The 121,896-nt window shown below is 34.0% G+C and overlaps 6 protein-coding genes and 1 long non-coding RNA gene across 10 annotated transcripts in view; 5 read left to right on the top strand and 2 right to left on the bottom strand.

The window, feature by feature from the left end:
• The first annotated feature begins 663 nt into the window (after window positions 1-663).
• LOC145333961 (uncharacterized) lies at window positions 664-7,297 on the top strand. 2 transcript variants are annotated; one of them, XM_080179222.1, is made up of 7 exons: window positions 664-753; window positions 1,236-1,296; window positions 1,697-1,733; window positions 2,779-2,836; window positions 4,352-4,390; window positions 5,468-5,534; window positions 6,430-7,297. In XM_080179222.1, the coding sequence occupies exons 1-7, from the start codon at window positions 685-687 to the stop codon at window positions 6,480-6,482; spliced, it is 384 nt and encodes a 127-aa protein (XP_080035348.1). In that variant the 5' UTR covers window positions 664-684; the 3' UTR covers window positions 6,483-7,297. The 2 variants fall into 2 exon arrangements, with proteins under 2 accessions (XP_080035348.1, XP_080035347.1); XM_080179221.1 differs by having other exon boundaries at window positions 5,488-5,534; window positions 6,430-7,286.
• Window positions 7,298-8,031: 734 nt separating this feature from the next.
• On the bottom strand, window positions 8,032-104,530 carry LOC145334141 (copper-transporting ATPase 1-like). Of its 3 annotated transcripts, none has more exons than XM_080179444.1 (53): window positions 104,492-104,530; window positions 103,989-104,075; window positions 103,212-103,252; window positions 102,588-102,621; window positions 94,798-94,863; window positions 89,805-89,881; window positions 89,263-89,358; window positions 88,498-88,578; window positions 87,887-87,928; window positions 86,813-86,865; window positions 86,366-86,454; window positions 85,696-85,788; window positions 85,052-85,147; window positions 84,627-84,739; window positions 83,923-83,977; window positions 83,548-83,655; window positions 83,192-83,254; window positions 79,619-79,675; window positions 79,336-79,404; window positions 78,014-78,074; window positions 77,440-77,537; window positions 76,942-76,992; window positions 76,120-76,199; window positions 71,493-71,606; window positions 70,988-71,119; window positions 37,225-37,323; window positions 36,703-36,800; window positions 36,164-36,227; window positions 35,698-35,729; window positions 35,272-35,311; window positions 34,890-34,954; window positions 33,853-33,986; window positions 32,810-32,908; window positions 23,137-23,191; window positions 22,427-22,530; window positions 20,425-20,486; window positions 19,973-20,038; window positions 19,531-19,607; window positions 18,309-18,442; window positions 17,788-17,854; window positions 16,578-16,681; window positions 16,178-16,222; window positions 15,771-15,822; window positions 14,717-14,786; window positions 13,890-13,941; window positions 13,504-13,547; window positions 12,374-12,410; window positions 11,696-11,738; window positions 10,888-10,967; window positions 9,964-10,054; window positions 9,202-9,280; window positions 8,851-8,894; window positions 8,032-8,245 (listed from the first exon to the last, which is right to left on the bottom strand). In XM_080179444.1, the coding sequence occupies exons 1-53, from the start codon at window positions 104,517-104,519 to the stop codon at window positions 8,164-8,166; spliced, it is 3,903 nt and encodes a 1,300-aa protein (XP_080035570.1). In that variant the 5' UTR covers window positions 104,520-104,530; the 3' UTR covers window positions 8,032-8,163. The 3 variants fall into 3 exon arrangements, with proteins under 3 accessions (XP_080035570.1, XP_080035569.1, XP_080035571.1); XM_080179443.1 differs by having other exon boundaries at window positions 87,887-87,934; window positions 88,504-88,578; XM_080179445.1 differs by lacking the exons at window positions 94,798-94,863; window positions 102,588-102,621; window positions 103,212-103,252; window positions 103,989-104,075; window positions 104,492-104,530 and adding an exon at window positions 92,536-92,626 and having other exon boundaries at window positions 87,887-87,934; window positions 88,504-88,578.
• On the top strand, window positions 47,768-49,300 carry LOC145334144 (uncharacterized). The gene is made up of 5 exons (XR_013884728.1): window positions 47,768-47,854; window positions 48,191-48,263; window positions 48,545-48,603; window positions 48,890-48,940; window positions 49,083-49,300. It is a non-coding gene; the product is annotated as an uncharacterized LOC145334144 (long non-coding RNA).
• On the top strand, window positions 50,908-54,483 carry LOC145334143 (72 kDa type IV collagenase-like). The gene is made up of 9 exons (XM_080179447.1): window positions 50,908-51,010; window positions 51,157-51,197; window positions 51,604-51,703; window positions 52,836-52,884; window positions 53,220-53,277; window positions 53,748-53,817; window positions 53,889-53,938; window positions 54,060-54,110; window positions 54,181-54,483. The coding sequence occupies exons 1-9, from the start codon at window positions 50,952-50,954 to the stop codon at window positions 54,243-54,245; spliced, it is 543 nt and encodes a 180-aa protein (XP_080035573.1). The 5' UTR covers window positions 50,908-50,951; the 3' UTR covers window positions 54,246-54,483.
• Window positions 54,819-61,644, top strand: LOC145333440 (uncharacterized). Its single transcript, XM_080178586.1, has 5 exons — window positions 54,819-55,919; window positions 56,149-56,202; window positions 60,304-60,510; window positions 60,815-60,873; window positions 61,276-61,644. Exons 1-5 carry the CDS (start codon window positions 55,861-55,863, stop codon window positions 61,581-61,583), a joined length of 687 nt encoding a protein of 228 aa, XP_080034712.1. The 5' UTR covers window positions 54,819-55,860; the 3' UTR covers window positions 61,584-61,644.
• On the top strand, window positions 65,913-70,975 carry LOC145334142 (72 kDa type IV collagenase-like). Its single transcript, XM_080179446.1, has 6 exons — window positions 65,913-66,014; window positions 66,771-66,878; window positions 68,987-69,093; window positions 69,376-69,448; window positions 69,866-69,924; window positions 70,251-70,975. Exons 1-6 carry the CDS (start codon window positions 65,956-65,958, stop codon window positions 70,442-70,444), a joined length of 600 nt encoding a protein of 199 aa, XP_080035572.1. The 5' UTR covers window positions 65,913-65,955; the 3' UTR covers window positions 70,445-70,975.
• Window positions 104,531-113,932: 9,402 nt separating the features above from the next.
• The window catches only part of LOC145334649 (uncharacterized), an 8,014-nt gene continuing 50 nt past the window's right edge, over window positions 113,933-121,896 (bottom strand). The window contains exons 1-13 of the mRNA XM_080180191.1: window positions 121,793-121,896; window positions 121,597-121,668; window positions 121,125-121,231; window positions 118,695-118,770; window positions 118,105-118,163; window positions 117,664-117,713; window positions 117,081-117,139; window positions 116,569-116,769; window positions 115,919-116,025; window positions 115,584-115,656; window positions 115,063-115,121; window positions 114,667-114,720; window positions 113,933-114,257 (exon numbers count right to left, since the gene is read on the bottom strand). The exon at window positions 121,793-121,896 is cut by the window's right edge and continues 50 nt beyond it. Of these exons, the coding sequence (XP_080036317.1) occupies window positions 114,136-114,257; window positions 114,667-114,720; window positions 115,063-115,121; window positions 115,584-115,656; window positions 115,919-116,025; window positions 116,569-116,769; window positions 117,081-117,139; window positions 117,664-117,713; window positions 118,105-118,163; window positions 118,695-118,770; window positions 121,125-121,231; window positions 121,597-121,668; window positions 121,793-121,896 (1,143 nt within the window). The 3' untranslated portion in view covers window positions 113,933-114,135. The remainder of the gene's footprint in view (window positions 114,258-114,666; window positions 114,721-115,062; window positions 115,122-115,583; window positions 115,657-115,918; window positions 116,026-116,568; window positions 116,770-117,080; window positions 117,140-117,663; window positions 117,714-118,104; window positions 118,164-118,694; window positions 118,771-121,124; window positions 121,232-121,596; window positions 121,669-121,792) is intronic.

Here is a 121,896-nt window from a genome sequence, read left to right as displayed (position 1 = left end):
TCCTTTTTACATAACTAATGTATATTACATACTAAATTGTTAAATACAGTATTGTTTAGTGCTCTACAACTAGAGTTGTCCGTGCATTAATTCTTGGAAAAAAATCGGTGATTAAAGATGATAGTTCAAATTGAAGCATGCTACTTTTTTTTATAAACCTAGGGTATTTTTTTCAATGGATGAAGAATATATATGGCTATTATGACAGGGGAAAAATTTTCGTCAATAATAACAAAATAAAGATTTGTGATAAATAAGTCCAATAATTTAAAAATATCATATAGCAGAAATTATTGGGATATACTTCAAGAAATAACTCGTGGAAAATTCGTATTTGCTCATCTTATTATTATTAGCGAAGCTACAATATAATTCACTTCGTCAGTCCGTCCGTAATACAATTGAGAAAATGTAATTTTCTTAACTGCTTTTTAAGATAAACTGCTGATTTTCTTGAGAAGAAACCCTATACTATTTAGCATCCAGTGTTTTAGTCACTTGTCTTTCAGTCAAGCTATAAAAATATAAATCCATTCTTAATCTATGAACAGTGAAAATATGCTATGTTATTCACGTTGTCCGCTATTTATGATTTTTCTGTGATTTACTCGCTACCTACGTAAGTTGCTATTATTGTTTTTTTTCCAATAGAATACATTTTTCAGACAATAGTAAATAAAATAGATGATGCGTAGAAGAGCTGGTAGTCCCTTGCCTACCATTGTCGATCCTGTTCTACAGAGAGCTAGCCAGGTAACATTATTATCGGGAAGATTGAATTTATCATTTCTTGGATCTTGCACCAGATTAGCATGTACTCTAATAAAGTTATACTATACGTGTAGCTGGCTAAAATATCAATCCAACCCTTAACCCTACCCCCCCCCCCACTTCTACTGGATGAACGACCAATAAATTATGTCCATGTTTGAAACCTAAATTGACGACAATTTTTCTCTTGTCGTAATATCCACGTATATTCTATATCCATTTGGTAAGATGATAGGTTCCAGCCTCAGCTGAAAATAGGTCGTACCTAGAGGTGAGAAAGTTTGTCACCAATTTAGCTTGCTAACATCGAGCTCATTTATTGGGTAGTTGGTTAAACAAGTTGGGGGAGGGGGTGGGTAGAGTGGTAGGAAGGGTAATCAATATTTTAGCCCGATTCGTGTTTTACTTTATTAAAGAACATAAAAATCTGAGCCCTGGAAGAGGATTAAATAATACACTTTTAGGTTTTTCGAAAATTAGATTTGGATAAAGATGGACAAATTTCTGTTGAAGAATTTTATCAGGGTAATTTTTGTTCATTTTTCGACTCATTATTTTGTTACACACTAGCGGTTTCGCCCCTAGCCTCTAGGGGCTTTGCCCCAAGAGGTTTGATCAAATCCAATTTTTCGTATTTTAGATTTAAAAGAAAATTTTAAAAAAATATTTTTTTTTTGATGGGGGGTATTTTTCATTTTTTGTTGTTAGGGGGGTTGGGGGTGTCCCACCCCCCAAGAAAATAGTTATAAACCTTCCCGGGGCCTATGAAAAGCTACCCTGTAAAGGAGAACCCGATAGGTTCAGCGGTTAGCAAGATCCTTCGCTACAAACAAACAAAAAGACAAACAGACAAACAAGCAGGCAGACAGACATCGTTCTACTTTGTATTATAGATTGGAAAATGAGAAACTCATTATTTTTTAAGGTTGTAGAGATATGGGTCTACAAATAACGTTAGACCAGTAAGTAATACGTTTATTTTTACAAGATCACACCACGTCATACTCGCGACGTTAATTTGGTATATACTACTGCTATGACAGGAGCATGACTACAATAGTAAGAGCATGGGAATAAATTAGAACATCAACAGGCGCAACTCATTACCATGCACATTGCACAGTTAGGACAACATCCTTAGTAAGATATATAAGTTTTCCGGAATTTTAATGTTAGGGGGAGATTTGAAATCTGCATCAAATTTTAAGGATTTTTTTTTTATAAAATTCGTTCTTTGTATAATTCTTTATCTATAAGCGGAAATGCATTTTAAGTTAATTAATTTTGACCAATAGGATAGGTGGATTTTAAACTACCTGCGCTCTAATTGGTTGAATGATGTACGCCATCCAATCAGAGCGCAGATTTTTTAAATCCACCAATCACAGATGCCAAAATTAATTAACTTAAATTGCATTTCCGCTTTTAGATAAAGAATTATAGAAAAAACGAATTTTATAAAAAATTCTCAAAATTTGATGCAGATTTCAAATCTCCCCCTAACTTTAAAATTCCGGAAAACTTATATATCTTAATCCTTAGGTAGCGAAGAAGGCAATAAAGCAACAAACAAAATTAATTTCTAAAATATACTAGAATGCACCCAACCAGAAAAAGTCGAAGAGATAAAAACAAAGTGATACAAATCTTTATATCAGACTTTCATCTTTAATAGCTGCTGCGAAATTAACACTTCTACTTTCTCTATAACATTTTACAAAACGGTTGGTGGGACAAAGTGAGTTGCAGGGTAGATGTTTTTTTTTGACATGGGAAAAATATAAGAATTATATCTTTAATACCATTAATAAATTGCATTTTTACAGAATGGAAGGATGGAAAAAGTATTTAGATGATAGTTTCAAAGATACCCCCTTCAACGCTGCTAATTTGAATGAATTAAAAACTCTGAGAAAACTACTTTCTTTTCTTACTTTTATGTAGCAAACCGGTCGGACGGACAATTCTAATAATAGAATATCTACTTTTATGATTATATATTTGTAGGGCAAACACTTTTCTAAAGTCAAAAGACAAGGACCAAAATGGATTTTTAGATTTAAAGGTATTATTTTCTTCTATATCGCAACGAAGCCGATTGATATCTGCTGGGTTAGAACCGGTTCTCGGCCATACTGAAAAATCATGTATAGCATTGAATGTTATATACATAATAAAATAAACAGTTAAAAAATGAATATCAGTTGTGTTACCTTGAGAATTCGGCTCCTCGGGGCTAACTAAAGATTAAATCTTATAACTTTTCATTTTAATATTCTCGGTAAGCTGTCTATAATACGATGCAATAAAAAATATTCTTACATAAAATATAATTCAACTTGATGTAAATTTGTATGTGTAGTAAAATCTAACAAATGGCTGCATATATAGGTCCACGTTTTTCTTAACCCTTAACGGTCGGGGGGGGGGGGGTTGAACGCCCCCCCATCCGGTTTTTTCTATCTCATTTTCTGTGTGTGAAAGATAAAGAGCCCAAACTGCGTGACTTTTTAAGTTTGGGTATGACACATAACCGAGAGTTGAAATTTTTTGAATATCTCCATCCTGGCGGGCACAGGATGCCAGCAAACCTGGCAGGGTCATCCAGGTAAAGAGCAAAAATATTTTTTTGACTTAAAAAAAGCATTTTATCTTACCAAAATACTAAAATATCCTCTAGTAGTACATCCTCATATTAAATACAGATGTTCAAGTCAATTTCAGGTTCCAGGTATGATCCTGCAGGTCCTGATCCTCCAGGTCTCCAGAAATCTTTGACTTAGAGACTTCAAATTTTAAACTTAAGCTTTTCTTACATGTCTTCATAACGTATTAAAATTTCATAAAGATCCGCCGCCGTTTTCCGCCGACCGCCGACTGCGGCGGCTGGCAGCTGCCAAATACAGCTGCGGCCGCTGAAATTTATATTTTGATATTTGAAATATAAAATTTACATAAAGATTAACATTTTCTGCAAAAAAATTTTTATTCTAGCTTCAAAAATAAAAAAATTACAGCCGTTTGAAATTTTTGAGTAAAAAAGGACCTAAAAACAAAGGTTGTTAAATAAAAGGGTGAAGGAAGCGAAAATTGACCTTGACTTACTTGAGGTCGGAAATTCATCATAACACAGGGACTTACACAAAAAATGTTAGCCCTCTAGCTCTAATAGGAACTGAGATAACATGGGGGGGCGTTGAACGCCCCCCCCCCCCCCACTGATTAAGGTGCGGCAAGGGGCCCGACTGTAAGGGGTTAAAATCAGAATTTAAGTTTAGAAGAGGTTTAACTATTTAGTACAAATAGTTGAAGAGAGTATAAAAGATTTATGATAACATCCATATTGAAATGAAGCTCAAAAGTCAGACGATAGAGCAAACGCACATTAACAATTGTAGAGTTTAAAACTCAATAAGCAGAATATTAATGTAAGAGTCTAAAATTATCACCGTATAAAGTTTAAAATGGATATAACAATTTAAACAGATATATTCGACAGACGGACGAATCAAACCTAATTATAGAAAAGCTTCGATTACAAAATTAATGTTTGATTGGTCTAACCAGTATGAAATTTTAGGAATTTGCCACCTGTGTTTCTCAGATGGAATATATGAAGGTTCATAGACAACTATAGTTACGGAATATCTTGTTGGAAGGGGGGGGGGGGGGTGTAGTTATCCAGGGATATAGAGGGATAGGACAATAGACGCAAAATTGATGTACATCCCTGATGATGATACTAAAAATTACCCCTATAGTGGATTACAATTATTGGTTGAAACGTTTGGAACTAAACTTAGTGAACTAACCAATCAAAAATCAACAATAGTTCCCAAAGTTGTTAAGCCTACAAACAAGAAAACATTCTTTTGAATATTTGGGGACTACTGCAATAAACAGCCCATTGTTCCCTCCCTCCCTGGCAGTTATCCCATACGGCTGGTTTTCTTTCAGTCTAAGAGCACTTCCATTGATATTAAATTAATCTACCCCTTATTTTGTTCAACTCTTTGAAAGTTTCCTACATCTCGCATTTATACCCTAAACAAACCTTTTGTTTATTGCTTGAGTCATCTAGGGGCACTTGAGGTAGTGGTGGGTTGAATTCGACCCCACTCCCCATGTTTTATTTTACTTTTAAAAAGAAAAAGTAAAGATAAAATTAAGCGGGGTAATTTTTTTCTAGGACGATTTCTCTTGGGAAAAGTTTCTCTTCCCAGGACCTACATTATAAAAGAGAACCATATTGGTTAGTTAGATCATTTGGTATAGACACACAGACACATAGAGATCCTGTTACTTTAATGTAATTACTAGAGGCTTCGCCCCCAGCCTCTAGGGGCTTTGTCCCAAGAGGTTTGATAAACCTAATTTTTCGTAATTTAGATTTAAAAAGAAAGTGTAATTTTTTTTTTTTTAAAGAGGAGAGCCCAATTGGTTCAGAGGTTACTGAGAACTTAAACTTCAGACGGACAGACAGACAGACATCGTTCTACTTTGTATTATAGTTTTAAGGTTATGTTAGTTTAGGTAAAGAATAAGAAAGAGCCACAAGGATAGTTTACTTCTTTTTCATTCACTTACAACCAACTTAACCAGAACCAAAATTTATTGAAAAACTAATTTTTTCTGGAAAGGGGTTACTGGATCCATTTAAAAAGAATAGAGTTTGTCAAAACTAAATTACCTGTAGTTATCTATGTTTGTACTAAGAGTACAAAGAATCAAGAACCAAGAAGTAGGTCACCATCACCCAGCAGGCATAATAGATTTTTAAATTAACCATATAGGTACCTGTCTGCATTAAATTAAGGAATTTCTTTATTTTTATCAAATGCAACATATGTTCTTCATCATCTTTAAGAAGATATAACATTTCATTTAAGACAACACATTTAAGTTATTTGGGTTATCCAGAGGTGGATTCCTAAAATCAATTAGGGTCGCTGCATCGCTGGCGGGGCAAAATATGTTTTTTTATTGTGAAAAATCCTCCAAAATCACATAAAAAATCTACAAAAATTAAATAAAATCTTATGTTAATAGCCCTTCTATGATTGTATTTATTTTTTGAAGATTTTTTATGAGATTTTCGAGGATTTTTCAAAAAAAGAATTTGCCTCACCAGCAATGCAGTGACCCTAATTGTTTTTAAAAATCAACCTCAGGTTCAAAAGAAAATGCGTTTTGTATGTCCATTATAGGCTATTATACAAGTATATGGGCACAAAATAAAAATTCATGTACATATTCTCTTAGACCCTTATATAAATTCTTTTAAAAATTGCCCCACTAAAATTAATTTGCCTCACTAAAATCAGCGAGGCTCGCTAAAAATTCAGAGGGGATAATTTTACATTACTTTTAGTGAGGCAAAAGTTTTTTTTAAGAATTCACCTCAGTTCTCTAGAGATTAATAAGATTTAGGTACACAAAAAAAGATTATTTGGCCTACTTGAACCCGCCCTTGCCTATATAGAATAACGTCATACAATACAAATGACCAATGATAGGCCTGCATACTTTGTAATTGACCAATCGTAAAGAGTATACTGGCCTATCATTGGTCATTTGTATTGTATGACGTAATTTTTTTTATAGGCACTATAAGTTACTTCCTAACAACCTTATGCTAAAAATCTATTAAATACAAAGATTATCTGAGCCACCAGTATTTCAAAGACAAAGTTCAGCTGGCAACAGTTTGATTCCACCCAATGCTAGCAGACAAAATTCAAGAGATAATATATGAAATATAGTGTAGCTTAGATTAAAGTAACAGGATGTGTATCTGTCAGTGTGTACAGAAGGATTTCTCTATTAGCTTAATCGATTTGGTATTTTAAAAAGGGTACCACAATCCTACTAAGATAAATCGCCCCTAGAAAAAGGGACACCCCTTCCAATGTTTTTATTTTTACATTTTCTTTATCTCAAGAGGCCTAGGGGCGTAGCCGCTAGTTAGTAATAAAGGGATTGGATAATACATGATAAATCAAGCTTTCTCCCTATTCTTCTATTACAATAATCAAAGTCAGACACGATCACTTTTAATTGATTCTATACAGTCTAAGTAAAAATTGCCCATAATGTCATTTGAAGAAGGGCATATCGATAATATGTCAGTTATGATCACTTGTATGAAACCAGGAATAAGGTATAACCAACAAGTGAAATAAATCTAAAATAATATTTGCGGGGGGGGGGGCAAATGGAGAGGTCGTCAATTTTACGATACGCTGCCCCCCAACGACAGCTGAAAAACACGTATAGATTTTCCCCGAATTAATTTCGTTATTGGTAGAGACTTCTGGCTTTAGTTGATTACAATTATACTGGTGGAAAGATTTGGCTGTAGATTAATTTTGCTATCACATTATTCAATTCCTCACTGGTAAATTTATAATTAGGCAAGGAAGAGATGATATGACCAAAATCTATTTACTATGGATGTAATAATATTTTATAATGAAAACAGAAAGGAAGGGAACATTCGGATGTAATTTAAATTGATACCCAACGTTTTTTAATACGTTTATTCTCATTTTTTAGCTCAAAACCTTTGATTACTTGTATTTATGGGGAATGTATAATTTATCTCTCATTGTTATAAAATTTCAATTTATTGTAAATTAATTCAAAAATCTAAAATATGTTTCTGTCTATTTGAAATATAAATTAAAGTGTCTAGAATTGTTTTTTTTAAGTGCAGCAACTTTATAATTATAACTAGGGCATGTCCAGTGTCAACCGAATCTTTTAAAGTTGATTTGTGAATTTTGACAATTTAGATTTAGCTTAATCCTTATAAAAAAGTAACAGGATGTATGCCTGTCTTTTGTCTGTATGTTTGTACTGAAGGATCTCTCTAACCGCTCAACCGATACGATTCTCCCTTACAGGGCCTTATATATATTAAAACTATTTTGGAAGAAGACATCACCACCCTCCCAAGAGAAATCATCCCCCCCCCCAAAAAAAAATATTTACAATTTTATTTTAAAATCAAATTATAAATAAGGTGTTGTTTCTCTTTAAAAAACTAAAATAAGAATTGGTAGTCGATATTAACTCCCCCCCTTCCCCTAGTAGCCGCTAGTATTTCATAAATTAAACAAAGAACTTGTCTTAGGAATGCATTAACCTTGGTCATAAAAAAATATTTTTAGCTTATTATTCATTAACTACTTATAGATATATTTGTCCTTAATTTATGTAATAAATTTAGTTTTGAAATGGTATATCAAGAAAAGTTCATTTTTTAAATTTTTTAAATTTATTATAAATACAATAAAAATATAATTATAATTATAACAATAAATGGAAGATCAATATTAATGCACATTTGACAAATCTCAAGGCGCGCAGCTACTCTGTAATGTCAATACCTTAGATATTATTAAATGCCTTTTTAGAAAAGTTAAGCCCAGTTTTGATATTTTGTAAACTTGATTCCTCTTTCTTGCTCGTTCTAAAATAAAAATGAAAAGATTAATAGTTAGGAAATAAGACTAATAAAAGTAAACCAACTTCCATAAGTAGCACAAAAGTCATAGAAATGACAAACAGACGAAGTAAGTTATAGAGCAGCTGTTCAGTTCTCATAATAAAGAATATACAAAAACTCAAAAAAATCTCGAAATCATAAAAAATAAGGTTAATGCATGGCCGGCAGACAGAAGAATAATTGATTAGATGCGCATATGTCATAGAAACCTTTACTTAATATTTCAGCAGTCTACATTCCATATTAGCGGAGACAATCACATCTACCCAATATAGTTACGGACTGACAGACTGAACAAAGGACAGAAAAGGTGAATTATAGAACAGCTTCGCTACTAAAAAAACAATAAAAACATATCCACTTTTCTTATTCGTTGGGGACATTAAATTAATTTTGGTTGGTTGATTCATTAAGTTGAGGTACCAAGCAATTTAACCAATAATTGTAATGTACAGAAGGACAACAACACTCAACTTAATGAACCAACCGATGCTAATTATCCTTATGAATGACGGACACAGGCAACAATTAAAAATGTTGAACATTATTTAAGTATTAATAAATCTTACTTTCTGTTATGAATTGAAGCCGTCATTGAATCGTTTTCAGATATCTAAAATAGTAAGAAAACTATAAAATATATTTCTAAAAGATACAACTGCATTTGAATGTAGCCAAAAATAAAATTTTTATTTGCAGGGAAGGAAGCCGCTTATAATTTCTACAAAAAGTGGACAAATGTTTCAACCTTTGGCTGAAATATGCTGATTGACATCATATTCCCTTCTTATATGACGTCAATCGGGATAGCTCGGCCATTTGTTTTAACCATCAAGTTTTCCATCAATTAGATGTTAAAGACTTTTTACTATAACTAAATTCCAAATACCATACTTAGGCAGGTAGAATCTGTAAATGACCTGGATATCTGAAGCAAGATATGCTGCGTTTTGTGCAGATTTGTATTCAAGCGTCTCCAACTCTTCCCGGGTCTTTTTCCTGAAAAAATGGATATAGTATTACTTGGATCTTGCACTATAGATTTTCTCTAACAATGTGTAACCTAAAGCGGGATGTGTGACGTCATCAAACATATTTCTAGTTCTTAAATATGAAGACGATATTTTACAAATAAAAGACGACTTTTTTACTTTGCCTGGTATGTTAAAATTATAAAGAAGGGCACAATAATGAGTGCTTGTTTTTCTGTCACGTGACAAGTTTGTATATTTTATTAGTCATGTCTTTTTGGTTAATAGCTAGAATGTATGTCTTGTCTGTATGTCTGTCCTGTCTGTTTTTTTCCACTCAGTATATCTTGTTTCATTCAGTCTGTCTGTCCTCTAAATGTCTGTCATTTATTCATGTATAGTTATACCTGTATTAATCTAAATGTCTCTCCCAGGATCTTAACGGATTAAATAATTGACGATAAATTTATATCATTTCTAAAATGAAGATAATTGTAGATTGAAAGATATTAGTTGAAGCGTTTTGACACTACTAGTTTTTAACTTACCAATCAAAATTAAGTAAAATTACCCAAATTGTTAAGCTCCGATTATGATACATTGGTTTTAAAATTTAGGGTACTAGTTTATACTTTATTTAACATACCAATTGCTCCTCCATCCTGGTCTTTTATTAATGTGTTTTTGTCTATCTATATATCTATTTATTACCTCCAAAATTTAAGAAACAAGGACGAGCAAACAACACTGACACTTGACAGAGCCATAGCAGCGGAGCCCATCCACGGTTGCATACTTACACCTAGCAAATATATGAATTAAAATCTCAGTAGCGAGGCTATTTTATAACTAGGTTAACATACGTGCAACAAACAAACAAGTGTTTGTATCTCAAGATTTAAAAGCAAAGACAAATATTTTAAATTCTTTTTTTAGCATCTAAACTGAAACACATGAACTATTTGATTATTTAATTAATTTGATTCGATGAATGAAATCAGAAAATATATTTTGTGCTTCCATCTATATTACCCATCAAACTTGACTTCAATTGAGATAGGGGAATACATTGGCAAAAAATAGGTGCAAATCACTATTATGCTGAGTTCCAGACAAAGATTACTCGTTTGATTCACTTTTTTTTCTTAATCTTAACCTTCAGACTAATAAATACTTTTCTTCTTTATATAATGGGATAAAATAGATTATCTATCTATCTTCTACTTACATGTCCCAGAATTCCAGCAGTTTCTGGCATAGCCATGTTATTGTAATAACAAATACATCTATTTTTGCATACTTCTATCTATTGATATACAGGACAACAATGAAAGATCAGTGGAACATATTTACCTAAAGGTGCCAGAATGCCAGCAGCTATAGGTATACTCATAATATTGTATTGTTTTATGTATCCACCCATCTATCTATATTTCTATTTATCTACATATTAATACCCAGGACAACAATGAAAGATCAATGGAATATATTTACCTAAAGGTGCCAGAATGCCAGCAGCTACTGGTATACCCATAATATTGTATTGTTTTATGTATCCATCCATCTATCTATATTTCTATTTATCTACGTATTAATACCCAGGATAACAATGAAAGATCAATGAAATATATTTACCTAAAGGTGCCAGAATACCAGCAGCTACTGGTATACCCATGATATTGTAAATACAGGCAAACAAAAAGTTTAGCCAAATTCTGAAATAAAAAAAAGATTTTATTCAATATTTTAAATTTAAATTCTTTTTAAAAGAGAGAAGTGGATGAAATGTTTGGACACTCAACCTAATGAACCAACCAATACAAGTTTAATATAAGCCCCAAAGATTGTAAAACCAACAAACATAAGACGTTATTATAAAACTTTGGGGAGTAGTGTAATAAACTGCTTATTGTTCCCTCCCTCTCTAGCATACGCCCACAACAAAGTTTAACAGTGAATATATTTCACTTTTAATGAAACAGAGTAATTCCCCCCAGCCTTTGGGGAAGATCAGGGAAGTTAGGAAAATAGCACATTACCACCTCATGACATATTTAACGCTTTCCTAAAAATACAACCTATTCAGATCACTAATTTCTGAGATCTTTTGCTTCAGACAAAAAACCTTACTACTTTATATTTGAGGATTAGTAGGTTAAGCTGAAAGGGAGAGAGGACATCTAAATCTTGGCAAACATGTTTTCTCATTCGTGGGCTTAAAAACTTTTGGTATTATTAGATATTGACTGGTTAGTTTTACTAGTTGCTTCCAAAAGTTTCAATAAGTAATTTTATTTTTTATTTTGGACTGTTAATCAATTTACAGTTCATTGGCTTATCCCTAAAGATCTTTAAAGAATCAAATCCTGGTTTCTATATTATTTTAAATCAAACGGACGGTCAAAGTAAGATATACATATAATACCTCCTGAACTAAAATTACCTATGAACAGTCTTTCTTGATAAATCTAAACATGCCACCACATCTAGAAATAAAATATAAATCATGTTTGTGTCCAGGAATAAGGTATAGCCAACAAGCGAAATTTATCTAAAATAATATTTGGGGGACAGATAACAAAGACAAATCAAAATAACAAAGAAATCCGCTGAAATTATACTATATGTTTATTAGATTCAATTCAGTCTTTGGGTGTGTCTTTATTTTTAGATTACACGACAAATGACAAGAATGTGAATTTAAGGAGTAAAATTATTGAATTTTTAGACTACTTCACTTCTCTTGAGTCTCTTCTTTTGGAATTAAAACAAAAGCATTTTATAAATGTTTTGTTATTGATTGATTGATTGATTGATTAGCCATAGTTTCTAAGAGTTTGGATTTAAGACTCCTAGAGTATGCCGAGACACTTTTGTATAGCCACCAGGGCAAGCTCAATCTCCACGTTCAAGTATAACACGCTGTCACATGAGAACCTCGCCGATTTTGAGCATGGCATGTGTCCCAGATTAAGTCCCCTTAATGAATGACACTCTCCCGGCCCAGAGGAGCCTGGGATTAAGGGATAAATTGTTATGTTATTCAAGTGCATAACATATCGTCTGACAGACAAACAAACTTTAAAACTTATAGAGAAGCAAAACTATTGTACAATATTACCTAACAGATCGTTTCTTATCAGCACAACATCTGCGGCCTATAAAAAGATAGAAAAATAAAAACCTTGAGTAGTGCCAACATTTTGGTGGGTTATTCTTTTCTAGTAAAAACTTTTACAAAAATTGTCTACAAAAAGTGTAAGAAACAAAAAAATAGGTATATTAATCTAATATGGCATTTAGGTAAGCATAAATAAAACTGAGTTTTTTTTTTTATACAGCAAAGGTTGAGTGAATTTAAAAATATATATAACTAACTTTTAGTAGCGAAGCTACTCTATAATTCACTTTGTCCGTCCGTCAGTCCGTCCGTCAGTCCGTCAGTCCGTCAGTCCGTAACGCAATGGGGGAAATGGGATTTACTCAGCCCCTATAAAAGATAGAAAGCTGAAATTTTTTGACAACATTCCCATCATTAAGGAGCACAATTAACTATAAAACATCAATGGCGGTCGGACGGCTTTTTAGCAGGTTTTAGGCTATTTTTTTTATTTTCCACATTTTTCCTCATATCTATGGTGTTTATGGTCCGATTTTCAAAGTTTTTTCAGTTATAGATATCAAAATTAAATTTTCCGTCGTTTAGAGACCCAACAATGACGGTCAGACTGCCTTTTAGCAGGTTTTTGGCTATTTTTATATTTTTTACATTTTCCCCCGTGTCTTTGGTGTTTATGGTCCGATTTTCAAACTTTTTTCAGTTAAAGATATCAAAATTAAATTGCCCATCGTTTGAAGAAAACAACAATGACGGTCAGACTGCCTTTTTGCAGGTTTATGGCTATTTTTATATTTTTTACATTTTTCCCCATATCTTTGGTGTTTATGGACCGATTTTCAAAGTTTTTTCAGTTAAAGATATAAAAATTAAATTTCCGGTCAATTGAAGAAATCAACAATGACGGTCAGACTGCCTTTTTGCAGGTTTTTGGCTATTTATATATTTTTTACATTTTCCCCCATATCTTTGGTGTTTATTAATCAATTTTCAAAATTTTTTCAGTTAAAGATATTAAAATTAAATTTCCCGTCGTTTGAAAAAAACAACAATGACCGTCAGTCCCATTCACGAAATTTTGTGCTTCGCTACTTATGGATGTTGTCATCCTTGTTTTTATATTATTTACTTACTTCTAAAGCTACATCGGTTCCACTGCCAATTGCTATTCCAATATCTGAAGAACAAATAATTGTTTGTATTTTTTATGTCTCTTATTGTACATTAATATGTTTAAGTTGCTTTTGATAAAGTAGACGTCATTTCGACTGACAGAAAAATGGGACTTTTTTGTGGTGTGCATTCATTTCCGTACATATATTACAGTATAAAATCACATATTTTTACAACTTTCCCTTATCCTTCACTTCACTCTTAATCCCAATTATTTTTGGCATGGCAATTGAGACTTTTTGAAAATAAAAATATGCAAAAGTCAATGCAAATAAAAGAAAATATACATGTTTATTGCGCAAATCTTGTTCAATACAACTTAGATTCCCCTAATAACTATCCATACCTGCTTGTGCCAAAGCTGGGGAGTCATTTACTCCATCTCCTACCATGGCTACCTAGGAGTAGATACAGGTTCAGGTGGCTAATTTACACTGTATACATTCAAATCTACGTGTCTACGATTATTGTTCATGCATTTTCACTTCAATCGATAATGGACCAAATTTAACTTTAAAAACAAAAAATTCTATATCTATTTAGGTTATGTTATGTTTATTGTGAGATGACGGGTGCTAGTCTGATTAGAAAGAAGATAAAAGATTTGGATCTACTGCAGTTCACGGTAAAATATTGCTGGTAAGCAAAACGTCCAAAAATCTATGAATTTCAAAGTCTGCTAGCTGCCAAACGGCTGAACGTACAGATCATGCCCGTACACTGTTTTAAGCGGCATATGAATGCCTACAAATAATCTGTAATACTATTTAAAGTGGAATAGCAATAAATCAATAATGCATAATTATCTCGCAGTGCAGAGAAATGCGCGAAAAAGACCTATTTTACGCGTTTTTCTTCAATGAAGCTTTCCCTGTGCATAATTGGATCTTGGCTATTCCAGATTTTTTGTAGGCCTTCTTATGCCGCTTAAAAAGGTGTGCGGGTATTATCTGTACGTTCAGCCGTTTGGCAGCTAGCAGCCTTTAAAATTCATAGATTTTTGGAAATATTGCTTACCAGCAATATTTTACCGTGAACTGCAGTAGATCCTAAGATTTTGTAAATGGGTGATTAAAAAAGGAATAATCTATAAGAAAACCATTAATGTATAAAAACAAAGCAAAAAATGGTTTGAAAAATTGGTAAGAGAGAGGAAAAAACATTTTAATTTACCTTTTGACCTTCTGCCTGTAATTTTCTAATTTTCGCCACTTTCTGTCCGGGTAATACTTCTGCAAACACCCTAAACAAGTAATTTAGTCCAGGTTTTTAAAAGTAAGGGAAGCACTTTACGTGAAGGCCCCATGGCGCTTTTTAAATCTCAACCCCTTCCTTCCCCGAAACATCAACTACCAAAGTCTGAAGTGCGGAGTAAGATTTATTTATTGTTCTACTAGAGTTCGCTCGATATAACTATCTCCTTATTGGCTAGTTTTCTATATGCATATATATTTCTCAATAAATCTATTTTCCTCACCCGGCATTACTATTTAAACGGAAGTAAATATTTAATAATTTAAATGATCTTAAAAAGATCTTTTAAATTATATTTTTTTCTTTACATTACCATCACCAAAGGGTTTATTATATGATTACAATTTTAGTTCAATATTTGAACACACAAAGTGTCGCCACAATCGAATTCTTTTAAAACAGAGTTTTCTTAAATTTATTATATCATAAATTTAAATTTTCTTTTTTATGATTAGAAATTAAATACTTCATTATAATGTAAATAGCAACATGAAATGAAAAAAATGAATTTGTTTTTAATAAAGTAAAATAATGGGTCTTATCGTTCTGGGCAATGAGAGTTTATTATGGATTATTGGAGCACTATGAGTTTTCAACAAATAGTTCTTGGAAAACTTGAGCTCGTTTATAGACATTTATTTCCTATATAGATCTGACATGGATCTTGAAGCAATTAAGCAAGCCGTTTTGTACAGGTTAAAAATTGGAAGATTTCATTAAATAAAAGTTATCGCAAATATACTTAGTAAATAAATGGCCTCTCACAATTTTAATAAATATTTATTTATCGCATCGTATTAAAATCAACTTTTATTTTAACATTCGTGTAAATTGTCTGTAATACGATTGCATACATGGTTTTTAAGTTTGGCTGAGCGAACCGGTTCTAATCTAGCGGACATAAATCAGTTTCGAAGCCATGCTAGAAAACATTTGATCGAAGTTGGTTTTCATAGAAGCTTTAAGAACTTACTTTGTGATGCCCACTTGGTCGGCTATTGCTTTGGCAGTTATCTTGTTATCTCCTAAATCAAAATAGTTTTTTCCCAAATGGATATAGAATATACTTGGTTATTATGACAGGAGAAAATTTGAGGTTGCTAACATGGACATTACTTATTGGTCAGTTTGTTCATCCAGTAAGAGGGGAGCTAGGGGATGGGGTAAAGGGGGTGGATGATAGGTTTAATTATTTTATCCTACACTCTATTGGAGTCGATTATAGTCTGAGCTGGATCTTTAAATCATTTCAATAGTGCGCCAAATCAGGGCGCTCCGAATTTCAGCCAATCACAGCTCGGCATTTCGTAAAATGCTGTGCTCTCATTGGTGGAAAGTTTAAAGATCCATTTTATAAATTATTAACAAAAATTATCTTGCCTGTTAATAAAACAACTTCTAATCCTCTTTTCTTCAGAGTATAAACTGAAAAAATAGATTAAAGGATAAAATTCTCTTATGTTGATGGACTGTTTATTACACTAGTCCCCAACGTTTTCTTATTCATTGGCTAAATAACTGAATAACTGATTGGTTGGTCACTTAAGTTTAGTGTCTAAATGCTTCCACTACTAATTGTAATATATTAAAGGGATAATTTTAAATAGAATTATTGAGGATGTACATCAATTTATGGGTTTTTGTCTTATCCCTTTAGGTCCTTGCCTTTTATAAACTAAAATCAATTGAGATTTTTAAAGCACAGTTAAACAATTTGGAAGCCTTAAAGAACATAGAAACGTTTAAAATTACAAATATAAATTTTTTATAGGTACAATACCTGTCAAATGTGCTTCAGGTTTGACTGTGTCCGCTATGCTAATAATGCTCACTAATTCCTCTGCAACGGCCACTAATATAGCTGTTTTCCCGCGTTCCTCCTCTCTGATAAAAATCATTTTAATATAATAAATGAAGAAAGTCTAGATAATCAATTTTTTAATTAGACCAATAGGAACACAATGTAGGACCACTCCGACTACATTATTGGTTACACAATGTTCAAATATGAAATATTTTAAATCCATCCATTTAAATATCCATCTTTAGATAGTTGAATTACTGTGTAATTGTATGTTAGAAATTCAGTTTCAAGTTGTGTGGAATATTGTGTCTAATCAGCCATCTGGAGTAATAAATCTATTACATTTTTATAATTATACAGGGATATTATGGGATATACATTCACAATAAACAAGCATAAAGAAGATTACACCTTCTGTGATTAAAATTAATGGTTGAAACGTTTAAACATTACTAATTTTTAACAAGCCAATGACAATTCAGTAAAAGTCCCCAAGTCAACGAATAAGATATTGTGATTATTACACTTTGGGTTTAATAACCTGCCCCTGTTCCAACTCCTGGATTAATATAATAATAGCAGAAATAGCATAATAAAAAGGTAAAAGTTACGCTACTAAACAATTAAACCGTCCACAAAAGGCGCAGCAATAAAGAGGATAAATCAAATTCTATATCTATAATACAAAGTAGCTTGATGTCTGTCCATCTGTCTGTCCGTCTGTCTGTCCGTCTGAAGCTTAAGATCTCGGTAACCACTGAACCGATCGGATTCTACTCTTGAGGGTATATGCCTATTGGTCCTGTGGTGGTTTTAAGCTTTTTTCTTGGGGGGTGAAACACCCCAAACCCCCCAAAAAAACAAAAAAAATCCCCCTCTTATTTTTTATTTTGCTCTGCTACAGGCTGCCCTTTATTATTTTTTATTCCAGCATTTATTTTGAATTAAAGAATAGCAACATTCTCTCACTAAAAACAATAAATAGAGGCTAGGGGTGAAGCCGCTAGTTATTCTATATGCCAACAGAAAAGTTGTGGCAGTAATTTATCTTTCAGTATGTTTTTAAAAAGTCAAATCATATCCGCCTCTTTTGATGTTCAGACGGTTGTCCTAGGTTAACCTAATTTTAGAAAACCATCACTCCAAAAAAATAAACTTAATTTTAAAGCTGATTGAATAAACTTACTTTATCATACATTTTTCAGCTTTAATACTAATTTGAATACCGTTTCTTCTTAACCATTCTCGATTACCTAAAAAATTAGTTATTTATCGCATCGTATTATAGACAGCTTTCCGAATATATTGAAATAAAAATATATAAGATTAAAACCAGTTTTGTTAGCCTTAGGTCCTTGGGGATAAAGGCCCAGACTAACAAAACTAGTATATAAATTTATGATTATTATTTCCATAATCGTGAAAAATTGTCTGCAGCACTATGCTATAAATGAATTCTTAAATTAGCAAATCAATCACAATGTCACCAATTAAAAATAAGTTGGTCTAGTTTTTGTCTATGCGACAATTCATAGCTGACCCATAATAAAAACGATGCCCTTTCGTACCAAGACCTGTAAAATGTTTCAAACAATGAGAAGTCTTGAATTTTCCTTTAGTATTCTCCTATTGGCTGGTTTATGTAAGTTATTTCTATTCTTTTCAGTTATATGCTTTAATGCCGGTTATAACAGTAGAAACACTTACCAATAAGCACAGTGACTGGTTTACTAAGGTCGACAGTTCTTGAGATCTTACTGGGCGAATCCTGTTCAAATTCAGCTGTATGTACTTCCACAGTGGCTCCGCTCACATGCACTTCACGTCTTAGACTGTTCTCCCTACAAACAAGGATAATTTTGTTAGTCTGCAGGGCAATAAAAACAAAATAACAAGGATGACAACATCCATAAAAGCGAAGCTATGAAATGTAAGGACAAACGAACATTAACACTTGAAGATTGACAGAACTGAATTAGCAGAATATTAATGCATCAGTACAAACAATATTTTAAGAAAATTTGTTGCAAAACTGCATAAATAGATGATACTGTTTAAGGACATACTTACATTTTTGGAACTTGTTTATAGAGATGATTCGCTTATAACATTGTACCTTGTTGTAATAGGAATCAGTTTTCAAAAAATCAGAAGAATCGGATAATTTTAACATACAAAAATTTGTTGTCAAAAAAGTTAAAATTCTACATGTTTAAAATGGACGTACGGACATTCTGGTATTGTTTATAGAGTTGCTACGCTTTCTTAATTGTACCTAACTACTATAGGAATCATCATGCAAAGTTTGGAATCGATAGGACAATTCTAACCTGTTTAAATTAACGAAAAGAGCTAACTCTCTGTGACGGACGGACGGACCGACCCTAATAATAGAAAAGCTTCGCTTTAAAAAATACACATAACAAATTTAAAGTATGTTATATTACAGTAATAGCCAATAATTTTTAATCCTAAAAGAAGTAAGGTTTATTTGGAACTTAAAATTCAATAAATACTAACCGATAGAGTTCTTCTTTTTAGGTAATAAGTTTAAAGATTCAAATGCAAAGACAAATTTGTTTAATTCTTTTTTTTAATATCTTTATTGGACCTGATAACATATTAATTAAAATTTAATTCCATGTTTAAAATTTTAAAAATATAAGTTATGTTCCTATCTATAGTTATAGGGAAGCTTGAGATAGGTCTCAGGGTGGTTTTAGGCTATTATGTCACTTCCATAACCCTTCAATTACAGAGTTTCTAGTTGCTAGGGGCGCAGCCGCTAATTTTGTAACACTCAAATAACAGTTAGTTAGGTTCAATGCAAATATTTGCAGTTAAAAAACAATAGAGATTTGCGGACGGACATACTACCTACTAACTATAGAGTAGCTCTACTACTCAAATATTCAGATAAAAGTTAAACCTCATGTTAGCATACTCTTTGATGGGATTCAAACTCGCCATATCATTTACCAAACTTTCAATTTGTTTCACAGTAACCTGTAAAATTAAATCTTTTACAGAAAAGAATAGAAATATCAGTTTAAAAATGGTATTTTATTCAATCTCCAGAAAGTTGCAGCGTGGATGAGCCTTATTAGTATTGTTAAAAAGCAGTGATCTAAAGGGATAATATAATAGCCGATAAATTGATATGCAAACCCAATGATGATACACAATATTATCCCTTCTGTAGATTACAATTTGTGGTTGAAACGTTTGAACAATAAACTCAATAAACCAACCAATCAATATTCAATAAAAGTCTTAAAAGTTGTTAAGCCTATTAATTAAAAAATGATATTATGAAACTAATAATAATAATAAACTGTCCAAAATCCCTTGGTTCCTTAAAATTTGAATACCTTGAGACCACAACCAGGAACAGTTTCAAAATCATCTGGAATACCCTTTTCTTCACTGTGGGTTATCTAAATTTAATAATTATAAGATTTAATTGAAAAAAAAGTCGGAACATGGAAAGAAAACGAAGTAGCGGGTTTAGTAGTATTTTCACGGTAGCTTTTCTACAATTTCTAGCCCCTGCGGGGCCAATTTCCTAACCTTGCGAGGCAATCATTAACAATTATCTAACCTAAATACTTAAAATACGACAAAACCCGCTACTTTGTTTTCTTTACATGATTCAAAACGCTAAAATCAATTATGTAATGACTAACTTAAAAGTATAATTATAAAGTAATCTTTATCTCTATATTGTCATTTGCATTCTGACAGTATTTTACTTTGTTGCTGCTACACCACTAAGGGATAAAATTATCCTTGTTTTTGTGCTGGTGAACCAGTGCAGAAATACCTGTTTAACATATTTGACGATGGCAGACGCCAATGGGTGTTCACTTCCACTTTCCGCTGTTCCTAAAATTATTGCGCGTTTATTTTTTTCGATAGGAAGTATCAACTTTTTTTTTATAGCTAGTCTGTTCTTTTAGTAAGTAGTAGATGTAAAATTTTTCATAGAATTCAGATATGCAATCGGTTTTTTTGTAGACCTCTTATTTTTTAAGTAATTTAAGTTTTTAAAAAAAAGATTAAGTCGATTTTAAGGTACTAAAACGCAACAAAAAAAAGGAAGAAAATGTCCATTATGTACAAAAATAGTAAGATCTTTAATTTGACACCTTACTTTTTGAATTTTGTCAGGTAATTATTGAAAAAATTGATTTTTTTAAACCCACGAGAATAAAAACTTTGAACTTTTTATCATTTCACAGGTAAAAAAATATGGGTTCATATATACCTTTAGAATCAGAAAAATATTACGAATCCATTGTAAGCAAAATTTAAAAAAAGTAAAAAAATAAAAAATAAACAAATGGCCAATTATATTTTTTTTTCAGGCAACACTTTCGTCTTCCCTTTTTTACCCCCTCTTTACCCCCTTCCCATTTTTATACTCAATTCAAGAATTAAGACGTTGCCTGTATAATATAAACAATAACAAAAAAAAATACAGTTTTTGTTGAAAAAGTACAGTAAAGTTGAAAATTAAAAACTTAGGTGTCAACATATAAAAATGGTTTTAGCGCATTTTTCTTAAAAAAATGGATTTTCTGTAGTCGACTTTGGGGGGCCAGTACTCCCTCCCTGGTTGAGATATGACCTTCAAACTTTGATATGTTCTAGTACATGTCCCTAATAGTATCTGTATACATTTTTAGCTCTATATCTCAACTTTGAAGTGTTTAGCAGCCATTCTTGCAAAAGGTTGATTATTTGAGCATAAGAAAAATGCGCTAAAACCATTTTTAGATGTTGACACCTAAGTTTTTAATTTTCAACTTTACTGTACTTTTTCAACAAAAACTGTAATTTTTTTTTTGTTGTTTCATAATTTCCCTTAAAAAACGAAGAAAATAAGCCATTAATCATTAAATTCTGATAACTATAAGTGGGGTAAAATTGCTTTCAAAAAAGTGCTCATAAAAAAAACACACTGTATAATATGATATTTTCATATAATTCCTTTTATTGTAGTTTATATACTATATTGTAAACTTTTTATTTCAATTTTGCTTAGAATCGATCGATTTGTAATACTTTTCTCATTCCAACAGTATATATAATGCCTATTTCTTATGCCTGGGGAATAAAAAAAAATAAGTTCAAAGTTTTTATTCTCGTGGGTTTAAAAAAATCGATTTTTTCAATTGAATTGAAAAAGTAAGGTGTCAAATTAAAGATCTTACTATTTTTGTTCATAATGGCCATTTTCTTTCTTTTTTTTGTTGCATTTTAGTACCTTAAAATCGACTAAATTTTTTTTTTAAAACTTAAATTACTTAAAAAATAAGAGGTCTACAAAAAAAACCGATTGCATATCTGAATTCTATGAAAAATTTTACATCTACTACTTACTAAAAGAACCGGCTAGCTATAAAAAAAAAGTTGATACACCTTCTTTAGAGGGAAACAATTAAATGCTTTTCTTTGTATAGAAGCTTTGCTACTAATGAACTTCAATTACTTTGCATGGGCGAGCCTGCTATCCTAGGATAACTAAGGTAAGCAATATATCTTATTTCTGTCCAAATACCCTAAGGATATTATGTAAAGTAACATCAAACGGACAACCAATCCTTTGATAGTACAGACTTTTTCTAGAAGTCCCAACTGTACATCGTGATTCGTGATTACTTGTGACTTTTTATAGCCCAAGACATTCCCCCTAAGCTTACTATTGATGTTACTGTTTTTAATGTCTCTATTATTGAGCGGTAAGGTACAGGCTCGAACTTGACACCTACCCGACAACAAGAATACATGTTACAAATTACGCTATTGCCAAGGCTTCTTACCTATTAAAGCAAGGAGGGTAGCAAAGGATTTTGCCAGGTTGGAATTCAATTCTTTTAGAATGAATATGTTGGACACCATAGGCACTCCATGAGTTATTGTTCCTATATGAAACAAACATTATTCTTTGATTATTAAAGAACTGTTATTTACAAGATGGGATATTAAAAAGACTAGATGATTGTCAACAACTCTTCTTTTGCACGGATCTAAAGGGATAAGACAATAACCAACAAATAGATGTACATCTTAAATGATGATACACAAAATTAACCCCTTTATAAATTAAGATTAATAGTTAAAACGTTTGAACACTCAACTTAATGAATCAACAAATCAAATTTCAGTAAAGTTTCTAAAGTTGAAAGCAAACGAATTAGAAAATGTTATTATAAAACTTCATGGACTTCGTATGTTTATTGAAATACTATTACTTGGATATTGCACCAGATTGTTCTCTAATAAAGTGATACTTGCAACTGGCTAAAATAACGATACTCTCCTTAACTCGATCCTCTCGAATACTACTGTATGAACGAACTGACCAATAAATGAGGTTTATTTAAGCAACCTAAATTGACGACAAATTTATTTTAAATACATTATTATGTCTTTATAGAATTTTTTTTTAAAATTATCAATCTAATGATTTTAAAATATTTTTATACGAAAAAATGTTCTTAATAAAAATTAAAATCAATAATGTTTTCCTGTTTTATCAAATACAATTGTCTTTACTTTATGCGCATTCTCTAAAGGTTCAGCACCTAAAAAAACATCAATAATATTCAGACATATGTCTACTTGAAATCTATTCAATATATCTTTGACGATGGAAATTTGAAACTAATGGGTCAATATTTCTTTAATATTCCCCCTATTTTCTAACTGTCCAAAGTCGTTTATAATAATTAGGGAAAGGGTTGAATTTAGACATGAAACATAAATATTAAAATCTTTTCTAAATTTTTACGATCCTGAAAGTTAATATTTACTGATATTTTCCAATAAATTTTTTCGTTCCGTCAAAATTTGGAAAAATAGCAAATATAGCTGTCTAGAAAGAACACGAAACCTCTACACCTAATATTTTCTCAGTGTTTTTTTTTACTTTTTATACAAATTTTTTTTAAAAATTTAAATATTGATGAGTTTTTTATTTTTATAGAATGAATTATAAAAAAATAATATTGGTTGATTGGTTTTTGCGATATCAGAACCATATCAGTTTTACTTGTAAACAATTCAATAAATATGAAAACTTAGATATAAAATTTGTATAATAGATAAGACTTTTAAATAATTTATTCTCCCCTTTCTTTATTCCAAAAATCTCGATTTTTCTTTCATTGTCATATCCTAGTATTTATTATGTGTATTTGTATTGTGTGAGTATGTGTGGGGGAGGGGGTTGTAAACAACTTAGGAGATAAGACAATGGATGATAATCTTGTTATCCTTGTTTTATTTAGATTACATTTAATAGATGCCTATTGAGTATAGGACATGTCAAAACATAAATACAAGGATATTTTAATTGGTTGGTTAAAACTAGCAGTGTCTTCACTTTTTAACCAAGTGAAAATTTTAAATATTACCATTGGGTATATCTAACATTGGCTCAAATAAAAGTAAAATTTAATTTTTGTTTCTATAAATGCTCATATTTAAACTTCCTATTGCAAAGGATTATGGGGGTGGGGTGTTCACAGAGATTTTAAATTAAAATTTTCCATGACTCTATGAGTCTATACATGTTTGGCGTGGGGGGGGGGGGGGGGGTAATATTATAAGAGATTAAGGAAAAGCTTTTAGTTATCTATCCAATAGGGGTAGGTAGAGGGGGGAAGGGTCATATCATACATGTAAGATGATATGGGAAGGGGTGTTAATTATATCTACTGCTGTTAAAAACAAAGCTTTTCTATAATTGGGGTTGGTTTCACGTCCGTCCGTCTGTACATCTAGAACAGATAGATTAAGAAAGTGGAACAACTTTATAATATTAACTTATAATTCTGTTTATACTTATACATTTATATTCTGATTATTCAGTTCTGACAATCTACAAGTGTTACTGTTTGTTTGTACTACTGATTCACTTTTATGGATGTTGTCATCCTTGTTGATAAACCCTCCGATTTCCTTTATTTAGCTAAAGTTAAACAGAGTTGCCCCCCCCCCCCCCCATATTCAATTGAATATGATTTACTACTATTTTCTGCCAAAATAAAGGTAAAAGGTAAAACATGGACAATAATAGTTATTTCTTAAATTCTTTCATTGTGTTATAAACGGCTTTCCGCGGATATAGAATGTACAATTATAAGATTAAAACCAGTTTTTTTAGCCCCGAGGTGCCGAAGAAAAAAACTAATTCTATATTCTAATCTCCCTCCCCCCCCCCCCAAAAAAAAGTTGCTCTTAAGAATTCATTTGTAGTTCAGGAAGGGAGCAGAGAAAATAAGAACGGCTTGCTTTTTTCCTATGCCTTGTAAAGTAAATCATATTCAATTGAATATGGGGGGGGGGTTAAAAAACCCTGTGATCACACCCCACCCCCCATAATCCTATACAATAGGAAGTTTAAATATGAGCATTTATAGAAACAACAAGGATGACAACATCCATAAAAGCGAAGCGCTGAACTGGTAGGACAAACGGACATTAACACTTGTATAGTGTCAAAATTGAATAATCAGATTATAAATGTATAAGAGTTGATGCAAAATTGATTATAGAGTTGCTACGCTTTCTAAATCTTACCTAAGTAATTCGCTTTTAGACAAATCACTCAAATTAAGCAAAGAAGACTGTATTTCAAATTGGAATAAAAACAACCTGCATGCCCATACAATTCTCCTAACCCAATTTTCCTTCAAACTGTTACAAAATGCAGGGCAAGAAACTAAGAAATAAGTTTCGTGATTTTTATAATTTCATATTTTGAAATATTTAATTTTAATACATATAGGTTTTAATTCTCTAATTGCTACAAGATAGTACATTTTTTAAAACAGTAGATATTAACGATAAAAATTCAGCATGATATGATATGATATACTAGCGGCATATTACCATATAAGTGGTAATCAAAAGGAGATGAAAAATAGCCTAAAACCATCGTAAAGTTTAAAATAAATATTATAATAGCTTAAAATTATCGGAGCTATCTCAAAAGGAGAACTTAATCAGCTAGTATTTATATAAATCTTAAGCTACAGACAAAAATATTACTTCTTAAAATAATAAGATACATAGAGACTTAGAAAAGCAGATCTTTTAAGTAAAATTTTAAGTACAACTAATTTTTAAACTTAATCTATATATAACCGTATTGATATTTTTCTTTTAAGCACACCTGATCTGACTGTGTAAAAGAATATTTTTGAAAATATATATAATTATCATGTAAGTGTGGTATTCGGCAACCGTGAGCCATGCCTATGGCACCCCTGACCGGGGTTCGGTGGAGGGTCAATGGCCCTCCCCCGAGTCCTGGGGAAGGGGTCTGACGACCCCCTCCCTATGCTTAAAATTAATGATTGAATCTGCCAAGTTTATTATGGTTAACTGTATTGTTAATTCTCCCCCACCCTCTCCAGGGATGGGGGATCATTATTGCCCAAACTGACTATTGTGTATGTATTATAATGCTTTTATGTTATGATTATTTATTCCTATCTGTGTAGTTATTGTTTGTTGTATATAGCTTTAGTACCCTTTAGACCTGCAATAAAGTGACAACTGAAATAGATGTTGATTATTATTGGGTGAATGCTAGAGAAGCGTAGCTTCTCTATAGTAAGGTGTCCACGTCTGTCACACTGCCGTAATCTAATTGAACTCCGGTGTCTGCCATTTATCCTCGGCGGATACCACAACTTTTGGTGACAGCTGTGTGAGATTACGGCGAACCACAAGTGTAGAGCAGACGCGCAGCTGAGGCTAAGGTACTCCCAGCAGTGAAACTGGCAAAACTGACACAAGCAACCTGAATTACCCACCCTGGATAGCAAGGTCTAACTCTGCATCCGGCAGTTGTGGAAGTGACACAGCAAAACTTGATGAAGAACCGCGAGAAGCGCCGACATCTAACGGAGAATTGAGCGCTCAAAAGGCTGAAACAGGCCTGCGGACCGGCTGAAACAAGCCAAATCAGTGTAAACGGCTGAAAATAGGCCAATTTTACTGCAAGAGATAGCAGGATCCGAACCAGTGGCGCTAGCAGGACGGGACATTCCCTGCCGCCATCAGCCGGTTTTGGATCAGCGGCGCTAGCAGGACGGGACATTCCCTGCCGCCGAGAGGCTGAAACATGCCACATAGCTGCGAGCTGCGAGCCAACATACGAGTGTAGTGCACCAAAGCAGAGAAAACTACGTCAACTCCAAGTATCCTGAGAGGCTACAACGCAGCCACCCATCTAGAAAAACAGATATTATATCACATTGCAGGGATTACCACCCTGGTGTGATGGCTAAACAATAGATTTATGAGCAAAGATTGGCAAACAATTTGTTGTGTTGTGATAAAACTAAAAAATAGAACAGGCTTGGATTTATTGTGTATTGTGATAACAACTAAAAATAGAACAGGGTTGGTAAACAAATCTGTTATGTAATTGTGATAAGGACAAAAATAGAAGCTAGATGTAATATAACAAGGACCCTGATACACAATCTAATCCCCTCAAGCCTACAGCACAACAACAATACACCCCTTATTCCAGAGGAAAGGGAGGAGCCCACTCTCCACTGAAGGAAATACAACCAAGGTGATATAATAGATAAGCCTAGGATTAAGGAGAAAAGGCATCATTACCTCACCACACAGTTATCTCAAACCCACAGCACTCCCCCCCCCTTCCTCACAGGGGGAACGGACGGATTTACCCCCGTCCCCTCACGCGCTTCTCCCCTCCTACCCACACCAGACTAAGTCCGTCCGCGGTGTGGAGCTAGTGACCGGGAACACAGAGTGCCATTCACGGATCACGCAACGGAGTGCGGAAATATCATAAAATTCAACGGACAAAGCGGACCAATGAGAGAGCGAGTTGAGGGATAAGTGCGCGTTTTACCTGTGTGCGCGGATTTGACGGTGCGTAAGCGCGTTGCAAGGGCAGGAGATTTCACGCACACACACACACACCGGAGCGGAGCTACTCAATAGCATCTAGCAGAGGTATTTTACGAAGATAAGGAATTACAAGCTCCCTCCTCAGGAAAACCAAATCAGTTCCTGACAGCAGTTCAGACCCTCAACATATATCTACCCCTACCAGCCTACTCTACAACCTCAGAATCCAACTAGTGATAAGCACAGCTAAGTTATATCTTTGTAACTAAACTACCAACCTAGTGATAAAAACAGTGTTGGCTGTTAGGCTAGAAAGCCTCAAGTGACAAACCATTTATTCTAGTATTTTATAACTTTGCGTCCCGCCGTTGAACCGTTGACCCGATGGACCAGCCGCAAGCGCCAGGAGGCGACCAAGCCCCAGGATGGCTCCAGGATGACCCTCAGCCGGCTCCAGCCGAGTACCGCAAGCTGATGCTGAGTAACCTGCCGGAGTTTAGAGGACCGCCCAAGCAATCCTGGAGTGCACATATCCGCAGACTCGAGATGTCATGGGCGGCTTACCTCGTGCCACCCCATGACTCCCTCAACCGCCGCAACGCCCTTTTACTGTCACTGGTAGGGCAAGCGGCGGAAATGGCGTCCCATCTGTTTGGCGAGGCAGGCCAAGCCTTGACCTACGAACAGGTCAAGGCCGAGTGTGAAATGCTATTTCGTCCTGCTTTTGAATCCCAAACGCTTAAACAAGCGTTTAGGGATTACAAGCAACACTCGACAGAACCTATACAAGCATACATATCAACTAAGTGTGCCTTGTATAGGGACGCCTACAGCCATGAGGATCTCGAGTTGTTGGTGGACGAATTAAATCGTGGCATTCGTAACGCTAATGTGAAACGCGTCATGATGGGACATGAGATCACGAGTGTACCTGAGTACACTCGTAGAGCCATGTTCACCGTCACCATGATTACCAAGCAGCTGAAGGAGGGTGTGTGCCTAGTGGACTCTACCGACGGGCTGACTGGATCTGCCTGCATCCAGTTGCCCCAATATGATGAGTCGGAGCCTATGGAGATTGGCTCCTTGGCTCCGGGTCTCCACCAGATGGGGAGGGTCGCTCCAGATGACAAGGTTCCAGGTCGCTGCTTCCGCTGCCAGGGGAGAGGCCACCGAGCTCGAGACTGTCCGACGCCTATGGAAGTTAGCCTAGAGGAGAGATGCACCCAGCCACGCCGTGACCGTTCTGCCAAGTGCGAGCGTTGCCACTACGACGGTCACACGGCGGCCGATTGCAGAGCTGACTGGGCCCAGGTAGCCAGCCGCAGGCGCACCGCCGATAAGGGTGCCCCTCCCGGGAAGCCCAGCAGAGTGGCCCACATGGAAGGGAGCGCGCCCCCAGCACCACCGCAGCAAGCAGCCGCCCCCAAAGCCGCGGACCGAGCCGACGGGATGCCGCAGTTTGGGACCGTCCCAGCTAGGATCAACGTACTGGGCGGCGCGGCTGAACCCAACCGGGTTGGCCTGGGCTTCAGTCTCAACCACCCGGGGCCGGAGCTGGTGCAACCCTACAACATCGCCGAGCCAGAAGTCCTGAGGCCCCAGCCTTTTAGCCTCAACATGATGGAGCCTGCTCGGCCGAGCCTACCCAGCAAGAGTGAAGGGACGCTACCCAGCGTCACTGAGACGATGTACGGGGAGGCCCTGGCGGCCGCTGAACGAGAGAGGCAGGAGGCGCTAGCCAGCGCATCAACATCGATGTATGGGGCGCCACCCGGCGCCGCCACCTGTGATGACTGGGGGGTGCTATCCAGCGCCTCCCACCTGGTGCCTGGGGCGACACCCGTCGCCGCCACCGAGATACCTGGATCCTGGAACGAGCCAGCCTCCAACCTGGTGCCTGGGGCGACAACCGTCGCCGCCACCGAGAGACCTGGATCCTGGAACGAGCCAGCAGTCCCAGAGGAAGGGGTGACACCCGTCACCCCCAGCCAGCCAGCGCCACCAGCCTGCAGGGAGAGCCCAACTACATGCCAGCCAGAGCCCCCTGCCAGCCGAAGGAACCCAGCTGCCCAGCAACCCCAGTCGAGCCAGGATAAGTTAAATTTGATAAATGTGTTGTATCCAAGCCATTGTAAAACCCCAGCCTTGCCTGTGCCCCCTGCACCAGAGGCTGGGGAGATTGAAATTTGGGAAAATAAGGACTTGCCTGTGCCACATGCACCTGAGTTCCTAGGGCAGGGGAGGGACATGAGTAAGGGCGAGCCTGTGCCACACGCACTTCAGCCCCATGCCATTGGGCATGCCTTGGACAAGGGAAGGGACCACTTGGGGCTAGGGGAGCCGACACCCAGGCAAGTGCCAGTCGCTTGCCAGTCTCTCATTGGGGAGGGTATCGGGGTGTCCCGGCCACACAAAGATAACGCTCAATGGAAACTTGTATCTAGCCAGGAGCAGCCCAGCCGTGTCCAGCCCCAAGAAGCAGCCGTGGTCCGAGCCGAAGATCCCCAGCCGCGTGTGCGAGGTAGAAGGCTGCCTGGAAGCTTCTCTCACTGGTGGATGGTCCTGTGGGGCCTCCTTCTGGCAGCCGTGTGGCCTACAACCAGCTACGTCCTGGTGGGATGGGACTGCGCCAACCCCACCCACGTCACAGCCTACAATAAAGAAAAGATGTGCAACACGGAACCCCTACACCAGGAGGTGCCCCTGGGCCATGAAGTACACGTCCTGCAGCAAGTCAAGGTGAGGGAAACAACAGGATACAGTTGCCAGCTCACTGTGTCCCAGTGGACATTCAGGTGTGGGGTATGGGGTCACCTCAAGGTGACCTCGGTCCCCACCCTCATGAGGCCAACCAAGATAGATCCAGAAACGTGCCGAGACCTGGCCAGGAACCGAGTCTACACGCTGCCAGGCAAGACCCAGCCACTGACGTTCCAGTTGAACCATCCCCTGTTCTTCACCCTCGACATGGTGGGCGCCCTCGTCAACAGCCCCCAGGGGGTGGGTTGTGAAGGGGAGGACGTCCACTTCGAGGGCCAGCTGTACCCCAATGAATTAGTGCTCCAGGAGCGACGGCTGCTGGTTAAGGAAGAGACCTACGTAGTAGAGGATGGACGGGTGGAGTCCCAATCTGACCACCTGACCTTGGAGTGTCCCCATTCAGAGCTGTCTTGCATCACTGGGGAAGCCACCTACGTGTGGGATCACCTGGGGAGAGATTGCCCCTTGAGGCTGATCCGCAGCCTCCAGCCCAGCCTAGTGATGGATGCGTTCCTGGTTGACCATCAGGCCCAGTTTTTCATCAACATGACCAACCCCACCTCAATAGTGAACTGCGACTTTGAGGCCCATGCCACCAACCACCCAGCATTGTTCGTGGCAGCTGACCCAGCCGCGGCAGCGCTACCCAGAGTATCGGCCAGGGATGTTGATGTCCCCCTGCAGGCCCAGATACATGCAGGTTATATTGGATTTACTCTGGAGACCCGCATGAAAAGCACAGCAGCAGAAGAAGTAGCGGCCAACTGCTGGAAGCTCCAGCAACTAGACCCGGCCCACCCGGTGCGTGTCCAGGGGAGCACGTTCTCGGTGCTGAGGGGAGATGTCCTGCTCCAGCTTACCTGCCAACGCAACAAATATGTTGTCCGTGAACACAAGGAGTGTTGGGACAAAGTGCCAGTAGAGCCCACAGGGTTTGTAGACGCCGTGACACGAGTGTATAGCGGCCACGCCACCAAGATTCCCTGCTCATCCACATACCCCCTGACTGTGCACGCGGAGGAAGGCTGGATAGAGTTAACCCCCGCTCCTAAGAAGAGGCCACCCTCGCTGGATACGCCTAAGCAGCTGTTGACAGAACCCCTGGATGACTTCAGTTCAGGGGGCTTGTATTCGCAGGCTGAGTTGAATGACTGGCAGCAACTGCTGGCGTTCCCAGCATATAAAAGCGCCATGCTGACCGGCCTGTCCTATGGCTCATGCGTTCAGCAAGGCAGCTGTTCGGCCACAGGTGACCATGGGATAGTGTCCTACAACATCGACCGACTGGCGGAGGAAGGAGAGGCCGCCCTGGATGTCTGGGCTGGGTTCAGACAAGCTATTCACAAGTGGGGAGATGGCGCAGCCATACTGTGTCTGCTGTTGTTAATCCTCAAACTGTTGGGGGATCTGACCATCATTTCTCTGGCAGCAGCACAAGGAGGTGTCCGGGCAGCCCTGAATGCGATGTCACAAGTGTTCCTGTACCATCCAACTTTGTACAGGAAAGCCTTGGCCAGAGCCCGGCTCACCCATGCCAAGTCCCGGGACTTTTCAGTAGACTGGGATGCCATTCCCATCGGCCGGGAAGCAGCCGAGGAAATGGTGTCCATGCAATCAGCCGATAGCGGGCATGACCGCCCAGGCAGGCCAGGACCGCCCTCTGGCAGACCCCGCGGCCCCTCGGGTGGTCAGGCTGCCGCCCAGACGGTCAACTTGGCAGCCAGTGCCCCAGCCGTTGCCAACAACAACCAGCATGCCCCACTGCTGACTGTCCCAGCAACAACTGTGCCACCCGCCAACCTGACACCTGCCGGCGCTGAACAACGTGTCCAACCAAAGCCAGCCTCTGCCTTCTACCCCACGTTGGGAGCCCATCAACCCTGAGAAACACTCACCACTAGGATTCCATTGAATCATTATCGTTTGTATATATCTTAGCCCTAAGGAGCGGACCGAAGGCCTCAACCACTGTCGGAAGTCTGGTAGGGAAACCCTCTCCCAGCCTTCCGAGGGGAGAGTTGTGGTATTCGGCAACCGTGAGCCATGCCTATGGCACCCCTGACCGGGGTTCGGTGGAGGGTCAATGGCCCTCCCCCGAGTCCTGGGGAAGGGGTCTGACGACCCCCTCCCTATGCTTAAAATTAATGATTGAATCTGCCAAGTTTATTATGGTTAACTGTATTGTTAATTCTCCCCCACCCTCTCCAGGGATGGGGGATCATTATTGCCCAAACTGACTATTGTGTATGTATTATAATGCTTTTATGTTATGATTATTTATTCCTATCTGTGTAGTTATTGTTTGTTGTATATAGCTTTAGTACCCTTTAGACCTGCAATAAAGTGACAACTGAAATAGATGTTGATTATTATTGGGTGAATGCTAGAGAAGCGTAGCTTCTCTATAGTAAGGTGTCCACGTCTGTCACACTGCCGTAATCTAATTGAACTCCGGTGTCTGCCATTTATCCTCGGCGGATACCACATAAGCTCTTGTTGTTGGGCTGCTAATGGATGTTTTAAATCTTGTGTGAGTATACCTTTAATAAGAACACCATTGACAGCCCCAACTCCGGTACCAACCATAACAGCAGTAGGAGTCGCCAAGCCAAGGCTGCAAGGACATGCAATTGCTAACACTAAAATTAGAAAATATAACAAGATTAGTTTTTATGAAAACTGACGCCTTTTTGGAAGCAGTTTATAGTGCCTAAAAAGACGTCATTCAATACAAAATGAACAATTATAGGCCAGTATACAGTTACCATTGGTCAATTACAATATATACTGACATATCATTAGTTATTGTTATTGCATGACGTCATTTTTTATTAGGCACTATAAGCTACTTCGACTTTTTGAAATAAAGAAAGATTCCTTTTTTTTTCATGAACAGACAAACAAATCACAAAGAACTTTAAGAAATTAAAATATATCCCACTAATTTATATGATAAACTTCCAAATACTGCATAGAACAATTAAAAATTCAATGCTATTATTTCGTTCTTTAAATTGGTGGAAGTAGTAAAAATAGGCCAAAAATGGCTGGTTTCCAAACAGTTAGCATCAAAAAACACATATCCCTTAAATATAATACCCAAAAGAAACTCTAAATTTGTAACTTAAACCCTAAATAAATTTGAAAAAAACATAACCACAAATCCTCATTTTTCTTAGTTTAAAATCTTTAATGTACCAGTGATACATACAAACATACGTACAGAGTGAGGGAAAGTAAACTTTAAAAACAAATATGTTGAATACAAATCTTTAGGGGGGTTCTCTAAGTGACGTACGTACATATCCTAATTTTAGAAAAACTGAATAGTTATTCAACGCATCGTATTAAAGCCAGCTTTCCGCGGATATTAAAATGAAAAATTATAAAATTATACCATTGTTGAGCTACGAGGGTCCACGGGCAATGGGTAACAAAACTGGTTATAAATTTATGTTTTTTTTTATTTTGTTATTTGTAGAAAATTGTCTATAATACGATGCTCAACATGATTTCTCATTATGTCTGACAACCAGTTCTAATCCAGCGGATATCAATCGGTTTCGAAGCCACAATGGAATACCTGTTAACGCCATTCTAAAAGCAAATGCCCAGTTGAGCGCCTCTGGTTCATAATTATCTCTCTCCATTTGTGAGACGGGTATGTTAAGGGTGTCTGCGTAACCAACACTCAACCAAATTATTAGGGTTACCAAACTAAAAAGAAAGAACACTTTTAGTAGCAAAGCTTCTCTAAAATTTAGATTGTCCGTATGTCTAAAACGTTTCAGGAGAAACGTATTTTTCTCAGCTACTATAAAGGATAGAAGACTGAAACTTCTTGTCAACATTTCCATCAACAAGGAGCATAATCAAGTATAAAAGATATATGGAGGTCGTACTGCTTTTTAACGTGTTTTTGGATTTTTTCATATTTATTTTAACATTGTATAATAGATATGTGATAGTTGTCTGTGAAACCAACACTCAACCAAATTATTAGGGTTACCAAACTAAAAAGAAAGAACACTTTTAGTAGCGAAGCTTCTCAAAATTTAGATTGTCCGTATGTCTGAAACGTTTCAGGAGAAACGTGATTTTCTGAAACTTCTTGTCAACATTTCCATCAACAAGGACCATAATAAGTATAAAACATCTATGGCGGTCGGACTGCTTTTTAGCTGGTTTTGGCAATTTGTTATGTTATGAGTGTCTATGTAACCAACACTCATCCAAATTATCAGGGTTACCATACTGAACAAAAAAATAGCATTTTCACACGGAGCACTTAGAAAAATTTACATTTGGATGTTTTCATTGGAGGTTTCTCAGATAGAAGATTTCAAAACATTCAAAATTTTAATGTTTTCTACTACTAACAAAACACATTGATGATTTTTTTATTGCAAAGGGTAGCTTAAAATGTAAGAAGGTTTATATGTCATTGTCCATGTTCAGGTAATTTGACATTATAGTTAAAAAAAAAAAAAAAAAAAACTTTATAGTAGTAATTTTTAAGACGCATACAGTTTAGGTTAGGTAAGGTACAAGAATATGATCTGCATGGTTAAAGCTCCCAACAGGGTTTGACAAACAAGTTATGTTGGAATGAAAAATTACCTGACAGAAACTACTACAGGAACAAAATATCCAGCTATCTTGTCTGCTAGTTGTTGAATTGGAGCCTAAACATAAATTATTTTAATTCATAATACACTAAACAGATATCTATCTTTCTGACCAAAGCAAAATATACAAGCTGCAAGCTACGGGTGTATTACATGATTAGCGGCTGATTAAATATAAACACGGCTTGGAAACAGCAACTAATTTACATAATAAAAGTATTAGCGTTATCAACCAGCGCGGCTGAACACGGCTACCTATGCCGAATCCTGGTTTTAGGCTATTAATATTATTTGGCTACTTCTGACTAAATTTTACTACTTTTACTACAAACTTTATTATTTTCTTAATTACTAATAAAAATCACGAAACTTACTTTGCTAGTTTGTGCATCTTCAACCAACTTTACAATCTGACTAAAAATTAAACAAATATGTAAAAGAATACATTTTTGAAAATTTGATAAGGTTTAAAATTTAAGATACCGGATCATATTAAATGAAAATAAAACTTGTGATGAAATGAATTTTAATGTACGAGACGATATATCAATTTATTTAAATTACTTTTTTTCGCTCCAGTATGGCTTCGAAACAGCATATATAACATCGCATACAGACAATTATCCACGAATATTTAAAAAATCATAAAATCAATACCATATTTGTAAACCAAGGCCTTCGGCCCCTCGAGCCAACAAATTGGTTTCTTATAATCTTATGATTTTTCATTTTTATAACCGCGGGAAGCTGTCTTAAATACGATTATACATATAAATAATAATATAAAAATTTAAACTCACCTCAAAGCAGTATCTTCACCTACATGAGTCGCCTTCAATTAAAAATTATTAGCTTTTTTAGTTGACATAACTCATATAACTCAATTTGAATCAGATGCTCTTTAGTGTATCTATTGGTGTCTTTTTTTATAGAGCCTTTTTAATGTAAATATAAGCTATAAAGACTTGACTTTTCAAAGGAAAGCTTGCAATTCCACCGGGGAGGGAATTGTGTAAGGTGGGGGGGAGGGAGATCGTAATTTTAGCCCACTACATGTTTCACTTTATAAAAGATCATGAAAAATCTGGTGTAAGATCTAAGTAACAATATTGTTTTCAAACTACATATTCATGAACAAGGACTGTCACATATATAAAAAAAACGAGATGATTAAATTATTAATTATCTTTATATAGATTAGACCTTAGAAATTGAAGAACACAACTAGACTATAGAAAAGCTTTGCTTTTAAATTTAACATATTACCTTAACAAAAATAAGACCATTTTGATTTATAGAACCTCCAATTACCAAAGAATCTTTTACTTTTCTAAAATATTACAAGAAAAATTAATTTCAAGAATAGTTATTTTTCGTATCGTATTATAAAGGGCTTTCCGCGGATATAGAATGTACAATTATAAGAGTAAAACTAGTTTTTTTTAAATTTACACATCACCTATATCAACTAATCCATAAAATTATGTGTTAAATAGGCATTTAACTTTTAGGTATATGTATATCTAATTTTGATAGGTTTAACAATGAGAGAGCAAGGGATACCTATACAGAAAATAGGCTAACATTTTTCGGAGAAAGGGTAATAACTATTGTAAACCAATATAATTGATACACACATACACCTACATATTTTACAAAATTATAATAAGAAACTATACATCCAGGGACAAGGGACCAGGATTCTGAAAGACAATTCTAAGTGAAAATTTGCCCACAACCCACTTCCTTCTCCCATCCCCCTTCTTATTCACTTCCCTTTAGTTACTGCACATAACAAGTTTAACCTGACAGGCATACTCTCTCCAGTAATCAAGGATTCGTCGCAAGTAGACTCCCCAGAATAAACTCTACCGTCCACAGGTACTTTTGAGCCAGATACAACCTACAAAGGGGGAGATCATTTTTTTATTGATATACAGGGATCTAAAGAGATAAGACAATGGCCGATAAATTGATGTACATCTCAAATGATGACACATAAAATTAATCCTTCTGTAGATTAAAATTAGTGGTTGAAACGTTTGAACATCCAACTTTATAAACCAACCTATCAAAATTCAGTTAAAGTCCCCAAATTGTGAACCCAATGAATAAGAAAGGGTTATTGTAAAACTTTGGAGAGGTGTGTAATAAACAGCCCATTGTACTCTCTCTGATTTATGTAAGTATCTAGTATATAAAAACATCTTATCGAAAGCTAGTAAGTTATATTAAGTTGCTAGAAAATGTTCCTAGGAAGCTTTATTAAATGAAAGTTATAAATTAAAATTTAAGGAGTGGCTGTGGAAATTATAATCATAAAATACCTTAACAATATCTCCTCTTTGCACCAATTCAACTTCCAGAACTTTTTCACTTTTGATTTGTCCGTCCTCGCTAAATTCCACAACTGTAGCCTCGGTTGCCTAAATTAAATCAATCAATCAAATATTTTTAGGCAGAGATCTAAAGGGATAAAACAATGGCTGTTAAATTAATGTATATCTCAAATGATGAAACTCTAATTTACCCTTTTTTAAATTAGAATTAATGGTTGAAACATTAAAACATTTAACTTGTTGAGCCAACCTATCAAAATTTACCAAAGTCCCCAAAGTTGTTAAGTCAACGAATAAGAAATATTTATAAAAAACTTTGGGTACTAGTGTAATAAACTGCCCATTGTCCCCTCTCTCTTTGATTTTTTGGTAAGATTTTTATTCTTCCAAAATTTGCATATGAATATCAGTTTTTGCCAAATTTTGCTCACTTTATTCCTTTTTTATCTTTAGTGGCGAATTTTATTGAGCCAAGTTAATAGTAGCTTTTGCAAACAACTCATTCTGGTTAGGCGTAATTCGAAAAAAAAGGCCTCCTCATCAATAGAGAAAGATTTTTTATCTGTCTATAAATTTCAGGGCTCGGCAGCTGCGCATAAGCCACAGCAAAGTCTAAAATGTTAACCCGTTTGGGATGTGCTTTAATTTTATTTTGAAAAGAGGGATTCCATATTTTGGTCAGATTTATAATTCCAGCTGATTTTACTTGGGCTTACAAGCAGCTGATTGCGCCGCTGCCGAGCCCTGATAAATTGTTTTGAAATGCAACATTTGCACCGGCTGTAATTTTATCTCTGTGATTCACCATTTTTTTAGATGAGAAAGTCAATCAATTTTTTGATAGGTGTGTATAATGATTTCATCTCATGCTGAATTACAAATATTAGATACTCAAAAAATCATAATTGCAAAATAATCTTAAAAAAGGCTAAATTCAAGATTTTTAAGGAATGGAAGATTTATTAATCATTGAGGGACAATGAACTTATATTTAAGCCAGTATACATCTTACTATTGGTAAATATATATGTGTACTGTCCTATTATTGGACATTCGTATGACGTAATTTTTTCTATAATCTGCTTCTTATTAAATGTAGTGTTGTAATCATATATTTGGTTGTTGCTAAAAGTTCACCAAGTCAAACAAATATACAACTTTTTTCATCAAATCCTAATAACATATGCTGATTATATAAAACATATTTTGGTTGCATTTGTGGTATGCGGCAGCTCTGGACCATGCAGAAACCAAGACATTATAGTGATGCTACGCACCTAGCTAAATCCTGTTATTCTACAATTATAAAGCCACCTGAAAATATGTTAGATAACGGTACTGATTTCATCTCTCAGTTGTCCTGCAAATGGAGGGAGGGGTGTTACCCCTCCCTCTCCCATCTTAAGCACCGGAACCTTCCCTTTCAACCACCAAGTTATCAGCACCACCTCAACCCTGAGGATAAAGGATCTAAACCTGCCCTCACCTGATAGAATCACCCCCACACAGACTGTTGTTGTCACAAGTAATCATCAAACCTTCCCTCTTTAGTACCCAGACCTACCACTCAACCCCTCTATGCTTATCTGCCTATTGTGCTGCTCCATGGGCTATCCTGCCTGCCCCAGACAGGGATAGCCATCTACCTAACCATTGCAATTATCTATGTTTTACTGTATGATTTATCTTTAACTATCTTTATTCCTAATCCATATGTATTTATATTATGGTTAACTGTATCCTTAATTCCCCCCCACCCTTTCCAGGGATGGGGAATCATGATTGCCCAAACTGACTATTGTATATGCATTATAATGCTTTTATGTTATGATCATTTATTCCTATCCATGTAGTTATTGTTTGTTGTATATAGCTTTAGTATCCTTTACACCTTCAATAAAGTGACAACTGAAATAGATGTTGATTCTTGTCTAGTGAATGCTAGAGAAGCGTAGCTTCTCTATAGTAAGGTGTCCACGTCTGTTACACTGCCGTAATCTAATTGAACTCCGGTGTCTGCCATTTATCCTCGGCGGATACCACAACTTTGGTGACAGCTGTGTGAGATTACGGCGAACCACAAGTGTAGAGCAGACGCGCATCTGAGGCTAAGGTACTCCCAGCAGTGAATCTGGCAAAACTGACGCAAGCAACCTGAATTACCCACCCTGGACAGCAAAGTTTAACTCTGCATCCGGCAGTTGTGGAAGCGAGACAGCGAAATTTGACGAATAACCGCGAGCAGCGCTGATATCTAACGGAGAATTGAGCGCCAAAAGGGCTGAAACAGGCCTGCGGACCGGCTGAAACAAGCCAAATAAGTGTAAACGGCTGAAAATAGGCCAATTTTACTGCAAGAGATAGCAGGATCCGAACCAGTGGCGCTAGCAGGACGGGACATTCCCTGCCGCCATCAGCTGGATTTGGATAAGCGGCGCTAGCAGGACGGGACATTCCCTGCCGCCGATAGGCTGAAACACGCCACATAGCTGCAAGCGGCGCTAGCAGGACGGGACATTCCCTGCCGCCGATAGGCTGAAACATGCCACATAGCTGCAAGCTGCGAGCCAACATACGAGTGTAGTGCACCAGAACAGAGAAAAACTACGTCAACTCCAAGTATCCTGAGAGGCTACAACGCAGCCACCCATCTAGAAAAACAGATATTAGGTCACATTGCAGGGATTACCACCCTGATGTGATGGCTAAACAATAGATTTATGAGCAAAGCTTGGCAAACAAATTGTTGTGTTGTGATAAATCTAAAAATAGAACAGGCTTGGATTTATTGTGTATTGTGATAACAGCTAAAAATAGAACAGAGTTGGTAAACAAATCTGTTATGCAATTGTGATAAGGACAAAAATAGAAGCTAGATGTAATATAATAAAGACCCTGATATACAATCAAAACAATCTCAAGCCCACAGCACAACAACAATACACCCCTTATTCCAAGGGAAAGGGAGGAGCCCCTCTCCATTGAAGGCAAATACAGTCAGGGTGATATAATAGATAAGCCTAGGATTAAGAAGAAAAGGCCCTATTACACCAGCACACAGTTACCCCCCTCCCTCACAGGGGGAACGGACGGAGTTACCCCCGTCCCCTCACGCGCTTCCCCCTTCCTACCCACACTAGACTAAGTCCGTCTGTAGTGTGGGGCTAGCGATCGGACACACAGAGCGCCATTCACGGGTAGCGCAACAGAGTGCGGAAAATATCATAAATCCAACGGACGAAGCGGACCAATGAGAGAGCGAGTTGAGGGGTGAGAGCGCGTTTTCCCCGTGTGCGCGGATTTGACGGCGCGGACGCGCGTTACAAGGACAGGAGATTCCACGCACACACACACACCCACACAGGAGAGGGGCCACTCTACAGCATACAACAGAGATATTTTTTTAGGAGAAAAACTTGCAAGCTCCTCCCTCCCTGTCTACAGTGTGATAAGGAAAACTAAACCAGTTCCTTGAACCCGCTCAGACCCTCAACATCTCCTAGCCCTGCCAACCCTACTTCAAAGCTGAGTGGTTAGTGAAACAAATATATGTATACATAAATACCCAAGTGATAAATAATGTTGTTTTTTTTGGTATCATGGGTACAAGCAAGTGAATACTAACCTCACCAAACAACACTGGAAACTGATATGGTAACTGAACGAAAGTACGCCCACCCTGTGGACATAGCCTGTCTTGCTGCCCCACACTGGGCAGTGGTGGTGTGTACCTGGACCATCGACCCTCATAGTTGTGAACTATATACAGAGGAAGCGTGATGTTTTTGGAGCAAGGAGGAAAAGCTAGCTAGCTCTGGGGATATTCCTATACACGTATATATATATATATATGGGCGTGTAGCCATGTATATATATAGATAGCCTACCTATCCATATATCTACTAGCGGATACGCTCCTAGAGACATCTGTGGATGCCTAACATATTCCCTGTTACCTCTAAGCTAAGATCTGCTGGTTACCACAGAAATCAAGAGCTATACTGGAAAGGAGAACAACTCAGGCTCAACAGTTAAACAAGACGCTGGCACCAACAGACCAACACCCTGCTACTTATCATGGGGGCGCGCCAGCCACAGCAACTCTTGAGCCAGGAGGACCGAGCCTACGGCTACGTGGACTACCACCCTAATTACACAGCTATAGTATTTATACTAGGGGTGAGCCGGTTCGAACCTCCTTGCGGCGCGGCTACTCTACTCTGCTTCTATATCTACAAGATACTACTTCTGTTATTACTTTGGCCTACTGTGTTGAGTACAGTGAACATCAAACACATGCCAGGTCACAGACCCCTGGTCCCTGAGATGCCCTTGTCTGGAAGGGTGACTGAATGTCCGCTGCACAGCTCCTGTTCAGTTGGTGCTCAACGCACGAGAAATAGCAATACTGGACTGGGGATTGCTGAACCTGTAGGTGTCCTCCTGGGGGTGTTAAACAATGCAACTGAGCCTAATGAGAAGGTGACAAGCTTCAGAGACTTAGTGGCCAGCCCCAAGATGGACACTACCACCAGAACTGAGACTCCAACGGGGCCCAGCCCTAGGGCCAGTACCACCTGTTTCTGGGGTGGAAAGGTCCTCCCTGGCGCTGGCCTCACCAAGCTGGAGGATGGGGAGCTGTCCCAGGGGAATAGGCTCTTCACCCAGATGCCCGACGCGTACCTGGGGGTGGGGGAGCCGCCACCCAAGCCTCCCTGGGAGCTCCCAGGCATGGAACGACTGGGGACCGGCCTAAGGATGGGGACTGGTGACCTGCTGCAGTGGAAGACTTTACCCAGCACGGAGGGAGCAGGGTTGACCAGCAGCAGTGAGGCTGTTCCCCCACACTCCAAGACCAGATGCCGCTACTCTGTTGAACCACTGCACATGTCCCAGCCAAGTTCCCCCATGCTACTGAAGATGGAGGCCCACCAGGATGCAGAGCTCCAACCAGGGAAGTCAATAAGAAGGCCACCCCTTGCCAAAACCAGAACCACCGCAGGGGCTCCCCACCAGCAGCTGACGGAGCCTGGCAGGGACGCAATACCAGCTGGCAACTCTGGCCCAACTCAGGTGGCTACCAACAGTCTGCTGACAGTCCGGAATACAGTTCAGGCCACCATCAGTATGGCATCTTCTGGGCCTTGCTGGTCCACCTGTGGGTACCTGTCCACACACTGGCCACAGGTACCCCCCAGAGATCATAGCCCCCTTTCCGACTGGCACCATCAACGGCCTTTGCTACCAACCACCTGGCATACCCAGAGGCAGGATCCCTCATGTGGAGAAGCACCTGCAGAAGCTAAGGCCGAGGCTGGCCTCGCCACCCAGGGGAGGAGAGCCGCTGTTGGATGGAAGGAACCTGTGTGTATGGGGAGGAGGCTGAATGTAACCAAGGAGCCACCACAAGCAGCCCAGCACCGCCTGACCCCTAGTAGGGGAGACCCTGTTTGTCAGCTGGTGCCCCAACTGGAGGAGGAGAGGCCTGGCAGGTTGATACACCCTGGGGAAGCCGGCCTGATGGGACCCAGCTGGACGAAGGGGCGCTGCCGCTTCAACGGCCACACAGCCGCCAAGTGTAGAACCGGTTGGGACCGGGCAATGAAGAAACACCAGGCCGCCCAACAACCTGCATGCAACCAGTCTGCCACCCAGGTCCACCTGGAGGGAGATGCCCAGCCGTCACCCCAACTAGCTGCCGCCGCTGGGGCCGCGGCTACCCAGGAGTCTGTGTCTCAGATTGGGACCATGGTGGCCAGGATCAACGTGCTGGGAGGAGCGGCTGAACCCAACCGGGTTGGCCTGGACCTCAGCCGCAACCACAGGGGACCGGTGTCTGTAACCCCTGTCACCCCCAGCAAGAGCCGAGGGGCGCTACCCAGCGCCACCGGGACGGTGTACGAGGAGGCCCTGGCGGCTGCCGAGTGGGAGAGGCAAGAGGCGCTAGCCAGCGAGTCTGAGTTGATGTATGGGACGCCAACCGGCGTCGCCACCTGGGAGGAACGAGAGGTGCTTCCCTGCACCACCAAGCTGATGTCTGGGGCGACAACCGTCGCCGCCACCTGTGAAGACTGGGGGGTGCTATCCAGCGCCCCACGCTGGTGCCTGGGGCGACAACCGTCGCCGCCACCGAGAGACCTGGACCCCTGTGAAGACTGGGGGGTGCTATCCAGCGCCCCCACACTGGTGCCTGGGGCGACAACCGTCGCCGCCACCGAGATACCTGGACCCCGGAATGAGCCCGCAGCCCCAGAGGAAGGGGTGACACCCGTCACCCCCAGCCAGCCAGAGCCCCCAGCCAGCAGGGAGAGTCCAGCTGTCCCTCACCCTCAACTGCATCCAGCTGTCTACCTCCCTCAACCAAGCCAGGGTAATTGTATTGCACTGGTGTACCAGGAAGTTTGGGCTGGGCCAAACTTGCCTGCGCCCCCTGCATCTGCCCCAGGAGCCAGGGTATCAGCCATTACCAGCCAAACTGAAGAAGCTTTGACCGCTGCCTGGGGAGTACTAGATGCGCCAAGTGCTGAGCCTAACCATAGAAGTAGAGGATCCCCAACAATTATGTCTACCCAAGATGGAGACAATGCGCCTGGACCCCTTCAGGCTAGGGGAGGAAGTCCGGAGCCTTGTGCCTCCAGTCCACCAGCAGCAGTGTCCGTGGATGGGCCTGTCTCCCAGCCAACTAGAGCGGAGCCACCCTTGCAGATCCAAGACAGCCTCCGGCATAAAGGATGGACTGTTACCTTTCCCTACCCCGCAGGTCGGACTGCCATGCACCACCCTGCCAATGTCCAGAATGAGCCTGAAGGAGGCAACGCTCCTACAGTATGGCAACCACCACCTGCCCGCGTTGACAGAGACCCTGGAAGCCGAATGAACCTGACCAGCCCCGAGGGCGAAGAAACTGCGCCTGCATCCAGTAGCCAGCCTGCCAGCAGCAAGGTGACCAACACGATGGAGACCACCAGCCCAGTGGAGAAACCTGAAGAGGTGTATACCAGGCGGCTGTTGGTCCAAGCCCCCTCATGTGCTGTGCCACCCCTGGAGGTTGCCAGGGTGGCCTCAGAGGTACACATCCAACGGCCAGAATATCCAACAGGACCAACTACTCCAGCAGATATAGCCGATTCCGTTAGACCTGGGGAGGGCTGGAGTCCACCACCGTCCAGCAACTGGTATCCTGGCGGACCCATTCCACAAGGACAACAAACTGAAGGCCGCGACCACTGTCGGAAGTCTGGCGGTGCAGACAACCCCTCCAGCCTTCCGAGGGGAGAGTTGTGGTATGCGGCAGCTCTGGACCATGCAGAAACCAAGACATTATAGTGATGCTACGCACCTAGCTAAATCCTGTTATTCTACAATTATAAAGCCACCTGAAAATATGTTAGATAACGGTACTGATTTCATCTCTCAGTTGTCCTGCAAATGGAGGGAGGGGTGTTACCCCTCCCTCTCCCATCTTAAGCACCGGAACCTTCCCTTTCAACCACCAAGTTATCAGCACCACCTCAACCCTGAGGATAAAGGATCTAAACCTGCCCTCACCTGATAGAATCACCCCCACACAGACTGTTGTTGTCACAAGTAATCATCAAACCTTCCCTCTTTAGTACCCAGACCTACCACTCAACCCCTCTATGCTTATCTACCTATTGTGCTGCTCCATGGGCTATCCTGCCTGCCCCAGACAGGGATAGCCATCTACCTAACCATTGCAATTATCTATGTTTTACTGTATGATTTATCTTTAACTATCTTTATTCCTAATCCATATGTATTTATATTATGGTTAACTGTATCCTTAATTCCCCCCCACCCTTTCCAGGGATGGGGAATCATGATTGCCCAAACTGACTATTGTATATGCATTATAATGCTTTTATGTTATGATCATTTATTCCTATCCATGTAGTTATTGTTTGTTGTATATAGCTTTAGTATCCTTTACACCTTCAATAAAGTGACAACTGAAATAGATGTTGATTCTTGTCTAGTGAATGCTAGAGAAGCGTAGCTTCTCTATAGTAAGGTGTCCACGTCTGTTACACTGCCGTAATCTAATTGAACTCCGGTGTCTGCCATTTATCCTCGGCGGATACCACACATTAACTTTCACATTACTTGAATTTATTTGTAAAAAATAAAAATGGAAATCCCCAAATTTTAAGCCAGTATTGTAAGCTCTGCTTATTAGTTGCCATCCAAGAAAAAATGCTCAAGTATTTGATTTCAGTGCTTTTATTAACAAATTCATGTTTCTGCCAAAATGGGTAAGTTATTTTACTAAATTGAGAAAATTATTTTCTCGTATTCATTCGAATCCGGTGGATAGGAACTGGTTCTCATCCATACGAAAAAACTATGTCTAGCATCGTATTATAAACGGCTTTCTACGAATATAAAAATGTACAATCATAAGATTAAAACCAGTTTTTTTAGCCCGTGCCTTCGGCACCTCGGGGCTAAAAAACTGGTTTTAATCTTATAATTGTACATTCTATATCCGGGGAAAGCCGTTTATAATACGATGAAAGAAATAACTAATCTCGTACGGCTTAAAATATGATTCATTACCAATTGATAAAAAATGGTGTCTTTAACTAATTATATATTAATTCTAGACTGCTAGGACTCCATAATCCGTCGCCATTTGCTACAAGAAAACAAATACAAATGACAATTATGAAATAATTTCAAATAACCTTAGTATCATCTTCTATTATGTAATGATTTTTTCAGATTTCTTAATGTAAGCCCAGTCTTGCTTTCTATATTTAATGCATTGTTCATGACACTTAAAGGGACTGTGAACGTAAATTTTTCTCATCTTAATATCAAATCTTAACATTATCTCATTCATAATATCTCACAGATGGAGCGAAACGCGCTTTTGTTTGCTTAAAAAACGGCTTTTTCCGACGATTTTTATAAGGTACAGGGAAAGGAAGGAATTTTCCGTATTATATAAAATGTCTATTAATTTGGTTTTTTCTCCCATTATAGCTAAAATTAATTTTTTTCACATAGTTCTTGATTTTTCCTAACAGTTAAGCTGACTTTTAACATAATCCTTGCTTTAAACCAATGTATAGTTACTTAGAAATTGATAAAATAAGCAATATTTTTTATTAAAAACCAAATACAATAACAAACCTAGAAACAGGTTTTTTTATTAGTATCAAATTAACTTTAGATGGCCCATCTCTCGCCCACCTTTAATTACAAATTTGTAAATAATAAAGACGCAATATTTCTGTATAAACAGTCTGATAAAAGTGTAAACTAATTCTCGAAAGTGGGTTATTTATTGTCCAACACAATAAAAAAGGATATTATTATTTTAAATAACCTATGAGATTCAACCCTTTGTAGACAGTAAGGTATTTTTTTGTCAATAATTCGAATTTAAAATAGGTCTTTATTACCTAATTACTACGTTATAAAAAAACTAATTGGAAATTTTATATCATAAAATAAATCCTTAACAGTAAGTAAATTGTTTCAACTATATATGACAAGTTAAATATCCCTACAAACATTATAAGAAACAAAAACGTTCAGATTTTCCCTGTTTTTTCCTTTTTCCCTCCCAAAATACCATAAAATCAAGGCATTATTCCTGGATATTTTTGTTAATAGGATGGTTTTGGTTGATCAGTGTAGTGAAATGTGCTTAGAAAATGTTAAGATTTGATAATCAGATGAGAAATTTTTACGTTCACACTCCCTTTAACTTTAATGTGAATTAGTTATTAATTTTTAAGAATTAAAAAGGCTTTATAAAACGTAACTTTTAAATATATTTCTCATCATAATTTGTATTTGTGTTGATTAGCTGCAACAACACCCTATACACCACCAAATACCCAACACTGTCTGACTGTTGGTGGGGCTAAATGTATTTTCCCCTTTAAATACAAAGAAAAAATTTACAAGTAAGATATGTTTTCATGTATAGTTTTAATTGTAATAATATGAAATTTTTTTCTGATTTTAATAACTTCAGAACTGAATGAAGCTTCACTTTGGTCTTGTGGTGGTTTTAGACCATTTTGATCTTTGATTTAAGCCATGGGATGGTGTTAGGCTATTTTTCTGCCCCCATCATACCCCATTAAAGTCAGATTCTTAAGATGCTAGGGGCGCATCCGCTAGTACAATTTTAGTTTAATTTATGTGGATATTTTAGCCAGTGCACTTTTGATGATACTAACAATGGAAGAGCATGGTGCGTTGACAAGGCAATTCAGACAATTTAATACTTTATGAACTAGAACATATGAATTCAAAAGTAGCTACATTCTTATCATTTTTTAGTTAAACATATTATGCATTTATACTGTTTAAACATTTGAATAAGTTTGTTGAAGTTCAGGTGTGAAGAGTCTTAGAGTGATAAAGTACCCTGAATGACGTCATATTAGAGTAATCAAATATTCTAATCTGACGTCATTCGAGATTTTTCAGCTAAAAGTTTTTTATATATATCCCCTTTTTTATAGGCACTGTAAAGAGATTCAGTATTGAGTAATTTTAAATTGTCTGAACTTGAACAAGGTGAGATATGATGGAATTACTGCATTTCCTGGTAACTGGGCGGATTGTGATTATGATAGTGAGTTACTTTTTTTCTGATTGTGACATATTGAGGCAGATTTTGAACGTTTCAACTACCTTTTAAATTTATTTCCAGTGTGGCTTCGAAACTGATAATATATCTGAGGATTAGAACTGGTTCTCAGAAAAACCATGTATCGTATCATATTATATCCAGTTATCTAAGAATATAAAAATGTACAATCATAATATTAAAACCAGTTTTGTTCAGCTGTGCCTCAGAACTAACAAAATGGTTTTCATCTTATAATTTTTATTTCCGTGGAAAGCTGTTTATAATACGATGCGATTAATAACTATTTTACAACTTTTATGGCATCTTTTTCTGATTTAGCTTGTGAAATCCCAGATGCCTGTTTAACAGAATCTGGACCTGATGCTGGAAATTCTTGCAAATTTCCTTTTGTGTAAGTAATTTTAGAGTATTTTTTGTTGTTTCAGATAATATCTCCCATAATATATAATATTTGTGGATATTATGAAAGGGTAAATATTGTGGTCTTTTGCCAACATGTATTTTATTTATTGGCTTGTTTGATTTTATTAGAGAACATGAAAATCTGATATAAAATCCAAGTAATAATACATGCATAACTTCCATTTCTAATAAGATCTTAAATTAAAATTGGTCAAAGTACAAAAAGGGCATTTAATGAACAGGGAAAAAAATATTCTATGGTTTCTTTAGATATGAGGGACGTACTTTTAATTCTTGTGCAACATGGAGTTGGGGAGGAGAAGGAAAAGGTAATTTTTTATCAATTAGCAACAAATATATTGATCATATTCTTTTTGGACAGTTCCGGACAATCCTTGACTATAGAAATATCAAATCATATGATTATTATTTATTGTTTCTGATGATTTCTTTCAAGCCATATTATACTTTTTATTCACAATTTGCAACCATTTTTTATTTTGGGGGGAAATAAATTTTTTTTGGATCCATTTAATTTTATGACAAAAGATTCTCTCACTACAAACCTAAAAGCTGTACCATGCAAAGTAACAATTTGATTTTTCTTTATTGTAGGGAAAAAGTGGTGTGCCACAATAATAGAAAGAAATGGTACATACTCAAGAGGTTAAAATTTAAATTTATGAGCATTATTGTCAAAATAATTTACATGTTTTTAAATATTATTTTTTATGTGATTGTAATTATAATTTATAATACTAACTTGCCTTTCAAAATTTCACATCTGATAATAATTTCTTTAAATTAGGATTGGGTAAATATGGTTTCTGTGATTGTCAGAGCAATGTTTGTGGATGTAAAAATTATTCTCCAGCTATTAGAAAATTACCTGAACCTTAATTTTTTTCTGTTTGTCTTGATTAAAATGAAATAAATAAGATTCTTATGCTAAATGTTTTTTTTATGACATAATATCTTAATCAAATGACATTTTACCACGATTCATTACTGTTTTACTAAAAGTTTTACTTATATTAAACATAATAGTTATTTCTCGCATCGTATTATAAACAGCTTTCTGCGGATATAGAGTGCAGTGTACAATTATAAGATTAAAACCAGTTATTAGCCCCGACGTGCCGGAGGCACCGGCTAAAAAAACTTATGATTGTACATTTTGATATTCGTAGAAAGTTGGATATAATACGATGCTAGACATAGTTTTTTCGTATGGATGAGAACCGGTTTCTATCCACCGGATTCGAATAATTACGAGAAAATGCCTTAAGGACATATTTTTTTAGAACTATACACAAAATAATTACAGTTGACATTGTAGGTTCTACAATTTGTTTCATTAAATATCTTCCAATTCAATATTTAGAACACAAATTTTAGCTCTTAAAATAGTGAAAATCCTAAATAACTTGGTTGGTATAAAAATTTTCAAATATTAAAAAAAAACTCTCAGAAGATAACGCCAGATCTAATATACAAATGAATAAACATTTTTTTTCTTTGGTAATCTTAGTAAAACATTTTTAATTCAAGAATATTTTAGAAATTAAATGTGGTCAAGGACATCCAAGTATTTTTTATTCTCTACTCCTTTGGACTTACTTATATTTGATCAACTTTAATACTTTTTTTTATTTTTAAGTACAAATTATTAAGCTATTGGCTACAAAACTTTGAAACTATTCATGTTTGTTGGGAGTTTTCAAAATCTGCAAGGCCTCATCATTATGTAATGATTTTATATGTCTTGTATTAATCTGGCATACCAAATATAAACTAGTTTTAATTTTTATTGGTGGTAATTGGGAAATCCTTTTAATTTATGCAGGGATCGGAAGCCGCGCCTCAGCCGCGCATAAGCCTCAGTTTTAAACCTGCTTGTGATCATAAAAAGAAATTTCTGAAAGAAGGATTGTCTACTAAAGAGCAGTTTTATACATCCAGCTGAATTTTATAGTGATAAAATGAAGATTTCAATGAGGCTTACACGCGGCTTACGCGCGGCTTCCGATCCCTGAATTTATGTCTGATCACACTCACAAGTACACACTTTAAACATTTGCACTATTTTACAAAATCTAAACAACAATACAATTTAATCTTGAATATCAAAAGGCAGAGTAAGTATATATTCTAAAACTTCTATACTTATAATATAAACAGATATATAAAGATATCAAATTGTTAATTATTCCATTATCTGTCTTTCATTTTGTTTAAATAGTTATTTCTCGCATCGTATTATAAACGGCTTTCCGCGGATATAGAATGTACACTATTAGATTAAAACTAGTTTTTTTTAGCCCCGAGGTGCCAAAGGCACCGGCTATAAAACTGGTTTTAATCTTATGTTTGTACATTTTTATATTCGTAGAAAGCTGGATATAATACGATGCTAGACATAGTTTTTTTCGTATGGATGAGAACCGGTTCCTATCCAACGGATTCGAATGAATGCGAGAAAATATTTTCTTCAAACTGTAGCTTACATGTAGACAAACTTACATATATTTGGAATTATAGAGAAGCTTGGCTTCTATAAATGGCTGAACACGGCAAATTTGAAGATTTTTTTTTGAATATTTATAAAAATAGGAATCCCAAAACCAAAATATAAGTTAGTATTGTTTAAACCATACACAAGGTGCCATCAGAAAATATGATTAAATACTTTTTTGCATTGCTCTTAATTGCAAATTTATGTTTCTGCCAAAGAAAGTAAGTTTTTATAATAAACTAGATATTTTAAAACTTCACTTACAAAACATCACAGACAAAAAATCTATACATTTATGGGGTTGAGGGATTTTATGTTCTTTTAAAATATATATTTATAAAACTTTAACAATAACAATTTATTTTAGGCGCAATAGAGGACTTGTAAACTCATCTCCATTTGCTGGAGGTAAAGAAATTAATAAATTAATTAATATATTGACAGTGATGTCTTTAAAATCAGTTGATGTAGTCTTTACTATTTATAATATCTCATATAATGATATACAACCAATTTTTTTTTATTTTATCAGCTCTATCCGCATAATATCATATTTATAACTCAAGATTTGAAGTTCAACCTTAATTCCCAGTGAAAGCTTACACATTAATATCTGAAAATAGCCTTAGTAAGTCAGGTGTCCTACAATAAGCTATTTTAGTAAATGAAAGTAGAATATGATTAATAAAAATATTGTTATAAATCATTTACACTAGAACTTTGAGTGTCCGTAACCACTTAATGATAGAAAGCAACATTTTGATAATTTTTAAGCCATTAATAAATAATTTTTGATTTGTTATTGTCTGCTTAGAGACGACAACACCCTATACAACACCAGAGATACAACCTTGCCTAACTGTCAGTGGAGATGAATGCATATTTCCTTTTATCTACAAGGGTAAAAAATACAAGTAAGTATAGAGTCCAAAATATATTGCAACTATATTCTTATACAGGGTGCGCCACATAAATCCGGACTTTTTCTTATTTTTAAAAAAATGAACATAAAATCGTCAATTTCAAAGATTTTATTGAATTTTAAAAACTGGGAAGCAAACTAGCTATATGACTATTAGATTATTCAATAAAATCGCCGCCAGCCTCAATCACCGCCTCTACCCGCCCCCTGAACCGCCCCCAGACCCTGGTCACCATGTCCCTGTCCAAGCTGGCGAAGTTCTCCTTCATAGTGGCAATGAGGGAGGTCTTTGTGGTATGGGCGCGTCTATTGGTTCATGCTTTAATGGCGCTCCAGGCCCAAAAGTCAATTGGATGAAGATCGGGGCTGCTGGGAGGCCATATCTCCTTATGGACGTGAGTAACTGCAGGATCCAAATTCACCCATCTTTCAAGCTACCCTTCGACACGGCGGCTCTCATTTGGGCCACAATTAAGCTAGAACAACGTGCAATACCTTTTTGGAAATGGCATGAAGATTAAGCTAGGGTTATCATCGCAACACATAGTCTAAAACGAGTTTTAAGGTTACAAATGGGCCCATGTAGTCGAGAACCCAGAAATTTTCACGAATTTTCACGATTTTTGACGTTTTTGACCTCTCAAAATCTGCCACGTTTCACTTTGATGGAGTACTACGGCCAAGCCATTTCAGATAGAGAGCTCTAGTCTTTTTTAGTGTCTTACTTATGTATCTAACAGTATCCCCAGCAAGTTGTATAACTCTACCTCACCTACAGATGGGCTGAGGTCAGATTTAGTGGGCCCTAGTCAAGAATCCAGGGTAAACTATCAGCGCGTTTCGATTCTGCCATGTTGAACACAAGCGCTGCCAGCTTGGAGAACACGTCCTCCATCGTCTAAAAATTTTTATGGGCAAAAAGATAACTACCCAAGCTTTTTATAGTGTGGTCAAACGTCATGATTGGTCAAGTAGTTTTGGTGCTATGGCCGTTTGAAAAAAGTCCGGATTTATGTGGCGCACCCTGTACTCTTATGAACAACAAAATAGATTTTAAATACATATATGAATACCATGACCCGATTCAAATATTTTTTTAAAATTTGAACTAATAATATTTCTAGCCAGTGTACCATTGACGACAATAATGGAAAAGCATGGTGTGCTCATAAGGTAGATTCAAGGGATAAGGGAATTAAAACCTGCCCCAAAAATTAGATTTAGCTAAGTTTTCAATGGGATAGTGCAACTAGAAGTAATTGATTAGCGGGTGCTTCTATTGACTATGGCTCTAAACCAATATAGGTTAGAATATTTTTAAAGATTTTTATTTCTTTAAAATGTCATTTTAAAATACTTATAACTTTCTTGTTTTATAAAGCAAGAGATTTCAAATTAGGACTATTGGTTCTAATTGTGACAGCCTTTCAGTAGTAAACAACCAGTGTTTTTCCTGTGGGGTTTCTTTAAGTTTATAGAAAATTTGCCAATATGCCTACTTGATTAAGGTGAGATCTGATGGAATTACACTTGATCCGGGTAACTATGGGGACTGTGATTATGAAAGTAAGATTTATTTCGTGTAATATCATTTAAGGCTTCTATATTTGCTTAGGTTTCAACTAGTTATGAAAATCTCTTGTTTCAAATTTTGTTTCCGATGGAAAATACTGGTTCTAACCTTTAAAGAAATATATGTATCTTTTGGTTTGATTGAATTTTTTTATGAAATGTAAATCATGCTAGCAATTAAATGTGTATATAACAAAATCAAATATGTCTTTTGTCTTAGAGGAAAGAAACCCCCTAGAAAAGAGATGGGATGCTGTCTAAAATGGTGCAAAAAATGGGGACAAATTTCAAATTGATTTGACGGGGCTGTTTATTTACGTCACAAGTGAGGGGAAAGAAAAGGGAAGGAGGAAAGAAACCCCCTAGAAAAGAGATGGGGGTATGACGTCACAGGCCAAAACAATTTGAAATTTGTCCCCATTTTTTGCACCATTTTAGACAGCATCTCAAAAATATATTTTTAGGTTGTAAAATCTGCATGACAGATTCTGAGCCTGATACAGAAGGTGGAAAATTTTGTAAATTTCCTTTTATGTAAGTTCTTCATGTTCGACGTATATGTCTATAAATAAAGAAAGTTATAACTCTAAACTATATTTATGTAGGGTAGCAGATGGACGATCTTTTGATTCTTGTGCATATTGGAATGAAAAAGGTAATTACCATTTTTGAACAAAAACGTATAGACTAGACATATACATTGCTCAATAAAAAATGCTTTTTGACTTTGTTTTAATAATATGTACCCTTTATTAAATTAGACATATTTATTACAGGAAAATACTGGTGTGCAACGGAAACAGACAAAAATGGCATGCAAATAAAAGGTTAAAGTTGTCATTTTTAAAAGTTAGAGCAAAGAAATTTTTCTCAGTAAATATACAAGTTACATTTTAGGTAAATATGGATTCTGTAATTGTGAGAGCAAAGGCTGTGGAAAATGCTACAACTATTCACCATGATGAATTCTTGCTGAGTTTGTCTCAATATTAATTTTCTATATTAATAGCATTTATATCAATATTGCCTGTTCCGAATAAATTCTTATATTATTTAAATAGAAATTATATTTATTTGAATTTGTGATACTTTGTGTCTGTTATATACAATAGATTATAGCTTGATTGTTCCAACCTTCTTTATGACCTTGACAAAGCATTAAAAGATAATAAATTTATAAATTATCCCTTAATGAAAAAACTAATGTCAATACAAGCTAACTTTATGTTAGAGTTAAGATCCTAATCCTAAATATCTCTAAGCAACTTTGAATAGCGCTTACTAAAAAATGATTAAATAAAACTAGGGTTGACAGTTGATGGGATTAAGGAGAAATTAAATGACTAATAATAAATGTCTTTTAGTTCGAAATCTTTGTGGAGAAAGGAACCAACACAGCAATTTTTGCAATCTAAGTTGAGATAGTAGGAATAAGTATTAACCATCCTCCGCCTAACAATGAACAATTCTCCCCACCCTTTTCATTTATGAAGTCTTACCCTGTTCAAGATAAAGTCTCCACCATTTTATTTAGAGATTCCAAAAATGGCGCAGTAGGTGTATATACCTTACATACTTTGTGCTTGGAGCGATACATAGAAACATTCAAACTTACAACACGGCACTATACTTAGCCGCAGTAACTATGTGCGCCTTTTAACAGTGATTGAATACTTTTACCAAGAAGGAAAAGTAAATCTTACCGTACAACAATGGATTTATCATTAACTGGATCTTACGAAATGAATCAATGTTGTGCAAATCCGAGCGGAAATGAATTCAAAATGATGCATCCATTAATATAAGACAACAATTTTGAGACATTTTAATGAAGCATTCGGTTTGATCTAAAAAATTGTGATTTAAAAGGATTATGATTCAATTATTAATCATAATCTTCTATTCAAAAGCAGGAAGGAAGGGGACAATAATCTGTTTTTTACACTTATTGTTTATTTAATTTTTTTATCTTCACTGAATGCTATTATTCTTGATAAAGGCAAAGCTTTCTAAAATTAGGGCCCATCCGTCTAGGACAGTTAGCTTTCTTCGTTAATTTTATTAGGTTAAAATTGTCTGATCGATAGAAACTTTGCATGATGATTCCTATAACAATTAGGTACTATTTGGAAGCTAAGCATCTCTATGATCAAGTCTCAAAAATATAAGTACATATGTTCTTAACACTATTATGTATTAAACCAGTTTTGCAACAAATTTATTTATAACTTTGTTAAGACTTATGCACTTATATTCTACTTATTTATTCTGACACTCTACAAATGTTAATTACTTAGTCCTACCGTTTAAGAGTTTCGCTTTTACAGATGTTGTCATCCTTGTCGATTTTAATTTACGCATGTGTAGAGATTTGTATGAGATACTGGTATCATGTCCTAACTTTCTCTATCTCACAGAAAAAGTGTAATTCACAAGATTTTTAGATTTTCTTAACCACACTCAATTAATGGGGAGTTTCTACCAACTTTCACGTGTAAATCACTATACACAACATGCCATGTATAAATACGAAGCCAATGAACTGGATTATCATCAGTTCAAATCTAACCATTCAGGATGTTACACTATATTATATTTACAGTTTTGTTGGCCACAACTGGGTTAAGCCATAGACGGTATGTTGATATATTTTTTAGTAGCGCCGCTACCCTATAGTTAGAGCATGTAATATCAAAAGTGATTATATTTTCTAATTTTACAAACCAATTTTGAAAATTTATTATAATTGATAATTGTGATTTAATGGCTTTTAGGTTTGTACTATTTTCTATTAAGAATGTGCTTGTTTTTAAAGTCTGTATTTGATAATATCTCAGTCTGATATTTTTTTTTATATTTTTTTAGATATACATACCCATCACAAACCGGTTCTTCAAGACAATCTTCAAGCTATAAAAGGTATTTTTTTAAAATTAACTGAAAAGAATTTGAATTTAAATTTCTTTGTAATATTATTCCTACCAATGTTATATTATATTGTTCTAACAGTTTTTGTTCTTTTCTAAGCTAGACTTGGTTAAGTATGTTTAAATTGAGAGCTTTGTAGGGTTATTTTTACGCAATGCAGAAACCACAAAGGCTCTAGCTACTTATAAAAGCGGGAAGTTTGTAAATATTTTACTCAACACACTAAATCGTTACAATTTTCATGAGAAATACGCATTTTATAAGGCATAAAAAACGCTCTAATTTTCGTTCTATTTAACGTAATTTTGTATTTTTTTTTGCTGGTTATTTCATTTTACATATACTTTTATCATTTTATCAAAAAAAATTTATCTTTTTTCATCATTTTTTAAAGAAATTAATGCTTAAACTAAGGGTATCTTTAAACGCAAAATTGACGCACTTAGAATTAATAATGCGTATTGAGTACAAAGGGGGGATAATTTCAAGACATGCATGTTCCAAAGATATCTTTTTTTCCATAAAATTTTAATGTTTAGTCCACCGGAGATTACCCTGAAAATCATATATCAATTTAGGAAGATAATTTTTGTAGAATAGTTACTGAATTTACAACTTTATATACTCTAAAAGTATAGTTAAGATCAAAGGCGTGCAAAAAGTTGGTATAGGGGTTGTTTACACCACCCTTGTAAAATTAAGGGGGATGGATACACCTCCCTAGGTGTCCACCCATGTCCACCCTCTTGACAAGAGCCTACACCCTCAGATACACCCCTCTATAAATTCCAAGGGGGTATAAAGGAAATAAATTTACACCCCTTAAAATAAAGTGAGGTTGGGGGTGTTTAAGGAGGGTGTATTTAAGCAAGTCACTGATTCAGATAATTCTATGCTATCTATTTTTAGGTAAATTAATTACCAGACTTTACTAAAAAACTCTTGCAATATTCTGTACAACTGTACTGTACAACTTTTAATTAGTAAATTGAGACATGAGGAAACTCTCATACATATGTAGGGGGGGGGGGGAGTTAATGCAACCATCCCATAATCAATTAATCCAAATTTTGTTATGAAAATTGGCATGTTTAATCCTTAGTAGGTCTGTTTTTCAAAATTTAACAAAAAGTTAAGCTTAAGGGGGGGGGGGGGTTAAGGCAACCATCATGTAATCAATGCACAAATGGCACCTAGAATTCGAATTTCATTACAAAACTTGGCATGAGTAATCCTTGGTAGATCTTTTTTCCCAAAATGGAACAAATTTGGAAAAGTAATGGCTAAGGGCTGTTTGCTCAGCTGTTTAGCCATTTTTGGGCTATTTTCAGGGCAAATCCAGCAATAATTACGTAGGAATTATCCATTAGGGATAGGTTTTAAGGGGTGTTGAGCTAAAAAATATTACCAAAAATAGTGGCAGCTGGGTAATGGCTTATAAGGATATAAAAAATTTAATATTTCCATGGAATTAAACTTTTCTTAATTAACATTATAACTTTATGTCATGGACAAGGACATATTACTAAAAACAGTTTTTTAATTTCTAGATTTCGCTGTCATAACAGCTGAAAACTGCCAAAAATGGCTGAGAACAGCTGTCAACGGCCAAAAGTATATATTGTAGATTAATTCATCCCACCATGAAAAAATTTTGAAAATTTTTTTGCCCCCAGTAAAAATGTGGTTGATTTAAACAAAAAAATGACCCATGCTAAATATTTTTTTCTGTGATGCAATAATTGTGACCTCACGAGCACTTCAAAGTTTTTGAAATCAGCAAAAAGAATGTTTTTTTAGTTCTTTTGTGTGATCTCAATTTTAAAGATTTTTACAAAATTTCAATTCTAGTATGTCAATATAAACCTGAAATTTACCAAAAAAATGGAGCAATCTTGAATATAACATATGAAGGTGTAGCAAGAAATCTGCAAAGTCAAATTCCATTTTTGCAGTTTTTCTTACCTAACTTAAAAAAAAAATTTAATTTTGTTTTTCTTTTAGATGCAGAAACTACTGGACCAGGTAGTTTAAAAATTTTAGCTCAATATATATCAATTTTGCCCACCCTCCAGCACCAAACCCCCCTTTATTGATAAGAAGACCATTAATTTTATTTTATTAATTTTTAAAATACCACAAAAAAATTCATTTGGCAGCTTGCTAATGGCCGCAGCACAGCTGGGAGCGGCCAAGAGTAGAAAGAGTAGATAGGACTTATGACGTGTCTCTAGGTAGGTTTTTAACAGTCTGTGTAACAGCCCCAGCTGCCAAATGGATGGACCCCCACTATTTATAGTAGTATTTTTGAGCTCAGTACCAATAAAAACCTACCCCTAGACATGTCACAAGCCCTATATACTCTTCATACTCTTAGCCGCTCCCAGCCATTTTCAGCCAGTTCTAGCAGCTGGTACAAGAAATTTTAAAAATGGATATTTAAAGCAAAAATATGTTTCAAAAGTTGATTCCTATGCAATTAATGATAGTTTCGCCCTGAATATAGCCCAAAAACGGCTAAATGACTGAGCCGCCAGCTGTTAGCCGTCACTTTTGCAACTTTTTGTTCCATTTTGGGAAAATAGATGTACCAAGTTTTGTAACAAAATTCGAATTCTAAGTGCAATTTGTGCATTGATTACAAGATGGTTGCATTAAGCCCCCCCCCCCCCCCCCTCAAACTTGAGTTAATTCCTTTAATGATCTTGATAGATATATGTTTATAACTTTTAATATATTTTACAATAGTTTTTAAAGTTAATGTTGGGAGGGAGATATATCCCAATCCTCTTTTTATAAAAAAAAATTTTAAAATGTAATAAATTTCTTATGTAAAGTAGGTTTGGTAAAATCTTAATAAAATCACCCTTGATTTTAGTTAAAGGGGGCTGTTAAAAGTCATAAATGGGGTGTCAAAAAATTTAGTTTCTAATAAAATAATGGAATATAACCTGATATTATAAATTTGAAACATATTTTTGATGTACAAAGAGAATAAAGGAACATGTATTACACTTTTCTTCATAGAAGAAATTGAATCATTTTTTATTTGTTTTTTTTTCAACACAAGGTTATTTGTGTATCTCTTGGTACAAGATACCACCATATTATTAGTTAAATCAAATTTTTTATAAATCAAGTGAATAAGTCTGTTAGACCAAGGGTAGAAGCTCAGTAGATAGACAGACAGACGGGCAAGAAGAATTATCAAAATTTTACTAAAATAGACAATTAATTAGATAAAATCCAATAGAGAACCTGTGAATGCTCAGACAGACAGAGGGACAGACAGACAGATAGAGGGACAGACAGACAGACAGAGGGACAGGTAAATAGTAACAGAGAGTCTTTGAGGCATTAACAAATTACAATTAGGCTATGCTAGATGATTCATTGAAATCCAAAAGAGAGGCAGTTACACAGATAGACAGACAAGTGGTGGGACAGACAGACAAAAGGACAGACAGACAGAGGGACAGACAGACAAATGGGTATTGCCTAAAACAGTTTGGCTGCTATATGAATCATTAAAACCCACCGTAGAAAAGAAATTTACATTAGTTTCTTATTTCGATACTTAACCCCCCCCCCCCTCCCCCACTCAAAGGGGTTTATTATTTCTTAATATCAATAAGTGACTTTTCAGCTTAATAAAATTGAATGTACTTTTTATTTCATCAATTTATCTTAAATAGAAAGAAAGTTATAATCATTTTATTGTCTACAAGATATATGCTTTGAGTAAAAATCAACATAATTGTCAGTAAAAACGTCATATTTATGCATATTTACACAGTAAATAAATTTTAAAATTGTATTTTACTGTAATGAATAACTTAAGGGTGTTGTATGAAATATCAAAAACCTAAAAAAAACCTAATTTGGTTAAATTAGTCCAAGTAATGATTGATTTAGTACAGTACGTATGAATAAGTTGTCAATTTTCTACCAGAGTCCTTGTGAAACTATAAATATTTTCAAAAAAGGATGGGGGGGGGGGGGAATTTTTACATGAAATTATTGCATTTTAAAATTGAGGTCTGTTTTTTTGTGCTTGATGTTGTATAATAGTTAATTGTTATTTCTATTTAGTTACAACACGAACACATATTACACAACTGAAAGGGCAAGTTTCAAACCAATATACTCAACAGGAGGAGCAACAAACAAATATTACAAAACTGAGGGATCAAGTTACCAACCATACCCTACAGTAGGAGTCAGTGTGTCTAGTCCCTCCTCAGGATGTATAGCTGAAGCAGGACCTGGCAAGGGCAGACCTTGCAAGTTTCCTTTCAAGTAAGAATAAGAAATTTTAGTAGCGCAGCTACTTTATACTTAGGTTATGTCCTCGTGTCTGTTCGTATGACCCTTTAATTAATAAAAATAGGATAATTGTAATCAAGATACTGACCCAAACAACAACTTTACAAGAACACTTGCAGCAGAAATAAGTTTACTTAGTATTTATTTGCTATTGTATGAATATGAAACACTTTGCAGATTTGATAATATTAGAATGTAAAAGCGCCTTAATCGTGTGTGCCTCAAAAAAATGAAGTTTGAAAAATCTTCCAAAATATAATTTTTTTCGATAATTTAGGTGGGCAGGAGAAACCTATTATTCATGTGCAAAATGGACTTGGGAAGGCAAAAATTATGGTAAGTTAATTTTGAATTTTAAATTTTGCATATTTATTTTTTTCTATTAAAATAAATTAATTGTAATAAATAATAGTAAACCAATAAGGCCCTGCAAGGCCTTGTGTAAAAATTATCATTGTTTTAATTAATCATGGATCTAAAGGTATGAGACAATGACCAATAAAATAGTGTACGTCCCCAATGATGATACACAAAATTACCACTTGTGTTTATTACAATTAGTAGTTAAAACGATAAACACCCACCTTAATTAATCATCCAATAAAAATCAAAAAAAGGTTCACAATGTTTTTGAGAAAACGAATAAGAAGAAAACGATTTTTTTCATAAAAGTTTGGGGACCATTGTAATAAACATCCCAATGTCCCCTCCCTCCCTAATAATTGCTAATTTATTTAGGTAAATATTGGTGCTCCACAGAAGTAGATTCGTTTGGAAATCACGTGAACAAGGCTGGAAACGTGGGTTTCTGCGGGTTTTGTGAGAACTCAGCCTGTGGCTGCGGCTGTAACTCAAACCTACCTCCTACCAGAATAACCACCACTATTGTTACTAACAACCCTATCAATACTAATGCTAATGTTAACAATAACAACCCTGTCATTACTAATGTTAGTGGTCGTATTGAAGAAAGTACTACTGAAGCAATGCCAGCCGAAGCACCTATAGCTGATACTGATGACTTTGATATACGTACATTAGAATAGTAAATTATTAAACTATTTTTATAATATTATTTTTCTATTTTTAATAAATCATTAAATTATTTTTGAATTGAATTGATTGGATATAACATAAATATTTTTGGTATTTATTTTTTTTAAAGGAAGGTTTTTACTAGGATTGTTACAGTTGGTCTGTATGATTATCTGTAATAGAATGCTCTTGTTGTTAATTTTGGCATGTTTGAATTGTCCTACCCCGTCCTAAAATTCGTTATTATGTCAACCTAAGTATAAACTTAAAGTGTAATTTAACTGTCGATATCAAGTCAGCGTTAAAGCCATAGAGTCGACATAAACCTTTGCATAAGATACAATGTAGAAAGTAAAAATCCATTTAAGTATGTTTAATAGTTCGTGTAAAGGATTTTTTATATCAATTTTTTATGTGATATATTTGACCTATTATCATTAACTTTCAAGGGTGATTCTCAGAAAGATTTTACTCCAAAAATGTTGTAATTATATTAGTATTATATTTGATTTTGCATTTACTTCATTAGTCTGTCTGATATGTTATGCTTGACTTTTATGCATGTTGTCATCCTTGTTGGAAATGACTCATTAATCTGATTATTATCCTGTTTGTATTGTCACAAGCAAAGATTTTTTACTAGAGTGTCAATACATGCTACACAATACTAGTAATTTTACTGTATTTTTTTCTTTTCATAAGAATAATCTTTACTACTGTTAAATTTGTGTAGTCAATGGAAATAAGATATGCGTGGATATAATGGCAGGGGCATATTTGTCGCCAATTTAAGTTGCTACAATGGTCCTTATTCATTGGTCTGTTTGTTCTTTCGGTAGAAGGAGAGGGGATGAGGAAAAGGGGGTGTCGTTATTTTAGCCAGCTGCGAGTATTACCTTATCAAAGTCCATGGAAATCTGAAAATCTGATGCAACATCCGATTAATAACATATCGATTGTGAAGTCAATATGTCACTAGAAAATCATTTTGTCAGACGACATTATGTCAGCCATAAACACATCTACTTTAGCCGACATAAAATTTATAATGTTATCGTTAAATGGTGGCTACGGCTCTAGAAGTCTCTATGGGAGATTTCTCTTGAGAGGGTGGTGGTATCCTTCTCCAAAATATTTATAAACCATTCCAGGACCTATGAGAAGCTACACACACAAACTCAGAGATACTGTTACTTTATTATGAGGATTTTACCATGACAATAACTGGCGTCTTTACCCGTACCTTCTAGGGGAATGATGGAAAATTCAAACATTTTAGTGGTTATAAAGATCTTACAGACAAAACATGTTTACTATTTATATATTAGGGATACTATATCAATAATTTGTCATTTATTACAACCTTTATAAAATTCCATATTGTCGATTGAAACCAATTTAAACTATCAAATAAGATAACATGGTTGTAATTTTGATACCAGTGTAATTTACAGTTCAATACCCCATCCTTGACAGGAAAAGAAGACGTACCTTATTACTTTTTAAATAAAAAACATCTGGTTACATTAAGATCTAATCTTCGTACTTGATTTATAAGCTTTAGGGGATAGGGCATTAGCAGTAAAATTAATCTAAAACTCTCCCTACTCCAAATAATTTAAAATACCATAGACAAAAGTTTATTTATAACAACTAGTGGTTACTAAGATTACTTTATCGTCCATTGCTATATCCCTAAATCCATGGGTTAAAAATAAAAAAAAGTAATGTACATAACTATTATCTATAAGAAGAGTGTCAAATGCAAATGCACTTAATGCTTAAGACAGTAAAAATATTATACATGTTTTATATGAGGTAACAATTACAAAAATAACTTTTTTTTTAAATGAAGGTTTCTATATTAAAGTAACAGGATGTCTTGCTGTACGTCTGTTTGTCTGTAGCTTGAGATCTCGCTAAACGCTAGACTGATATTGTTCTCCTTTGCGTTGAAGTTTCCTGGATAAAATAAACAACTACAAAATTGTTTATTTTCTTAAAAAATAAAATGGAAAGCAGAGGGTTGTAGGGAGGGAGGGGAGAATGGTTTGTTTATTAAACTAGTCCCCAAAGTTTTATCATAACGTTTTCTTATTCGTTAGTTTAACAACTTTGGGGATGACTCTTGATTGGTTGGTTCATTAAGTTCAGTGTCGTGACTTTTCAACCACTAATTGTAATCTACAGAAGGGGTAATTTAGTGTTCAATCATTGAGGATGCACATCAATTTGTCGGCTATTGTCTTATCTCTTTAGAATCCTGAGAGGGTTGGCTTGTAAAATATTAAGAGAAAGAACGCGGGTAATAAATAAGTTCATCAACCTACATCCGTCCCTAATTTAGTATTTGGTTTTCATGGTGCGAGTTTTAAATAAAAAAAAATCAAATTTACTCCCATTTATAAATTTGTTTTCTCTTTTAAAACAATTTTTTTTTGTCTTAATGTTCTTTTTTAATAAAAGACACTTTAAAACTACTAGTACTACCAGTTTTAAGTAAAACTACTGATTAAAAGTAATTAGGTATCCCTATCTATAATACAAAGTAGCTTGATGTCCGTCTGTTCGTCCCCTAAGATCTCGGTAACCACTGAACCGATTGGATTCTACTCTTCAGGGAATATATCTACTGGTACTGTGGTGGTTTTAGGCTATTTTCTTCGGGCGTGGGACACCCACAAACTCCCCAAAAATAAAAATGCCTCCCATTATTTTAGGCAGTTAACTTAAAATTAGTGGTTGCAGTACCAGAGGTACTTATTTTTTTTTAAATTACTCTTTGGGCAATGCCTCTAGAGGCTAGGGACGAAGCCGCTAGTCCATATATAAAGGGTAACAGGATGTTCATGTGTCTGTGAGTTTGTACCGAATGATCTTCCTAACTGCTGAATAAAAATAGTTTTTCTTTATAGGGAAGCTTCTTATAGGTCCAAGGAAGGTGGGGGATGAAAATGAGAGTTAACAAGTGCCCGTAAGGGCCTCAAGGGGCGTAGTCGCAAGAAAACCTTTTTGTATTTCACTTTTAAAAAGAAAGGGGTCAACAATCTCTACTTTAAATAGTAATTATAGACAGGGATGTGAAGGGATAAGACAATAAGCCTAACTAACAAACATCCAATTAAATATTCAAATTTGTTCATACCATAGAATAAAATAGCGTTTTATAAAGCTTTGGGTCCTATGATAATTTACTGTCAATTTCCCCTTCCTCCCTGAATTATAGGCTAGGCGGATTAGAAACTTTGTAAAATCTTAATTTGCATGTGTGGAACACCAATATTATCACCCCCGCCCTTCCTTACAAATATTACTAGACCAGCATAAACTGGCTATTCCCTTTTACTTAAATTTGATTACCAAACATCCCCTCTCTATCATTCTAATGTTTCATTTTTCGCATAAGAAGCGTATTGCAGATAAAAAAATATACGCAGGTGAAAGCATACCGTAAAAAATTGCTAAAGAACTGATTTTAATAAAGTAACTGCGCATAAAATATAGGTGTGTGGACTCGTGGAGTATTTAGGTTTTAATGGCCCACTACTCGAGATAAATGAGATTCTACAAATTTTTAAAAAACCTGTGATTCACCGGTTAAAAAATTGGTGCTAAAAATTTCTACAACAACGCCCTAAGCAAATAAAATGTAATTGTAGCCAGGGATCTTTGGGTATAAGACAATGGAGGATAAACAAATGCGCACTCCCAATTATGATTCACAAAAGTACCCCCTCTACAATAGATTACAATTATTGGTTAAAATTTTTGGATATGTTAGTTTGTGCGAACCAAACACAAAAGTTACCAAAATTTTTAAGTTAAAGAATGGCAGAAAGTGTTTAAACATTTTTGGAAACTAGTATAATTTACAGTCAAATATTCCCTACTTCCCTGAACAAGTATTTTCAATAGCGAAGCTATTCTACTGATAATCCATGTCGGTTTGTCAGTCAGTATTTTTCAAATAACCTAAACATAAAACATGAACCAAAACGTTTAGCAGTTTGATTTGTTTGTGTTTAAAGCTAAAGAGATATTTTGAAATTTTGAATACACAAATTTAAGTTTTCAGGGTAGCCTAACATTAGTTTTTAAATTCTTCACTGCACATGTAACCCCTTTACGCCCCTCCCCTCCCCCCATCTATTTCCCTATCCTAGGGTCATACCTACTACAAACATAGGGTGGAGTAACATTTTTTATGAATTTTCTTATCATTTCTGTATAGTAATTTACTGTTTTAAAATAATCTCTTATCTTGAAAATTTTTATTGCTGCGCTTCTGGTAACAAAAGAAAATTGTAATTTACAGGATACAAAGATGCCTTATAAATACATCTAAACTACTGCATATACATCAGTTGAAACGTAATATTCAAGATGCATCAACTAGTAGCAGTGTCAGTAATCTTTATGGCTAGTCGTGCTTTAGGCAAAGGGTAAGTTTTTCATTATATTTGTAATCCTATTATATAAAGATTTTTTTTTGTCTGAAGCTTAAGATCTCAATAAATACTGATCTGATTAGGTTCTCTTTTTAGGTAAGCTTTACATAGGTCCCTTGATGGTTTTTTGGCTATTTCATTTTCAAATTTAGGTCATAAAATGGTTTTAAGCTATATTTATAGCAGGCCCTTAATGCTAGGGGCGCATCCGCTTGTTTATTATATAATGAAAACGCCATAGCCTTTAAATAGCGCATCTACTCTTTACCACAGACTTGTCTCTCCGTCTGTCCTATTTAAACTAAAAAATCAGGGCGATTTGTTTTATCTTGTTAGGTTAGGTTGTAAAGTTAATGGGTAGATTCACAGGGTTAGGTCCCCCGCAGCGATTAGATATCTTTTTTCAAAGGTAAGGAGGGAGGAGGAAATTTGTTTAAAGTTTCTCCTTTTTTTTTGTGCTTTTAAACCTTTGAGTTTCCTTACATGAAGTTGTGGCTTTTAAATGCACTGACATATACATATCATAGAAAATCGTCGCTTACAATATTAATTTCTTTTCCAGAATGGCCTCGAAACCGATAAATATCCGCTGGATTAAAAACCGGTTCTAAGCCCATCTGTAAAATCATGTATCGTATTGAAGTTTTCTACGGGCCTAACAAAGCTTGTTTCAATCTTATAAATGCAAATTTTATATCCGCGGAAAGCTGTTCATAATACGATACGATAAATAATTATTAATTTTGATAGGTTTGGTGATAAGTTAGTTCCATTTGCAGCTGATACAAATCCAACATGTCAAACAATATCTGGCAGAGAATGTGTTTTTCCTTTTCAATACAATGGCAACGAATACTAGTAAGTCTTTGTCTTAGTAGCGAAGCAACTCTATAACTTAAATATCTGAAAGTGTATAGAAATAACACATGATAAAATAAAGTTTTCTAGTATGGCTTCGAAACTGATTAATATCCGCTAGACTAGACAAATCATGTATAGCATCGTATTACGGACAATTTTCGACGAATAATAAAATGAAAATAATAAAATAAATACCTTATTAGTTAGCCCGTCCCTTTGGCCCCTAGGGGATAACAAAACTGGTTTTAATCTTATAATTTTCATTTTAATATCATTGGAAAGCTGACTAAAATAATATATAATACTAAAATACGATGCGATAGATAACTAATCAATTATTTAATACCTATATTTGCGACAACTTTTACTTCACAGAATTCACATTTCATGTTCGGAAAGTATATACTTTCCGGAAGCCAATCTTTATGAGGAAGGTATTTTTAGAAAGGGGAAAATGTGTAGAAAACACCCATGTAAATTAGAAAATCCGCAGAAATCATTTTTAAAAGTTATTGGCAAACATTTGCAATGTTAATTTGCAAAATCAATTTTATGCTCTAAATGACATATTCTGAAATAAATCTTTTATGAAAGTTTATTATCTATGAGTTTAGGACATGCTTAAGACATAAAAAATATTTTCATTGTTACTTTTTTCACCCTACATGTGAAAAAAGGCATTTCTCACATTTTATTTTAGAAAATTGCATATAAACAAAATAATTATTTTTTCTACAGTCAACAAAATAATTGGCATAAAATCTTTCCTTTTAAATGTGAAAGTCAGATAAAGAATCCTTTTTAGAGCAAATATAGTGCAAAAAGTAACCAAGACGTTTTAGCAAAGTATGAATATCTAATGAAATAGATACTTTTAAATTTTGATATACATATCAGATAAAAATATATAAAAAAAGAGATCAAAAACTATCAAACAAGGTATATACTTTTTCCACTCTGTCACTGAATAAAGAGCACTTTTAGGTTTGATTTTAACCATTGCAGCACTTAAACACTCATTTTTCAAGGTAAATAAACAAAATGAATGCAATTATACAATTTAGTCAGTTTAATAATACAGTAAACCTTTTTGTAGCAATTTTTTTTTGTTGAAAATATTCTTTATTTCTATAATAAACTGTATTAAAATCTAATGATTTGAAAATTTGTAATTAAGAACTTCATTTTTGCACTGTTTAGACATATAAATTACAAAGAAAAAGATTAAATCCTTGTTTGAATAATACTTTATATATTTACATAATAAAAACATTAAAATTGTTAAAGATTAAAAAAAAAGATAAAAATAAGTATTTTTGAAATCATTTTGTGTCGTCTTCATAAACTATTTCCCCTTTTATATTTTAGTCTGGTAGAATTCATAATTATAAATAACCTTTCTTGAGCTTATTTATGTTTTATTTAAATTAATTATAAGAATGTAAAACATTTTTTGATTGATTTAATATTAACAATTCACCTAACATTTTGTTATTTTACTATTTTTTGAAACTCTTTTATTCTTATTAATAATTCTATTTAACACAAAAAGCTCATAGGGAGTTGATAACCTTTATTTCTTGCTTTGTATTCTAATTAGGTATTTTATTTGACTAAATTTTTAAAACTATACAGCATGCATGTTGTGTCAATAATGAAGACATTACGGGTTTTTATGTACAAAAAGTTGTTTTAAAGCAAGAAAAAAAATATAATCTTTCTAGTAACTAATATACAATTTCGTAGTTTTAAATATGTCTGTATTTTGGTTTCAAAAAAAGTACTTTACCAACAAACATGCATGCCTGAAAATTAGTATCAATATTAGTATTAAACAGGAAAAATAAACTAAGTCGTCATTATAATTATTGTTTGTTATTTTTGGTGTAAGGTTTTTTTTAATGAAACTTTTTTGGATCTCGTGAATTTGATTTCTGCAGATTTTCTGGTTGCCAGAAATGAAATCTACGCATCTTTTTTAGCTAGATGGCACTTGTCTGGTTAAGATTGGATAAAAAAATCTTTGGTTGGTTAAATTCAATAAGTGTGAGAAACTTCCAATTTTTAACATTTACAATATGCCCTACTTTATCTTTAAAATTTAGTGAGTGTACCCATGATGATTCTAAGAATGGTGCCGCTTGGTGTCCCACCAAAGTGGATAAATATGGAAAAGCTATTTCCACATCACATGAGGCCTGTGACCCTTCAGGTAAATGGATTTAGTGTTATTCGGATATTGCACCAGATTATCATGTACCCTATTAAGTGAAACTTGAAGCTGGCTAAAATAACAATCAATTATTTGATACCGCTGATAACTGAACCGTTTAAGTTCTCCATTTTATAAATCAATCATATAGAGCCTAATGGCAATTTGTGCTTTTCTATTTTAAGTTTTAAAAAAATGTCTATTTATTTCCCTTGAGTAGAGAGCCCCTGAATACTACAGGCGCAACCATGAGTACAAAGGTAATAGAAATTTGATTTTTAGTTTGTAATGTTAAAGAAGCCTGCCTAACAGAATCTGGACCCGACAAGGGAAATTCTTGTAAATTTCCGTTCACGTAAGTTCATTTTTTTTATGTCATTATGGTTTACATATCGTTAATTCTATTGTTAAGTAATGAGGTTTTTTAAGTTGTTCATATAAGTAAACTTCAAATTGGTCCCGATATGGTTTTAGGCTGGTTTATTTTTTATAAAGAAGTCTGGGTATGGTTTTATGCCACTTGAATATAAATCCCCTAGATCCTAAGGTCACAACCGCTAATCCTATTATTTAAAGTATCAACTGAAGTGATTAAGTTCGCTATAGGAAGCTTCAGATAGATCCCAGGGTAGTTTTTGGCTATTTAATAGTTATGGCATGGTTTTAGGCTATTTTACTGTTCCCCGTCCAATAGATTCTAGGTGCACATTCACTAGTTGTTTAAATTTCTAGTATGCCAGGTGTGTAAAGTTAAAACCTTATTTTTATTTAGATTTAATGGCAAAACCTATCATTCTTGTGCAAGATGGGAATGGGATGACAATGATTATGGTAAGTTTTAAAATAGCATTTTTAAAAGCGAAGCTTTTCTTTAATTAGGGTCGGTACGTCCGTCCGTCCGCAACGGATAGCTTTTTTCTTTAATTTAGTTATGTTAGAATTGCCCTATCGATTTCAAAGTTTGCATGGTGATTCCTTTAGTAGTTAAATACGATTTAGAAAGCGTAGCAACTCTATACTTGTTACCATAATGTCCGAACGGCCATTTAAAACATGTACATAGATTTTTACTTTTTTTTACAATAATCTTTTATTGCTATAATCTTACTATTCATCTGATTATTGGAATACTGAACATAATTGTTCTTGTATTATAGGTAAATATTGGTGCTCAACCCGCGTGGACAAGAATAATGTGCACGTCAACAACCGCGGATTTTATGGTTTTTGCGGATTTTGTGACAACCCTGCTTGCGGTTGCGGGGCAGGGGCCTGCAATACAATTACCCTAGATGATACTGTAAATGTAGATGATTTTGATATTAGGAACATTGGTAATTTTGATGTTTAAAGTATCAAATACATTTTTACCGACAGAAAACGTACGCTAAACATTAAAATTTACATGAGCTTTATTATACATTATAAAGGAAATTTTTGGGTTGATATTTTTGGTTGAATGTTGTAAGCTTTTTTTGATAATTTTGTAGCTTTCTTGTAATGTTTTTTTACTTAATAAAACTAATAAAAACATTTAATATAAACGAGGTATTCATAAAAAACTATAATAATTAGCCATGCAGTTAACTAATTTTGGTCAATTCTAATTAATTTGTTTGTAACATTTTTATAATTTTATATTTTTTTGTGTGTGATATTATCAGAATAAATAAAATATAAACTTTCTTAGTTTCATTATAAAATTTAAAAACACTTGAATCAATATTTCTAGAAGTAAAATATTTTCTAGTAAGGCTTAATCAATGCAATAAATTTTCAATCAATGTGCAATCAATGCAATAAATTTTGAATTTTACTATTTGTGGATAGCTGTCTACAATACAATACAATGAATAACTTTAAGTAAACTCGACTATCTATACACTTTTATTACCTGGAGGGATAGAAGTTTAGCCAGCGCATCACTTGTTTTAGATTTAGCAATATGTTCCAACCATCTTCCCAAGGAAATAAACACCAACAACATGGGTGGCGTGTCGAAAAATGTCATAGGGCTCATGTCATCCTGAAAATAAATGTACAAGTATAGATATATAATCCAGACAACTACATGGCCCAAGTTGTAGAGACTCTTTTTGTATGCTAGTAGTTGCATTTGTAGGGACTCGGTTGTGTTTATAGTTCCGACCCTATACTATTAGCTAATTTCAAAGACCCAATACAAAATCGGGAAAGGGTCCCCGACCTGTGGACAGAGTTACATATAGCGCATGCTCCTCTAATATTTAAGTTTAATATCCTAATATTTTTTATCCTTAAAAGTAGAACAATGTCTGTCTGTCTGTCTGTATGAAAACTAAGATCTAGGTAACCACAATACCGATGAAATACACTGTAAATTTTTAGACTGGGTTTTAGATTTTTGGAGTAATATTTACCTGTTTGATCATAGCTGCCGCAAGAACTGCGCATGAGTATATATAAGAAATGCTGGTGGCTAGAACAATCAGAACATCCATGTTTGTATTCCCATGCTTTACTGCGGCCCAAGCCTAAAAGATATACAAATTTACAAACCTTTAATTAATATATAATACACATATATATATATATTATATATATATAGTCCACATAGAATGAAAAACAAAAGTTTATTTGTAAAACATTATGTTTTATGCATTAATTAAGGAATCTTCAGTTACACTTAACTTTTGATACTGACAATAATATTAGCGCTAATAGATTTTTTCAATTAAATTTAGAGGATTTAAAAAATTATACAGTGTGTTTTTTATAAGAACTTTTTTGAAAGCAATTTTACCCCACTTATTTTATCAGAATTTAATGATTAATGGCTTATTTTCTTTGTTTTTTAGGGCAATTAATAGAACAACAAAAAAGATATTTCAGTTTTTATTTAAGAAGTACAGTAAAATCTAAATTTCAAAACTTAGGTGTCAACATATAAAAATGGTTTTAGCGCATTTTTCTTTAAAACATGGATTTTCTGTAGTCGACTTTGGGGGGCCAGTACTCCCTCCCTGGTTGAGATATGACCTTCAAACTTTGATATGTTCTAGTACATGTCTCTAATAGTATCTGTATACATTTTTAGCTCTATATCTCAACTTTGAAGTGTTTAGCAGCCATTCTTGCAAAAGGTTGATTATTTGAGCATGAGAAAAATGCGCTAAAACCATTTTTAGATGTTGACACCTAAGTTTTGAATTTTAGATTTTACTGTACTTTTTAAATAAAAACTGAAATATTTTTTTGTTGTTCTATTAATTGCCTTAAAAAACGAAGAAAATAAGCCAATAATCATTAAATTCTGAGGTGCTTGCTTACATGTGAAGACCGGAGCACCGAAAACCCCCCCCCCCCCCGCTTAATTTCGAAAAAAATCAAAAATAAGGGGGGGGTAGTTTTTAACCCCCCCCCTTAATTTTGAACAAAAAGCGAAAATAAGGGGGTGGGGTAGTTTTTAACCCCCCCCTTAATTTTGAATAAAATCAAAAATAAGGGGGGGGTAGTTTTTTTACCACGGAAAGCGCCACAAATTCCAGTAAGGACAATTGAACCAATGTATAGACAACAGCTGAGGTAAGAGGCATGAGAGGGGAGGGGGTAGGCAAAAATGGGGTGGGATAGTGATACAGCTTATAAATATTGTGTGATTTAAGATTTAAAATCAGTCATTCTTAGACATAACAAAAGGGATGTGTCCTGCAATGATGGCGCGAAATTCCATTCTTTTTTAAAAACATGTATAGAGCTGTAGGGAAAGAGTGAGAGGAAGGGGGGGGGGGTGGTAGTACATAGATTACTATAAATATTCGTTAATTAGAAATTTACATTCAGTCAGGCATCAAGACCCAGGGATCACAAGGTCGTGTTTTTTACACGACTTTTGCCAAAAAGTCGTGTATTTTTAAAATTTTCTTGCCTTACCCCCTTCCCTTTTTATTTCCCCTTTTCCCCCTTTTTCTTCCCCCCCTTCCCTTTTTTAAAAAAAAGTCGTGTAAAAAAAAAATTTCATGTGAGATCCCTGTCAAGACCTGAGGAGGTATGTCTACAGCAATGATGGCGCGAAATTCCATTTTCTTTTTAAAAACATTCATAGAGCTGTAGGGAAAGTGTAAGAGGAAGGGGGGGGGGGGGTAGTACATAGATTACTATAAATATTCGTTAATTAGAAATTTATATTCAGTCAGGCATCAAGAGTCAAGACCTTAGGAAGAATGTTTACAGCAATAATGGCGCGAAATTCCATTTTCTTTTAAAAACATTCATAGAGCTGTAGGGAAAGTGTGAGAGGAAGGGGGGGTAGTACATAGATTACTATAAATATTCGTTAATTGAAATTAACACTCAGTCAGCAGGCATCAAGACCTTAAGAGGGATGTTCTAATTTATTGTTGCGCCAAATATCATACAACATTAAACATCAAGAGAAGGGGAGGGAAACTGAGACAGAGGGTGGGGAGGGGGTAGGGTATAAATATTTGAAAATTATTTAAGATAGTCGATAGAACAGTACGCTTTTTCACTTGATGAAAATAGGTTGACCTAGCAAATGGCCCCAAAATACATAAATAAAATTTAGGAAGGTCACACAATTATAACGAGAGTACTAAAGAATCTTTAAATTTTATGAGGGTTGGATATCAGTTATTTAGCCCATAAACATTTAAACTTTTATAGAGCTTCACTACTAAGTACAACCAAATCAAACCAACATTTTCTGATATCTTCAGCTATAAACAAAAATAGTTTAAAATATTCCAAGATTTAAATCTAAGATCAAAATAGTCTAAAGCCACTCAGGGTCATATATGTAAGATTTGACAAAAATTTAAAATTTTTAATAGTTATTTCTTTCATCGTATTATAAACAGCTTTCCGCGGATATAGAATGTACAATTAGAAGATGCAATCAGTTTTTTTAGCCCTGAGGTGCCAAAAATATAAATATAGCAGAATATTAATTTCATAAAAAGTATAAACAAAATTGTATATATACTTATTGAAAAATGAAGTAAATACAGAATTCTGTTTAAAAGGGCATAATTGGACTTTGTAGAGAATTGATTTTAGAGAAACCATGTAAGTAACTTTTTCTTTGCAAAAAAAAATTCATTACTTCTATTAAAATTTAAAATTTCAATAATGGTATCCTGTACTCTAAAGCACTCACAAACACCTATGGCGAGAGTTTTTAAATTCAAATTATGCTATGCCCTCCCTGAGTTCCTATTTTATGATTTTTAATCGCTAGTTAAAATAAAACTGAACATACACTTGATTCAAATTCGCGCCAAAATTTTGATCCTATCTCTAACCTCATAACCTTTAAAATTCAACAATTTTTATTGGTTAATCCTACATTCTAAAAGACAAACACCCAATACGGTACTTATAGCCATGGCGCGAATTTTAAAATTCAAATTGCGCCATCTCCTCCCCTTTTGAGTCTTTGTAACCTCTAGGGAAGCAAACAATTAAAAACAGTAGTAGAACGATAAAAATTTACGTAATCTTTAAAAAAAAAATTGTCAATTCTCTATGTTTCAAGCTTTTTTTAATACGTTAAAGGTTTTAGATTGTTTAAGGCTTTTTTTCGTTCCTTTCATTACAGAGCCCCTTGATTCTTGTGGTGCAAATGCTAGTCTATTCTATTATATAAAGTACTAGCGGCTACGCCCCTAGAAGCCTCAAGTGGCACTTTAAATGTTTAATTTTTTTTGTGGCGTTCAAGTTTCTACGATATGTTGCGTAAGAGTCTTGCAATGCTACGTAGGAGTCTCTATATTTAAAATAAAAATTTCGATTTACTATTATTTCTCTTGGGAGGGTGGTGGTACCCTCCCCCATTTAGTTATAAACCTTCCCGGGACCTATGAGAAGCTACCCTGTTAATGAGAACCCGATCGGTTCAGCGGTTAGCGTGATCCTTTGATACAAACAAACACACAGACATCCTGTTACTTTAGTATAATTATATATTCATTAAATCCATGCTAAAGGAAAGCTTGTTTAGTCAACAAATGCCTGCCTTCTTCAACCCTCCCCTATTTTTATTTAAAAGCGGGTTTCCAGGCCATTTTTCTGGTAAACCTACTACCATCAAACAATCAATTTTACTGATCCATTATTGAGTTTATTTAGAATATTTATACTACCCCCCCCCCACTCCTCTCTCTCTTTCCCTGTCCCTCTCTAGATAATTTTAGGTATAAGGAATTTGGCGCGATAATTGCTGACAACATATCTCTTACAATTATGAAGACAGACTGAATCTAAATGTTTAAATTGCTTTATATTTATATACTTCTCCATGTCCATCTCTGCCTACTCCCTCCCCCTCTCATGCCTCTTCTTACCTCAGCTGTGGTCTACATGGTTTCATTGTCCTTACTGGAACTTGCGGCGCTTCTCGTGGTAAAAAAACTCCCCCCCCTTATTTTTTAGTTTCTTCAAAATTAAGGGGGGGGTTAAAAACTACCCCCCCTTATTTTCGATTTTGTTCAAAATTAAGGGGGGGGGGGGTTAAAAACTACCCCCCCTTATTTTTGATATTTTTCGAAATCAAGCGGGGGGGGGGGTTTTCGGTGCTCCATTCACCACATGTAAGCAAGTACCAATTCTGATAACTATAAGTGGGGTAAAATTGCTTTCAAAAAAGTTCTCATAAAAAAAACTGTATATATAAATATATGTCCGTTTGACTTTAAATGGTATGATCACATATCTTTAAATGATCATTCTGCAATATTCAGAATCTGCCAAAGCCAAAGTTGCATTGTTAGTGAAGATTTTTTCTTTGCAATATATTTCGTTATCATGCAGCAGTAGTTAATAATTCAAATGTTATGTGAAGATAAGGAAGAATTTGCTCTTTTTGATAAAACAAAAATTGTAAAAGGGGTAAAAACACCAATCGAAAATAAAGGAGGTTATGACAGAGTCTTTATTCTGGTAGCAAACAAAACTTGATTTGATCCAATTATTTTCATTTTACTAACCTTGGAAAACTGACTATAATATAACATGATTAAAATTAACCTGAACGTAGAAATGTCTGCCACCAATAAGCTGTACAGGAGTGGATAGAAGGAATAATAACAGATTCTCCAACGATAATCCTAAATTTTTACGATTGATAGAATTTCCAAATAAAAGTAAAAAGGAGGGAAGGGACATTGGGCTGTTTATCACACTAGTCCCAAAGTTTGAAAATAGGGTTTTCTTATTTCTAGGCTTAACAACTTTGGAAACTTTTATTGAATTTTGGTTGGTTCGTTCATCAACCATTAATGGAAATCTACAGATCGGGTAATTTTGTGTATCATCATTGGGAATTATTGAACGAATCATGCACGAAATGATAAACAGAAATGCCTTTAGACACAGCTATTATTGAGATCCTAAGTAATAGGAGAATCCCAAATGATGATAAACAAAATTGATCCTTCTGTAAATCAAAATTATTGGTTGTAATATATTTACTAGTTAAAATTTAATAAAAGTACCCAAATTTTTTAGACAATGAATAAAATAACTTGGATTTAAACTTTATGAATCATATTATAATCAGGGAAAGGATAATGTGATTCTGACAAACAATTCTAAGTGAAAAATTCACCTAAACCCCCTTCCTTTTTTCCCCTTCTTACCCACTTCCCTTTCAGTTACACAATAAATCAAGGTTTACTCCAACTTTACTCCAACAAAATATTTAGGCAATTTCAAATGGAATTAGTTGGCTGAAAAACAGCCCCTGTACTAATGTAATTTACAGTCCAATGTCTCTTTCCTTCCCGGAAAAAAATGAATCAAATATAAATAGCTTCAAGACTATCCCCTACCTCTTATATTATATTTTACCTGGTAGAAGGCAACATTCCATATTGTGAGAGATCATAAAATACAGCATCACTAAAAAAAAAACAATAAATAGAAAAAAATCACGAAACCTTTTAAATTTGTCAAATGATTGTTTAATACAACTATATGTAAAACTGGCGGCTACGCCCCTTCAGTGTATAGGAGAACCAAATTGATCCAGTGAAATCTTTAGGAACATACACACAGATTGACATCCTTTTATAAAAGGAATGTATTATGTATATTAGACAAATTTATGTTTTTTTTTGTAAAACTTGTTACAGTTTTTACAACCCAACTAGTTTCTTGTCAAACAGAAATAAATATAAATTGGTATCATAACAATGTTCTTTTTATATTTTCGTTTTTGTTGAGAAATAGTTGACTAGTTTCTGTCTCAGTCTATTAATTAGAAAATTATAAGGCATGATTCGTTAACACTACAAAAAGAACTACTAAAGAAAATTTTGGAATCTAGTTAACAAAAAGAACAATTACCTATCATACAGGGAAGACCAAATACCAGAGAAATAAGGAAAGATGTTCTCCATTTTGTAATATCTTCTGAATGATCAGGAAGACCTTTTTCTGCATTTCTGAAAAAAATATTGCTTTTTTATATAAAAAATCGATAATAACATATCATTTGAAGAAAAAATGATATATTTAAGAAAAATAACCAGAAAAACCCTTTGAAATAAAAAGTCTATAAAATAAGTCTCTACAATAAACTAATGTAAATTGAGGAAAAATTTGTTTTTAAATAGATTATAGCAAAGTGAACTCTGTAGCGGGCTAAAATAACTTTCTCCCCCATCCCCCCTCCTTACCGCATCCCTTCATTTCCTACAGCCCTTACCAATAAATGCGAGGTTATATTGCAACCTAGTTTGACGACAATTTTCTCCTGTTGTAATATCCACTTATATTTTACATCCATCATTATAGCAAACCATCATACAACAAAAATTTAAATTTTCATACCGTTCGCTATACCATGGTGTTGGCTACATTAACTATCAGTATTAATTTTTCCTGCTAATGTTTAAATTATTTACTTTTATTAGTTTACCTATTTGTGACTTTAGCTTCAAAGCCTAGGTTTTCTATGGCACTGATAACATCACGTACACCTACAAAGTACAAAAGTACAGAAATCAAATCTAAAATAATTTAGGTTTTTCTCAGCTCCTAGAACATTTTTTGAGACTGCACCCATAGCATTTATGAAATAGGGCAGTAAATTTAGCCTACAAACACCCAAAACACCAAAAAAAAACACAAATTTAGAATGAAATATCTTTAAACTATTCCGGGACTTTTTTGAAGCAAACCAAATGTAGAGAACTTGACGGAAAAAGAAAAACCTTACTATTTTCTATGATAGGATATATTATTCTGTAGCTAATCTAGTTGACAGTCGTTGTAAAGACTTTAACGCGGGCATAGACAGACATATTTATAATACAAAGTAGTACGATGTCTCTCTGTCTGTCTGTCTGTCCGTCCATCCGTCCGTCCGTCTGAAGCTTAAGATCTCGGTAACCACTGAACCGATCGGATTCTACTCTTAAGGGTATATACCTATTGGTCCTGTGGTGGTTTTAAGCTATTTTCTTGGGGGGTGGGACACCCCCAACCCCGCATAGACAGACATATATAATACAAAGTAGAACGATGTCTGTCTGTTTGTTTGTCAAATTGTCTCTCTGTTTGTTTGTAGCGAAGGATCTCGCAAACCGCTGAACCGATCGGGTTCTCCTTAACAGGGTAGCTTCTCATAGGTCCCGGGAAGGTTTATAACTATTTTCTTGGTGGTGTGGGACGCCCCCAACCCCCCCCCCCGAAAAAAAATAAAAATTTCTTTTTAAAACTAAAATTAAAATAGTGGGGTCGACTACCCCCCTCCAAAAAAAAAATTTCTCCCCCCCCCAAATTTAAAAAAAAAAATCCTTTAAATCTAAAATACAAAAAATTGGTTTGATCAAACATCTTGGGGCAAAGCCCCTAGAGGCCAGGGGCGAATCCGCTAGTACGCCTTAAAGGATTACAAATATAACAAGGATGACAACATTAATAAGTTTCGACGTACAAAAAATCACGGAATCTCAATCAACAAACAGACAGAGTGAGCTATAGAGGAAATATGTTAAATTGTCATTTCAAAATGAAAGAGAGAAAATATTGAAATCACAAAAACTTTAAAGAATAAGGTTTATTTATGTCTTTAGAAGCATGACCGACAGACTAATAAACAAAACAATGTATAGACTAGATTTTTCTATTTCAACTAAGCTAAAAATGTCAGCTGTCACATTTCCCCCATAACGTACTAACTTACGGACAGACAAAGTGATTTCTAGAGTAGCTTTGCTACTAAAAAAAACTCCTTACCCAAAACATCAGGGTTGAATTTTATTTTTCCTTTCTCAGTTGTTAAAGCTACTTGGACAGCTTGTATACCTAAAATATAAAAAAATATTAAATTAGAGAGTTCGCATCTTCAAAAAAAATTAATTAAAGACCTTAAAAGTATAAATTACATTTCTATAATAAAGGAAGAGGGGCATTATAATGTAAATAAACCTCTACCGAAAGTTTTCTAAACACCTTTTGTCATTTGTTATTCTATAAATGTTTTATATTTGTGATTTTGGAGGGTAAAAAACTATTTTACCTTCTTTTTTGCTCATACTGGATTCAATAAGATGTACACATGAACTACACGTCATTCCTAAAACAATAAGGACGTGTTTTACAAATTTAGGAAAAGCTTTGTTGATATTTTCTATGCAGGCTGAGTAGTATATTTATGCAATCACCTTACCTTATATTTGAAATAAATTAAACTTAAAGAGGGTTAGAATATACTGGTTATTGGGTAGCCCTGCAAGGGTTAGGTCCCTCGAAGGGGTAAGGCATAACGACTATACTACCTTACCCCTTTATTTTCAATTTATCTCATAAATAAGAGGTGAGTTGCGATTAGTGTTTGATTTGTACTTTTAGGAAAAGCATCCAAACTGCCTAAATATAAATAATGATAGACAAGAATTTTTATTGGTTATAGGTTCATTGCCTTACTAATTATCAACAACCAGGAATAAAGATATAAACTAGGGTATTTCATTTTTCATCAACATCAAAATACTTTTTTTTTTACTAGTTTGGATAGGTATTGGTATGGTTTTTATATCCACTAAGATCTCACAAACCACTGAACAGATTTAGCTTTAAGTATTTACTATTTTACAAAGCCGTGGGATAGATTTAGGCTATTTTCTTTATCCCCCTTCCAATATAAAGCCCATTGATGAGGTCAATAATTAAAGGCCATGGATGAATGATAGTTATTTTTTGGCTTCATATTAAACTACCTGTATAATTTTAATTTCCCACTGAGTTCCTTTTTCCTATAGCTCTGATATTGCATGGAATGACTAAAAGATGTGAAATTGTTGATAATAGTCACGTATCACACAGGCATTTAGGGATTACCAAAGATAGTAAATCATACTGGTATCCAAAGTTCTATAAACACGTGTTCTACTTTATTGGACTTTTAACAGTTATAAATCTATCTCAACCATAACATTTATAAATTAGTAACTACTGCTGCTTCATAACGAAATATATTTCAAAGAAAAAAATCTTCATTATCAATCGCATCTTTTAGTAAAGTGAATCAAGCAAGTATAGCTTGGTCAGTTTACTTTATTGGTATTATATCTTTAATTAATCTTAATTTGTTACAAACAAAAGAACACTGGGTAATAAATTATTCTTTTTTGCGATTTTCATACGTTAAACTTTGCCCATTGTAGATTATTTTAAATTATGGGATTTATACTAGTTTAAGCATCATTGGTCTCTTCCCCCCTGAATATCAAATAATAAGTCGTTTTCCTCATTAGTAATTGATAATTTACAGGGCAGAGAGAGATGATATTTACACTGGTACCCAAAGTTTTATAACCACTCTATCTTATTTGTTGGATTAAAAGTTTGGGTACTTTCTATTGAATATTGATTACTTGGTTCCAAACTAGAAGTGTCTAGAATTTTTAACCACTAATTTTAATCCACCAAAGAAGTAATATTGTTTGTCATCATTGAGGATGTATAACAATTTATCATCCATTATCTAATCCCTCAAGATACATTAGGGTAACACAGTTAAGTTTTGATTTGTATACCTTTTATAACTAAACTTTTATCTTAAATATCTGATTTAAAAAATGGTGATTCCTAGTACGAGACACAAAATTGTAAATGCATATAATCTCTATAATAAAATCTCTCAACAATTTCTACACAAGCTTGACAAGAGTAATAAGTAGATGCTAAGTTGCCTTGGAAGTAAATGAAAATTTTGGCCATCTATTTTCAATAAAAGCTAAACAGCAAAATGTAGTCTAAGATTTTAATTATGTTTTTTTTTCAACATTAAAAATGCATTTACTAATTAATTTTCAAAGTATGTTTTCTCGATTGTATAATCTGTTAAACATTAAAGTGTTATTTTCACATTAAAAACAAAATAAAATGTACATTTAATTAATGCTTCTTATTGATCATGTTATCGTTAGCAGTATATAACTATTATAAGAAGGTTATTGGACGATAACTTTAACTAAAATGAAGCTGGGATGTAATGGATATTGTAATTGAAGAATAGTTCTTAATACTTCTTAGTGGGCTATCCCAAAGAGAGAGAGGGGACAATGGACTGTTTATTACACTAGTCCCCAAAGTTTTATAATAACGTTTTCTTATTCCTTGGTTTATCGACCATTGTCTTATCCCTTTAGATTTCTTGGGTTAACCTTTCAAATTCATGTATCAATGCAATAGCATAATTTCCATGGTTTTTGTCGACTTTCAAAACAGACAAAGACTAAAATTTCATGCCATTTTGGAGATTGGAACAGAAAGTGTTAAAGAATTAATGTGACGAATTTAACCATAATTGTACCATTTTCAACAGAAAATTAACAATACACTTTGACTAGGTAATGATTTAAGATGCATTATCCAATTCTCCCTGTATGCTTTTATGGGCGTAATTTATGATGAGGAGTAAAGAGGGCAACGTAAGATAAATTAATCTACTTTAAATCTTACCCAAATGTTAACAAGCTACCATATGTATAATATTAGCGGCTATGGCCGTAGAGGCCTCTAAAGGAACGTAAAATGTTGTCTTTTAAATTTATATCAAGATCAGCTGTTTACGTAGAAACATGATTTTTGTGCGATTTCTATTGCGAGGGTGGTTGTACCCTCCTCCAAAATAGTTATAAACTTGCTCAGGACATATGAGAAGCTAAAGCGTATCGGTTCAGCGGTTAGCGAGATTACAAAGAGACAAAAAGATAATATTACTTTAGCATAAGAAAAATTTTCAATAATCATAAGATAAAGTTAACTAAAAACAACAAATCTGTAGTAGAGAAGTATAAACAGACAACTACCTCCCAATTTCTTTTTCAATGACCTTTTTCGTCTGCTTCTAAATTATTTTTGCCACTTGGCTGTGTAAATATAAGCTACACCATTGGTTGATTTTCAATGACCAAATAGAAAGGTTGCACATGGTTGATGCGATGGGGAGCTACAGTTATTTAACCCTTTCTCCAACTAGTGTTTTACTCTAATCTAAAAACAGTTGAATTTCTTAGGATAAAGCAGTGCTTGGTGAATATGTATTCTCCCAAAATTGTCACTGGTAGCATGGTATTGAAACATATGTGACTAAATATAAACAAAAATTAACTTCTGTTAGAAATTCCATTGGTGATCTAAAGAGGGTAATCAATCTATTTGTTTAACTCAGATTATTGCGTTTGAATAACTATCTAGGGTGTTAAATCTATTGGTCTAACGTGGATTATTGTGTCTGAATAAATATCAAGGGTATAAATCTATTGGTTTAACATGGATTATTGTGTTTGAATAACCATCTAGGGTGTTAAATCTATTGGTTTAACATGGATTATTGTGTTTGAATAACCATCTAGGGTATAAATCTATTGGTCTAACATGGATTATTGTGTTTGAATATATTTCTAGGGTATAAATTTATTGGTTTAACGTGGATTATTGTGTCTGAATAAACATCTAGGGTATAAATCTATTGGTCTAACATGGGTTATTGTGTCTGAATAAACATCTAGGGTATAAATCTATTGGTTTAACATGGTTTATTGTGTTTGAATAACCATCTAGGGTATAAATCTATTGGTTTAACCTTTAATAGTAAGCTCCACGGCGCCTTGGCTTGTTTCACATTCTAATATCTGAGTGGGGAAACCTGAAGCATATAGAATAGTATATGAAAGAAACAAGGACTGTCATTTTCATATAAAAAGTTCTATGTAGGTAAAAATTAGTCTATGGATTGTCAGTAATGTCTGCAAGAAACTCGGTATTATCCTCTTAGGATTTTTTTTATTTTGAAAATTTGAGTGTCAAAACGTTTCAATCACTAATTATAATCAACATAAGGGTTAACCTTGTGTATCATTATTGAGGCTGTACATCATTTTATCAGACATTGCCTTATCTCTTTAGATCTCTGAAAAATACCACATAATTTAAATTTACCTAGAGTATTTATGGCATCAGAAATTGCTTTAGGTAGGACGACAGCTGGGTCATATTTCACCTCTGCTTTACAGGATAGCAGCGCCACTACTATGCTCTCAACTCCATCTAGCAACATAAATCCTTATGATAAAGTAAAAGGTTCTCTGTAACAAAGGATCTCGCTGACTGCTGAACCAGTATGGTCTTTCTTTACATGGTAATGCATAAACTTAGTCTTGTAATTTTTTCATATACGGATCTATAGACAACTGTTTATAAAAATAATTTAAATAGAATTTAAATTTTACAGCTCAACATTGAGATACGAAATTCGTTTTAAAACTAGTTTGACAGACAGACAGACAAACATACATCAACCTTACATATACTTACCCATTTTCTTGATATGAGATTCAATGGAGTCAACGCAGCTAGCACATGTCATACCCTAAACAATAAAAAATTTGAATATCTAAAAAATTTCTTCATCTATTTTTTGAAATCTCAATATATGTAGGTAAAAGAATTCAAGTTGTGAAATATTCTGATTTTGCTACTAAAGATATCCACACAAAAATACAAATATAAAGTAGTAAGGTTTTTTTTTCTCTGTAGCTACACATCACGTAAAATTATGGTTTGAAAGACTTGGAACCTAGTAATAGTGTCTAACTTTTTATCTTTGTGACGTATCAAAAATCGAAGGATAAGAGGGGAGGTGGGAAAGGAAACCCCTAGATGGATTTTTGTTACGTCACAAAGATAAAAAGTTAGACACGATTACTAGGTTCAAAGGCTTGTAAGAGCTCTATAAAAGTATTGTGTTGGTTTTAGGCTATTTCCATAATATCCCCCAATCTATCTCCATCCCTCTCCCCTTGAGGGTAAGGACGAAACAACTAGTAAGCTGTTATTTTATGTTGGGTGATATAAAATTCTCAACGGGGACAAATCAACTTTTTTTGGCTTTAACGACATAATAACAGCCGTCTAGCATAAATAGAAGCCAAGAATTTCCCCCAAAATGTCTCAGATAGATGGACAGACAAACAGAAATTATTTCGAATTATGGAGTGGCTTCGCTACTAAAAACTTACGTTAATTCTGAAAAACGCTGTGTAGATAGTATTGTTATTATTGACTTTGTTGTTGTCAGACCCTGGCTTGTTATATTCTATTACAGAACTCTTTCTAGCCTTTACACTCACAACTAAATAGATAGATTAATAGATAGACCTTTTTAGTCTGCTAGCAAATTGCTTGCTGCTTTTTTTAGCAACTTGGCTGTGTTAATATTCCCGACGCTATTCGTTGATTTTCAAAGAAACAATTGAAGGTCGACATGAGGTCATTGGGAAGAGAACATACAGTTAATTAACCACTTATCCCTCTAGAATGTATATCGATTATTCTTTCATTGTCTTATCCCTTAAGATCCCTTTAGAAACGTCTTTAGTCATATGTCTCTTTTTACGACGAAATCCGAAACCAAACGCGTATCCATTAACGATTGTAGGCTTACCTTTAGTTGGTTGATTTTCAGTGTCTGTTTGCACGTCCTCCTCTATAATCACTTCGTCTATCATCTCAATAACAAAGCCAGGGACAGGCAGGGATGCTGGAAAATTTTTAAAAAAATTTGGTATACAGGAATGTAAGGATAGGAAAAAAATGTATCCTTCAATTACATTGACAAAGGAAATTAAACTTATTAAAGTAAAAATAATGGGGGAAAAGATTGAACACAATTCTTTGAACAAACGTGATTTATTCTTTTTTAAGCTACATTTTGTGGGGCAGAATCATTTACATTCAATTGTATTCTTTAGTTCACTTTTCTAATGGTGGCCACATCTAGATACTACTATAGAATATATACACAGAAAAATGTTATTAATATATGTATTTTTAAAACTTGTGGCTGCCGCTCTAGTACCTAGAGTCTCTGTATTGGAAGTTTAAATTATAGCTTAAAACAATTCCAAGTCTTAAATATAATATTAGAATAGCATAACACCATGCTGGGACCTATGTGAAGCTTCCCTAGAATTGATAACTTAATTAGTTCAGTAGTTATTGAAATCCTAAGTTTCAGACAGAAATTCCTTATTACTTTATACAGGATGTTATCGGTTTCAAAGCCATACTAGAAAAAAAAATTACTACCTGTAAACTTTGGATTGATGTTATTGATAAACTGAACAAAATCCTCCAGCTGAAGTTTATCTCCATCAAACTCAATAATGGCCTCTTTCTCATCTAAAAAATGAATTTAAATCATAAATTTGAAGGGATACGACTTTTGAACCCCCTCCCCCTAACATGCTTCTAGCACCTAGGGAGAACAATCTTAGCAAAGATCCACTATAAATTACCCTAAGCTGACAGACAATTACAATTACAATGAGGTTATTGACACCCTGCTACCGCACGCTTTTGCTTCAAATTTTATTGTTACACAGAGCTGGATCTTTAAATCATTTTAGTGGTGAGCCAGATCGGGGTGAGCCGAATTTCAGTCAAGCACAGCGCGGCATTTCATTAAATACTGTGCTTTCATTGGTGGAAAGTTGGCTTACCCCGATCTGGCTCACCACTAAAATGATTTAAAGATCCATCTCAGGTATCCAAAAGGTTAAGGCAATGACATATTTGTACATACCCAATGATGATACACACACAAATGCCCCTCCTATAGATTTCAATCAGTGCCAACCAATCAAATTCAATAGAAGTCCCCATAGCTGTTAAGACAACGAATAAGAAAACGTTATTATAATACTTTGGGGACTAGTGTAATAAATAGTCCAATGTCCCCTCCCTCCCTGATTATTACCTAAGCTGACTTCACAGTTGAAAACTCCTGGAATTTTGTTGACTTTTTCAGCTATGTTTCTCTCACAGGAGTGACATGTCATTCCATCTGGTTTGTTTATTTTTTATACAATTTTAATTATTAGAAGTAAAGCTTTTACATAATTAGAGCCAGTCAGTACTTCTATAGCAGTTAGAGTGTTTATTTAGTTATGTTGATTCCTGTAACAGATAGGTATAATTTAGAAAACGTAACAACTCTATAATCAATATCAGAAATTCCGTATATCCATTTTAACATGATGATTTTTTATCTCTTATTTTAGATAATTATCCTATTCATTTGATCATCAAGTCTCTAAATGTCAGTTTGTCCATGTGAAGCCTGTTCAAAGCGTCAAACTTGTTGATTTGATGTAAATAATAATCTAATAGAGTACAAAATTAATTTACTATTGTATGAATTCCTATGAGGACAGTTCCAAGTTCTGCGATTAATCTTGCCGTAAATTTCTGCCCAACCTAAGTAAAAACAACAATAATGATGTTATATTTTACATCAATTAATGTTTATTGTATTTACCTTATTAATAAACTAAATTTCCCTTCTTTTGATTATATTATTCTTACTTCCTTTCATTTCAATTATATAATTAGCTTATGATTGCAGAATTACTTATTTAAAAAACAAGGATGACAACATCCATAAAAGCGAAGCACTGAAACGGTAGGACAAACGGACATTAACACCTGTATAGTATCTGAACTGAATAATCAGAATTTAAAAGTATAAGAGTCGAAGCAAAATTGTAAATAAATTTGTTGAAAAACTGCTTGAAGCAGGATAATGTTTATAGACATACTTACATTTTTGGACTTGATTATAGAGTTGCTTCGCTTATGATATTGTTTTTTGGTGTTCCAGAAATCAATATATCAAAAATCAGATCAAACGGATAATTAGAACACTTGAAAATTTTTTGTTAAAAAAGTAGAAAAATCAACATGTTTAAAATGGACGTACGGACATTCTGGTAATGATTATAGAGTTGTTACGCTTTCTAAATCATACCCAACTACTACAGGAATCATCATGCAAAGTTTGAAATCGATAGGACAATTCTAACATGCCTAAATTAACGAATAAAAGCTATCTATCTCGGACGGACGTACGGACGGACGTACGGACCGACCCTAATTATAGAAATGCTTCGCTTTTAAACAAATTAATTATGAATAATACATTTTCCTATATAACATATCTTTTTCTGAGCTCGGCAGCCGTGCATCGGCTGCATGTAAGTCTCAGAGAAATCGGCATATTATAATCTTAAAATTCAGCTTGATGTTCAAACCTGTTCCGAAACAGACAATCCAACTTTTCAGATTCTTTTTTTTTGCACACAAGCGGGTTTAAATTTGAGGCTTATGCGTGGCTGCCGAGCCATGATCTTTTTTTATGATTCATATTTATTCTACATATCTTCATATCCCTCACTCAAAGTTGCGCAAAATATCTCAACACTTGATAAAGATAGTTTACCTGATCAATTAGTTCAGCTATCTGTACACTAGTCAGCTGTTTTCTGTTTATATTCAATATAACAAGTTATGAATCATTTATAAAAACAGACTAAATCAAAAAACATTTCCTAAAATTTAAATCTACTTTCCTCAGCCTTACAAAAATATAAATGAATCTGTATTTATTAGATATGAATATCAAGTAAGATCTTGTAAACAGCTGGATTATTTAGAAAGAGATTTCCTATAGCTCCTGGGCAACTTTTGGACTATTTATGGAATCAGAGTTTTAGTTCGAAATTGATGATATATGCCTGCCCCACCTACCCCCCCCCCCCCATAAAAAATTACAATAACCATATATTTTAAAATGAAAAAATTAGTTTTACAATATGGTGACATTTAAACATTTGGGTATATTTCGTGACATCGTCTCTGCCAGGGCTTTTATCTTGCGGGGCCAATTGCCTAACCATGCGGGGCAATCACCTAACCTAACCTAAAATAACCTATCAAAAGCTAAGTTGTGAAAATACGACGAAACGGCCCTTAAGAGGCTATGCCACGAAAGGGACAATAAACAAACATTATTTTTGTTTCAATGATTATTAAATTTAACTATTGAACATTCCTGTTAAAAACTGCAATAGCCTCTTTACGCTCCAAGCTGACCGAAATCTGCAGCAGGCCAGGAATATCGCTCATCTTTGTCTAATTTAAATAAGATTCATTATATCCAACTGTACAATATTGGCGAACCTTATATTTAAAGAAACACGGGATAATCCTATGGAAAACATACTGGCATTATAGTAGGTGTGTACCTCCTACAAAGTCCTAACTGTGCATGGTAATGAGTTTGCCTGTTTTCGGCTAATGTATTTCTCCTACTCTTGGAGGTGAGTCAGAAATTGACGCAGAAATAAATTACAAGTCAAAAATAAGTAAAGTGAGGAGAAAAGTTTAAACTAAAGAAACATCTTTGATAGTTATAATTTTAGTTGGGTAAAATAAACTAACATTTATTGATCTAAAATACAAAGTAGAACGATGTCTGTATGTCTGTCTGTTTGTACTGAAGGATCTCGCTTACCGCTGAACCGATCGGGTTCTTCTTTACAGGGTAGTTTTTCATAGGTCCCGGGAAGGTTTATAACTATTTTCTTGGGGGGTAGGACACCCCCAAACCCCTCCCCCAAAAAAAAGAAAATAGAGGATAGGGGCGAAGCCGCTAGTATATACATAAACTAATAATAATTATAATTGTAACACAAAACAAGAATTTTAAATTGTAACCGGGAATAATCTGCAGTGCTATCAACGTTACGCGCCTGACATTGCATTACAACATGCATTTACTCTACTTCAACTGTTTATTTATGACACATATTATACCTGGATGTAGTTGACACATTTTCCGCAAGTCATTCCGTCAATATGGACTCTGGCCATTGAGTAGCTGTGAGGCGCCATCTTGGATCCCAAGCTCTTCTAAATTACAATGGATATATTATTACTTCGATCTTACACCAGATTTTCATGTTCTCTAAAAATGTGAAACACGCAAAGGGCTAAAATAATATTTCTTCCTTTAACTCATCCCTTTTCAATTGCAGACATTGACATTGACATACCTCATCCCTTCCCCTCACACTGGATGAACGAACTGACCAAAAAATGAGTTCCATATTAGAAAACTAAATTGACGATGCATATACATCGTTTTATTCCCCAATAACAATGTTTTAGAATGCAGTGTTGTATTCCAAGAATAATAATTGTTCATTTTTCAATATGTGCCATATGGAGTAGCTATAAAACGCCATTTTGGATTTTTGAATCTTCAAAATGTCATCAGAAAACACAGTGTAGAAAATGGTAATAGTACACCGATTTTCAAAATCATTATACATACATTTGCATGGATTATTTTTTACCTGAAGGTCTTTTCTGGAAGGGTACTTCTGCTGGATGAAGGCTTTGATGATATCAGGATTTAACTTGTTGATTTCATCTAAAATAAAAAGGGTGAAATGATTACATCAAGGTTTTATGGTGAAAAGTTTGAGCTCAACCAGATTAATATTTAGAAGTTTTACAAACAAAATAAACAGTTTATTTTACTGAAATGTACAAAAAATAGATTTAAAGACAAATTATAAAATCAAGTTTAAGAAGCAGTATTTTAGTGGTTATTCAAATATATACAATATCCCAAAGCCGATAAAGAAGAAATGGCATTAGTGATTGATCTATATTAATGATAAGATGGTTTAGATCACACTTAATTTCTGTGTTTCGCTACTTTTCATTATAGTAATAAATGAGCTTTAAGTTTGTTACAAGTTCTTTGAAATAAAATGAAAACTTGCCTTATCCCACATAAAGACATAATTTTAAAAGCAGAGATCTATAGATTTAAAAAATTGCTAAGGTTGATTTCCCGCAGGCTTATAGGCGACTGCCGCGCGGCTTGATGTCTATCTGTCTGAAGCTTAAGATTTCGGTAACCGCTGCACCGTTTGTGTCATAGAATAAACCTACTGGTGGTGTTAAGCTATTTTCTTGGAGGGGTTGCCGTAGCCAATAGAGGCTAGTATACTATTAAACAGATTGGATGTCCAAATACACACGCTGACTTTCTTTAATTTAACCCATTTCTTAAAATTCTAGTTTTAAAACATTATTTCAATTCACAAAAATTCATAAAGGCATATTCTTTTTAACATTTTAAAATATACTGAATAGTTTACTTTATTCTTTCCAGGTGTTTTAAGAGCACAGCTGCTCTATAACTAAGGTCAGCCAATCTGTGCGTACGGCTGTATTACCGCGTTAGTAATACAAACATTGTATTATACAGTTTTTCTATTGTTGGAAAATCTAATTTCATTGGCATTTTTACAGCTTTTAAAGTTTGCTTTCTTTTTCTTCACTTTAGAAGCAGCTTAAAGTGCCTACAAAATATGACTGTAATTAGTAATTTTTCATTATATGACGTAATTTTTTTATAAGCACTGTAAGCTACTTTCTCATTACCTTTTAAAACAAAACAAAAAATATTACGTAAAAAGCAAAGCTTAGCTACTTATGGATGGACAAAATTGTTCTTGTTTCAATCGCTTTAATAACGCTTCCTGTCGTTCATATAATGTATCAAGCATATTAATGTCCATCCTTAACAAAAGAAACAGGATGTTTATATGTACCGAAATAACTGCTGGACATAAATGGCTGTCAGTGCAGCTTCTTAAAGGCCCAAGGAAGGTATATAACCCTCCCGAAGAAATCGCACTTAGAAACCCCCTATAACAGTTAGAATATTTTTACTATTTGAACTTTTTAATGATGTCATTAACCTCCTCCTTCCCCCTCAACCCCCACCACCTCTTTTCCCTAGAGTCATAAAGGGGAGCAGAGGACAATTATGCCCATAAGTAGCATAAAAAAGCATCCAAGGAACACTCTAAACGTCAATCATATTAAATACACAACACAAGCAAACAGGGGTAATTTATACTTAGAAAACAATGTGGGATTTTAATATTTGTTTTCTGTGACATTGTCATACAAAAAGACTTACAAACTAACCTTGGGATGGATATACGGACAATCCCTTAGAATAGGGTAGCTGCGCTACTAAAAACATTTGCGACATCAAAACAATGTCTTTTTTAATAGAATAATAATTAAAATATTTTAACTTTTTATTTGAAAAGTTTGCTGCTGTTTACATATCCTGCTAATAAAATTAAGGGAAAATATCAATGTGAGTGTGCGCTGGTCTGTTTGTTTATCCAGGAATCAAATAATATTCACTGAACGATTCTTAATTTAAAAAAAACTTTTCCTTATGTTCTAAGTAGGTTTTAAAGGGAAATAGTTTTACTTTTGTATAATATATTAACATTAAAATCAAATATATGAAAATGGATGCTCGCATTCTTTTTTGGGGGGGCAGTGTTACTAAGGAGGGGGGGGGGGAAGTTCTGACACTTTTGCGTAAACAGTGATTATAGGCTTTGTCTTTGGACTGAGAGGATAGGTTATTAGGGATAAAATCATTCTTATATGATGAATTTCCTACAGATTTAAGATTTTTTGGATATGCCTCCAGGTTCCGGAGCTCCAGGCCTCCAGGTAGTCTCTGTACAGGTAAAAATTAAAAATAAGATTTTTTTTGAGTTAGAAGTTAACTTATAAAACAAAATATACTTCTTTTTGATCGTTATTCACATATTTGAAGAAAAAACATACATATTTTGTCTCATAAGCTGACATCTAACTCTTAAATTTTTTTTTTTCATTTTTACCTGTAGAGAGACAACCTGGAGGCCTGGAGCTCCGGAACCTGGAGGCCTATCCAAAAAATCTTAAATCTGGGGGAAATTCATCAAAAAAGAATGATTTTATCCCTAATAACCTATCCTCTCAGTCCAAAGACAAAGCCTCTAATCACTGTTTACGCAAAAGTGTCAGAACTTCCCCCCCCCCCCTTATTATTACTTAACAAAATGTACAAATGAATGCTTTAATAGTTTAAACAGGCCAGAAAAAAGTTATTGAAAGAACAAAAAAATACAATTTTTGATAATTACCTCTATCATAAAGACTGACAGACACTTGTTTTAGAGTAGCATTGTTAGGATTAGTTTTTCAAATAAATACCCATTATCTAAGCACAAAATCTTTTGATTTTGGAAAAAATCACTTTTAATTATTCTGTAAAAACTTCACATTGTTTAAGACTAAATAACAAAAATCAACTAAGGTATTTAATCAAAGAAATTTGTATTAGAGGGTGTCCAAAAATTATTTATGTCATATTTTTTTATTTAATCATGTATAGTTTTAACTACATCTTTTTCCTTTGATATTTTAATAATTCTTTTAATAGCGGAGCAACAATATAACTAGATCCTGTTTTGTATTCTTAAATAACAATGTAGACACCATGGAAACTGTCCCAATTTTGTATAACTTTTGCGGAACATGTTCCAGTTACGTCATATACGTTTCGGGAAAGAGAAAGGGAAGGGGGGAAGAAAATCTTTTCAAAAGAGATGGGGAAAACCCCCTTTTCTCCCATCTCTTTTTTCTTCCCCCCTTCCCTTTTTTTTCTTTCCCCCTTCCCTTTCTCTTTCCCGAAACGTATATGACGTAACTGGAACATGTTCCGCAAAAGTTATACAAAATTGGGACAGTTTCCATGGTGTCACAATGTATATATATAGGATGTACGTGAATATTATAACAGTGGCTAAATTGTCGTCAATCTAGGTTATTAACATTGAACTTATTTATTGGTGAGTTCGTTCATCTAGTAGGAGGGGAGGTTTTGGGGTTAAAGGAATGGGTGGTATCGTAAATTTAGCCCGCTGCAAGTTTCATTTTACCAGAGTACTTGAAAATATATGGTGTAAGGTATAAGTAATAATATATCCATTGCCTTATTAATACACTAAAGGAGTTAACGTTTTGTGTATGTAAAACTGTCTAGTTCCTAATAATAAAAATTAAATTTTTCTGTACACCCGACATACATAGATTAAACAATCAATGACATTATGCAATTACAGAGATAGGAATACGTAATCCCATGAACAAATAAAAGAACTCGACAGTCGACAAACAGATGTTTAAAGCATGAATTTAAGAACATGACAAAAAGGATTTAGATTAATTTAGGTAGGTTCCTTAAAAGAAATTTCTACTAGAGCACTGAAAAACCTAACGCTGATTATCTAAAATTAATTTAAATAAGGGAGGAGGGGTTTGTTTTACTTTAACCCCCTTCCAAATTATTAGTCCATAAAAAATTTATGAGGAGGTTATTCCGTGCTCGCCAACCACTTTGAGGGGGAGCCCTAATTTTGATTCTTTATTCAATTAATCATGATTTCAATATTCAAAATAAAATCTAAAGGCATTTTTTATACTTTTTCCTCTATTTCTGTAATTAAAAAGCAGAAAAACAATTTGAAATTATTCATAGACATGCTTCTATTATTATTGACGGACTAATGTTTTAATACCTATCGGTGCTGCTCTATAAAATGGTTAAATCTATACATTTGTCAAGGACGCCAAAGCTTTTTAATTTTTTTTTTTTGGGGGGGGGGTTGAATCTATCTGGATAGGGTAGGTGAATGGCTGGCAGCCGAAGCGGGGGTAACAATTACATGGGGGGTAATACACCTAATTTTTTTAAGGGGGTGGGGGCAATAAAGTTACATATTTTGGAAGTGATATGCAATAAATCAAAAATGTATCAATGACATGAAACTTATTACATTAGCACTTTAAATTCCTAAAATCAATTTTGCTTCTTAACTAAAACGTCATACTCAGTGATTTCTCAGCCTATATTTACTGTGCTACTTTTGGATATAATTGTAAATGTTTTTAGCTTTACTTTAGATTGGGATCAGAAAGTATTTTTCTTTGCGGTAACAATGAAAATTATTTCTAGTGTGGCTTTCAAACTAATTGATATCCGCTGGATTAGAACCAGTGCTGAGCGACTCTGAAAAAATGTGTATCGTTTACGAACACTAAAATAAAAAAAAACATAAAAATGTATAGCCCTCGGGTCTTGCAAAACTGGTCTTAATCTTATAATCTTTCATTTTATTTTTGATATCCGCGAAAAGCTGTATGTAATACGATGCAATGAATAACTTTTCAAGTATGGCTTTAAAACTGATTAATATCCGCTGGATTACAACTAGTTCTGAGCCATAATGAAAAAATATGTATCGTAACGCATAATAGACAATTTTCTATAAATTCTACTATAAAAATCTCAAAATGTATACCCCTCGTGGCTAACAAAACCTAAAAATTTTCATTTTAATATCTGCGGAAAGTTGTTTATAACACGGAGCGATAAATAACTGGTCAATTATAGCTTAGGATAGAAAATCTTACCTGCAATTTTACTAGGATCAGTTATTGTTGGATCAAACTCTATTCTACATTTTCCATCACTAAACACTGAATAAATGACGAATAAAGATATAATAAATAGCGCAGCTACTATATAATTAGGGCATCATGCCCGTAAGTCCATCTTTTTGCAACTAAGCAAAACTCATACATGATGGAACATAGACAACTGTAATCAAGGAACAGGGACTATTGGCGATAAATTGATTAACTTTCTCAATTATGAAACACAAAAATTGTGTAGATTACAATTAGCGGTTGAAATGTTTGAACTCTCAACTTAATCTACCAACCAATCAGAATTCAATATTCTCCAAAGTTGTTGAGCCAACGAATTAAAAAACGTTACGATAAAACTTTGGGTACTAGTGTAATAAACAGCCCAATGTCCCCTCCATCCCTGAACTGTTATAGCTTAAGATCTCGATAACCACCAGACAGATTGGTTCCGTTTCCAGGGAATATTCAACTGGTTTTTAGACAAATTATTTTGACGTCTAGGAGCCCCACCCCCCCTCTCAATTTTTTAAAGAAAGAACTGCCGCTCATATTCAATTTTAACACTATTTCAATGTATTTATTCGGTCAAATAACAAAGTTAACTAAACAAAAAATTAGAACATTTTTTTAGTAATTTAACATATGACTAATGTACAAGTAAAACACCATAAAACGAGTATAATTTTTTATAAGTGGGATATCTATAACAATTATTTAATTTTATAAATACAGTAACTTAATCAAATGAAATATTATAAACTTGTCAATATGATATTATATTACATTTCAAGAAAGGCATTTGTAAACTTTTAATTTATGAAATGACTTCCTAATTTAAAAAAAATCGTCAAATTAAATAGTAATTAAATAGTAGGAATGCTACTAAATATATATTTGTTTTCATCGACTGAGTTAATTCAATATGTATACTATAGTATAGTATTTGTCAGGTAGAAGGGGATAATGGGCTGTTTATTACACTAGTCCTCAAAGTTTTCTGATACTTTGGCTTAAAAACTTTGGGGAGGTGACTTTTATTGAATTATAATTGGTTGGTTCATTAAGTTAAGTGTCAATATAAACTATTCAAGCTTTTCAACCAATAAGAGCTAATTTAATATATACTAATTCGTCCATTGTCTTATCCCCAAAATCCCTGGTTGATATAGTAATATCATCCGAAAAATGGAAGGGTGAAATTAAAAATATGCGCGCGTTATTTGCGCACATAACTAAGCAATTTAATTTTGGAAAGTCCACATAAATTTTCTATTAGTCATATAAAATATTTATTTTTTCTTTGTCTTTATAATTGTAAATAATAAACAAAGCGGATTTATTCTAAGTAGCACGGCTACTCTATACATATAGTACGCCAATCACTAATATTTATATGTGGAAATTTTCCTTGACTAATCAAAAATAATAATTAAAGTCAGTTTTATAATTTATTTATTTATAATCCGAGCTGTACAGAAGTGGAATTTAGGTTGGTTTTTACAAACCGTTGCTAAAATTAAGGGGTGTGATGTGAATACATAAATCCCCTAGGTATACAACCCTCTATTCTCCACTTAACCAGAGTTAACACCCCCCTGATATAGCCAGAGGGTAAACAAATTTGTTTGCTTCGCAGGGTTAGGGCAAAGGAGGATTAGGTCCTGCAAGGTTATAGCCCTCTACAAGGGTTAAGCATAGCACAAAAATATACCATTATTTTCAGTTTATTTTAAATGTTATCGAGAAGAGTTCAGTGTCCAACATGCGCTTTGAGGAAAAGCCCCATTTTGTTTTTCAAATTGCTAATGTCTTTATTTTCATAACACTGTAGTTTCCCTCATAAACTCGAGAATATTTGGTACTTTTTTAGCTATCAATAAGATTAGATATTCTGAAAATAACTAGGGTATCATTAAATCAACTAAGAATATTTGTTTTATATCTGCACTACTTATGGATATAATTATCCTTGTCCTAACTAAACAATAAGGCAACTATATATATATATATATAGTACATATATGCATATTTAGATATAACATAGTTGCACTATTTATGGATAAAATTGTCCTTGTTATAACTGAACAATAAGGCAACGAAAAAGTAACTAAATCTAGGCATTGAAAAATTTGTCTTCCCAAATTTCAAAGCGGAAAGAAAATATGGGGAAAATTTATGTGTGTCTAGGGGGTTCGTTTGTGTGCATTTGTGCAAGGGTGTTTGTGTGTGTGTTTGGATATGTGTGTGAGTGTAAGGGTGTGTGTATGTTTAGATTTGGTTGTGATTTAGAGGGTTTGTTAAAACCATTTAAATATAATAATTACAGTCCTATATGTTACGACGATTGTTCAAATATTTTATTTATCTTTAGTTTGTCGTTTTTAGAAATCTTTAAGTTTATTTTAAATTTTTTTTCTTCAAATTTTCCAATAAAAGGTTAAATAATTTGAAAAAAAATCTATGAAAATTTGCCTATATCTCTAAATTGCCTAGGTACATTTTTCTAATAAATTCATGCTCATTTAAAATATATTAATTGGACAAAACTTTGCCTTTAAATAAGAGAAAAAAAAGACAATAACACAAAATTTGAGAATTATTTTCCAAAGCTTGTTAATATTTTTGCAACAATTTTGAAACCATCTAATGAGCGTATATTTATTTATGCACTCTAATTGTTTGTGTGTGTGTGTGTGTGTGTGTGTGTGTGTGTGTGTGTGGACGTGTTTGTGTGTGTTTGTGAGTATATGTGTGTGTTTTTGTGTGTGTGTATGTGTGTGTTGCTGATGGTCACTTTATATTAATAAATTGCCGGTTCAACACGACATTTTCAAATTGTAGATGTTCAGTTTAGATTCATTGTAAGAATGGATATAGGACATATGGATATATTGACAAGGAAAATTTGTCGTAAATATAGCTTGCTAATATGGACCTCACTAATTTGTCAGTTCGTTTATCTATTATAGGGGATGGGATGGGTAAAGGAGGAAGATGGGGGGGGGGGGGGTCATCATTTTAGCGACCTTCGAGTATTACTTTAGTAGAGTACATACAAATTTGGTGCAAAATCCAAGTAATGATTTATCGAATATATTATGTATCTGTAAGAATGGCAGAGAAATAAGGAGCTATGACGTCAATTATTCAAATCTTTGACCACGTCAGTTTAAAAGAGAAACAAACTTGATTTTAGAGATGTTTCGCTTACTTCTCACATAAGCCTTGGAATCGTCAGTTGCTCTCTAAATTATGCCTAACTATTACAGGAATCATTTCTAAAGTTTATAACTCATGAGATGTTCCAAAATGATAAGATTGAATCAGTTATTTTTTATTTAGTTTTATGAACGTTAGGGATGCCTTCAAATCCAATACTATCAGGTTAAAATTATAAAGCAGGATTTTATCTCTATTAAACTTTAATTAATTATTAAAGGCATTATGTTTCGGCAAAATTAGAAGAGCTTTAATATTGGATATTAGTAGCTTGCAGCCTAAGTTTTTACTTAAAGTGCCTAGTCGAGCAAACAACTATCCCCCGCCTCTCCCTAATTTTTTTTTATAAATTCAAAATAAGAGGGTGGTAGTTTTTTATTATGTTTGCTTAGGTCAGGTTAAGTTAGGTTATATTAGGTACAATATGGCCCCGTAGGATTAGAACACCGCAGATATAGGACATTTTATGCAGATTAAAATTACCATGGTAAAGTTTGGAAATTTTTACTTTGTACAACCCAATCAGAATATAATATTACATTACCCAATAACATTTTTAAGCTAACGAAAGTCAGAAAGTGTATTAACTCAAGGGATCCAGAGATTAGAATGGATAAGACAATGGCTGATTATTGATGTATCTCCCCAATGATTATACACAAAATTACCCCTTCTGTAGATTACACTTAGTTGTTGAAGCGTTTGGACAGTCAATTTAATGAACCAACCAATTAAAATTTTATAAAAGTGCCCAATGTCCCTGCTCCCCACCCTGCTAGGGGTCAGTATAATTTACAGTTCATATTCTTCCCTCCCTAGCTCTCTGAATGAACCAAGTGAGTGCCCCCATCTTACTACATATAGTCGTAATATCAAAACAGCACAAGTAAAATTTTTAACTCAACATCTAGGGGATATTATAATTTAAATTTATAATGGTACCCAAAGCTTTATAATCCTTATTTAATGCCTCAAAATCTTTGGGTACTTTTCTCGAGTTTTTATTGGTAAGTGCCAAATTATTATAGTACATATTTTTATTCAATAACTTTAATTTACAAAATGGTATTGTACATCAACTGTCCATTGTCCTATCCCTTAAGATCCCTGGTGGTTAAGGTTAATGGCCAATACTACGAGATGATAACGTACTAATTATGGGTCGTGTATACACTTCTGCAAAATGGTAGATAAGTCAAAATAGCAAATATATGATATTATGAATGAAGCAAAAAGACATGGATCTAAAGGGATAACAAAGGCCGATAAAATGATATACATCCCCCATAATGTTGCACAAAATTAACCCTTCTATAGATTATAGTTAGTGGTTGAAACGTTTAAACATTTAACCAAATGAACCAATCAATCTAAATTCATTAAAAGTCTCCAAAGTTATTTAGCAAAAAAAAATTGAAAACGTTATCATAAAACTTTGGGGACTTGTGTAATAAACAGCCCAATGTCCCTTCCCTCTCTATAAAAAAAAGATAAGTTTGTGCTGTTGTAGTATTTTTGCAATTCTTATCATTTACAAATGCAATACCTCGGCGGAATTTAGATATACATCAATAATGTTTATAAGTTAAAATCATAATAATCTTAATACAATACCACGAAAGAGCTAGATTTTTTTTTTTATAATTTTTAAAACTATTCAGGCAGCTTTGGCATGATGCTTTAAATAAATGTATGCATTAATATTTATTACTACAGTTCAACTGCAAGATTTAAACCCATAAAGATGGGCAATAAACTCCTATTTGTTAAAGAAAGGAATGTGGATTATTTATATACGAAAAAGTTAAGAAATTTAGTAACATCTATTTTTTAAAAAATACATATAAATTGATGGATAAAGCAATGGTCTATAAATTTATGCAAAAGTCTAATTAATGCAAAATTAATCCTCAATTGATGTTTGGACACTTCTAGTTTTTGCAAATCAACCAGAACTTAGTTTAGTAGCCAAAGCTTTGATCCCCAAAAAGTTGAGAAATTGTGAACTTTTGTTATAACTATAGGTAAAATTTACACTCCAATGTTTTCTCCCCTGCCCCCCCCCCCCCTCTTAAAATCTGGACAACCTAGAGTCATTACATTGATTTACATTTACAAAAGTTTTTAATCGACTTAATGGTTTTAATGAGTTCCCCATGGCGGATGTATTTTCGACTTATCAATAAGATTTAAGATTTGATTCTTTATGAAGATTATCGACTTGTCGTTTTTTATGACAATAGGTATTTACTATTTACTGTAGTAGATAAAATTTGCAATTTCTATAAATCAAACCTCTACTGTTTTATATAAACACTCTATTACTTGGCATAACTGTAAGTTATCATTATTATTTCTATAGCTAACCAGTTAAATCAGGTTTTAAAGCTACTCTTTTCAAGTAAGGCTTTGAACCCGATTAATATCCGCTGGATTAGAACAGGTTCTCAGCATAAATGCATCGTTTTACAAACAATTTTTCGTGGATATTAAAATAAAAATCATGACTAAAACTAATACCAGTTTTGGTTTTAATCTTATAATTTTTCATTTTTATATTCGCGGAAAGCTGTCTATAATAGGATACGATATTTTTTTATCTCTCAAGGTTTACACCCCTCTGACACAGGGGTTGTGCACCATTTTTTAGTTTATTTTGGTTTAATAGGACAATCTAGTTCATAAGTAACATATACAAGGAAAACGGACGATAAATTTACTCCCCTCATGGAGTAAGGGAGGGGACAATGAATCGAATATTCAGATATTAGGGTTCTCAAACCTTGGGTACAAACCCAAAGTCTTTGTAAAGGATTTAGCAAGATTTTGGGGACAAGATTAATTGCCCATTGTCCCCTCCCTAACCCCCTCTAATATGTCATTGGTTAAGTAATATGAAAACTAAACTATCAAGCTACTAACGGCTGTGACCTAGCATTTATGACAGAAAAATGGCCTTAAACCATCCCAACAATGAAAAATATATTTGATGATTGCCTATCTAAAATGGAGAATTCAACTTGTTAAAGTGGTTTGTGAGATCTTAACAAACAAACGAAAATATCTTACAACATTATATAGTAAGATATACTTATTTCTATAGTCTCTGAAATAAATTGTTATTAAAATAATCTATTAATTCCGCAATTTCTTGACCGATTTTACCCGCAGGGACTTTCTAAATATTTGTTATTGCTTGTTTCTTACAATCTGTAATCGATTTATTATTACTTGAATGTTGCACTAGATTTTTATTTACTTTAATGAAATGATACCCGCAACTGGTTAAAATAACCATACCCCCCTAACCCATTCACCCTGTTTACCCCATCCTCTCCTTTCCTGCTGAATAAATCAACTGTCCAATAAATGAGGAACATAATAGCATTCTAAATTGACGTCAAATTTTACCCAGTCAATAATAATATATTGAAGTATATCATATTCTTCTTTATAAAGTAGTAAAAATATTAGTCTGTAGCGATGGATCTCGCTAACCGCCGATCCGATATGGTTTAACTTTACACCTCGGGGCTAAAAAACTGGTTTTAATCTTATGATTGTACATTTTTATATTCCTAGAAAGCTGTTTATAATACGATGCGAGAAATAACTATTCTTTTACAAACTTTGTTGTAAATGTATGTTTTTGTTGTATATGTATGTTTTGTATTGATAGGTTGGTTCAATCAAGCAATATCCACACTTTTCTACTAATTTTATTCTACACAAGTGGTAACTTTAATGACTTCTATATTTATTTCTATTTAATGTTTTTTTTACTTTACAGGTTTTTTCAAACTAATATACTGACATATTGTGCGATGTAATGGTTTTTTTAGATGGAAAGTTACAAAAAAGACATGGATGACAACATCCATAAAAGCGAAGCACTGAAACGGTAGGACAAACGGACACTAACACTTGTATAGTGTCAGATCTGAATAATCAGAACATAAATGTATAAATGTCGAAGCAAAATTGTAAGTAAAAATGTTAAAAAACTGCTTGATACAGAATAATGTTTATGGTCATACTTACATTTTAGGACTTGATTATAGAGTTGCTTCGCTTAAAATATTGTACTTTGTTGTCCCAGGAATCAGTATACCAAAAATCAGATCAATCGGATTATTAGATCACATAAGAATTTGATGTTAAAAAAGTAAAAAATCAACATGATAAAAATGGACGTACGGACATTCTGGTAATGATTATGGAGTTGCTACGCTATCTAAATCGTACCTAACTACTACAGGAATCACAATGCAAAGTTTGAAATCAATAGGACAATTCTAACATGCCTAAATTAGCGAAAAAAGCTATCCGTTACGGACGGACGTACGGACGGACCGACCATAATTATAGAAAAACTTCGCTTTTAAAAAAGCTTCGCTTTAAAAAATATCTTGTTCCTCAGTTTAGTACGGAGAGCATAGAATGGACAGTATCCCTCATGGCCAAATATTCTATTTTTCCTCCAAAACTTTAATATAGAGGGGGGTTAATGGTCCACTTTTTGTGTGAATAAAAGTATAAAAATAATTTATTACCTTTAACTTCTTTTACACCAGAATACATCAGGATCTAAACAAATATATGAGTTTTGAAATAATCGATATATAATTACTTGGATGTTGCAACAGATTTTCATGTACTCTAATAAAGTGATACTCCCCGCTGGCTAAAATAACGGACCCAACATCCACCCCTTTTACTCAATCCACTCCCCTTCTATTGGATGAACAAACTGGCCAATAAATGAAGTCAATATAAGCAACCTAAATTGATAAATTTTTCCCTGTCAATATATCCATGTATTCTACAATATATATCAAATTACGAAATATTTTTTTTATTTCAAGAGGTTTCGTGATTCTTAATTTTAAGTATATTCAATATTGTTCACATAAGATCACTTTAGTACGAATCAAGACTTTTAAAAATTGTTGTAGATTTAATAAAATTTGAAGACGATTCAGCGATTGCAAATTGTGAATCAGTTTTGTAGAAAAATGACGAAAAGTAAAAAATTGTTAAAAAAAACAATTAACTGCTTCTTAAAGATGCTGATTTATAAAACCAGTAGATTTACAAATATAAACCAACAAACTGAAAAATAAGTATCAACATACTTTTAAAAACTTTTGTAAAATAAAAAAATAATCATATAATACCTTTCTTTGCAAAGAGCTGGTATCGAATGCTTCGTCAATTCCTAAAAGTAAATTAAACTTAATCAAACGACTACTATGATGTAAATTAAAAACAAAATTAGGTGATATTTTTGAAAATATATGTGTTGAAAAAAGACAAATACCTACATATACTACTTTAATAATCACATATAGTTAAGATAAGTACATACACACCTAAGGGATCTTGGACAAAATAGCTTCAGACAAAATAGCCTCAGGACAAATTAGCTTCTATGACAAAATAGCCTCTAGGACCAAATAGTCTCAACTGTTAATAAATAGGTGGTTTAGAATTTTGGTGGATTTTACAGAAAATGGTTGGTAGATTTTTACAATTTTTAATATTTCTTTTTCAATGGTAAGAGAGCGACTAGGCAGGCCAGGGGACAGAGCGCTGAAGCCATATTATTATCAGTTGAGGCTATTTTGTTCTCAGGCTATTTTCCAAGATCCCACCTAGGACAACAGCGATTTGTTTTCTAAGAAAGTATAGAATTGAACCCAACACATCCCCGACAACCAGAGGTCGCAGTTTAAGAAAGAGAGGGGACAATCGGCTGTCTATTACACTGGTCCCAAAAGTTTTCTCATTCGTTGGCTTAACAACTTTGGGGAATTTAGGAAATTTTGATTGGTTGGTTCAAATGTTTAGACCACTAATTTAAATCTAGAGAAGGGGTAATTTTGTTTTGCATCATTGGGGAAGTACATCCATTTTTTTCTACAACCATTGTCTTGTCCCTTGGCGCAGTTTACCTTGTATGAAAATGTTTGTATATCTGGAGGCATCCGTTCCAAGTCCAGATTCCAGGTCCACCAGGTCCTGCGGGTCCCAGCTGGAGGCTTAACAAAATCAAAATGAAATAATACCTTAGTCGGTAATTGATTAAATCTGATAGCAAGACAGTTGAACAATTGAAAGAAAGACATTTTAATAAATTTGACACATCAGCCAATAAGATATCTTTATGAAGAGAGGAGAAAAAAGGAGATTATATTTTTAGCGGGACAAAATTGTAATTGTAGATTATATTTCTGCTTTTATGAATCATATTTTAACCTCCTAACTGTATTAGATGCAGGCACGATGATAAAAACAAATCATGGAAAGAAAACGAATTGGATGGTTTCGTCCTATTTTAAAAGTAGCTTTTCTTCTATTTCTAGCCAATGCGGGGGGGGGGTCTAACCCTGCAGGGCAATCATTAACATTTACCTAACCTAAAGTAACCTAGCAAAAGATAGTGTCAAATACTTACCTAAAGCCTGGTAACCAAACCTATCCATATTGCTTTTTCTCTGAAAGTATCAATTATTTATAAGACAGATGTTCGTTGGTTATAAAAAAAAGGAGAGAGAAGTAAATGTTTAAAAACTGGAAACCTTTATGCAAGAATATTTAAATCTTTTGCAGCTTGGCCGATAAATTAAAAGACCAAGAAAGTTGTACATATACTGGGTGCTCTTTGGTTAAGAATTTCGTCACAGTAATCATTCCTAAATCCTATTTCCCTGATAACGTCACGGACCAACTGACGGATGTACGGACATACAGACTAAATTATTAAGAAGCTTTGCTACTAACGATTATTGAAATAAAAATAGATTGAGTTTACATAATCATTAAAATCATATGATTTTAAAATAAGGAAGTGGTTTATACTAAAACTAGCAGCTGCGCTCCTAGCATCTAGGAACACTTTCAGAGTTGTGGAAGGACAAAAAAAGGCTCAATTCATTCTGGGACTTATGTAAAGCTTCCCTAAAATAGAGAACTCAATTAGTTCTGCAGTTTTCGAAATCTTAAGCTACAGACAAAACAACTTACTACTCTATATAATAAGATAGGTTGAACAATTATAGAGAAGCCGTTAAACAAGTATGACAACATCCATAAAATCGAAGATCTTAAACAATAGAACAAATGAACACAAATTTATAAAAGTCGAAACAAAATTGTAAGTAAATTAGTCTGCTTAAATACATGCTAATGTTAAAGGAAATACTTACATTTTTAGGACTTTTTATAGAGATTCTTCGCTTTTTACATTGTACTTTGTTATCCTATAAATTAGTAGTCAAAAATAATATCAGTATGATATATGGTTTATATCACATAACATTTTTTTTTAAAAGTTAAATATCAACATGTTTAAAATGGACATTTTAGAAACGATTATAGAGTTGCTAGGGCTACGCTTTGTTATTAGTACCTAACTACTACAGGAATCACCAGCAAAGTTTGGAATCGATAGAACAATTCTAACATGAAAAAAGCTATCCGTTCTGACGGACGGACGGACCTACCTTAATTATAAAAAATTTTTGCTTTTAGAAAATACATATTTCATTTACGTTGAGTCTAGATGCAAACTAATTTCACTATAAACTGCAGTTGAGATTATAAAATATGCGAACAAAACAAATATTGCTAAGATAACACACATAATTATATGCGAAATATATACAGCCATTAAAGGTGTAAAATGCACCAGATATAGCAAGAGTTGGTACTCTAGTATCAATTCATCTATAAATTTTATTCTTATTGAGAAAGAGGCTAAAAATAGATAAAACCTGCTTAGTAGTAAATCTATAAGGAAGTTGAAGGATGTATAAATCTTGGAAATAACACTAATCGTTCATAATAAATAAGAAAAGATTGAAGCTACTATGTAACAGATACTGGATATCAATGTACTGTACATGAGAAGTTCTAGCAAATCTACTTTATAGTTTCTATTCATAGGTCTGTCCAAAAAAATGTATTTTCTATTTTTATGCACTAAAGTTTTGCACTAATAAAAAAAAATAAACCTAGAATTGACTTCACCCTTAGCCTAGTATTGCTCCTGGTGTTTAGGAATACAAAAATTAGAATTTGAATTATCTTTTGATTTGTAGTTTGTTAATTTCTTTATTGAAAGATTAGATACAATGAAGGTTAAGAGGTATCTAATTACAACTGTTTTAACTACTTTCGTCTTCATAATTTCTTTTTTATTTTCAAAAATACGTGAAGACGAAGAAAGTCCCTTAATTTTTTTTTTGACGTAATAAAATGAGGGATGAGGAGAGGAGGAGTGGGAAAGAAAAATCATAAAAAAGAGATGGATAATCCCTCATTTTTATGACGTCACATTGAGCGACTTTCTTCGTCTTCGAAATTCATGAGCAAATGTTTCAAATATAAAGATGGATGCAATAATTCTTGCTTATCATAACAAAAGATGATATGTTATCATATTTATAACAAAATGCTTTGCTATCTTTTAATGCATTTGTTCTTGTTATCACATTTAACTTACATGTTTGGGTATAGTCGGTTTCGGGACACCGCCTCTTAAGGGGCGATTAACGCCTCTTATGACAAGAGGCGATATGGTCGCCCCTTTCTGATTGTTTTTAATTGATCAAAAGGCTACTCTTCTAATAATCATTATTATGTTAGTTTAAAAAACAAATTCGATTATATTCAAAAGGCAGCACCGCTAATGAATGTTACTTGTCCTTGTAAAACCTTATCAACGTAAAGTGAAAGATTTATCATATATGTTCAAAATATTGCATTTATTAAACAACTTCATTTTATACAAGGGGTTAAGACGAAATATGATTAAGAGCATAATTTTAAAAGCAAAGATTTTGGTTGCTAACACGGACCACATTTATTGGTCAGTTTGTTCATCCAGTATGAGGAGAGGGGTTTAATGAAGGGAAGAGGTAAATCGTTATTTTAGCCAGTTATAAAGTACACTTTATTGAACAAACTCTTTAAAATTATTTTCTCTATAATTGATACATTTTTAAATCTCAATAAATACATGTACAATTAAAAAAATTTTCTCGGCATATTGACATTATTAATTTTGATAGTAGGACTTTATAAAGGTCAGAGTTTGCTATATAAAGCTTATATTCCCTTAATATAAGACAGTGAGTTAATTCTTATATCAGAATTTGTGTATGTATAAACTTTTTGGGGGATCATTAATTAATAGTCGTATACCTGGAATGTACTGTATTTTTTATTGGAAAGGATGTGGGAGGTTTCATCAAACCTCCACTTTGAAATTTAGTTTAAAAAGAGAAAGAAAACAAAATTTCAGGGTTAGTTTTTCAGGAGCGATTTTTTTGGATTGTTAAGTTACACTCCTGTAAAATACGTATAAATTTCCCCTGAACCTATAAGAATCCTCATTATAAAACAGAAGATGATTAAAGTCCCTCTACAGATTATTACGTCATACGATAGAATAACCAATGAGAGGCCAGCATAGATTTTACCATTGGCCAATTACAGTGTATACTGGCCTATCTTTGGCTATTCTATCGTATGACGTCATAATCTGTAAAGGGACTTTAATCATCTTCTATAAAACAGAAGCCTATTAATCTACACATTCACAAAGAGAACATATTACTTTTTAAACAGGAAAATGTAATTTTTGTTTTTTTTATGGATATTTTTGTGATTGTTATTAACCTTGACTATAACAAAATATCATAAAAAATAATGCAAATATTAATCCTTAATAAATACACGTAAAGTCACACACACACACACACACACTCACAAAAATGTTTTAAGAAAATAAGTGGTAGAACACAGAAACAAAAATTATGTTATTGTCTTTTTTTCTACTTATTTTTTACTCTTTCTATTCACGATTTCACTTAATTTCTGTCTTTATCTTTTTCTCTCTCTCTCTCTCTCTCTCTCTCCCTCTCTCTCTCTCTCTCTCTCTCTCTCTCACTCTCTTTCTCTCTCTCTCTGTCTCTCTCTCTGTCTCTCTCACTCTGTCTCTCTCTCTGTCTCTCTCTTTCTCTCTTTCTCTCTCTCCCTCTCTCTCTCTCTCTTTCTCTCTCTCTCTCTCTCTCTCTCTCTCTTTCTCTCTCTCTCTCTCTCTCTCTCTCTCTCTTTAAATGACTATTAAATAAGAGATATAAGTTTTCCGGAATTGTAATGTAGGGAGTAGATTTGAAATCTGCATCAAATTTTAAGGATTTTTTATAAAATTCGTTTTTTTGTATAATTCTTTATCTAAAAGCGGAAATACAAATTAAGTTAATTAATTTTGGCATCTGTGATTGGTGGATTTAAAAAATCTGCGCTCTGATTGGATGTCGTACATCATTCAACCAATTAGAGCGCAGGTAGTTTAAAATCCACTTATCCTATTGGTCAAAATTAATTAACTTAAAATGTATTTTCGCTTTTAGATAAAGAATTTTACAAAAAACGAATTTTATAAAAAATCCTTAAAATTTGATGCAGATTTCAAATCTACTCCCTACATTAAAATTCCGGAAAACTTATATCTCTTACTATTAAATAATGATATCGGACCCTATAAAAAAAATATTTTACTAGAGTGTATTATACTTTTAAAAATATGCTGCATTTTAAAGAATTTCGATTCATGTAAAACAAAAGATAAAGGGCTTACTTTTAAAAAGTATGTGACATTTATTTATTGCATCGAATTATACACCTTCCCGCGGATATTTATCGGTTTCGAAGACGTACTGGGATAAAAATTCGTAGTTTTCAAAAGAAAAGAGAACAGAAAAGACAAATATTTATTTTAAACAACATTTTGTGTTCTTCAACAAATATAAATAGCAAAGCTACATTGTAAGTATACAAGTAAGTTGGTCTTTTTGAATGTATAATATACGTATTTTAATGTCTATAAGTACTTTCGCTTCGCCCTATATGAAAAAAATTATTCTGGTTTTAAACAAATTTATTTTTTGTTTATGTATTGTCGTATTTTATGCAGATTTTTATCAATAATTAAAAAACAAGGACAATTGTGTTTTAAAGAAGTAAAAGAAACAGCAAAAGCAACAGAATAGTGAAATTTTAAAATCCTATTAAAACACTTTTTAAAGCCTGAACGATAAGTTGCTGTTGTTTTTTGTCTCTTAAAGTACTTTGTCAATAACTGAACCTAATTTTTTTGTAATATATTGAAGAAAAAAAAATAAAGAAATGGGTGGTAGTTCGTTTGTTCTTTACTTTAGGTTAGGTTACTATAGTACTAGGTAGTTTTCCAGGTTTAGAAATAAGAAAATATTCCACCCATTATTTTCAATTCATTAAAAATATAAGAGAGGGGGTACTAATAATAGTTCTACCATGCTTATATTTGCGATCACCAATATTCATTCCCATTCTGACAAATCCTAACTATAAAAAAATAGAAAATCTTTGCTTTTAAAAATAAACAATAAACAACAGAAGCATGTCACTGTTGAGAGATTTTTTTTTGTATTAGCATATGCAAATTTTTACGTCAAATTAGTTTTCAGGAAGTTAGGGGACAATAGTCTGTTAATTGGAGGATGAAGAAAGTCCCTCAAAAAAATCTGACGTCATAAAAATAAGGGATGATGAGAGGAGGAGAAGGAAAGAAAACCTCTAAAACAGAGATGGATAATCACTCATTTTTATGACTTCACATTGAGCGACTTGCTTCGTCTTCTTATGATTTAAATGAGATAATGTGTTTTTAACTTTTGGGATAATTTTTAATTAACAGTATATTATCCTCTAACGATCCCTGAAATTTTTTTTTTGAAAATCTTTTATCATGATTTTGTCAAGTTTTTAAGCCAACAAATGACATTATGCGCAAATAAAACTTTTGGGACAAATTATTTCGTGGTACAAACTAAAAACTTGAAATGTAAAAGCTTACTTTTTCGGTCAAAAAGTACATATTAAAAGTACTCATATAAATTATAGATAAAACACAATATAATTCACAATTATTAACAAATATGATAGTTTCTGATAGTATAATGTTTTCAAAATAACTAAAGATTTAACCACAATCCGTTTTTACACATTTATATTCATTTCCAACAAGAATGAGAATATCCTAAATATTGCAATTTGCATATTTTTATTGGACATTAATAAATATAGAAAAATGTTGACAAAGGGAAAAATTTGTCGTCTATAATGTATCAAAAAAGATTATCATTTTTATTTGGATTAACCGCCGCAAATTTTAAAAATTTTTTTTGGCTGGAGGTTTTATTATTATTTTTGCTTATTAGCATCCTAGGGCAACTGACTGCTGATATTTAACATTTTGTAGTCTAATAACTTCATCATCATTATTGCCTTTTAGTTCTCGGCAGAACGTAGGCCATGCACAATGGTTCTCCAATCTTCCTTTTTTTGGGCACGTTTTGAGGCATTGCTGAAAGATGGAATTTTCTTTTCTTTCAGTTCACTTAAGAGTTCCCTCCTCCAGGTTGTTTTTGGTCTACCTGGTTTCCTCTTTCCTACGTGGGGGTTCCAAGTCAAGGCTTGATTGGTTATATCATCATGCCCTTTCCTTAGAGTTTGCCCCAGCCATCTCCATTTTCTCTGTTTTATTGTCAGTTTAATGTCTGACATATCACTGCGCTCTAGAAGCTCAGCATTTGTGATCTTTTTTGGCCAAAAGATCTTGTGGATTCTCCTTAGACATTTATTGACATATGTCTGTAGCTTGGAGACCACTGCTGTGTTTAGGAACCAAGTTTCGGCCCCATACAGCAATACAGTCTAATAACTTAATAAGCGACAATCAGCTGAGGACAGGTTGTACAAAGTTTGGCGATTATGACTGCAGCTGCAATGCAGCTGTCAAGCAATTCTATTGCATGTCGAGGATTTTCCTCAAAAATATAGACCCTAAACTAACTTTAAAAATATATATTGTTGTTTCATATATTTTGGGTTAGGTTAGGTAAGGAATAGAAGATCCCCTAAGGTTTTTTTGAATTAAAAATATGGGGAGGGGTGGATTATTACGTAAAGTGAACAAGTTATTGACCAGTCAAGATAAATTAAAGAGTAGCTTTGCCTCTAAATATGAAATAAAGTTTATCTAAGATCAGTAATACTATTATTAATATAATTCTTATCTTTAAATATTCGATTTAGAACACTGAATAAATCATTTTATAATTTGCATCTATACAACAAAATAAATCAATGTCCATTCGTTCGTCTGGTCATTTGTCGGTTAAGATCTCACAAACTGCTAAACAAAATTATAATTTTGTTCGGTAATGGTAATTATCTCACTCCAAAAGATTTTATTGTAAGTGTTAAAAATTATGACCATTTATCCAGGGCTTTTAAATCCAATACACAAATTTCACAATATAAACGTGTTATAATTCGAAGAAAATATCCATCATCTACAAATGCTTGTTATTTAAGATATTCGAAACGGCTGAAGCTTTATCTTAGCATTTTAAAAGCTCAAAAATTAGACTATACATACTTATAGCTTAAATTTCCAGTACGGCTTCGAAACCGATTAATATCAGCTGGATTAGTAGAATACTAAAAAATTATATAGCATCGAATCACAGACAATTTTCCACCAATATTAAAATGATTTTTTATAAAATTGTTAGCTCATGCCTTCAGTTCAAATTTAAATATCCACTAAAACTGTCTATAATACGATGTGATAAATACGTTGATTGTTTGACAATATCTTCCAAATATATTTGCTATTTCTAATAATGTGGTAAAATTCTCTTAGTAACACATTCAGGCTGTAACAAAAATGCTTTATATAACATTATACTAGGCTTATTTATCCTTATAAATTTATAAAATTACTTTTGTTTAAATGCTTCATTGCATAGATATGTTTGAAGTTTAGTTTCTCTATGACTATGATATGTCCGTCAAAATGTACATATCTAAAGAGGTAAAAGTGATTATAAAGTATTTTCTCGTATTCATTCCAATTTGGTGGATAGGAACCGGTTCTCATCAACACGAAAAAACTATGTCTAGCATCGTATTATATCCAGTTTTCTACGAATATAGAAATGTACAATCATAAGATTAAAACCAGTTTTTTTAGCCCGTGCCTTCGGCACCTCGGGGCTAAAAAACTGGTTTTAATCTTATAATTATACATTCTATATCCGCGGAAAGCCGTTTATAATACGATGAAACAAATAACTATTATTTACTGTTTATTTATTTTTACTATATTTTATATATTTTATTCTCGTTATCTTCTTATGATGTACTTGTGGATATAATCATCCTTGTTTCCATAGTAATGCTACGCAGGTATCTAAAGGGATAAGACAATGGGTGATAAATTGATATACATACCAATTATGATACACAAAATTACCCCTTCTGTAGGTTTCAAATTAGGGGTTAAAACACTGAACCAACCAATCACAATTTAATTAAAATTTGTTATACCAAGGAATAAGAAAACATTATTAAAAGACTTTGGGGAATAATGTAATTAACAGCCTAATGTCACCTCCCTCCCTAATTACTACGCTACTCTTGGACAAGATTATTTGTACTTTATTGTATAACTGAAATCACAGAACTGGGGCATGTTCAACTTAAGAATCCTACAAAACAAGGATGATCCCATTAAAAAGTAACGGGATGTCTATTATGTTTGACTTTCTTTAGTGGAGACTCTCGCTTAATGCTACACCGATTTGGTTCTCCCATATCATGAAGCTTTATACAAGTCCAGGAAGGATTGAAACTATTTTGGGGAAGGGTTTCTAGATTCCCGCAAGATACCCCCTACCTTCTGTAGATTTTTTTTTGTGATAGATTTTAAAAATCTTCCAAGTTTCTTCATTAATTGCTGTATAATGTTTCTTATGAAATAAATGGTTGTTTGTTATTACTGTACAACTTGGTTAAAACATTTATACCTTACAATTATCCGTTTTTGAGATCTTATACACCTAGTTAGTCAGCTAACTAGAAAGGTATATACAATTTTTTTGTATTAATTATATAAAAGCTACGCTCATACAACAAAAAATCAGTATTAGTTTTTGCCCAATTTTTATCAATTATTATTTGACATATTAAATAATAAACACCGAATTTACTAAACAGTTCTATAGTATAGATGCATATACAAACAACTACCTCCCTTCCTTTTTCAAAGACCTCTTTCTTTTGCTTTTAAATTATTTTATGCTACTTGGCTGAGTTAATATAAGCGACACCATTGGTTGATTTTCAATGACCCAATAGAATGGTTGCACAAGGCGGTTGCGATGGGGAGATTCAGTTTTTAACCCTTTCTCCCAATAGTGTTTTACTCTAATCTGAAAAGTATAATCAATTCTAAAAATCCTAGCAATTTTATCTTAACAAACAGCATCCAAGCGTTTCAACTGCTAATTGCAATCTACAGAAGGGGTATTTTGTGTATAATAATAGGGGATGTACATCAATTTAAAGCCTATTGTCTCTTCACGGCCCTGTAAATAAAACACAGATGGGTCTGTAAAATAATAAATCTTAATAAATGCGCACATATCAGTAAAAATATCTTAATCATAATACATATTTTGATTTGTTCTTATGAAAATATTGATTTAAGTTTTTATCTTTCTAAGTAGTTCCTCATTTTCAAGCATAAAAAGATAAGTTTATAAATATATGCTAAAATGTTGTAAAATAATAGAGGGGACACGAGCCATATTTACCTCTACCCACGGGGTTGGAACGCTGTGCCGACTTTCAATTGGATATTTCAATATCAGCCAATAACGTCGAAAATATTAACACAGAAGATGAAAAACAACTTGCTTGCAGACGAAAAAGGTCCCCACCACTTGGGCCAGATAGTTGTTTTGGTTATAAATCTATACTTTAGACAAATTTTAAAAACATTACTAAAAAATATTTATTAGCGAACCTAGTAATAGTGTCCAACTTTTTATCTTTGTGACGTAACAAAAATCCATCTCTTTTTTAGGGGTTTCCTTTCCCACCTCTCCTTTCATCCTTCGATTTTTGTTACGTCACAAAGATAAAAAGTTAGACACTATTACTAGGTTCTTTATTAACAACAATTGGGCTCAACATTCATTGTTAAAACAACAACAGATATGGATAAGTATAGTTGGTATAATACTGTCTGTAATTATCATAGATACAGCCTCCACATGCACATTGAATATTCTCACAAAATCCGCAAAATCCAATGTTGCCCTAAGTGGTCAGGATACAAGGTAAATTAAAGTTTTCCTTCAATTGTTTTTCGAATTATTATTCATTATAAATAAATTATAATTATAATAGGTTTTGTAGTATATACGTGGATATTTTGACAGGGGAAAAATTGTCGTAAATTTAGGTTGCTAACATGAACATCACTTATTGGTCAGTTCGTTCATCCAGTAGGAAAGGAGGAGCTGAATGGGGATATTGTTATTTTAGCCTGCTACAAGTTTTAATTTATTAGAGTACATGATAACCTGGTGCAAGATCCAAGGAACAAAAAATCAATAAATTTACAGCTTCCCTTTTGTTGAGTTTGTAAAAAAGGTTAATTTCTAAGATAGAGATTTATGCCACCCCTCAAAAAAAATATTTGGGGGTTCACAGCTTGTATCCTTTCCTGGTTATTGATATGATTATCATTTTCATCAACTTTTGTAGAGCACCAGTATTTACCTAAATATGTAAATAAATATAAAAAAATATCAGGATGTTTGTCTGTGTGTGGGTAGCTTCAGCTAATATGGTTCTTTTTCACAGTGAAACTTCTCGTATGTTCTCGGAAGGATTATGCCTATTTTTTTAAGGTTACCTCCACCCTTCCACGAAATTTCGCCCCTGAAAATAAATTCTCTTCCCAATCCTTTTCATTTATTTTTAAAACTAAAATCAGTAGTGGAGGTTCGATCGATACCCCCTTCCCCTCCCTTATAAGGTCCCCTAGGGGCGTACATATTTGAAGAATAAAGGGCTATGTAAAAAAATAATTTATTTATACCACAAATAAATAATTATTACCATAATTTTTGTTTTCCCATTTATATTGTGCACATTGGTAGTGGGTTTCTCCATTATGCCTTAAAAAGATCTCACTTAGTTACATGTTTAGGATTTTCCAGGCGTGTGTAAACCTTAAAGGAGTTAAAAAAGAAAAGGCAGGCCTACTGAATTTTGCTTCTGCGTGCATATGAACACATTTAAATGAATTACATTCATGTTGTAACATGAACACAAGTGTGTTGGTATAATTTTAAATATCTAAAAGTTCTGAATGATTCACAAGAATAGCTACTTATCGCAACGTTTTATAGACAGCTCTCTGCAGATATCAAAATTATAAGATTAGAACAAGTTCTGTTAGACTTGAAAAGTTGAAGGGCCGAAGTCCTAGGCTAATAAAACTGGTATTAACTTTATGGTTTTTATTTTTATATTTGTGGAAAATTGGTTGTAATATGATTTTATACATGATTTTTTTAGTTCTTATACAGCGAATATTTATCTGTTTTGAAGCCATACTGGAAATAAATTTACCATACCTGAATGGAAACTTGCAGTTATTACCCTTGTCTGGTCCTGATACAGTTATACACGGTTCAGGATAGTCACAAACTGTCATTAAATTATTAAATTAAAATTAGTAAAGATTTAGGGAAACAATAACTTATAATAGTTATTTATCGCATTGTAGTATATTATATCTTTCCGTGGATATTAAAATTAAAAATTTAGATACTAAAGCTTGGCCTGTATTATATTTGTTTTTAAATTCATGAAATTGTCTAATACTATACATGATTTTTCAGTATGTTTGAGAACCTGTTCTAATTGTTCATTTTTGAAGCGATACTGGAAAATGTCTTCAAAACCTTACCTGATCCATCACATGGCTGAATGGATCCTAGTGCAGGTGTTCTATCATCATTAACTCTGGTCGGACACCATGCGTTACCATCTTCAGAATCATCATGGGTGCATTTACTATATAGAAATAAATATGTGAAGCATCACATGGCATGGCTGTTTTAATCCCTGTACAGGTTTTCTATCATCATTAACTCTGGTAGGGCTCAGGCTGCACCATCTTCAGAATTATCATGTGTGCATGAGCTGTATAAATGAGGTCCTACACAATATTCTAAGACGTCCGTGTGTCATTTTAATAAAATTTATCTTAAGTGTTTTTTTTTTTTGGGGGGGGGGGGGGGTGGTAAGGAAGCACAATCCCTCTTTTATATTTGCTTAAAAAAGAAAAAAGGGGGAAAAAATCGAAAGAATTTTTTTTCTATTGGTGAGTTTTTCAATGAGGGCGATAAAACTCTCCCCCAAAAAAGTTATAAACTTTGTAAAGGAGAATCATATCAGTTCAGTGGTGAGCGGGATACTTGGGTACACACACACAGAGACAGACAAAGATCATTTACTTTATTATAATGACCTTTTAAAAAAATTCCTATGCTATGAAAAAAAATCTTTTTTGTTTTACATCCAACAAGATAAACTAAAATACTTTTTTTAAATTACCTGTATCTTTTTCCTTTATAACTGAAAGGAAACACACATGTTTGACCATTTTTTGTTTTACATTTATCTCTTGGATCTTCCTCTTCATCGCAATCACCAGTTATTTCACAAAGTGTTAAATAATAATCATCATATTCATATCCACCTAATCCACCTGCTCCAGCTGCTCCACCTGCTTGAAATGAGGGATTTCTTGGAGGTCTAAGAAAAAGGAAAGCATTGTTTTTTCTTATTGTATACAACTAAATCAAAATACCTGAAACTATCCCCAATTTTGAACTATAAGATAAATTAAAACATTGCTCTTTATTAATGCACTAGCAGATGAGCATCTAGCATCTATTGCCTCTGTAATACATGGAAGAGTTAAAGAAGAGAAGAAAAATAGCCTAAAACCATCCTAAGATTTAATCTAAAGAGGCTTTCCTGAAATGGATAACTCAATCAGTTCAGCAATTATTAAGATCCTTCGCTACAGGCAAAAAAACTACTTCTGTATATAATAGGATTACCGGCATTCTCCACAACCACATGAAGGATTTTCACAAAATCCACAGAATCCAACATTGCCCTTAAATGTAATCATAAATTAAATCACCTATAAGCGACCTAGCTATTATTCATCGATTCACATCTACAAGAGATGCGATTGGTAAAATATTTTGTTATAAAGCAGTATTAGTTACTAATTTTAAATGTTAAAGTTGAGATAGATTTATAACTGTTGAAAGTAAATCATTTTGACTTATGTTAAGTGTTAACCTTAGCAATATCATTTTAAAACAAGCTTATCTGCGATATACTACCAAAAAGTTTGTCAACTTTTTAAAATAAAAAAAGCTTAGTCATATAATGCTGCACTTTTTTTACTTTATTTTGTTTATGCACATACGGATTCCAAAATTACTACTAATTAACTGAATATTTAGTAGTCATGTTCAGGTTTGACTTTTAAACACAATCATCTGTCGTTGATGTCTATTGATTAACATTTGTATACTAATTTTTCCTTGCTAATTGCAGCTGCTAGCTGTTTGGACTTAATAAAAGCAACAAATCAAGAGAAAAAAAATATTTTTAATGATTTTGTTTCACCTTTACATGTTTCCTATTTTTGTCCACCTTTGTAGAACACCAGTATTTACCTTAACAGAGTATTGATTAGATTCAGGTTTTAAACTTCATTTTACATTGTAAAGTAACAAGATTTATTTCTGTATATACATTAAGGAACTGTAAACGGCTGTTTTGACCAATTGTCCAGGTAAGGTTTTAAGCTATTTTATTTAAAGGACCCACGAATAGATCCTCCTCTCTTAAAACATTTATATTTTCTATGTTTTAATCAACAAAATAAACCAGGGGATATCTCAAAACCACTACCCAAAAAATCACTTTTACATAAAGTTTTCTACAAGTTTTGAAATAAAAATAAACTTTTGAGGTTTGCATTTCTGTACTATTTTTGGGCGCAGCGAGTATTTAAAAAAGTACTAGGGGAACAATAAAAATTTTCAAAATCAAATTCAAAAGTACCAAAATTTTTTCCTGGCCAGGACCATTTAGCACAACCAGTGTAAGTTTTTCCTCCATAACTTAATTAGTATCATTTATTACACTAGGAATTAAGAAATATGTTTAATGTATAGATAATTAACAGGGCTTGGCGGTTCCGCGTCAGTCGCATGTAAGCCACAGTAAAAATTGTCATAATATATCTTTAAAATTCAGCTTTTGCTATACAGACAATTTTTCTTTTCAGAATTAAATATTTTGTATTTAAGATGGGTTTAAATTTAAGGCTTATGCGCAAAGGAGACGCGGCTGCCAATCCATGAGAGTAAGTAAAAAGAGAGGCTGCTTTCACTGAAGAAAAAACGCGTGAAATAGGCCTTTTTCGCGCATATCTCTGCACTGCGAGATAATTATGCATCATTGATTTATGGCTATTCCAGATTATTTGTAGGCCTTCTTATGCCGCCTAAAACTGTGTGCGGGCATGATCTGTACGTTTAGCCGTTTGGCAGCTAGCAGCCTTTTAAATTCATGAATTTTGGGCAATATCCGTTACTAGCAATATTTTACCGTGAACTGCAGTAGATCCAAATTTTGTAAACAATACTTACATGAAAGGAAACTGGCAAGGTTTTCCTTTTGAGCGTCCAGACTCAGAGAGACAAGGCTTGTTGCTAATAACACATTCTAAATCATAATAACAAATTATATAATTTTTTTCAGTCTAATATTTCGAGCAAATAGATTGTTCTTTTTTGGAGTTCTAATTCAATTTGGGACATTCTTGGTATTAATGGATATATTTTTATCACTTGGATCTTAAACTGTTTTTAACCTATTTTTAAAACGTATATAAAAAATATACTATGACACCAGTAGAATCAGACTGCAGAGCCTAAATTTTAATTAAATCCCCAATAAACTTTTTTCGGGGGATTTAAATATTAATTTTTACTGTTGCCGTGATCATTTTGACCGAAGCAAAAGGTTTTTTTTTATTTGGGTAAAATTCGTAGCTTTTAGAGTGTTTTGCTTCATAAATATTGTATTCTGGTATAGAGTAAAATTAGGCCTTATGATTTTACTATAAAAATTCACTAAAAAGTTAATTCTTTATAATATATCAACGAATTAACATTAACATGTTTGTGTTCTCTCACTTATTTTAAAAACATAAAAAATGGCTGTAAAGGGTTAAATGACAACAAATGTTTATGCAATACAACAAATTTATTTTTGTCACATATACAAATGCGTTATAAAATAAGATTATTCAAACTTATTTTTTAAAATAATTTTAAAAAGAATGTATCTTTTATGTGTATGGTTTTCATTCTTTTCATTTTAATTAAATAAAAATTATTTAACTACATTGGAAATAAGTCACTTTGTGAAAACACTCTTGTTTTGAATTGTTAAAAATTGAAATAAAACAAGACTTCTTATTGGTTAGTTTTTAGAATTATTTGTTTTATTGTAAATGTTAGATTTTTCAATGAAATTAATTGTTTTGGGAAAAAAAATTATTTCCAATGAACAGAGTAATGTTTTTTTTATTGTATCAATATAAAGTGAATTATATAAAAACTAGCGGATTCGCCCCTAGCCTCTAGGGGCTTCGCCCTATAAAGTTATGGGAAGTCAACCCTCCTTAATAGAAATATTCAAAAAAAAATATTCTTTGTTTAATTACTCTGTGGTAAAAACCCAGGTTGTGTGCTTTATGCACAACAATTTTCATTTGTACAAAAAAATTTCAATTCATAAAAATTAAACCTAGGTTGTTCGCATACACAAAAATTAAAATTTAAAAAATTTATTTTTTTTGGGGGGGGGATTCATGGGGGCTTCACCCCATGTTGCAGTGGGGTTCCCCCACCCCAATTACTGGTTTTTGTTTAAAATTTTTTTTTTAAATTAAAAATTTTGGAAGTGGGGATTTTTTTATTTTTGGGGGGGTTGGGGTGTCCCAGCCCCCAAGAAAATAGCTTAAAACCACCAGAGGACCAGTAGGTATATTCCCAGAAGGGTAGAGCCCAATTTGATCAGTAGTTACTGAGATTTTACAAAAAATGTAAAAAAAAAATTTTGGGGGGTGGTTTTTTATTTTTGGGGGGGTTGGGGGTGTCCCACCCCCCAAGAAAATAGCCTAAAACCACCACAGGACCAGTAGGTATATTCCCTGAAGAGTAGAATCCGATCGGTTCAGTGGTTACCGAGATCTTAAGGTACAGACAGACAGACGGACAGACAGACGGACAGACAGACGGACAGACATCAAGCTACTTTGTATTATAGATGTTCTGTAAGCCACAATATTACCCGAAGTAAAAAAAGAGCTTTTGCTTCGGTCAAAATGATTACAGCAACACTAAAAATTAATTTTTAAATCCCCCAAAAAAAGTTTATTGGGGACTTAATTCAAATTTGGGCTCTGCAGTCTGATTCTATAGGTGTCCTAGTATATTTTTGACCCCCCCATTCAAAAATAGGTTAAAAACAGTTTAAACAAGATTTTCATAAACTTTAATAAAGTGAAACATGCAGCGGGCTTTCCCTCCTTCCACCCCCTTTATCCTCATCTATTCCATGAGCTCCATTTTAGTATGCTAAATTGACGACAATTTTTCTCTTGTATGCATACAAACTTATATTCTACATTCATTTTAGTATGTTTGTGCAGCCTTTAGTTATTTATGCTTAAAAATTGAGTTTTTATTAAAAATAAGTATAAATACATTATTTTTTTAATGAGAACTTTTTTGAAATGTTTAGCATCCATTCTTGCAAAAGGTTGAATATTTGAGCATAAGAAAAATGCGCTAAAACCATTTTTAGATGTTGACACCTAAGTTTTGAATTTTAGATTTTACTTTACTTTTTAAATATAAACGGAAATATTTTTTTTGTTGTTCTATTAATTGCATTAAAAAACGAAAATAAGCCATTAATCATTAAATTCTGATAACTATAAGTGGGGTAAAATTGTTTTCAAAAAAGTTCTCATAAAAAAAAACACACTGTATAATTATAAAAGTTACCTTTAGGATCACAAGGTGCTATGGAAGAAATAACAGCTAATCCATCTTTAGTTACACTGGTAGGACACCAGAAATTGCCATTATATGCATACTGGTTGGTACATCCCCTAAACATCAACTTCATACAAGAATGATATATTTAGTAGTAATTTAAAATTTCAAAACGATCATAGCTTATTTATGTATTAGATGTACCCCAACCTCTTCCAATTCTTAATTTTAAATAAAAAACAGAAAAACCAAAAATTATTTTTTTTAAGGGGGGAGGGAAGGGAATTGTTCTATGGGCGCTTTATCTTGGGAGGCTGATGGTACCAAAATAGTTATAAACCTTTCCAGGACCTATAAGAACCTAAATTGTAAAAGTTAACAAAACCATTTTTAGCGGTTAGCGAGATCCTTTGGTACGGGCAGACACTGTGACACACATCCTGTTACTTTTTATATAAGGATAATTAAAATCTTTACTTACTTATAAGTTTTGTTTTTGTATTGGAAGGGAAAAGCACATTCTTTCCCAAAGATAGTTTTGCATGGAGGTTTACTAAAATGTGAATAAATTGATAACATAATTGAAAAAAAGATAATAAAATATCAATAATAACTTATTTTTTAAAAACATTTTGAAAAGTAATCTTCATATGAGTTCAAGTGAAAATGAAATCAACCTGTTATCATCCGAATATACAGGATAATCCTGACCGTCAAAAAAATCAGGAGACTGGCTGAGAACTAGATTAGCAAATGTTATAACTGCTAAATAATGCAACAT

Source organism: Acartia tonsa, chromosome 12 (assembly GCF_053477335.1).
Source record: "Acartia tonsa isolate MP-2025a chromosome 12, ASM5347733v1, whole genome shotgun sequence".
In the NCBI taxonomy this organism is placed as follows: domain Eukaryota; kingdom Metazoa; phylum Arthropoda; class Copepoda; order Calanoida; family Acartiidae; genus Acartia; species Acartia tonsa.
The sequence above is the reverse complement of the archived record's forward strand: the minus strand, read 5'-3'. Positions and strand labels throughout refer to the sequence as shown.

Excerpts from the sequence above, each read along its gene's own strand:
- LOC145334142 (XM_080179446.1), top strand. The coding sequence starts at position 65,956 with ATGCATCAACTAGTAGCAGTGTCAGTAATCTTTATGGCTAGTCGTGCT. Across the intron at positions 66,879-68,986 it reads TACAATGGCAACGAATACTA|TGAGTGTACCCATGATGATT; the intron begins GTAAGTCTTTGT and ends TTTAAAATTTAG. Across the intron at positions 69,925-70,250 it reads ATGGGATGACAATGATTATG|GTAAATATTGGTGCTCAACC; the intron begins GTAAGTTTTAAA and ends CTTGTATTATAG.
- LOC145334141 (XM_080179444.1), bottom strand. The coding sequence starts at position 104,519 with ATGGATAGGTTTGGTTACCAGGCTTTAG. Across the intron at positions 79,405-79,618 it reads CAGTATGAGCAAAAAAGAAG|GTATACAAGCTGTCCAAGTA; the intron begins GTAAAATAGTTT and ends TTTATATTTTAG. Across the intron at positions 34,955-35,271 it reads AAGATGCACAAACTAGCAAA|GCTCCAATTCAACAACTAGC; the intron begins GTAAGTTTCGTG and ends ATTTATGTTTAG.
- LOC145333961 (XM_080179221.1), top strand. The coding sequence starts at position 685 with ATGATGCGTAGAAGAGCTGGTAGTCCCTTGCCTACCATTGTCGATCCT. Across the intron at positions 1,734-2,778 it reads CTACAAATAACGTTAGACCA|GGCAAACACTTTTCTAAAGT; the intron begins GTAAGTAATACG and ends ATATATTTGTAG. Across the intron at positions 2,837-4,351 it reads ATGGATTTTTAGATTTAAAG|GAATTTGCCACCTGTGTTTC; the intron begins GTATTATTTTCT and ends ATGAAATTTTAG.
- LOC145334143 (XM_080179447.1), top strand. The coding sequence starts at position 50,952 with ATGATTAAATACTTTTTTGCATTGCTCTTAATTGCAAATTTATGTTTC. Across the intron at positions 52,885-53,219 it reads AAGCATGGTGTGCTCATAAG|GTGAGATCTGATGGAATTAC; the intron begins GTAGATTCAAGG and ends TACTTGATTAAG. Across the intron at positions 54,111-54,180 it reads AAATGGCATGCAAATAAAAG|GTAAATATGGATTCTGTAAT; the intron begins GTTAAAGTTGTC and ends GTTACATTTTAG.
- LOC145333440 (XM_080178586.1), top strand. The coding sequence starts at position 55,861 with ATGTTACACTATATTATATTTACAGTTTTGTTGGCCACAACTGGGTTA. Across the intron at positions 56,203-60,303 it reads CAATCTTCAAGCTATAAAAG|TTACAACACGAACACATATT; the intron begins GTATTTTTTTAA and ends ATTTCTATTTAG. Across the intron at positions 60,874-61,275 it reads TTGGGAAGGCAAAAATTATG|GTAAATATTGGTGCTCCACA; the intron begins GTAAGTTAATTT and ends TAATTTATTTAG.